General features: G+C 31.1%; 11 protein-coding genes and 2 pseudogenes across 25 annotated transcripts in view; 6 read left to right on the forward strand and 7 right to left on the reverse strand.

Moving 5' to 3' along the window:
- Positions 1-4,145: 4,145 nt before the first annotated feature.
- On the reverse strand, positions 4,146-6,564 carry LOC129310522 (uncharacterized). Of its 3 annotated transcripts, none has more exons than XM_054952381.1 (2): positions 6,395-6,564; positions 4,146-5,948 (listed from the first exon to the last, which is right to left on the reverse strand). In XM_054952381.1, exon 2 carries the CDS (start codon positions 5,654-5,656, stop codon positions 4,520-4,522), a length of 1,137 nt encoding a protein of 378 aa, XP_054808356.1. In that variant the 5' UTR covers positions 5,657-5,948; positions 6,395-6,564; the 3' UTR covers positions 4,146-4,519. The 3 variants fall into 3 exon arrangements, with proteins under 3 accessions (XP_054808356.1, XP_054808355.1, XP_054808354.1); XM_054952380.1 differs by having other exon boundaries at positions 4,146-5,952; XM_054952379.1 differs by having other exon boundaries at positions 4,146-5,956.
- Positions 6,565-19,583: 13,019 nt separating this feature from the next.
- Positions 19,584-22,283, reverse strand: LOC129311235 (pentatricopeptide repeat-containing protein At2g13600-like). Its single transcript, XM_054953376.1, has 2 exons — positions 22,046-22,283; positions 19,584-21,938 (listed from the first exon to the last, which is right to left on the reverse strand). Exon 2 carries the CDS (start codon positions 21,742-21,744, stop codon positions 20,044-20,046), a length of 1,701 nt encoding a protein of 566 aa, XP_054809351.1. The 5' UTR covers positions 21,745-21,938; positions 22,046-22,283; the 3' UTR covers positions 19,584-20,043.
- A 1,808-nt stretch (positions 22,284-24,091) lies between these two features.
- LOC129311236 (uncharacterized) lies at positions 24,092-28,787 on the reverse strand. Of its 5 annotated transcripts, XR_008593264.1 has the most exons (9): positions 28,545-28,785; positions 28,113-28,333; positions 27,116-27,328; positions 26,575-26,659; positions 26,369-26,423; positions 25,781-25,919; positions 25,301-25,585; positions 25,137-25,180; positions 24,092-25,029 (listed from the first exon to the last, which is right to left on the reverse strand). XR_008593264.1 is itself a non-coding variant. In XM_054953378.1 (8 exons), the coding sequence occupies exons 4-8, from the start codon at positions 27,290-27,292 to the stop codon at positions 25,484-25,486; spliced, it is 558 nt and encodes a 185-aa protein (XP_054809353.1). In that variant the 5' UTR covers positions 27,293-27,328; positions 27,714-27,885; positions 28,113-28,333; positions 28,545-28,787; the 3' UTR covers positions 24,700-25,483. The 5 variants fall into 5 exon arrangements, 2 of the variants coding, with proteins under 2 accessions (XP_054809353.1, XP_054809352.1); XR_008593262.1 differs by having other exon boundaries at positions 24,092-25,180; XR_008593263.1 differs by having other exon boundaries at positions 24,700-25,029; positions 25,137-25,585.
- A 7,100-nt stretch (positions 28,788-35,887) lies between these two features.
- LOC129310284 (HMG1/2-like protein) lies at positions 35,888-38,361 on the forward strand. Its single transcript, XM_054952096.1, has 7 exons — positions 35,888-36,054; positions 36,268-36,369; positions 36,509-36,566; positions 36,681-36,725; positions 36,955-37,035; positions 37,169-37,255; positions 37,952-38,361. The coding sequence occupies exons 1-7, from the start codon at positions 36,014-36,016 to the stop codon at positions 37,952-37,954; spliced, it is 417 nt and encodes a 138-aa protein (XP_054808071.1). The 5' UTR covers positions 35,888-36,013; the 3' UTR covers positions 37,955-38,361.
- Positions 38,362-41,027: 2,666 nt separating this feature from the next.
- LOC129310483 (protein GET1) lies at positions 41,028-45,499 on the forward strand. Of its 2 annotated transcripts, none has more exons than XM_054952334.1 (7): positions 41,028-41,246; positions 42,585-42,664; positions 43,443-43,513; positions 44,432-44,490; positions 44,583-44,664; positions 44,834-44,883; positions 45,141-45,499. In XM_054952334.1, the coding sequence occupies exons 1-7, from the start codon at positions 41,136-41,138 to the stop codon at positions 45,213-45,215; spliced, it is 528 nt and encodes a 175-aa protein (XP_054808309.1). In that variant the 5' UTR covers positions 41,028-41,135; the 3' UTR covers positions 45,216-45,499. The 2 variants fall into 2 exon arrangements, with proteins under 2 accessions (XP_054808309.1, XP_054808310.1); XM_054952335.1 differs by having other exon boundaries at positions 42,588-42,664.
- Positions 45,500-49,167: 3,668 nt separating this feature from the next.
- On the reverse strand, positions 49,168-51,629 carry LOC129311317 (pentatricopeptide repeat-containing protein At4g13650-like; annotated as a pseudogene).
- A 6,994-nt stretch (positions 51,630-58,623) lies between these two features.
- Positions 58,624-63,929, forward strand: LOC129311318 (probable serine/threonine-protein kinase PIX13). The gene is made up of 6 exons (XM_054953547.1): positions 58,624-59,073; positions 59,253-59,602; positions 61,397-61,532; positions 61,621-61,763; positions 62,073-62,196; positions 63,006-63,929. Exons 1-6 carry the CDS (start codon positions 59,004-59,006, stop codon positions 63,422-63,424), a joined length of 1,242 nt encoding a protein of 413 aa, XP_054809522.1. The 5' UTR covers positions 58,624-59,003; the 3' UTR covers positions 63,425-63,929.
- A 13,090-nt stretch (positions 63,930-77,019) lies between these two features.
- On the forward strand, positions 77,020-77,970 carry LOC129311939 (dirigent protein 19-like). Its single transcript, XM_054954450.1, has one exon. It carries the CDS (start codon positions 77,097-77,099, stop codon positions 77,676-77,678), a length of 582 nt encoding a protein of 193 aa, XP_054810425.1. The 5' UTR covers positions 77,020-77,096; the 3' UTR covers positions 77,679-77,970.
- A 1,557-nt stretch (positions 77,971-79,527) lies between these two features.
- LOC129310708 (phosphoinositide phosphatase SAC6-like) lies at positions 79,528-89,942 on the reverse strand (annotated as a pseudogene).
- Positions 89,943-100,308: 10,366 nt separating this feature from the next.
- Positions 100,309-101,690, reverse strand: LOC129310891 (nuclear polyadenylated RNA-binding protein 3-like). The gene is made up of 2 exons (XM_054952790.1): positions 101,330-101,690; positions 100,309-100,925 (listed from the first exon to the last, which is right to left on the reverse strand). Exons 1-2 carry the CDS (start codon positions 101,688-101,690, stop codon positions 100,309-100,311), a joined length of 978 nt encoding a protein of 325 aa, XP_054808765.1.
- A 3,582-nt stretch (positions 101,691-105,272) lies between these two features.
- Positions 105,273-106,314, forward strand: LOC129310892 (uncharacterized). The gene is made up of 2 exons (XM_054952791.1): positions 105,273-105,762; positions 106,043-106,314. Exons 1-2 carry the CDS (start codon positions 105,273-105,275, stop codon positions 106,312-106,314), a joined length of 762 nt encoding a protein of 253 aa, XP_054808766.1.
- Positions 106,315-115,938: 9,624 nt separating this feature from the next.
- On the reverse strand, positions 115,939-125,238 carry LOC129311361 (ubiquitin domain-containing protein DSK2b-like). Of its 8 annotated transcripts, XM_054953625.1 has the most exons (9): positions 125,187-125,238; positions 120,588-120,859; positions 119,124-119,876; positions 118,745-118,947; positions 118,554-118,667; positions 117,891-117,949; positions 116,781-116,833; positions 116,431-116,526; positions 115,939-116,351 (listed from the first exon to the last, which is right to left on the reverse strand). In XM_054953625.1, exons 2-9 carry the CDS (start codon positions 120,817-120,819, stop codon positions 116,203-116,205), a joined length of 1,659 nt encoding a protein of 552 aa, XP_054809600.1. In that variant the 5' UTR covers positions 120,820-120,859; positions 125,187-125,238; the 3' UTR covers positions 115,939-116,202. The 8 variants fall into 8 exon arrangements, 6 of the variants coding, with proteins under 6 accessions (XP_054809600.1, XP_054809604.1, XP_054809602.1 ...); XM_054953629.1 differs by lacking the exon at positions 125,187-125,238 and having other exon boundaries at positions 115,939-116,389; positions 116,461-116,520; positions 120,588-120,994; XM_054953627.1 differs by lacking the exon at positions 125,187-125,238 and having other exon boundaries at positions 115,939-116,389; positions 116,461-116,526; positions 120,588-120,993.
- Positions 125,239-136,140: 10,902 nt separating this feature from the next.
- Positions 136,141-144,179, forward strand: part of LOC129311486 (uncharacterized) — a 9,348-nt gene continuing 1,309 nt past the window's right edge. Inside the window, exons 1-13 of the mRNA XM_054953816.1 lie at positions 136,141-136,304; positions 136,398-136,479; positions 136,746-136,856; positions 137,847-137,944; positions 140,715-140,798; positions 140,964-141,103; positions 141,319-141,391; positions 141,488-141,533; positions 141,627-141,736; positions 142,024-142,131; positions 142,223-142,282; positions 142,756-142,817; positions 143,753-144,062. Coding sequence (XP_054809791.1) covers positions 136,230-136,304; positions 136,398-136,479; positions 136,746-136,856; positions 137,847-137,944; positions 140,715-140,798; positions 140,964-141,103; positions 141,319-141,391; positions 141,488-141,533; positions 141,627-141,736; positions 142,024-142,131; positions 142,223-142,282; positions 142,756-142,817; positions 143,753-144,062 — 1,359 coding nt within the window. The 5' untranslated portion in view covers positions 136,141-136,229. The remainder of the gene's footprint in view (positions 136,305-136,397; positions 136,480-136,745; positions 136,857-137,846; positions 137,945-140,714; positions 140,799-140,963; positions 141,104-141,318; positions 141,392-141,487; positions 141,534-141,626; positions 141,737-142,023; positions 142,132-142,222; positions 142,283-142,755; positions 142,818-143,752; positions 144,063-144,179) is intronic.

A 144,179-nucleotide genomic window follows, 5' to 3' on the forward strand; every position in this document is an offset into this window, starting at 1 on the left:
TCCAAATTTAAATTTTTGTTAATCCAAATGCAACATTAAATAATGTGTATAACTAAATAATCAACTCCATTATCAAAGTAGTTAATTGAATTTTTTTGTCAAAGTTACCTTCATTAAAAAAATTGAAAAATGACCTTTTTATATTGTTATATATTAATTAGGTAATTTTTAAAACTGCAGAATGTTCCTAAGGTTAATATATTATTTGGATATGTTTTTAAAATATATAATTTAAAATTTTATCACAAAACACATATTTCTTCCGTTTAAAAATATAAGATATTTTTTGAGAAGTTAAATATTCAAAAATGTAAGGCACTTTTAATCTTTTAAGGTGTAATCATTATTTTTTAAAAAAAAGTGCTTCTATTAATAATAATTTTATATTTATTGTAGGGTATTTAATAGGAATATTATAAAAAGATAGGGTTAGTTTAAAAGTAAATAACTATTTTATTGAGGATGAGATTTAGTTAAAAATGTCTTATATTTTTTAATGGAGGGAATATCATATTAGAATTCTGTGGATTAAAATTTATGCCACATTTTGTATGCTAAATATAATTCCTATACATATATCTTACTCTCTCCGTATTCTTTTCTTTTCTTTTTTTTTTTTTGCCCAAAGACTTCCTCTATTTTTAAATTTATAAAAAATAATCAATTCACATAATTTAAAAAAAATTAATTAAATATAATAATTAAATTTGAAATTAAAAATTTGAACTGAATTATTTCTATAATTGATAAAATAAATTTATCTAATGAAAATAAACATTAACTAAGATAATTTAAAAAATTTGATAAATATTTTTTAAAATTTATAATTTACTTATAAATGAAAACAAAGAACCATATGATAATTTTTCTCATATTAGAAAATGAGGTACTCCCTTTAATTTTATTTATAGAGAAGGGAGAGGATTTTTTTTAATTTATAAATCACTTTATTAAATTTTCATAATAAATTCTCTCATTTCCCTTTGATTAAATGTTGAAAGGAGAGTATATGTTGTTAAAGTATATATACCCCTTCTGTTTTTATATACTTCCTCTATTTAAAAATATAAGATATTTTTAATCGAATCTCACCATCAATAGAGTAGTTATTTACTTTTAAATTAACTTTATCTTTTTATATTTACCCCTATTAAACACCCTATAATAAATATAAAATCATTACTAATAGGGACACTTTTAAAAAAAAGGCAATGACCACACTTCGAAAGATTAAAAATGCCTTATATTTTTTAATATCAAATTTTTTAAAAAAATGCATTACATTTTTAAATGGATGGAGTATAAAATAAAAAAATTATACCACACAATTTAAAAAATTTAATTAATTATTATAATTATGTCTAAAAATAAAAGATGTAGACTAAAATGTCCTTGTGTTAGTCAACATAAGCATACGTTAATTGTTTCTCATTAATATAAATTATGAGAGGTGATTTAAAAAATGTGTGATAAATACTTATTGGAACGGATGATTTTGATTATAAAAAAATATAAGTCAAAAGTGATAGTTTCTCTAACAATAAAAAATGAAAGGAGTATTTAATAAGAATAAAGTTAAAAAATTATTAAATTTTTAGATATAGTTAATAAATTTTAAAATTTTTCTTAACTCTGGTAAAATATGTTAATAAGTTATAGGACCAGAAGAGTATACTCTCTCTATCTCAAATTATAAGACACTTTTGAAAGAAGTTTGCTGTCCTAAAATATAAGTCACTTTGAAAAAATTAAAGTTTCATTAAATATACTTATTTGAATATTACCATTTCTCTCTATATCTAATACTAATTAGGTGTGAATTTGAAGGTATTAAATGAATGATAGTTTTAAAAATTTATATTTTTATTTAAAAAATAAAGTTATTAAGTATACTTAATAAGAGTTATTGATATGTAAAATTTTATTTAAAAATATTTTATAATTTAAAATGGGGGGAATATCTTGTAGCCATTCAATATGCTGAATCACTGATTTGGCCAACGGAGTGAAGAATTGATTTTTGACCTTGAAGTGAAGAATTGACATTGAAACTTTCAAATTATTGGTTCAGCTATGAAGGAGTTCTCGGTATTCCGCAAAAACTTGAAGAAGCCACGCTAAGTGCGCGGGGGCTGCGTCAGGACCTAAATTTAAAAGGTGTGAAATAATTTAATAAAAAACTAATTTTTTTAAAAAATAATAATTATGCCAAAATTAAAATTATAATAATATAAATAGTTTTATCATCATTTTTTATTTAAAAAAATTATATTAAATATATTAATATGATCTTATATTATAAATATGCTCTTCATATTTTATCTAAATCACTAAAATATTATATAATTAATAAGTTTTTGAGTCTAAATATTTTTTATTTAATTAAGAGGGTACAAAATATTAAGAGTATGGGGTGTAAAGTTATAAATTTTTACATATCCCACTTATAATTTTTATCCAAAGTGACCCAATGTGGCTCGTGATTGTGGATGTGTATATACTATGCAAAAACTTATCTTTTTTATTATAAAAAATTTCTAACTAGCTTATTAAAATAAAGAAAGCTGATTAAGTCATGAAATTTAGCTAAAAACAATAAATTTTTAATTTTACCCACATTTCAGTGAAAAAAATTAAATTTACATTACATTTTCTTTCATAATTAAAGAATTTAAATAGGAAATCCAGTATTATATATTAAGCATTATCAGTGTGTCTTCTAATAAGGACATAAGAAAATACCCAATTACTCGTATTCACCCTCTTTTATTGTGCTGGTATTTATTTTTTAATATTATTGCACATAAATAAAAAATACAAGAAATATGTATAAATATGACATGTTTTACAAAATTTATCCTTTATTTAATAACTCTAAAAACATTGTAACAACAAAAAAAATTATGATTGTTCCAATGATAAAAAAAGAAAAGTATTATCGAAAATTACCGTGAAGTTTTGAAAAGACTTGTAATATAAACCATATTTTTCCCTAAAATAACAAAATATACAGTGCAACGGAGGGAGATTCGCCAATCAGATATAATGGGAAACATATAAATAAGCTACAAATGATAAGTAGTACTGTAGTAGCTTTTTCCCCCTTTCCTTATGATCAAAATCTGACTCGGCAATAATCATAAATACTCCTTTCATTTAAAAATATAAAATATTTTTTAAAAAATTAAATGTATAAAAATATAAAATATTTTAAATTTTTCAAAATATAATTATTATTTTTTTTTTCAAAAATATCAATATTAATAATGACTTTATATTTATTGTAGGATATTTAATAAGGATAAATATAAAAAAAAAGGATTAATTTAAAAGTAAATAACTACTTTATTAAAAATAAAATTCAGTTAAAAATAATTTATACTTCTAGAGAAACGGAGTATATTGCATGTGACAGTTGCGATAAATAAAACAAGCATGTAATTGTAATCTTAGAACTAGATCCAACATGATACGGATAATTGCAGAAGAAGCATAGCAGCAACAAAGTCATTTTATATTTATTGCCACGAGAGTAATTATTTTTTTTGGAAAATGAACTGCATGGCCCCAATAATTTTAAATAAGTTGTAGTAGAGTCCCAAAATCTTAGCTTGATACAAGTTAGCCCTTGTAATTTTTATCTAGGGAGTCTTGAATTTTAATTCAGTACAATTCCTATAATTTTAAGGATATAAAACATTAGTCTTTAAGTTTCAAGGAATGACTTTATTCCTTATAATGCTATTTTATGAAATACAATGACCAACATTTTAAATGGTTAACAAACTATAAAAATCGGGTTACACCAGATCAAAATTTAAAAACTAATTTTTAATCGAATCAAAATTATAAGCATTGAGTCAAAGATCAATAACTAAGTTTTAACTGAATCAAAGTTCAAGACTAGATTTTAACTAAGCCAAAGCTATAGTATCAAACGATTAATTTTTTTAGCTTCGTCAAAAGTTGCCTCTCGTTACTTAATCATAGAAAAGTTCATTGAATAAGAGTATGACACTCGAGCAACTGATAAATTCCCAATAGATGGATCACCCTTTCACAAAATGACTAAATGAGTAAATTCTTAATTACCCTCTTGAATAGAGAAGAAGCCAAAAAAAATCAGTACAAGGAAAATAATCAGCTAGGTAAAATGTCTGAACATGAGATTCAGATTTTCAATACATTATTCTCAGAACTAGTGCCAGATAGCATATGCAACACAATAGAGAAGTTATTCAAATTCACGCCATCGTTCTATCTAAACTCATGTTTTGTTGTCAATTAAAGGGACACAACTTTAAAATGAGAGAAGCATTCTATGGCAGGAAACTAACAATCTAATTATACATTTAGTCAACAGAAATTAAATACAAAACAAAACATGAACAAGATAAAGGCCATTTACGGGGACCTAAAAAAAAAAAAAAAGGAAGTAAAAAAAGGAGCATCATAATTCCTACCTCAGCCACAGGCTTCTATCATGACAGACCCGATTCTTGTCAATGTAATTTGAATATTATGACTGCACAGCTTTATTTTGTTTGATACATGACGGTGCCTTGAACTCCTGACATTTCCACATTGATGTAGCTTCAATCGGGATCACTCTCTCTGTGGTTGATTCAACTTGAAACAAAGGTATATTAACAAGGCCATTTGCGTCTGCATTGATATCAGTCAACGAAGAGCTTCCAGCCCTTCTCTCTTCCTTTGGCTGTGCCTTATCTTTAGATGTGCAAATGCTCAAGGGTAACTTCTTAAGCTTCACCCTTCCCCTTTTCTTACCTATGGGAGACAAATCTTCAGAGATTTTCTCTTTTGACTGGCTTGACTCTGCTTCCCCGTTATATATCTCCATTTGACTGTATTTATCATATCTACCTCCCTTCTTATCTTCCTTGCTTGAGCATGCCTCTTGGATGGAAACTTCATAGCCATTTTTGCCTCCTACTGCATGGCCATTGTTCAAAGATAAGCAATCTTGTCCTACTGCCATACCGGCATCAGAGACTTCGGTTATTTCAAAGCTTGAAGAGCTTTTAGGCTTCTTGTGCTTGTTCCCCTTTGAGTCTGAATTTGGAGAATTTTTTGAGATTCTAGGAGAGCTGTTCATGGCTCGGTGTAACTTACGGGCTAACTCTTCATCTTTCCTACAACTTTCGACCGGTTGGTTTTTTCTGTACAACAGCTGAACCGGTAAGTGCTTCTTTAGCTTGTTCCTTTTCAAATTTCTTTCCTTGGAAATTGCCTCTTCAGAAAAAGATGCAACCAAATCTAATGCACTCTTGGCTGCAGCAACAGCCTTTGCTGCTCTTGCAGCTTTTTCTTCGGCAGCAGCTCTTGCAGCTTCTGCGGCCTTAGTAGCAGCTTCAGCTGCTGATTTTGAGGCCTCAGCAATCTCCTCATGGGTGAGGTTAGGGTTATTTGAATGAGAATTCAATAAATGCTTAAGGCGAGCTTCAAATTCACTTGAACAAGAAGATGAAGAAGGAGAAGCAACCTCAGAAGCCCTAACACATGAAGAAGCAGCCAGAGATGGAGAAGCAGCAGCGTCACCATCACAATTCTGCTTCTTCAATCCAGCAAGAAGGCGCTTCCGAGGAGGCAAAAGAACATCACCATCCAAGTGATTTACATCGCATCCGTTGTCCATGCTACTCCAAAACTCAGAGATAACAAATAAATCTTCAAATTAATTTAATCACTGCTCCATTGGCATTCTATCAGCACCTCAATTATCACACCTTTCACGATCTAATAATTCACATACCCAACTCCACGTCGGTGATGAATGAAGATTTTGAAAAGGAAAAAAAAAAAAAAAAAGAAGCCCACAAGGTCCTTTACAAACCCTGGACAAAATCAAGACCAATTCGCGCACTGGTCACGGTAATTTGTTGGATTGCTGCGAACCACCTTGCGAAGATGTTGGACTCGTCTCAACCCTGGCTACCTTAAAAAAGAGAATAAAAATAACAGGATCAACTCAACCCAATCCGAAACAAATGATTTGCGTTAGTTCATACATTAAAAAAAGAAGAAAAACAGCAAAACACATCAATTGTCCATCCTCATCTATCCCCAGTATTCTTGGCATCCAGACAAAGCGTCATGGATGCATAATTCAGCAGCGGAGTCAAAGATCAAAGACATACAGAAATTTGATTCAGACATCTAAACACCAAACTCATGCAGACAAGAATAGCATAACCTCGATTCCAGAAACAAAATCTAGCAATCAAAGAAGCAGAGAATCAGAATTAATCAGAACCCACACTTGGGGAATCCCGATCGCACGGAATTGCACAAATCAATGAAAATTGAAACGCGGTTCAACGAAATTTCGCAACAAGAATCAGTGCCATTGACAAGGGAGAGGGTCCACAAGTACCTGATCTTGATGAGTAGTAAAGGGAAGATAGAGGGATAAACGGCGAGCTATAATTAGGGTTTTTCAGAGAGAAAAGGGTTGTGCGTGGGGAAGAAAACCCAGGGCAACAAGAAAACCAAAGATCTTTCTGTTTTATATATATATAATTGCATAGTGTGAGATAATTTCGATTGGTTCTGGTTCTAGAACGGTAATAAGAGCCCCCAAAGACGCAGTTCCACAAACAGACCAGTTACTGCTGTTCATTTCTGTCTGAGTAAAACTCTTTTTTCCCTGATCAAAACCTTTCCATGTTGAAAACCTTTCCATGTTGGTTTAATTTTAAAACAATTAACATTTACAATCGTACTCGTATGAATATGATGCCCCCAATTATATCATTCATTCCATTCATGTGTTTATACCAAGGCACATAAAATCGGATCATGGCATTGAGTCACGGATTAGTGGTTCAATCGGAGTTGAACCGGCGGCAAACCGGTCATGATTAAAATAATACAATTTAAATAAAAAGACATTAATTATAAAAACATTCAACCAAATCCAACCACTCAAAAGTCTAATAATAATAAAATACTATATTTTTGAACTTAGCATGCTCTGCCTCTAATTTTTCATTTTTTGACTTCAATTTCACTTTTTTTTGTTATCTTATTTCCAAATTCAGAGCTTTAAAAAATTAAAAATAAAATAAAAATAAAAAACGACATCATTTTAGGGGCAAAAGTTTAAAAAAATAATAACCCGATTAACCCGGTCAACCCACAGGGTTATCCGGGTTACACCGGTTCACTCTCTCACCGGTTAAGGATAAACCCAAACTGGACAAGGGACCAGGTCACCAGTTTTCGGGTTGACCCGGTCGGTTCGGTCCGGTTTTTAATACCATGTGTTTATACATAAAAGAGAACAACAACATACATACATCCATACATACATACATACATACATACATACATACATACATACATATATAACACCACATGAATATGAACTTTCATAATGTTAATTTTCTTCATAATTAAATTTTTATGTAAAGAAAAGTCAAATCACTTGGACAGCAAATAGTAGTCCAGATATTAAGGCTTTTACATTTAATCTATAAGATGGTGGGTTCAAATTCTATTGCCAACACAAAAATCTATTGGTGAACAAAAGTATAACCCATTTGGTATAGTGGAAATGATTTTAATGAAAATAGATATATAAATATGTAAGTAAAAATGAGAATTAACAACATGTTTTTTTATATGCTTAGCCTTATATAATTTTTAATTAAATTAGACATATAGTTCTTTTTATAAATTATTTATTCTATAATAAATTCTTGTTATTAATTTCATTAAGACATTACAATCCACTTGTTATAATTTGATTGGATATAAGAATATAAGACCAAGTATATAAATCTTACCCATTTTTTATTTAAAATGTATTTTAAATGTGTTAGGGGACCAAAATACCCTTGCTCCAGAAAAAAAAAAAACTACGATTGCATAACACCTACCGCCATTGACGGCACTTACCCCACCAACAATGACAATAACAACAATCATCAAGACTCGAGGGCAAAGTAAAATAAGAGAAAAGGCACCTTGGTTGGAGATCTACAAATTTACAAAATGTAAGATCTCAAAAGAGGAGGAAGAGTTGAAGAAGAATAGAGCGAACAAAAAAAGAGTCACCTTTAAGTTTTAGTTATAGATAAACGTCATTGCTATCTATGGCCAATGAACTTGGTCTATATTCTCATCGATGAACTTCTCAGTGGCGATAGCTCTTCTTTTTCATAGTAATGTTGATAGCAGGTTCATCTATAATGTCCTTTACCAAAATCAATGTACATAAGGTTCACTACACTTTGTCCATATTTAATTTAAAATGATTCTGACATGGAAATTATTTTATTTAAAATCCAAGGTTATTGTCACCGAAATAGGAAGAGTCATCGTCAATTGTTGCGATTAATAAAGGTTGCTGACGATAGTTGTCTCATAGCCAAGGTCGTTGTTGCTAAGTGTTAGAGGTCTATGGCGCTGGTTGCTAGAGGTTGTTAGTGTTGAGAATGTTGTCGGCTCTTATTGCTATGTGCTAAGAAGTTTTGCGTGAAGGTTCAGTTGAGACAGAGGAAGGGGTAAAAATGAAAAAAAGAAAGATAGGATTTGAAATTTTATAATAAAAGCCAATTCCACTAATTTTAATAACTTTCCCAATTCTATCATACCAAACAAACATTTCTCTTAATTCTATTTTTATATTCATTTCCATACCATCAATTTCCATCATACTAAACTGGTTGGCATTTTTAACTAAACTATACTCCTTAATAAGGTTAGTTAATTGTTTTTAAATAGATACCATCTTTCAATGTTTGTTCTTATTTAATAGGATGTCTCACTTAAGAGTGAAAAATTAATTGATTTATTTATCAATAGTATTTTTGAAAAAAAAACTCTTTAATTACATATTAGAAAACTAAAAAGTAATGTTTTTTAAAGAAAAAATATCATTCAAGGACCATGGAAGCAATTTAATATCAAATAAAGACCAAAAGATTCTAAAATATCACTACAAGATTAGGCGATTGATTTAAAAATAATTTTAAAAAGGAAAAGATTATGACACCCCTGCCTTTTCTTTTTTAAAACTGCTCAACTAATGAATAGTTTCTTGTGAAATATGAATAGATACTTGTTAATTCATGGATAACTACTTTGTTGAAATATGATAAACATTTGTTCCTTTTCACAACTAAGTTCTTTTAAATTTTTAAACTTGTTAATTAGTGAATAATTTCTTATTAAATGTGAATGGATACTTATTAACTAGAGAATGGTTACTTGTTGAAACATGATATATACGTCTTTAGTTGTCCATTCTCACAATTTAAATTTTTAAACTTATCAATTAGCGAATAACTTTTTATTAAATGTAAATGGCTATTTACGAAAACATGATCTACACTTGTCCTTTCTCACAACTAAATCCTTTCACATTATTAAACTTGTCAATTAGAGAATGATTTATTGCTATGAAAATGGAATTTGTTAATTAATGAATGATTATTTGTTGAAACGTAATTTATAATTATTTATTCTCACAACTAATTTTTTTTATATTTTTAAATTTGTTAATTAGTAAATGACTTTTTGTTAAATGTGAATGGATACTTGTTAATTCATAGATAAATACTTGTTCATTAAAAAAAAAAGTGTAACATCCTAGTTTTATTTAGAAATTTAATTAAAAAAATTACAAGGCTTAATTGAGAACTAAAATGTGTTTTGAGAAAATCAAAGTTAATGAATTTTGGCTCTCTTTTTATGCGGAGAAAGGCTCAATATTGAAGCCCGCAATGAATCTCACTAAATAAAGCAAAGAGAGATCATATTAAGTCATAAGAAAGAGAGGCTATATTCAAGATTGAGCTACAACCATTCGAGAGAGAAGAAAAGAGAAAACTACTTTTTGCATTTTCACAAGGTAGTCTTGATAAATCAGCATTTGCAAATTCTTTAACCATTAGATCGTGACAAAATTTGGCTAGAAGTTTTATAACATCTAACTCATCATTTTCAATGGTTAGATAGTTGATTTGTTGCTTGATGTGAGAGTTATTTACTTAATCATTCATAGCTATTTTGCATCTTCTCAAGGCAGTCTCAAAAAATTGGTATGTCTGAACTCGTTAACCATTGGATCAGGCTTACATTTAGCCAAAACATTTATAACATTTAAATAATTATTTTCAATGATTGGATCATTGATTTGTTATTTGATGTGAGAGTTATTCACTTTGTTATTTGTAATTATTTTTGTATATTCAAAGGGCAGTCTCTATAAATTGTTTTTTTCAAATTCATTAACCATTGAATTAGGTTGAAATTTGGCCAACTAGTTCATAGTACCCAACTCATCATTTTTAATAGTTGGATCATTGATTCATTTCCTAATGCGAGAGTTATTCTCTTTGTTTTTCGTAGCTATTTTCATATCTTCAAAGGGCAATCTTAGAAAATTATCGTTTGTGAATTATTTAATTGTTGGATTAGGTTGAAATTCGCTTCAACATCCAACTCATCATTTTTAATTGTTAGATTGTTGATTCATTGTTTAATGTGAGAGTTATTCATTTCATTATTAGTCATACGAGATTTGCCTAAGTTAATGAGATTAACTAATTCAACCTTAAGATTAGCATTAGGTTAGTGTTAGGTACTGTAATTAGTTATAATTAATATGTGTAACTGTTACTTAGCATAATTAAGTTGTGTAGATCATGTTGTGGATATCATAGGTGATCACTTTTGTGTTTAAGGAGCCTTACTATCAAAGAGTAAAGGTAACCGTTTCTTGATATTATATTACATGTTCTGTGATTAATTATGTGAATTTTGAATCATGAAATACATGTGTTGAGAACCCATATCTTAGATTAAACTTTATTTTGAGAAAATGTATTGTCAAGTGGGATATTACCTATTTTATAAGAAAGTATTTAGAGTAAAAATGGTATTATGAAGCATGAGTTTTAATGTGTTATGAATTTATGTGTATTAAAACTATTCTTAATTGCATGACATGTTGGTGTATGGTTGGAAGTCATGTATTGAATAAATGTTATCACATGGCCCATCTGGGACAATAGGTGACACGTGTGGCTTGGATTAATATACCTTTAGCCAAGTGAACTAGATTGCCAAGCACGGTGTATAAAGGAAATAAGGAGTTGTCATGCCATATATGTGTATTTGCAAAAATTGAATATATTTGTTTTTAAAATATGCTTTGTTCCTACTTAGCAATTCACATTTTTGGTTATTTTACATTCTTTATTTTATCTAAAATTTGGTTACTGGAACCTTTATGTTTCATTTCCTATAATTAACATTTTTACTAGAAGGGGCCCATGTAAAGGATCATCGAGAGAGTGAATTGGTGTATGTTGACATCTATCAACCTACTTCGCATCTTTTTAGTAGAACCAATGTATATTTGTCAATTATGATGAATATATAGATGTTATAATTTGTTTTACTTTGCATGTGACAGCCATGAGACTCTTGTCTTTCCCTTATGCTCTTAAATTAATTTTTGAAACATTATGTTATGATTATAGATGATTATAAATTTAGAATTTTTATTATAATTATATTAGGTGACTATAATTCAACTATGGGACCATCTTGTGTTTTGTGTATATGTCATTGTTATATGATAAGTCTGGTGCGTGGCCTAATATTACCATACCTTGGCTTTTAGCTTTGGTCGAGGTTTGAGAAATTCAAAAAGTGTATGGAAGGGTGTTATGAAAACTTAATAGTTTTGTGGTGTCATAGCCCCAAATTAAAGCCATTAACTAATTTATTATTTTTTTTTAAAAAAAATTGAGCCTAGGAACTATGCTCCGACTTTCAAAAAGTCATATATATTTATTATAAATTTTTAGAAATCTTTTTAATTAGATCCAACTTTAGTACCTCTATTTAGATCAGTTTATTTTTAAATATCATGGTGATCTATTTGAATTTGCGTAGCTCTTTTATTATCATGATAGATCATTTTGTACCATAATGGTTAATGTTTATGAAATGTTTTATTATAAGAAAGTTTTGTTTCTCTACCATGGTATATGTTTTTAAATAATCACTTGTCTCTTAATTACTATTATAAACTCTTTTCTATTATGATAAGTTTTAAAATTATTAGTATCGTTCTTCTTACCATGGCAAGTCTTTTTATTATTATGGTAGTGTTTGAAAAAAAATGTCTTCCATTTTATTACTATAATAGATACTTTTCTATTATGATAAATGTTGTAAACAATTTGAGTTTTTAATGATAATATTATTTTAAATAAAATAAATCTGGTGTGTAAGTGTGGGATATTTCAAAAGATAAAGGTATTATAGTATTTTCTCATCTAAAATTATTTTTAAATTAGTCCTTTAGCCTTGTGGTAACATTTCAAAAAAAAAAAAGGTTCTTGATTGATATTAAATACTCTCAGTGATTTTTGAATGATATTTTTCCTTTTTTAAATGTAACTTTAAAAAAAATATCTTATATTTTTAAAAACAATGGGAGTAGATCTCACACAAATTCACACTTCTTATCACCCGCAACTTCTATTTTTCGATGCATCACACAATATGTTTGCAGATGATTTAATTTTTCATTTCTTAGCTCCGATTTTTAATTAGAGTATTTTTCCAATTCTGCAATTTTATAACCCTAGAGAAAATCGTGTGTGTGTTTTTTATTTCATCAAAAGAATTATTGCACTTCATCACAAAAAAATAAAATAAAAGAGTGATTTCACTTGCTCTGGTGGGTAGCAGGTAACTTAGTAAGACTGTACTAACTTAATTAATATATAATTATGTTAAATATATGGAGAAAGCTTCTTGTCTTATAGGAAAGTTTATTTTTTTAATAAATTATTTTTAGAATTTTCTAAAAAAAATGGGACTTTATAAGTAAAAATGCTAAGTTATATACATATTTTATTATTTTTAATATCAAAATAACTCTAAAATAAGAAAGTGAATGACACAAAGTATGATTATATGTGGGAGAAATTTCTTCCATATTTGCCTGCATTCCTTTTATTTATATCTCTCCTACTTAATATAAAAAGATTGTTAAAAAAAAATTCTAAATCCATAAAAACTATAAAATGTAAGAATCCTTTGTATACAGTTAATAAATTCCTTTTTATTTACGTCTCTCCTACTTTAAAGGAATATGAAAAGATAGTAACAAAAAAAAATCAAAAATCATAAAAACTCATTTTATATGTAAGACCTTTGCATTTAGTTTATAAATCATCTCTTAATCCTATTTATAAAGTAGAAAGAGAATTTTTTATTATAATTCACATTCTAACATCTCAAAAATTTAAAATAAGATATTAAAATAAATTAAAAATTAATTGGGATCAATGTGTTGTTAAATTTTGAAGACTTTATTCTAAGTTATAATTTTTAGAAAAGGAAGAAAATACATGAGGTTAGGTAAAATTAACTTAAATTGTTCCAACTTAACTTACAATAAATATGCTAAATATTGTGAAAATTTTATTTGGTGGAAATAATAAACAAATAAATAAACATGTGAATGAATTATGTTTAATCTTAAGGAAAAAAAAAAAAAAGAAAGAAAGAAAAAAAAGATGAATAAGGAAGACGTGGGACCCACACCTATTTGTCATTCCCTGTCGTCTTCTCCAGCAGCGTTGGCGTGCGCGCAATAGACGGAGAACCGATCGCCTGTGGTCGATTATTTTAAGGTTAGCCTTTATTATAAAATATTTTAGGTATCATTTACTAGAGTTTTCTAATTCTTCCCGTGTTTTATACGCAAGAGAACTATCATTTTAATTTATTTTTTTATATAAAAAATTATATTTTTTAATAAACATTTATTATAAACTTTTTAAATTATCCCTCATAATTTTACCATTCATAATTATAAGAGACAATTAATGAAGTCTTAATTAATACAACTAATGAAGGATACTGTAGTTCGATTATTTTATTTTCAAACACAATTAATATAGTTAATTAATTTATTAAACTATATGATATAATTTTTTTCTACAAATAGAAATGGAGGGAATACTAGATAAATTTTTTTGATTATATTTCTCTATTTTATTTTCAAATTTTGGACAATGAAAATTTAAATTTCCTATAATTTTGAATCTATAGTTTTTTTAACAATGGAAGAAGTTTTGATTGATATAGATGTATAAAATGGAGTTGTTGGAAGTATATTATTGTTACTAGAATAATGGGTATAATTTATTTGAATATTTTATCTAATTTTTTATTGATTTGAGCAAATTTTATGTTAGAAATGGGTAATGTGAGGATTGTGTTAGTGGTTAATGGATTTAGTTAGATTCATTATGATGCATGATTAAAATTATGATGTATTATGGCATAATTGATAAACGAAATGGGTGAGAGTTTATTTTAGTTGGGAGATTATTGCATTATAAGTCCACATGGCATGAAGCATAGGCTCTAATAGGAGTTTGGTGTAGTTCCAAATTAACTAATGATACTTACTCTAGGAGTGGGTATATGTTACCGACAATAATTATGACATCCTACGATAATTCAATTAGTATGGGAGTTGATGATCCAAGTTAAGGAGCTGTGATCTTTGGCCGAGTTATTCCTCTAACATTGGAGAGCTTGGACTAGTTGGATCACATGGATCGATCCTGTTATGTATTGTAGATATGGATTCAGCCAGAAGGAATAAATAGGTGATAAGGGAAAAAATAATTGATTATGAATACTCAAATGTTTTATTATTATGATTTAATATTACAATTTACCTGCTTAACATGCCCTTAATTGTAATGCCTATATATATTAGATGTTAGAATTTCCTGAATATTAAAATGTTTATCTCATCTTGTGATTAATATTTACAAGTAACACTTTAGGTAGTTATAAAAAGAAGAATCCAAAAGCTCAATGCTAGATTACATCTTGTATAGCGTCCTCCATCTTTGTATAGTAGAATCTATATATTTATTGCCAATTCAATAGTATATTGCATTTGTGCTTGTAATTTATAATCATGACTATAAATTGCTGCCTGCTTAGCCTTTTTGAACCAAGTTCATTAGAGCTTGTGTTTGGGGTAGTGACATTATTGCGGAATAATTATTGTTTTGAGACATTGTTGAATGTAGGAGGTCTAATCATTTTTGTTAATCCAAGTATGAGGAATTTGTGATATGGCTGGTAATATTATGACTGATATTATGTGAATTTAAATGTTATTGTCTTTGGGTGAATAATAGATTGAATGTCACTAACTCCCAAAAATTTATATGATGAAGTGGTGTTCGGGAGGGCAATTATAATTATGTAAATAGGTCATGAAAATGACCATTTTATTCCCATGATGTTGGATAATCCTATTTTATAATCATCTATTACTTCCCTTTAATTGTGTGATTTTATGTTTGATTGAGCTTAGTAATTTTGGAAATTATTTTTTTTAGGGATTCCATTTTCAAAGATTTATTTTTGGATGTCTCTTTCATTGTCATAGTTAAACCTATTATATTATAGTAATAGTTAACTAAGAATATTAATCTTAATTACATTGATAGTGTTGTTTAATCAGTGGGTTAATTGTTGTGAACATTACGCACGTCATTAAATTTTTACCATGAATGTCCCTTTTTACTGTCAATTAAATCTTTGATTAAGAAAATATGTTATTAAAAAATATATATTCAATAAGTATAAAGCTAAGAACTTATTAAATTTTTATACAAAGTTAATTAATTTTAAAGTTTTGTTTTGATTTTAGTGAAACATGTTTTAAAGTAATTTATAAATAGAACTAGAAGATTACTAGTATATAAGATGTATTAATACTTTTTTTTGGGGGGGATTTTTTGAGGCTTTCAACATCTTAGTAAGTGGTTTGTGTGGAGGGAAATTTGTATAATTTGACAGTCTAGTTGCTTGGTTGCCAATATGATAGGCTATTTAAACTTCAAGCTCCCGGAAAAATACAGGAAAATGAGCTAAAAATAAGTAGTTAGTATAATAAGAAGAAATTAGTTCTTCTCATTTCAATTATATAAGTCATTTTTAATTAATATATTAAAATTAATAAAAATTAATTACATCATTAAAATTGTATAAAATTTGTTTCACTTTTATCTTTACACTAATAAGTACTATAAATTTATATAACTAAATTTTATTATTAATATTGCTTGTTTTTAAATTTCAAATTTAGATTTTTTATTTGATTTAATCAGTAAAAATTACTAAGTTTGTAAATTTAAGTATCTAAATCATTTCCTATATTTTTCTTGTGACTTATTATGCTTCATGTTTTTCATTGACATACTTCTTTTGATATTTTAAAAATTGAAAATGACTACGTATCTAGTCTTACTTATTTAATATATATTTATCTAATCAAATCAAAATAATTAGATTTTTATGTATTAATAATATTAATATTAAGATTTTTTTTCATAAGTAAATAATTTATAAAAAATTTAATATCTTAATTTAATTAGAAATAAGCACTTTAAGTATATAACACTAAGTATATTAGATTTTTCCTTGAAAAATTAAACATTATATTAAATTTTTCCTTAAAAATTAAATATTATTTAAAGACATTTTATAAAAGTAAATTGGAGAAGGTAAATAAATATGTTGACTTTTATATTTAAAAGTTTTTATTAATTTTGTAATTAAAAGTCAAATATCTAGAATGAAACAATAAATAAGTTAGAAATATAGTTAGATAATAATAGTATTTAAGAGAAAGAAGTAGTAAAATTATCCAATAAATATTTGGAGCTACATTAAAAAATACTTCCTTCATTTAAAAATATAAAGTATTTTTAATCAGATCCAACCTTCAAAAAAGTAGTTACTTTTCTTTAAATTAATTGTATTTTTTTATATTTACCTCTATTTAATAAAATATTTTATCTTACAATAAATATAAAATAATTTATTTAATAGGAGCATTTAAAAAAATAACTATATTTTAAAAAATTAAAATATTTATATTTTTAAATATTCAAACTATCAAAAAATAATTTATATTTTTTAAACGTCTCTTTTTAAGGGAGGAAAAAAATCTAGCTGCCGCGTAGAAATCATTATCTTATCTAACGAGGGAAAGATGATGCGCTCACCAGCAACGCATCAACCCACACGTTGAATGAATGGGCTCTTTTCTTCCAATTCAAGCTACATTTTCATGTTCCTTTATTTGATTATGAATAACAAGAACCAGTCTTTCAGGCCGAAGAAAAACTAGTCTGCCAATTTTTTATGCTTCGATAGGCGTCAAGATCAAGATTATTATTGAAGATGCGTGCAAGATAGGAATTCTTACAATTGTACCAATGGGTCAAACCAAATGAAATTATATTAAATGAATCGAATTCCAGATCATTAAAGTCCAAAACCCAGATTGATACTTGAAACTTAGCAAACGGACTAAATGTTACAATAATATTTCAATTTCTTCATTATCAGAATATTAAAGATTTAAAAATAGGAGTGTCATTCTAAATGGTTTTATGGGAGCATACAATGTTTGCACAGAGTGTCTGTTTGGATAACCTCTATAATCAATTTTAGATGTTAAAATCATAGTTTTATGAAAACATATCCAAACATCCCTATTACATGTTAAACAGCCATTATACATGCCAAAATCAATTTTGAATGCAAAATTATGTTTTTATTTAAAATATCCAAACACTTTTATATATGTCAAAATCAATTATAAATCAAAAAATATGATTTGTAAAATCATTTATATATTTTTAGAAAAGCATAATTAAAAATATGAATTAAAAAACAGTTAATAATAGCTTATGAGATAATTATGATTTTCGGTTCATAATTGATTTTGACATATATGAAAGTATTTGGATAATTTTAAGAAAATTATGATTTTGCATTCATAATTGATTGTGACATATATGATGGGTGTTTGAATTTTTTTGGAAAAATGATTTTTGAGTCATAATTGATTTTAACATATAATAAGAGTATTTGGATATATTTTCATATGATTATGGTATTGCCCTATTTTCAATTGTACTTTTTAATTGAGATTAAAATCAATTATATATATATATATATATATATATATCTCATATAATATAATCAATTTTATTCAAAATTAAACATATTAATCAATTTTTGTATAATCAAGCTGAAATCCAGGCACACCCACAGGAGATCGGGTTTTGACACATTGATATCTGACAAAGGCGTATTTTATGAGGCGATTAAAGTTGCTCATGCCCTCGTGTTTTTGTAGAAAGGACTGATCAACTCGCACATATCTTTCAAATATATCCTCAAAGTCTCGCATCAAATCTGGGAACTTCCCCATACACTCTTCTGCCACGCACTTTATCTTCGCGTGATCGAATCCTCTCGTCGAAGAGTCGTGAAATGCACTCACGAACATGCCGACAAGATCATCGCCTATTTTGTCTTTTAGTTTCATCAAAAGCTTCATGGTATGTATTTCCAAAGCCCTAGCGTCATGTTGCTCTTTTTCACGAACAGTTTCAAAAAAAGATGTTGCCTGAGGACCAGAGAGGAAGCTGTCAAACGCACGGAGCAGATCTGGTTGGTTCTCCAAGATTCGGGAAAGTGAATCGCATACAAGTTTCTGGCTCCTCCCAAAGTTGCAGACAACATCGATAAATGTCTTGTAATCGTAACCTCGATTGTTGCCAAGCCTAACGTTAACTTCATTGTGAAGATCTATGGCTTCCTTAAGCAAAGCCGAAATTCTTTCATCTTCCGACTGCTCGTCCTCCATACTTCTCTTTGAAATTATTTGATGATCTTTCGAGCGCTCTTCCTCCACCATCTTCAATATCTCAGAACAATATTTGGAAGTAAGATCCGCGGGGTTTCAAAGGGAAAGATTGAGCTCTTATTTATAGATTGATTTTTAGACGGATTTACAGTCAGATATATGTATCTATCGGATAATTAAGCCTTATCTCAAGTACAGGATATATATTTTTCCTATCAAAATTAAATCCATATTTTAAAGGTTGATCAGTTATAAAATTATTTATATCAGCTACTATTGAGATAATATTTTAATATTTTTATAATTAATTTTTCCTATGTCTGCGTTCATGATAAATAAAATAATATTACAACTCAATATCAATATTTTCAATTGCTTCAAGAAATATCCTGTCATAAGAAGATAATTTAATAAATATTGTAGGAGGATTAGTTTTTTATTTTTTTTGGCCGAGCAGGAGGATTAGTTAATAAATATTCACGCGATAAGGGGATAGTAATAATTAATAAATAGAATTAGCTTGCTAAGTAATGCGTGCTTTTTTTCGTTTAATTATAAAAAAATGGTATTTAATATTAAATTTTTAAGATAAGGACTATTTTTGGCCAAATAAAATAAAGAAATTAAGTGACTGTTAACTACTTTGTTAAACGTTAAAAAAATTATAATATATTTTGATTTAACTTGGATGATATCTTTGAGTATTCAAATCTATTTTAATATATTTATTAAATAATATTTTTTAAGTGTTTTATTTAGATTAGAATGTATTTATAATGTATTCATGTTATTAAAGTGCTCGATATACCATATATAATGAATAATTTGTTACTAAAAAAATATGCCTTGCATTGAAGAGGAGGCCATGCCCCTTTTCCTTTTCGAATACTATTTTTATTATTAAGAAAGTACTACGTTGATGAAATTGTACTAACAGCCTAATTTAACGTTCTAAGTACATGTTTAATTTTTTGAATCTTTCAATGGGAAAAATCCACCATAGTGAGTTTTTCATAGGGAAAATTTTAAGTAGGAACCCTTGACCAAACATATTAAAAAGAGAACTTCAGAATTTTTAAAATTCAACAAAATTGCCCTCATTTAAATAAATAACATACCGTAAGTAAGAAAATTTGTTCATTCCCATACTATATGTTACTTATTTATTTACAAAATGTTGTTCGTTTTCCTACTTTACTTGTTTATAGCCCTTAGAATGACATGAAGTGGAAGTAAAATTATAAACAAGTAAAATAGGAAAACAAACAACATATAGTATGAGAATGAATAAGTCACCTTATTGAGGGTAATTTTGTCATTTTTATCATAAATTTAAAAGAATTACCGTATAGAGTACTGCAGTAAAATTTTTCTTTCCTTAGTCCACTAACCTTCAACATCTTTCTCGCATTAGCGGCCTCATACCACTTCTCATCTGAAGCATATAAACTTGATAACAAGACATAAGGTGAAGAACCCACGGGTTGACCTTGAAGAAGCTGCCTAGCCAGACGTTCCCCTGTGGCTATGTTTCCATGCAGCCTACAAGCTGAAAGCAAGCTCCCTAACACAATGGGATCATTCCATCGATTAAATTCCCTCATGTACTCTTCTGCCTCAGATAATCTTCCTGCTCTTCCAAGCATGTCGATAAGACATGAGAAATGTTCAACACTTGGGTTTATCCCATACTTTTCTTTCATAGAGTTGAAGTACAGTTTGCCCCTGTCTACCAATCCTGCATGGTTACACGCAATTAATAGGGCAACAAATGTAATTGAATCTGGTTTTACACCAACCACTTTCATCTGCTCAAAAGCTTCAATCGCTTTATCACCAAGACCGTGATTTCCAAATGCAGCAATCATAGCATTCCATGAGACGAGGTTGTGACAGGACATCTTATTGAATAAATTATAAGCATATTCAATAGAACCGCTTTTCGCATACATACTCACAAGAGCATTACTAACTCCTATATCTTGATATTCTCTTGCTCTAATTAGATAAGCATGGATTTGCTTTCCTAGGAGAATAGAAGCATTCGAAGCACAGGCAGCAAGGATGCTAGCAAATGTGAAGTAATCTGGCCTTGCGCTACTTTCATTCCTCATCTCTCTGAAAAACTCTAAACATCTAGTTTGATCTGATGAATGAGAAAAGGCAGAAATTATAGTGTTCCAGGAAATGACGTCTTTGTCTATGATCACTCTAAAAGCCTTCTCCACTTCTTCAATGAAATTAGACTTCGCATACATTGCCATTATTACATTGCCAATAAGGGGGGTAGAGTCCAATTTAAGTTTAATTGTTTGGCAATGTAATGACATCCCTGTTCTTAAATCATTTGACTCGGTGCAAAACCCTAACAGTCCCATAAATGTAAAAGAATCAGGAACAAGACCCAGTTTATGCATATATTTGAACACCTCAAACCCTTTTTCAGGTTCATGATTTTCAATATACCCAGTGATCAAAGCATTATAAGAAACAGAATTTGGATTCACCGCATTGCTATAAACTGATAAAGCAAATCTACACTGTCCGCATCTCATATACATAGAGATAAGCGAGTTAGAAACAAAGGAGATGCATTCATAACCAGACTTGAGTGTTTGAGCATGAATCTGCAACCCCAGCTCCAAAGCTGCAAGACTTGCACAAGCACTGACAGCACTAGCAAAAATGTATTCGTTAGGTGCAAGGTGCATTTTAGAAAACAGATCAAGTGCTAACATGTGCTCCCCACATTGGTCATATCCAGATATCATAGCAGACCATGAAATGAGATTGCGTCCGGACATTTCATCAAACACTTTGCGGGCAAGGGAGCTGTAACCGCACTTGGCATACATATTGATAACATGATTGGAGAGGAAAACATTACATTGCATGCCTGTCTTCAGAACAACAGCGTGAAGGGAAAGACCTTGCCAAAAGGCCTTCGTTTTGGAGCAGTGGTGTAAGAGTGATGCAACTACTTCTGGTATCATCGAAATCTATCTGCGTTGAAGTCGTCTGCAACATAAACACAGAGACACAAGTGCCTCTTCTGGTTCAAGGAACGAATCATTCTACTTCTAAAGAAGAGGATGAAGTCTTAAGCAATTATTAGATCCCACACAGCTGGCTCCCAGACTAAAAAATTTAGAAGAGTCCAACATGCTCCTTCACCCTTTTGATTTTCCTATTCAAAAATGAAGAAGAATGATGAAGACGATGCTAAGCTAAACCCAGAAAAAGGAGGCGAGAAATCACAATCGCGAACCCTCGTGGAGCGTTGTGACGACTCACAGAGAGAATCGCGAGGCCTGGCCTTGATCAGTTTGCAAAAAGCTGGGTGAAGCAGTTGACCTGTCGACGAGGCTACACAGACCATATGGTTGGGGGGAAGGAGCCGGATGCTAACGAAGTGGAGGCAGCAGCGTGAGTGAGGATGAGGCAACGAGAGGCAGAGTCGCAGTCTCGCAGAGACTCTCATACGCAGACGAGGTCATGGAGGCTTCGGGGTTGGTTTCTTTCTTTGCACTGATTTATGTTCATGAAATGCAGAATAATGATGTTTTGTAGGGAGAATTTCATTTAAAACCATATATATAACTTATTCACAAATTAAACTCAATAAAATTTGAATTTACACTTCAGGATAAAATGACTAAACTGAAATAATTTTGTAGAGAAAATGACCCAAATGCCTTTCAACTAGATTTAATCGTGTAAGTTTACTTATTAATTTTTTGACATAATTTATTAGTTACTAAACATAACTTGTTAAATTTGTGACTCTTTCATTTAAATTATATCATTTGTTAATTACATAATTTTGTTAATTCCTCAACCAAACTTGCTTTTAATTATTAAATTTATGACTCCCTCAATTAAACTGGTTAATTGCATAACTTTACTTATTAGTCCCACAGTAACATTTATTAATTTCATAACTTGACTTATTAATACCACATAAAAAAATGAAGGCATTTTGGTTATTTCTTATAAAAAATAATTTTAATAAAGTCTTTTGGTTCAATAGTATAGTTTCATATTTTATTAGGTTTGATTTGTAAATAAGTCATATCCTTATCCTTAAATGAAATTTTTCCTTTTTTTTTTTACTTGCGAAATGAAGAATAATGGTTAGAGTAATAAATTAATTTTTTTTAAATAATATAGTTAATATGCCTTGCTCAAATTGTCTCATTTTTAGGCTAGTTTGAGTTGGTCCAATTCAACAAGGTCCAATGAGTGCAACAGAATAGTTAGCTGCTTGCTCACCCCTAATTTATATTAACTACTTTTGAAATGATATTTTATTATTGTTATAATTAATCCTCAATAAAGATTCAGATGATACGGGATGTAAATAATAAATATATAGGATTAGCAAGCTATATAATACGTGCTTTGTTTTTGTTGCAAATAATTGACGGTTATCATGTATTCATGTTATTAAAGTGTGTAATATAAGGAGCAATTAAGTGTGTTAACGATAGAGCTGATGCAGGTTACCTCCTATGGGATGAAAAAGGGCTTGGTTGCAAGGCAGAACATTGGAATATGTACTTCTATACAAGCTGAATTATGGGCTATCTTTGATGGTTTTAATATGGCTTGAGATAATAGGTACAAAAAGATCAAACTTGATGTAGATTGCATGCTTGCTACACAACTTTTATCCTCGGAAAGTTCACAGGTAAATACACATAGCAGGATGATTAGCCTAATGCTTGGTTTACTACACTAAGACTGGCAAATAAAAATAGCTCACATTTATTGTGAGGGGAACAAATGCATTAACTTCTTGACTACTTATATATATTTAACTTGAACATTGGGCAACATCATCTTCATCACCCACTTGAAGGTTTGGCTTTACTTTTGAAAGACGACACTTTAGACATTGGGCAAACTTGTTTATATAATAGTTAATCCCTTTTGGATCTCCCTTCTTTGTACACAAAAAAAAAAAAAAGCTCGACATACCATATATTCTGAATTTGTTACTAAAAAATTATGCCTTTAATTGAAGAGGGGGCCGTACTCATTTTTATTTTTTAATACTCATTGGGATTGGGATGTCATGTAATATTATCCAATATCTATTCAAGCAAATCTGGTAGAAATAGTTATTTATAGATGATGCAGTGATTTTAGTTTTTTTTTTTAATCATCAGTCTTATTTATTTAGTACGTTTTGCTCAGTAAGAAAATGCATCAGATTCTACGTGGGACTCAAGGTACAGTAGAAGGAAAAAAAAGTAAAAATAGAAAGTAAACGGAAATGAAGAGTGGAGATTCCAAAATCCAAAGGGTGGTGTGCGATGGTCCATGCAACTACTCATCTTGACAAAGCCTTAAACTTTACTCAGAGTTTGCTTTAAAATTCCCGTTTCACCTTTGAGCATTGAATCGCGCCGCTACTTGAAGATTCGTACAAAAAACCTTTTTATACAACTACAAGATATGCCTTCTTCCTCATGCTAAATACTAATTAATATTCATGTTATCCACTTTGTTCAATGATAAGAATATAATTTCCTGCAAAACATTATTAGGAACTTTTTTCCCCTTTATGAATGGCCCAGCTCCTGAAGCATATGACAACTCACACCTACCTCAGAGTTCTAAAATCCTTGCATAGGTTTCAACGCCAGTTCCAACTAAAAACACAAATGCAATGATTCTCTCCATCCCACATCTTCGAATAAAGTTTGCTCTCCCAGAAACCATTCTAGCAAACATTATTGAAGACATGGTCACGGATTTCAGCGGGTCACATAGCAGCTCTCTTCTCCATGGGTTTGGGAAGCTACCCAAGGAAAGTTTTCCCATGTACCATGAAATGGTTCAAGTTAAGAATTGCTGAGGTGTACAAAAGGCATTGATGCTTCAAAGAACCAGAAGCCTTGCCAATTTACGAAAGATATCGGTAGTTCAAAGAACTGTAAGCCTCATCAACAAACTATCCCCTAATTTGATTTTCCTGTGTGACACTGAACTGTCAATGTTAACAACGGAAAAGAAGCTAGATATTCTTGATTCACGAAGATGGTCTCAGCCTGGCTTGAAATAATAATTGCAACTTTACTGATCAAGAAAATGGATACACGAGAAATTTCAAGATAGCTTGTCATCTCGTTTCTTCATCACTTTTTATTTACGGATTCCTTCAAACCAACCAAGTGGCCGACAAGAAATCTCATGAAGCAGAACCTCTACCTCTTCTATCATGTTCTCTGGACAATGGCTTCAATTAGATTGTTTGAAAGCAGTGTTCAATTCTGCAAAGAAAACATAAATGATCCAGAATGGAGAAAAAAAATGGAAGAGTCTCTGAGCGGCTGAAAGGATGGAAATGAATTAAAATTAGTGGACAGAAATCTTGTACTCATTTGATGCATGCTAGCGACATCACCCTCTTCTTTGGAGCTTCTTCAAGATTGTCAACAAAAGCAAATCAGAATCAATCTTAGCCCAAATAATCTCCATAGATTCAAAAGGCTTTTAACGGACACATCAATTATCAAGTTTGCATGAAATCCGGGGAAGTACCTTAGAATATGGGTAGATGTTGGAAGGAACAACAAATGATTGAAAAAATCGATGCAAAGCTACAGATGTGAAAAGCAAATGTCTCTTCACAAACAATTAGAATGGCCTTGAATGTGCATAGACATCTCAGAATGTTAATCTGAGATATCTCATAGATACTAAATCAGTATCACCACAAGCTAATTAATTCTCAACATTGCCTTTGTCCAAGCCTCTTTTGCTATCAGTTCCAGAACACAAGGCCTTCCAGACATGGACCAACATTTTCCCTGGTGGACGTAAGTTCTGGGAAAGACATTGACAATCTCTTCAGCCAGTGGGTAAGAGGCCAAAAATAAAATCATCAAACAAAATAACATTTTAACAGCCTAAATAAGCTACTAATTTTAGCCTTCAAAATTTAAGGGATAGTGTTTCACTGTTACAGTCTCAAGCAACTTAGAAGCATAAAACTTTTGACAAAAAAACAAATAAGTTTACCTTAAAAATTGGCACTAGATCTGATTCCCCGCAGACAATCAAGGATAGAGTCCAGTAACACGTCATTGGTGTCACACATTCTAGCAAAACAGGTTTCAGAATCTTGTCAATGGGAACAAAGTGACGGGTGATTTTTCCACTGTAACAAAGAAAGGTAAAATCTAAAGAAAGGATAAAAGATTATGAAATTAAGTATAACATGACTACCACAAAACAAAAGCACTTTGCTAGACGTAAGGGCCACTATGAAGGCCAAGCACTTTAACTTGTTGAGTTAAATAAGATATGGCCACAGCTCAAAACAAAACATACAAAAATCCATATTAGATTAAACCCTAAATCCATTATGCAATTCAAAAATCCATTTCTGTTCAATCATGGACGTTAGGGAGCCAAGGCAATATTATTTCTCAAACATAAACAACCTAAACTGGCAAGATGGACCTAACTTCTTACAGAGACAATTATAAAAGAATAGAACAGATGATCATTTTGGATAGATATTAAACATTCTTACACCTTAGGCTTCATGAATGCCCTCAACTAAAAGCGTGTTGACTGAAGAATCAATCAATAAGAAAGCATTACCTCATGTAGTGAGTCTCAAGCTGTACTCCAAAAGCTGGCATTATCACAACAGACTCTGTTTGGAAACACAAACTAGGTGAAGATCACATAATTTTATTCCAAAACTGAAACAGAACATTACATAATTTATCCTGATTTCTAGCTGGCAGCCATAAGAATAATAATCAAACTTTCAGAGTAAAAAAGCCCTTTTGGAAGGTCCTCACCTTTCTCAACAGGCCTCCAAAGTAAGATCTTGACAGATATTAAGTTGAAAAGCAAGCTGTAATAGACAAGGGTAATCGACTTTCCCTGTTCATTGCAGGGCTTAAGGTCAGATAAAATGAAGTGAAAAAAGAAACAAGAACAGAAGTAAAAGTTCTATTGAACTTTAATTGTAAATTTAGGTTGAAATCACAGTAAGATTTAAGAATTAAGACATCCTTTGATGTTGGGCGAGCAACTATATGTTGCATTATATTACATACTAAAAAATTTGAATTTATCTTTTCCAAAGAAACAAATTGTTACCCACTAAAGCTTTTTTTTTTTTTTTAAATTATCTTCCTCTTGTTACATTGTGGGGTCGAGGCTTCAGCTTCCTAAAGCTAATTCGAACTACAGAGCTAAGCCATGGGTACCGCTTTAATTTGAAACTTGAAAATAGGCCCAAAAGATCAATATTTAGAACAGAAAATTCTAGCAATGATGCTCAAAGAGATCTGCTAAGACAACATTTATTTAAACCAAAAAAAGTGAAAAGTACACCTCATACGCGTAGAGATAGAAGGCAGATGCTAATAGAACAAATGCTGAGATGTAAACAAAGAGAGATTTTGCGCCACTCCTTTTCACCATTATATGGTGTACGTCAATTGTGTCAGAGGGATCGTTCTGGTCATGCACGTAAGTATAATTGGCATTGCTGATGGAAAATTTGACCATTTCCAAACAAAGAAATTCAACAATTATTTTTTAAACCTGCAATCACAATGAAGAATTCAGAAAAAAACCCAGTAATTAAGATAAATAATTATACTTATTGGCTCTTTATCAACTTCTTTTACTTAAATTTATAATTTGCCCCAAAAAGGATCAAGAAGAATGTGAACGCATTAGTTTAATGGCAAGCAAGTAATAGCAAGAAATGACCAAGATCCATTCCGCTTAAGAGTTACTTCTACGCGAACAGAAAGCAGAAATGAGATCAAATAAGTAGGGATCTGCATGTTCGTGTTGAATTTCGATGTAAGAATTGAGATAGAAACACCAGCCGAGCATTGAAAAGAGAGGCAACAAAGAAATAAGGGAGAAGAAATGATGGTGAAGTTAAACGTCAAGAAGAACAAATGGCAGAGAGAAATGCCTCTTGCCATCGTTAACGGTGTACTGCCAAAGCACCTCCAACAAGCAGCAGGACTGTACACTGTTATTGTTATCGTCGCCTTGGCTAACCATTCTATCCTATTGGAACCTGCCAATGTTTACAATCTCGCTTCTCACAGGAACTGAATGGGTTGCCTTCATATACGGTCTAACTGCAATCTCAATATTTACCATCAAAATCATGTATAGCCAAATAGATTCAAAATATCGCGAAGCTATTCAGAATACCAGCACACAACGAATTCAACATTGCACAACAACACAATCCAAGGCATATAAGTCGCTAGTAATCAAAATGAAGAGGGCAGAAGTATAACAGCCAATTACACACTATTCAAGCAAAAACTAGTAATGAAAGTTAAGAAAAGTTAAACTCGACCTGTATATATTCCCAGATTCAAAAGCGTCAATATTCAAACGAATGGACATGTCAATCTCGCCGGATTTTGGGAGATGACAGAGCCCTAGGGTTTGAACTTCTGTAATACTTGCCAGGGAACAACCACGCAGCGTTGATAGTTGTGAAAGGCGTCCAACAATGAGCTTTTCCCATCCCGTTTATTTCCCCATTTTCCTCAAATTCAAAAAACCAAACAGGACCTAAATAATGTTGGATTAAAATCATGAGACTATAAAATTTAAAGTCAAATTTTTTAAAAATATCTGTGCCAGTTTAAATAAATCAATCAAAAATAACAAACACGTGCCTAAAGAACTATTGCAAATTTCTGAAAATTCTTCTGAAATCGGGTGCCTTCCATGCAAGATTTCAAATGAAAATATGTCGATGCTTGTGACAAATCGTCACCACCTGTGATCTTCGAACTTGATGCTAGAGCTATCGATCTTCATCGAACACCAGACAGAGGAGAAGTATGGAGAAGAAGACGATTGAGGTGGACGAGAAATGGAAGGAGACAATGGAGATGTGAACAGTTGGCGTCGGTGGACGATGGATGGCGGAGGGAGGGACCAAAGGCGGAGTTCAGATCAGGAAGAAGGAGGACGACAGTGAGAGGGAGGGAAGGAGGTCGGCGCTGGTAGTGTTAGGCAAGGGTAATTTTGGGTTTACAAGTTTTTCAAATGAACAAAATGGGCAGAAAAATTTTAATTTGAAAATTGGGTACGTTTGTTAAAACGAAACAATTTTCTGCTTTTCAAAATAAAAAAAATTATTTGATAACATATTTTTAAAAAAATATTTAAAAAAATATTATTTTAAAAAATAAAAAATAAAAATAATTTTTAAGTGTTCCCGAATTATTATTTTAAAAAACAAGGAATATATGTTTATTATTTTTCTATTTTTAAAATATATTTTATAAAATATTAATTCTCAAAATATTAAAATAAAAATAATTTTAAACATGCTCATAATTTTCAAGCGAGTCCATGTTAGAATCCAATTTGGCAATTTATACCTTTTATCCGAAAAATTCCTCCCAAGAATTAAAAACCTAACCAACCAAACCAATTAAATTACCATTTCCTTATCCCATTTTTCCTTTTTCCAGCCTTATTTTCATGCAAATCAAAGGAGAGTTGAGAAAATTCTAAACATGCATAAAGGACTTGAGTTATGCTGAGACAAAGGTGTTCTTCTTTGTTGATACTTAATATAAATGTGTGGCAATTGTTGTTTTGAAAATCAAATGGATCGCCCAATCAAACCAATAACTCAGCCTATTGTTCGGTCTAATTTTCTAGTTAAAGGTGGCAATGATCCAAATTAACCCACCCAGCCTCATAAGTCAAGTGGGTTGATTTTTTTACCAAAGGAAAATAAAAAAAAAAAAAAAGCTCGAATCGCATTTTGCTTTAGAAGGTCAGATCAAAGGACCTTTATCACTTTGACTAGTGGTCTCCCTCCCCCCTCAATGGTAGTGCTGCTCATCTTTGCTATTTGGTTCCCTTCTCTTCCTGGTGTTTCCACTGTCACCCCCAAATCTAGAGTTAAGTGTATTTGAAATGAAGGTTAGGAGATGTAAAGGTGTGGAGATTGATGATAGAAGATGGAAGAGGGGAAATGGCATGTAAAAGAATAGAGAATGAGATGAAGAAAGAAATATCCACAAATACCGAAGAAACAATTGGGTTTTTGTTTTGATAAATTCAAGCTTTTCTTTCTCATAGAAGAAAAAAGGCAAAGAGCGAGGGAGGGAACAGCGACGTGAAGGGTGAAAGATGGGGATAAAGAGAAAAAGAAAGGGAGTGATTGACAAGTTGCGTGCAGCGTGTCTTTCCCTTAAGCTTTAACTCTTTTTCTGATTTTGGCCACTCTAATTTTATTTACTTGGACGATATATCCTGATTAGACTAAAAAAATTTATATTATATTATTTATTTTATGTGCACGCGCACACATATATGCATTATTGCATAATGCAGTAGTTCCAAAACATTGGTGGCTATTAAATATTGAACATGGAAGAATATTTAAGGATTAATATATTTTTATTTAAATTAAATTATTTTATTATGATCGGTTTGATTTCAGTTCAATCTCAATTAAACCATTAATCTCTGATCTATAATTTTAACTAATTCAATGATTACTTCAATTTTCAATACTTTATTAGTGATAAATCTTATACAATAGATCATATCTCTAAGTATTTCTTTATGATATTACATAGGGAATAGGGATTTGTGATTTTTCTAGGGGTAAGTTTAGGCATGCTTCCTTAATGTTTGTTCGTAAGAAAAACAATAGTTTAGCTAGGAAAGCTTAAGTCTTGTCATTAAATTTTGTATCCTTGACCACACTCCTTCTCCTTAGTTGGAGTAGACAAATGACAAAAAGAGGATGACAGTTGAGTTTTAAAGTAGTAAATTAATATTAGTTAAGTCTTACACAAATTTTTTTTTACAAAATAAATTATAAATATTAATTCAAACAATTATAAACAAAAATTTTTGTTACAATCTAAAAGTTACATTGATATTTAAATGCTTATTTGTAATTAAAACTCCTAGATTTGTAACAATGTGGATCAATATTTTCAACTTATTTTTTAAAAAAATTTGTTAGAGATTTAACTAGTATTAATTTACTATTTTAAAACCTAACTATCATTTTCCCAATGATAAAAGGTAATTGGTGATATTTTATTTTGTCCTTACTTATAATTATTCCTTTTCTTTTCCTAGTGAATGAAAATATTTCAATTTCAAAAAATATGTAAAAGGTGTCCAAGTTACCTCTCATAGGTAGACAATTTTGAGTTGTTTCCAAGTTTTGGTCACTTGTACATGAAATAAATTAAATATGAAAAGGAGTGTATAATAGCTTTTTTTTTTCCCGGATGAATATGAGTGCAAGACAATGTACTGAAAACCAGATCAATCATTAAACTGGTTGAGGTTAAGGGTCAAGGATTCAAATCGAGGGTCAATCCAGAGTTAGATCGATTATAATGAAATAATGTAATTTAAATAAAAATATATCATCTAAGACTTGATATATTGTACAATATCAAATACAAGTACAACACAGTTATCAAAACATCATAAAAATCTCAACAACGTTTAAAATATTTATCATTACAATACTTTAATCATCAAAAGGTCTAAAATTAATAATAATCACTACCAAAATCTTCATTAACTCATTAACATTCCTACAATTTTGAAGCCACTAACTCAAAAGCCCATTCAAAAGGAAGTAAACATTAATTATAGGACAATAGCACAACAATTTAGAAGGATGATTCCAAATATTTCAGCATAGCAAGCTCAAATATGATGTGTAAACAAGTGAGCTAAGTGACCAATACCAAGTATCAAAAGCTGAATCGAGGAGGAAGGGAGAGATGAAAGAGAGAAGCTATATAAGGATGTGAAGGCATGAGGTAGAGTCATCGTAGACGAAGACGAAACCCATAAAGGCAAGACATATGATGGATACTAAGGAACATCGAGGGACAAAAAGAGCTCGATCAAGACCTTGAGAACGAGCAAAGAATTAGATATAAGAAATGAATCTATGAATAGGGGTGGGAATAAGATAAGCCCCTAACAGGAGCCTATAACCTAACCTACTTCAGGCTCGGCCTAATCATTTACTAAATAGGCTTAAAATAGATTCATGCTTTTAATTAGACCTACTTAGTTAAATAAGTCAAGTCTATTTTTTAAGGCCTAACCTATAAGTCTAACATGCCGACCTATTTACACACGCACAAACATATAATGTAATACATCACAAACAAATCAATTTTGCCATTTGATTTTTAAACAATTTATTCTTTTTTTATTTCTACTTATATTTTCAATTATATTGGAATTATATATTAATTTTAATATTATTACTTTATTGTTATATTGCTTTGTAGTTGATAAGTTATTTTAATTATTATACATTGTAATTTATAAATCAGGTTTTATATTGTATCCTATAACAGTTCTAAAGTATGTTTAAGACGTTTAAAACTAAAATGCGAGCCTATTTAAAATGTTTGCTTTTAAGTAGGCTTTTAGGTTAGGTTAAGCTTTAGGTAAGCTCAAACTTGAGCCATAAAAAAAGCTTTATACAAATTTAGGCCTTTAATTTACCACACAGGTTCAGGCTTATTTAGTCAAAGACTAACTTGACTTAGCTTATTTCTACCTCTATTAGTGAAGGAGAAGGAGATTGAAGGATCGTCGCTGAATGGCTGAAGTCACCAAAACACGATGCACGCTAGGGCTTTTGTTTCTATCTTTTTTATTATTATTTCTCATCCTAAAAATGACATCATTTTGGGCTTAAAAATTATCATAAATCACGGGTTAGGCGGGTTGATTTGGAGTTAATCCAAGTCTCCTGAGTTAACCCAAGTCATTTGTATCCACTTGAAACCAAAAAATCAAATTGGACACATGGTCGAATCACTGGTTTGGCTAGTTCGGTTCAATTTTGCAAACAATGGTGTGAGAAAGATCCTTTGTGAATCAATATCTCAATGATTGGGGTTTGAAATCTTCGGCCTTTATATGAGAAAGTGAAAACTTGACATATGAAAAGGTCCACTTGATATAGGCTAAATATATCTATTTATTTATATACATGTGCGTAAAGTATATCATTGTTATTGTTCATCTATAACTAGACGAACATTAATGATTTTTTTTTTAAATCTTTCGTATGTTGAAATATCATGTGAGTCTCATAGCAAAGGAAAAAAAATAAATGTGAGGTTCATGATAAAAAAAATTAATAGCAAATGTAAGATTTATAAAAAAAAATGATAGGCACGTGATATATTATTTATTGCTTATATTTTGTATAGATATAAAATAATAAATTGTACAATAAAATACAAGGTTAAATAACAAATTATAAGATAGAATGTTTTATTGTTTAAATTTCAATTTATATGAAATAACTTATATAGAAATAATAAAATATTTTTTATATTTTTAATAAACACAGGTAAAATTTTTTTATATATAATTTTTTATGATTTAAATTATCTAAAGTTGATATCTGTAATTTTATGTGAAGTTTTCCTTTTAAAGGAAAAAAGATAAATTTTTATATTTTATAAAAATGATAAAATGAAAAAAAATATTAATAAAAGAAAAACCTCACTTAAATTTACAAACATCAACTTTAGAGAATTTATATCCAAGTTTTTAATATAAACGGGATGTTATTTATGTTTTCAATTTGTACGTAATTTTTTTTAAATGTAACCAGTTATTTAAATTTTAATTTATGTGAGAATAACACATCATTGGATATATAACAAATTATTTATTATATTTTTCATATATACAGGAATACCATATTATAAAATAGTATATATGAAAATAAAATTAGTTATTGTTGATATTCTTAACATGCATGAAGTAACAAATTTATTATTTATCATTAATATATATATAAGCACACTGTAATTTGAAAACCTATTGAAAATATTGCAATCACGTATTTCAAATTTAATCCTATGAGGTTGATGGATTTATTTCTCATTACACACCTCCTAATCCTTAACCTCTCTTAGTTGTTGTTTTTGTCATTATAGGCATATATATGATTAATAAATGGCACTATAATAATTGTTATTTTACTTGCTTATTTTAAAATTACTATTCATATTTATTTTTACTTTTGGCTATAATTATAATTTATAAATATTATTACAAAATAAATTATAGTGTATGATTTATTATGATATATATTTTATTCTTCTCATGAGGTATGGACCAACAAATTCTTAAAGAAAATAAGCTTTCTAAATTTAAAAAGTATTTATAATTTTCAGTATACATGAGGGCAATACATTGTCAAATGAGAATTGTTGCTTAGAAATCTAGATAGAGCAAATAGTGTCAAATCTAATAATATTCGTTGAAGAATAAATTTTCTTCTTCCATTAATTATGGAGTAGAACTTAACAGAAAATTTATTGTTTAACACAATTTAAAATTTTCCACTCATATAAATTGAAGGAATAGCAAAAATGTAGGTATTGTTTTTTAAATCCATTATGAGAGCAACATATTTTAAAATAAAAATAAATTTTTATTTAAGTTTAAATTTTACTTAAAGTGACATATTACAAGAACAGAAAAATAAATTATTTTAATAGTTTTAATTTTTTATTTTATGCTTACCCTTCAAATAATACTTCAAATAATAAAAGATCATTACAAATATTCAAAAATATTTCAAGTTTTTATAGCACTGCACAAGTAAAAATATATTCTCGTAAAATCTAGCCCCAGGAAGATTGATATGATAGTCAGGATCTCATATTTTTTTAAAATAAAAGTAATAAAAGAATATAAATATTGATTGATTAACATATAATTATAAACTGTAAAGACGAGATAAACATTACAAGAAAAAGAAATTAAGAAAGGCATATGATATTTTTATAATACTTAAATATAATTGGATAGTATTGAATATTTGATAATTATATATAAAAAATATGAAGCATATCAACAATCAACAGTAATACAATAGTATATTAATATCAATATAGATAATATATAAGATATATAATCAGTTATTTAGTTATAAGATCTAAGCATCCTCACCAATGATTGGGTTACACACACACACACACACACACACACACACACACACTTTCATATTTTTAGTTTTTTTAAATGTTTGCATAAAGAGACGATTTAGAATTAATTTATATTGTAACTGCTCAATTTATGTACATTTTATTTAAAATATATGGACAAAATAAGCGCCATAAAACGAAGTAATTAAGAAAGACAAGTTGTCCGTTCTAGTTAGACATATACGGTCCCCGGAAATCAATAGCAGCATGTGTCATATGATGATGGAAATCATCAAACCAAATCATGTATGGGGATTCTGGCCAAATAAATAAATAAATCACTTCAGTTTAAAAATAAATAAATAAATAAATTCACGTATGGGGAACACTACACGCCATCAGAAAACTCGCTATTGTATTTTTAGCCCGAAAATACATAAAAGAATTTTCTTTTTTTCTCTGGACCAATAGCATCAAGACTAATCCAGGAATGGATAATGAGAGTTGAGAGAGCACACAGATTATCAAAACTCTATAATAGTCATAAGTTCGAAATTTTATAATAATATATTATTCCCAAAAAAACATATTGGTTTGGATGTACCAGGATTTAAATTTAGATTTATATCTGAATTAATTTTCTTATTTAAATACATAAAAGTCTATATTCCAATCCAAATTCATATTATATTATAATTTTTTTGTAATTTCAATTTTTTTTAGATCCTGATTATTTAAAATTTCAATTACTACAACTCTCTTGTTTTTAAACGTGCTTCACTATTATTGCATGTTATTTTCATCTCTTATTAATCAAAGAGTAGAAGTAAATTTGTCTCTTTTAATCTTTCATTTATATTTCAAAATTCAACTCATCTTTTTTCTATCTTCACAATTTTTATATTATCTAAACAAATATTTTTTTTAAATTTATGATTTTAAATTTAAATAAAATTTAAATTTAAATTCATAAATTTATTCGCTAAGCTGAAAAAATTTAAATAGTGTGTATATATATATATATAATACATAAATCTCATGTAACTCGCACACGACGAATTTGATGAGAATCCCGCCTAAATCCGGGCTTCAATTCTTAATCTTATCACTATCCCGCGCTCTAGCCTAAGCCCACATACACAAACAACGCGAAGGGCGCCGTGTCATATCTTCAATCTTCTCCTCCCGAAACCCTACGTCTCAAGTCCGTCCCTCCAAAACCGATTTAATTCTCACTCGTCCTCGGCGTCTTCCGTCGCTTCCCTCCACGATCACCATGCCTAAAGCGAAGACCGACTCCACAGCCGACGATAATCGGTACGCTTCCTTCTCGTTTTGCACTCTTGCAATTTCCGTTATTTCTTTCCGACTCCTGATTTTCTTTCTCATTAGACTGGGACACATTTGCACCGTTTATTATATGTATAATAGGTTATAGCGGTTTCAATTGTGCGATTCTGCCTACAATTATGGATTTATTGTTGTGTTTGTTTATGATAATGATTTTTCTTTTGATATTGGATGTGTCAGGTTGAAGCGCAAGGGCGCTGGAGTTAGAAGAAAGCGGTCGAGGAAAGCTGCAAAGGATCCAAACAAGCCAAAGAGGCCTCCGAGCGCTTTCTTTGTGTTTATGTACGAATTATTTTGATAATTTTTCAACTTTGACTTGTTCATTATATTGTTGCATTGTTAACCGATTGCAATATTCAGTTCTGTTTATGGATTTCTATTGTTTGATAATGTTGTGATATGATTATATATGATCACACAGGTCTGAGTTCAGAGAGCAGTATAAGAGGGAACATCCGGACAATAAATCAGTCACTGTTGTGAGTGTCTACAATAATTCTCTCTTTAATTAATTAGCTTATATGTTTTCAGATCGCGGACTTGTTGAGTGTTTTAATTAATTCGTAGTCGTTACTATGTGAAAAATGCTTTAGGTCGGTAAAGCTGGTGGTGATCAATGGAAAGCCATGTCTGATGCTGTGAGTACAGTTTTCTTTCTCTTGGAGATAATTTTGAATTAATTATATATGATTCAGTGATAGATGAACAATGTTTTGTTTTTCTCCTTAATTGGCACGAAATATGAAGTGAATAATGTTACTCGGTTATTTATAAATAGCGAGACTATTATGGATTTTATATTATACAATGATATACATGGGTGTAATGATGATGGATTGATGAATTTTGTGGTTAATATATAATCAGGAAAAAGCTCCCTTCATCGCCAAGGCAGAGAAGAAGAAAGCGGAATACGATAAAACTATTAAAGCGTACAATATGAGATTGGTTATTACTTACCTTCTCCCTCTTTCGTTTTGACTACTGCTTCCATTGGCTTCTGGCATTGATTTATTTCTATAGGGATCTTCTTCTTCTGGTATATTTTAATTTTTTATGCCCCTGGTGTTCGATGTGCTAGGCTGAGGGCAAAAATCCTTCAGAGAAAGCAGAGTCTGATAAACCTAAGTCAGAAGTCAACAACGATGATAATGATGATAACGAAGAGGTACGTAGTTGCATGCAAAAGTTACAGCATTCCCCTAGAAAATGTATCACGTTATTCTGGCGTATTATTACATATATCTTATCAATGCTAAACATTGTGATTCATTGTCAGGCTTCACGAGACTGCATATACTTTTTAAAAATCTTTTGGAAGAAAATATTTTTTAAAATTTTAATAGTAAGTTTATCGAATTTTTCATAACATTCTCATATTTGTAATTTATTGTACTTTTTTTTTAAAATATCCATGACTTTTAAGGAAAAATTTAGTTCATTTAACATCCAGAATCCAGAGGCTAATTGATTTTTAAAGGGACTTTTATAGATATAACACAAGACTAAACCAAACAAGCAACACGACATTTGTTGTATTTTGCTTTGTAACCATTGGCTAGTTTATTATATTTATTAATGATATATTTTTTTATTAATGATAAACCTCTTATAAATTTTTAAATTTTTAATGATAAATTTTTTATATATCAATATGAAACGGCCACTCTTTCAAATTTTTAAAAATTTAATTATATTTTCTAGGCATAATATTTTTCTTAGTTAGTGAGCCAATATCCATCTTTAAATGTAGTTTCCTTTCTGCATATTATTTCACATTTATAATTATCTTGTAATGCTTTATTAGGGGATTACGTACTGATGTGATCCAGATATATTGATTTTATTGTGTTTGTTTCTGCAGTAGGAAGACGCGGACGAGTAGTAAAGAAGATGAGAAAACAGGAGATAGAATCCTAGGGTAGTCCATAACTCCATATAATAATTATTCATATATAGGTTTGATTATTATATATATTAAATTTTTGGTAAATTATTTCCCGTGCTGCCATTTTTGGGTTGGACTAGAGCATTGTCCATTGGGCTTGGTGTCATGATGCTGCGAGCATGCAAAGTACTCATCAAGCGCAGATGATTGTTATTTTGTAGATATTTCTTAAGAGTACATGTTTCATGTTCTTTTTGCTTGATGATTCGACAGTCTTTTGAATTGTTTCGTCTCCATTTATGGCATGATAATACAACTAATGTATGGAGCATGACTACTATAAAGACACTGGATGAAAGACAATTTTGTAATGGAATGGATAGTATTGGAAAGGCTACTAATTTTGCGGATCGATGATATTAAGAATGTTAAAATAAATTGATTTACATAATTATATAAAATTAAAATGGGAAAGAATCGAGATGACCTCAGTCCTCGAGTAACTTCCCTTCGACAACTTGAAAATGTGACCATGATGAAACCGGCTAACCATGCACATAAAAATGGTGGAGTTCTTATTCCAGAGAGAAGAATACTTAATTAGGAACCATGCATTAACACGTAATATGTGTGTGCGCGCGCGCGCGTGCGCATACGTATAATATACTTCTCTGATCTAGAGAGATTATCAATTGCAGACCACTTGCTAGAAAACTTGACGATTCATATAAGAGGGTAACGTTCTTTAATTTGCTACGGACTAGAACGTTGTCCTGACGCGAATGAATGCACAATTTGGTTTGTTAGATCGGCACACGATTAATACTTCTCAATTTGTTGCATTATATCCTGTTCCTACTCTGTAAGTTACAAAAGGTTAGTTGATAAAGTTCATAATTAATACATGCTTCTCAGTCTATTTTTCTCCGCATGATTTTTTTCATAACCTTTAGTTTTATTTAAAAAAGTTCCCTGTCGATTTTTTTTTTTTGGCTTAATGCTTTATTGGTAAATATTTGATGAGTAAATTAGTGCAGAGGTTCAAAGCTTGATCTATGGTCCATTATTTTGGCTTTGAAATAAACAAAACTTCCCTATTCATGCTTTAATTTCCCATATCATGGTCTGACTTGGCAGGAAACTGAATCCTTGTTTGGTCTATCTTAGAATGATAGAATCACTTGAAGATGAGTCAAAACATGTAAAAAATTATATAACTTGCGATTGAAGATAGAGATTTGGGTAGAGAGGCAAAATCTGATTTATGCTTTGTTAATTCATGAGCCATAATTACAACACCATTACTAATTAATAAGGAAACGACACAAGAGTTGGCCAATGATATTTTACAAAGTTACCAGATTTTCTTTACTTTACCGGAGAAAATTAACCACCACTTTAATTCATTACTTAAAAAAAAAAATTATGTGGCAGTTTTTTTCCCCTATATATACCGGTTGGTGCTATATAGTCTCGAAGCAATATTTACATTGTATTAGCTGCTATATAAATTGGCTTTACACAACAGTTATTTTTAAATAATCATTATATATTTTATTTCAGTTATAAAACATTCCAACAATTCAATAAACTATACAACATTTTTCTTGAAATAATTGTTGAATAGTTGTCCTATATTTAATAGTTATTTTAAAGACATATTAAAATTAAGATTTGTAATATAAACTATAGACTATCTCAACAATTTATTGAATTTCAATGTTTTATTCTATTCACTTGATCGTTGTACACTGTTGTGTAGAGTTATAAGGAGATTGAATCCTTTTTGACCATAGGATCTCTCGTAAAATTCAATTCTTGCATTTGAAGATTATTATTTATCAATAACTTTTACATCAAATGTCACCTTATGAACTAGTTTGCTAGATAGGTGAGGCCCTTAATTATATTATGTGTTAATGTTAATTGGTATTACTGTTTTTTTTAAACAAGGTTAACTGGTACTAATTGGGGTTATGCCATTTTACTTATATTTAATACTCTCTTTAATTTAATTGTAAGAGCTAGTTAAGTATATTAGATGTTGTTTTTCTACTATTTAAGGAGTTTGTTTTGGTATTAAATGTAAAGATGTATCAGTCTCTCATTTGTTTTTCACATTTATTCCTTTTCTCTAAATTATCTTTATTGATTGCATCTATAATAAGATTAGTTTTTAATGCAAATGATTAAAAGAATAGATGTTTTAGAGATATCAATTCATTTTTTACAAATAATAACTAACTTAATTTTAATTAAAAGATCTATTTAGATGGAACTCAAGCCTACTTCTTTCTACCAACTATCAAGTTTTAAAAATATTTAATGAGATAATGAAATTTTTAATCACTTAAATTTATCTCAATTATCAATATAACTTCTCAAATTTGATTTTTATTAATTTTTGATCCTAAAGTTTGCCTAATTATCAATATGGTTTTTATTATTTAAATAAAAATAACACTGTTAAATTTGTCGATAAATGTAACAAAATATTGGTAATAATAATGTAGATTAATGAAAAAAATAATATTTAAATAGAAAAAAGCTTGGAAATAAAAAAAAGAACAAAATGCAATGTAAGAAATTAGATTAAAAAATCAAACTGATTTATTTTTATATAGCTAAACATGTATATCAAGTAATCAAAATACTTTGCAAATTAGTAATTTAAGAATAAATTTGTTTTTTTTTAAATATAAATACTAATATAATAATGATAGTTTAAAAAAAGTAAGGAACCAAATAAAATGATTAAATTTAAAGGACTAAAATCGATAATTAAGATACATTTACTGCATAAAAAATTTCATTATTTTATATTAAAAATATTTAAATATAATAAATTAAATTACGTAAACTACAAAGAATTGAAATGTATTTTTATTTTTATTATGATTTTTTTCCAGAAGAAATGGATTGAACTGAAATAACTCAAATTAGTAATGTGTCAAAAAAAATTGAAATGAATGAATAAATAAATTAAATGACAAAAAATAGTTATATAAAAATTGGGCAAAACAAGAACAAAACCAAAAAACAAAAAAAAAAAAAAAAAGAGGCTGCCTGAATATCTCGGCGAGGCTTTCTGGGTTCCAAATCCGTTTTCGTATGCACCCTACCTGGAAAGTTGAAACTGAATCAGGGCGGAGAGTGAATCATGGGAGACGAAGGATCCCTAGAACATCAACGGTCGGTAGCAGCTCCGTTGATATTTTTGATCGTTGTCGGTTTTCAGCTTGCATCTAGGTGGCTCGATCAGTTGAAGAAGGTAATCATTGAACCTCTTCTTACCATCTTCATCATTCTAAGATTGTGTTTGACAGAGACAACAGCAAGCGTGAGATGAAAATTTTGAAATATACTTCCTAATTTGAAATTTCTTGGGCCCGACTCATGTTACTGTTCTGATGATGTTTACGAAAATCAATTTCCTCTTTTTCGGAAAATAGTTTTTTGTAAGCGTATGGATCATAATTTTAAAATATGGATTTGGACATATTTAATTATCTGTCTTTTGCTATTTGAGCGTGCTCAATAGAACTGTGTACTACGTGGCATAGTATTTGTGCATAGGCATAGTGATATTCTGTGGCTGGCGTGCAGGATTTGGGTTTCTATGACATTCAGCCAAGCTTGGTTTTCTGAACATGGCTTAGGAAATAGTTTTCAGTTATTGCCGCTCTGTTTAATTGTTTTTGCTCTGCTCTTTCATGGAAAATAGGACACGCTGCCTGGTCTTGTACGCTACTATTTGAAATTGAAGTTTCCCAAGTGCTGGGATAGTAGAGCGTGATGATTTTGCACTAAACCACACTTATGCTTCATTTTAGTTTTTTTGATAATTATGTTGCAAACTTTCTCCGCCATTTTCCATGCCCAAAATCTTATCATGAATCAATATATCACTATCAATATCAATAAATAATTTAAAATGCATAGCAAGTTTCATTATTCACATACCATTAACAGTCTAGTTTACTTCAGACTCTTTCCAATGCATGGAAACATGTCTAGTAGTTCCAATTATATAACTGATAAATTTTCTATGCTTTCGGAAGGCTTACTGTCAAGATTGTCAAATGCAAAATAGCCATGTCCAAAATATTGGCTGTCAAAAATGTAACGGAATGATTGTAGGGCGTATTATTGAGATTGTCAAATGCAAATTAACCATAACTATGATGTTATGCACTTCTGTATGTCTATATACTAAAATACTAATGGTGGTATTCCTGGTTAAATTGTAATTGTTCTTAGTTGAATTGTCGAGTTTCTAACCCTGTAAATAATCTATTATTTTCTTCAGCTGAATATTTTGAACTTTATTATCCTATCCCATGCAACTGTCAAAGCGCACCATGACCAGTGCTGATAATTGATCAATGCAAGGTTGTGGACATTTCATGAGACAAAATGGATACATTTTCTTTGCAATAATGTATTGTCCTTTTGCACCAAAATAATCTGAATCCTTAGTACCTTCATTTGGGCTTGGTTTTTATCCAAGATGAAAAAACCTTCAAAGGTGCCAGGTAGCACGTGCTCTGTAATGCATTAATTGTTGATTGCAATACTCATTTCTTTTAGTGATATGCTTTTGCCATAGAAGGGATCCAAGAATGGGAAAGAGGCTCGGCTGCGTAGAGAAATAAAGGAGCTCTATAAGGAGGCAAGCTCCTTGTCACAGTAAGTAATCCATGTGTTTTAGCCAATAACACTTCTAGCAGAGCATGCAGGTGATGCAAGGAATTTTTTTTTCCCTCTGAGTAAAAGGAATTTTGAATTTAACAGGTTATGATATTTTTATATAGTTATTTTTTTGTCATTATTGGCAATAGCTTTCCAGCTTGAGGTTTAACTTTCTTCCGCTTTATTGAGCAAGAGTTGTCACTTGATTGGCTTTCTTTGTTCAAGGATTTCATGGCGTGTGAAATTTTCTCATATTAAATGGTAGAGCTTTTAAACTACTCAAATGTAGTTACCTTGTCCATGTGTATTCTTTTAATGAGTAACTAAAAGTTATTTCAGATCGTGGTTGCATTAAGAATTTGATTGCAGCTCACTAATGAGCTTGATTCAACTTTTAATATCACATATTTTTCTCCCCTCGTTGCAGAATTGTACACATGCATGCAAATAGACTGTTGAATTTGAATAAGCTATAGTATTGGCTGAAACTTGGAACCTTTGTTCTGTTCCAGATTTCCTTTTTTTATTTTTTATTTTTTTTGAGTCAACCAATATATGAACCTCGTCTAATATCTTAACAATCTCAAAAATGTTTATTGTAATCAAGTATTGGATTGTTATTTTTGAATCACTGGTTATTTACATAATTTGTTTTGTCTTCTTAGATTTGTTAACTTAGATGTTAATAAGGATGTGTCTGCTTATAGAGTGCTGACGTAACATTTGGAATTTCAAATATGAATGGAATAGTTGAGTCAGTCTCTTGTGGTTACAGGCCATCGACATTTGCACAAGCAGCAAAACTTAAAAGAGTAGCAGCTGCCAAGGAGAAGGAACTTGCAAACTGTGAGATTGTTTCCTGTTTCACTTCCAAACATCTTACATTCTTTGTAATTACATACTGACATGTAGCAATAGCCAAATTTGAAACTTTTTTTTAATAATAAACTGTTGGTTACGTTGTTGAAGAATTTGGATTTTGGAGGTGATGAAAGGTGTTTTACTTGTCAAATTATGACGGAAGATTATTTAAAATTATTCAATTTGGCAGTATTTAAGGATCTCATACCTTTATTATTCACCAAAAGAAGCAAAAAATTCTCATACTATTTATACTACCAGTCCTATATAAATTTTTAGAAGGATTTAGTAATTAATGTTGTTATGCACTAGTGATTGAAACTGTCAAACTGAACAGTGCCGTCTGCATTTAGGTGGTAAATTTGTACTTTACATCTATAGCAGAATTGATTTTAAAGATATTCTGTCTCATTCCCTTTTATTTTTCTCCTAATCATGGGACCTGGTGCTGCAATGTAGAAATATTACGGAAGTGTTTCAAGAAGAATGATGACTTTCAAGGACATAAGAATTCTTTTGTCTGCATTATGTGAAAATATCTTTTGCTAGGAAGAGAGAAAGAATGAAGAAATTTATGCCCTGATAATAAGAAAAATTAGAAATGAAGTAAAAAGCACTTTGAAGATTCTTGAACTCTATGGTTATTGAAGATATTCAAGAGCACGATTTTTAGTAGTCCTCATACTTTTATTATTTGGTTCCACATACTACGTGTGGATAGAGATGAAAATAACTTTGAGACAAATTACGAATTGGTAATAGTCACCGTCTCTCCCTTTTCATTACTCTATAATTTGTTTTCATTTTCGGGTATTGTAATTTTTTTTGTTGTTGCCTATCCTGCTTTAATAGTCTTACAATCCTGTGGACTGGAAGTATTATAGCTCGAATTTTTAATTGCAGATCAAGATATGCAGAACAAGGAGAATGATTCATACTCGAGAATTCTACTCATTTCAAAGGTGTTTTCTTATATAAACCTTTTTTCCCAAGGAGTTCACATATGTTCTTTATTGAGGCTATCATGAGGTATTTATTTGATTGTGCAATGTAGGTTTTAATATATCTAGTGCTGCTTATCTGGTTTTGGAGGGTTCCTGTGGCTACTATATCGCAGCAACTTGTGCAACCTTTCGGTAATACAGATTAGTTTTTATTTTATGTTATGCTATCTCACTTGGTTGGTTCAAGCCAACGTGATTTTACTGGCATACTTTCCTGTTTAGTTATTCTGATAAAACTTTCTAATGAAGACAAGCATGCCTTTCGTGTTAATTTGGAAACTTATCTTGCGTTCTTTTGTAGGGAAATTATTATCCTGGAGAGGGGGAGGGGTTCAAAACAACAAAATCACGGTAAAAAACTCTAAATACCTTCCCTTGTTACTTGGTTTAAGAAGATGTTTTTCATTCATGTGTGTCAATATCTTGGGGAGCCAATCTGCACAACCAATTTATCTGAAAACAATCGCTGCTTTGATTGATATGGCATTTGATCAAAACGCTAGCTTCGGCACCTCTCAAATTTGCTTAATTGTAATACATTAAAGTGAATGCATGGATCTCTCTCCCCCCTTCTCTGAATGTCTCTGAATGTTTCAATATCATTGCAGGTTGGGATAATACCTTGGTTAATAGTATCTACTAGGGTTAGCAAATTCATTTGCCGCCTCATCGATGCCAACTAGGTTGTCATAGTCTGTCTTACAATGCTTGAAGATTGCAAACTGCTTGGGGCATTTACCTGGAAGGTGGCGAGAATTGGTGATTCTATAATGCACATGTACCATAGTGATATTGGTATCACTTGTAAAAATTAGATATTGATTAATCCAAGTCAATTTCACTACAGCTCTAAAATTATCTCCTAATTCCTCGAGTTGACCACTGATAATTTTCTTCTTGTACTACGCTCTTATCTGAGCCTGAAAATCAGTTTGATCATTGAATTAGTGAAGTCATCAGTTCATAATTTTTTTTCTTTGATTGTAATTGAACTGGTTATTATTGAATATATTTTAAAAATTTTATTCGTTAAAAGGAAAAAATGTACTCAACTTTTTTTGAACTTTTGATAACTCTCCCACCCTTTAATTTTATGCAGAAAAAATTATTGTCAATATCAAAAAAGAAATTGTCATACTATATGTAGTGATTTAATGCGGTGTCATATGACATAACTTCAAGGGCATTCATGTCATTTACGAAAACAAATGAATTCCTTCAAAATGCAGCCCAATTATTATTGAGAAAATGACATTAATTTTTTTTAAATTATTTAAATGATATTTTAATCTTTTAAAATGTTATAATTTTTTTAAAGTATTTAAGAATTTTTCTGTTATTAAAAAATTAATATAAATGATTAAATTATCTTTAATTGAAATCAAAATTTCAACCTTCAAAGTAGATGTTTCGTGTGCTTTTTTGCTTCTCCTCCTCCTCCTCCTTCGTTTTAATGTTTTTTCAGCCACTGAAAATGGTTTAATTTGATAGATTTTGCGTTTACTTTCTCTCTCCGTTTTTTTTTTTTAATATTTACTATCTTATTTGGATCCCACCCATCTGCTGAATGTCTCTTAACTTGCAAAGTTTGAATGGTTAACTTCGTGAGATTCCTTCCATTTTGACGATGCTTCCTTTATTATACGTCCCATATCATCCAGGTATTCAGGTGGAGAATAAAGAACACCAGATGGATTTACACAAGAAGATGGTAATAGCGCTCGCCATTGTTAGTATAGCACTCGTTGTAGTCATTTTGTGCTTCTTATGCTTCTGGATTTATAGTAGGAAGCATGAAGCATCTATCCAAATCCAATAGGAAAAAGCGTTCCCAACTCAGGTAGTACTGTTTATTCACAATTGTCGGTGTTAGGAAAAAAGGAAACTTTTAACATTTTATAGCTTCGTGATATGTCTTTGTGCTGTTTCAATTCCAGCTGTAAAGAAAGGGCTTAAGCTTACTCCGTTTTTAAGTAAATTCAGTTATGTAAAAATGGTTGGGAAAAAGGGGTCTCTTCCAATCATTGATTAATCGATTATAAGCAAATAGAAAAAGCGACCAAAAATTTCTGAGAAAGTAACATCTTGGGGCAGGATTGATTATCATTTGGATGTGTTTACCAGGCTCGGTTGGAATGTAGATGTTGTCGTCAAGAAACTATACTGTGAAACTCAGCGTGCTGAAAGCGAATTTGAGGTACTTAATGTTGGCTCACAAATGCTTCTCTTCTTTTTTATCTCTATTGTATTTACTAGTAAGATGAAATTGTAGAACGAGGTGAATTTATTGAGTGAAATTCGGCATCCAAATATAATTTCTATAGTGGGTTGTAGTGAAAATGACGACAAGAGGTTCATTGTCTATGAATTGATGCAAAACGGATTCTTGGAAGCTCAGTTACGCAGTAAAGCAAAAGAATTCATGTTCTGTTGCTTTATTTCCCTTGTCATAAGTAGATTAGAATAATACTGAGATTGTAGTTTTCCAAATTTTGCTCAAGTCGAAGGACCCTCTCATGGTGCAGCATTGGCCTGGCATAATGAGAATGAAAATTGCTCTTGACACAGCAAGATGAGCCTCTATCATTCATTTTCTGATATTTCAATGTCCTTTATCATTCATATGAGAAGAATAGTTATTATTGAATAAAATATAACAGATATGTGTTCATTATATTTGAAAAACAAATATATTGATGAATGGCTATTTTATTGTTATAAGGTGACATGAAAAATGGCTTCTTCTACTTCTAGCTTTGAAAAAGAACTATTTTGTAATTTTCACATAACGAGACAATTTGTACAAAATATTGAAGGTAAAATATACTATGATGAATTATGGTGTAGGAATCCTAATCCAAGCTATGCTGTGATTTGGATATAACATCTTTTTTTTTTTATATATTTTATGAACTTAGCTACCTTTTGTCTTGTATAGTTTGCAAGAATGATTAATGATTTTTTGAATTGTAAATATGACATAGCTGAAACATCTCATGTATAGAAGAAGATTCAACTCTTCATATATTTTGTCAAAAATATTGTAAGATATTTTGATGAAAGTCATAGCTCATATGTTGGGTAGTTTATCAAACCTATGTAACTGACCACAAAACTTTAGATAGTTGTTATTTCTTAAGATTTTCTTGTCATTTAAATTAATGAAAGTTGTTAGTTCTTGAATTAAAGTGATAATTCATTTTTATTAATTTAATCAATTTTGTAGGGTACTGATAAACTATAATTCCTTGTTGTATTGTTATAATTTTAAGAAAAAACATTGTGAGTATTAAAACAAAACTTGTGAGCGATAATTAATATTTACAATATTTGAGAAATATCAAAATTTCAAATGCAAACTTGCAAATTGCTATTGAATTCTTGTAATTTAGGAAGAAAAGTTGTGAATATTAAAATAAAACCTGTGAATGGCAATTGATATTTGTAACACTTGAGGAATAATAGGATTTCAAATGTGAAGTTACAAATTGTTGTTGAATTCTTACAATTTTAAGAAGAAAATTTGTAAATATTAAAAAAAAAACTTGTGAATGACAATTGACATTTGCAATACTTGAAAAATATCAAAATTTCAAATACGAATATAAGAATTATTGTTGCATTCTTGTGATTTTAAGAAAAAAAAAGTTGTAAATATTAGAACAAAACTAATGAATAACAATTGATATTTGCAACACTTCAGGAATATTAGAATTTCAAATATGAATTTGTAAATTGCTATTGAATTATTGTAATTTTATGAAAAAAAGTTGTGAATATTAAAATAAAACTTATGAATGAAAATGACATTTGCAATAATTGGATAATATGAGGATTTTAAATGCAAACTTACTAATTGTTGTTAAATTCTTGCAATTTAAAAAAAATTATAAATCTTAAAACAAAACTTATAAATTAAGGGACACAAAGTATTTGTTTTGAGGCTTGAAATTTTTATTTCAATCAATGATAATTTAATCTTTTATATTAATTCTTTTATGAGAAAAAAAATTTTTAAACACTTCAAAAAAATTATAATATTTTAAAAGATTAAAATATTATTTATATAATTAAAAGAAATTTTATTATTATTTTTTATTATTATTTTATCCCCACTTCATGTCTGTTGGTATTCATTGGAATCAAATCCCATTTTCCTCAACCTCGAAGGAACTTGAGGTTATGACAGAAAAATAGAGATGGGGAAAAATTCGCGACAAAGGCAGATGGAAAAGAAAAGAAATTTGTGTAAAAATGTTATCTTTTACTTATATTTTTACTCGGAGCAGTGCTTCCTCTTCTCACTCTGTTTCTGGCTTTCGCTTCCCGATGATATAGAAGGGGAAGCCTGCAACCAACGAATGCGATTACTCATGATTATTCTTAAGTTTAAAGAGGAGGTGTTGGATCACCATTTTGTGGATATTTTACAGCAAGCTAGGATGCTTCTTAGTAGGAATTGGTCTGTTAATTTGAATTTCATGTATAGAGACTTTATTAGAAGTGCTGATAGGTTAGCGAAGCTGCATCTTTAATCATCCTCAATCTTGATAAATGGAAGTAGAAGAGGAAGAAAGAAGCTTGCATTTTGAGAGGACTAGAGGGAGAGAGGGAGGTTCAATTCAATAGCTGTTTGAATGGATAAAATACCATAAGCATCTCATCTACAACTACAATTTACAAGCTTGTATGCTAGATTTCTGCGATCTTCAGATCAGCCAACTAGTTCCTGGATCTTTCTTCACACGAATCTTAGCCATTTCTGCCCTCCATTTGACAGCTTCTTCCCATTTTCCCTCTCTGGTATAAATATTTGAAAGAAGAACATATGAAGCATGATCATGGGGATTCAATTCCACCAGTCTCATTGCGGATTTTTCTGCAATTTTTGTGTTCCCATAGTTGTTACAAGCACTCAGTAATGTTCTCCATGCTGGTTCACTTCCATCCCTTTCCACTATTTGGTAAGCTTCCTCAAGCCTTCCAGCTCGACCATAAGCATCAACCAGACATGATAGTGCATAGATTCTGGCTTAATCTTGTATTTTTTGAACATCAATGTGAAGAAATACAAGCTTTCATCCAAGTAACCAACATGGCTACAAGCTGATAGAACTGCTAAAAAAGTTACACGATTAGGAATCAAACATGCCTTATCCATTTCACCAAATAATTCTATAGCTTTCTGGGCTTTTCCATTATGTGCATATCCGCAGATCATGGCATTATACGTTACTTCGTTAGGCTCTGATTGTTCACCAAAAACTTTCTCTGACTCTTCTATGTTTCCACATTCGGCATACATGTCTATAATTGAACTCCCAACATAGAGATCATTGTTGAAACCAGACTTGACGATAAAGCCATGGAATTGTTTACCTGCTTCCATAGCTGAAAGTCGTGAGCAAGCTGCAATACATGATGGAAGGCTATAACTGGTGAAAGAGATTCCAGCAGCCAACATCATTTTGCAAAACTCTAAAGCTTCTAACTCTTTCCCATTTTGTTGATAAGCTCCAATGATCGAACTCCATGAACTAGCATCTTTCCAAACAATGTCAACAAAGGCTTTATAGGCATCATCAATTTCTCCGCACTCCGAGTACATGGAAATTACAGCATTCCCTACCAAAGTATGACAGCTTGCGCTAGATTTCTGTATGAGAGAATGAATTTGTCTGCCCGCAAGCAAATCTGTACTGATGTGACAAGATTTCAAAACGGCTACTGTAGTGGCTCCATCCATTCGCAAAAATGTTGATCGGTGAAGTTCTTGAAATAGTTGCATGCAACTAGTAGATCCCTGCTGCAACTGAGCATAAGCCAGGAGCATAGAGTTCCATGCCACAACATCTCTATCATCAATCCTTCTGAACAGCTTTTCCACATCTTGTAGTTCACCAAAATTGGCATAGAGAGACAAAAGAATACTTGCCACAAAACAATCGTATTGATATCCGTTTTTGATCATGTGGGTTTGAACTTGAGTTCCTGTTCTCAAGTCCTCAATATCGGCACAAGCTTTGAGAGTACTTGATAATACATGTTGGTCAGGTTTCATCCCTTTTCTACACATATCTATGAAAATATGAACAGCTTCATCTCCTCTATTGTTTTTGGCGTAGCCCGAGATGATCGAACTGCACACAAAAGTGTCTTTCTCTTCAATGGAATCATATATTTTCCTGCAAGAAACAATATCCCCACATTTGGCATACAAGTCTACCAAAGTACTACCCACCACAACATCAACCTCGAACCCGAACTTTAAGGCAAGCCCGTGAATTTGCTTTACCTCATCTAATGAAGAACAACACTTGAGGAAGCTCGTAATTGTACCATCATCCGGCTTCAAACCATCGATCTCCTGCATCTCAGAAAACAATCTCTGAACCACAATAAAGTCACCAAATTGAGAAAACCCAGTGATCATAACATTCCATACAACCAGATCTCTCTCTGATAAATCGTCAAAAGCAAGGCAGGCATCATTGAGCATATTGCCCGAGTTAAAATACATATGTACAAGTGAGCTCCCAGCAAATTTATGTCTCTCAAGTCCAAAATGAATCATCACACCATGAATTTGCAAACCCACATCCCCAAAGCAGGACTGGCACAAGCCCGAAGAAGAGTAGAGAATGTGTGCTCATTTGGCTTCTCACCCATAGCACGCATTTCATTGAATATACTCAATGCTCTTCTAGAAGACCCATTTCCAACATGAGCAGAAATTAAGCTAGTCCAAGTGACAACATTCTTGCGAGGCATTTGATCGAACAATTGATGAGCATGATCGAACGCACCACATTTGGCGCACAAGCTTAAAAGGGTGTTTGTTAAATGGATTTCTGAAACGCTTTGCAAGACTATGAGCTTTGCGTGGATTTGTTTGCACTCTCTGATCGTTAGAGACTTCGAAATGTTTCCCAGTACAGGCGAAAGGGACTCGAGAAGAACAAATAATTTGCCTGATACAGCGTGACCGTAAGACTGAGAAGAGAATCCGAGCCTTCCCATTGCAATGCGCCATTCATCTCTCGAAATCAAAATTCAAACTAGTTTTTCGTTCGTAGCAGTAGCGGAGGTGAGGTATTTCCATGGGAACGGAAGTTATTATTATTTTTTTAATGAATACGGAAGTTAAATTTTAAATATCTATTTTTCTGTACATAGGTTTTATTTTTTGGTAATTAATAATTATATACAGGTTAATTAAAGGTGCACGCTAACTAGTCATTAAAATGGGCTTAACGTATTTTGAGCCTCTATAACATACTTGGGCCTGTAAAGAACATCTGAAAAAGACATAAATAAGTGCCACCAGTTTAATCATGAAGCAGACGTGAGTGGTGAGCCTTGATATGTTTGGGTTGAAATTAATGTCAAAATCGTCAATTACAAACCATGAACATCGATTGTCCAAGTTTTTTTTTGGTGACCCACCGATTGTCTAAGTTATTATTACATACTTTTCAATCCAATTTTTTCAATTATACTTCTTTACAAATTTATTTAAAAATCATATAAACTCTATTTTATAAATGATAATTTTTTATTCCTAATTGATTTTGTCCTGCATATAATAAGTATTTGCATTTTTAAAAAAATTATAATTTTAAGTTTATAATTGATTTTGACTTATAATAGGGTGTTTGGATATATTTTACAAAATTATAATTTGAGATAATTTTCAATTAAACTTAAAATTAATCTTATTAATTAATTTTATAAATCAATTATACTACACAATATAATCAATTATATTCAAAATCTATCATAATAATAATTTTTTTATAATCAATTTTTTTTGACAGATATCAAGAGATCCTTTATATTTTTCAATTGAATTTTTATGGATGCGATTATTTATTGAACATGTAATATAATATATTCAATCCCGGAAGACTTTTGTGCGCAAGATAAATATTCCACTCCTAGGTTTACCCACGATCTGATATTGTGCAAAATAGTGCGTGGAATGTGTGCCTGTCTTTGTGTGCATACATGTATTACCTACTCCCTCCGTTTCTATATATATATATATATATATAACTGTATCATATAATTAAAAAAATTAGTTAATTATAATAATTATATTTAAAAATAAAAAAATGAATTAAAATATTCTATATTAATCAACAAAAATGTGCATTAATTATTTTTTATTAATTTAAATTATGAAGAGTGATTTAGAAAATATGTAATAAATGTTTATTACAATAAGTAATTTTACTTATATAAAAAATAAATATAAAATAATAATTTTTCTGAATCAATAAAAATAGAGGGAGTATATCGATAGCAGTGTTAATGTCTATATCTCAAAAAAGTTGTCACATTTTTTAATTGATAGCTTTTGGTTAATGCCCGAAACTTAATTTCGTGGCCAAATGAATAATGTACAAAGCTGAACGTTTATGCTTGCTTGACACTTTACTCCACATAAGTATCCTACCATTTTAAATTATGAGACACTTTAAAAAAATTATTTTAAAATATAAAATATTTTAAATAAATTAATTTTCATTAAATATATAAATTTTAATATTATATTTTTTTCTTTCTGTAATTAATTTTTATTCATTTTTTTAATATATTAAATTATAAATATTTTTAAAATTTTATATTTTTATTTTGAAAGATAAAATTATTAAGTGTTATTTAATGAAATTTATTAATATATAAGATTTTATTTAAAAATATTTTATAATTTAAGATAAGAGGAGTGTGTATCAGCTATTTCCTCCTCTCCAGTCAAAAACGACAAAACTTGTGCTCTGCTGTAATAATTAATTATTTTTACTCGGTTCAAAATGCTAAAAAGCTTTTTTCCTTTTGGTATACTTTCAAAAGATTCTTCTCATTAATAAAAATTTTAAAATTTATTAACTTTTAAAAAATTTACATGTGCATACTTCAATATTAATCGTACACTTTCTCTCATAAATAATTAACAGAAATAAACGAAAAAATTTATAATAAAAATTAATAACATGATTTATAAATAAAATTATAAAAATTGTTCTGCCTCCCTTTATAATAAAATAGGGCCCAAAGGAATATTAACTTATCATTTGCAAAACCAAGACTTAAGTTGTGAATTGTGATTCCAAAAAGCTAGTTGGGGTATAAGATATATATTCATTGTGTTAAAAATATAAGTTATTTTTTTGAGGAGTTGAGTATTTAAAAATATAAAATATTTTTAATCTTTTGAGATGTAATTATTATCTTTTTTTAAAAATATCCGTATTAATAAATAATTTTATATTTATTATAGAGTGTTTAATGAGATAAATATAAAAAATAAGATTAATTTGAGAGTAAGTAGTTATTTTATTATGTAAGTAAAGTTTAATTAAAAATATTTTATATTTTGTCATGTTTAGATTGCGGCTGGGCTGAATGATTTGTTCAGCCAAAAATGGAAGCAACTTTTTGTAGCTTTTAGCTTTTCATTTACAAATAGCTGGGTATGCTGCGTTTTAGAATTTTATTTTTTTTTAATTTATATATTATATATAATTATATGCATCATGGATAGTATATATTTTTTAGCATTTAAAAATATTTTTAATAGTATATTAACTCTTTTCATTTTTATAATTATAATATTTTTTAAAGTTATTAAATTGTATAGACAATATATATAAATAAAATTCATGTTATTTTGAAAAAATCATGTCATTTTTTCAGTTATCATACATCGCAATACACTTTTAAAGTGTATTATTTAGAAAAATTTAATTTATTAAACTGACTTTTTAAGGAAAAAAGATACTCAAATATAAGACGTGTTGTGACAACTAACATTTATTTTAATTTGAGTTTGCAAATTTTAATTTATAAAAATTTCAGTTTTGCAAACGTCAATCCAAATACACACGTAGCCGTACTTGCCTATATAGCTTATTTTATGTTTGTTTCACGCCTTGTGCACCAATTGTTTCCTCCTCACTTGTCATAACTTGTGCTAAGTTGTAACGATAAATCATTTTACTCTCGTTCAAAATGCATGCGTGCTTCCTACTCTAAAGAAAAATATGCTTTTTTTAAATAGAAATACTTACTTGTATAATTATATACTTCCTCCAGTACTATTTATAAATTACTTTTACATATCAAAATTTTAAAAAATCTTAAACCTCATTAAATCTGTATAAAAATTTAACAAGTTTTTAACTTTATTTATATTAAATATATCCACTTTAAAATAAGATAATTTAACATTTAATAAGCTTTCCTATATTTAATAGGGGTAAAATGATAAAAATAAACATAATAATAATTAAGGCGCGTTGTAAATAGATTAAAATGAATATTTTTCTGTCTTATGAATAAGACTATATAAATATTCTTGAAGAATATTAAAGTCAGGAGGGTGTCTCCCTTTATTAGGCTGAGACCATACAGGTGAAGAGAGAAAGAGAGAAGAGTTATGTTGAATTTGATACGTGAAGTAGGTGATGTCCACAGCTGTATATATATTTCGTGTTTGCTGGAATATGAAAATGAGACCAGGAGAAGAATGGGAGAGACATGAGATGAGTATGTTGGCATTAGGCATCTCATTGGCTGGTGGTGAGACCGTCAAGAGAAGCTGAGAACATGAAAGTCCTCCAACCACGAAACGTATGTGAGGATGCTAGACAAAGTCAACAGACACATCAAGGATTTCATTTCTTCTCTTCCCCTCGCTCCTCACTCCTCTCCTTCGTGTTTCATGCTCTTCCTCACATTCCATTCCACAATTAATTATTCTTTCTAATTCTATTTATAACTTATTTCATTAAAATTTTACCACTATTTTCTCTCTTAAAATGTTGGTGAGAGGAATTTTATCATTAAAACATGCATGGTTAATGAAAAAAATGGCTTTAGGTACATTGATTATTTATTCTATAATAAATTCTTATCATTAACATATTAAAATTTATTATATTTTAATTTAATTGAATAAAAGTATATTAAATATAAAATTAAGTAGTTAGGTCATGTTTATATATTTAATAAAAACGAAGTTACATATTTATTGAATTTTTGGATATTACGATTTATAAATAAGCGAAGAGAAGTATATATATCTTCAATTGAAAAAAATAGAGAGAAGTGTAAATCTACTTTATTTCTGCCTCTGTCGTTAATAATCAAAGTCAAAGAATTATTATGAACTTTGATCGTTTTCACCAACTCCCACTCAATGAACGGACAATCCTTCCATCCTACGTTCTTAAATATATCATTTTGTCGCTTATGTGATATCAAAGTCAAAAGGTGGCCAACACAGCTGACTAATTGAGTTTATGTTCCCATGCTCTTTAAAAATCGCAGCATTAACTAACTTGCGCGACACGTCATTAAGTAACTCGCAGCATCACTTGCGCGACACGTCATTAAGTAACTCGCAGCATCATCCTTATTCTTTCCAAAATTCATAACAAATCCATTAATTCATAAGTAATACTTGCGTCTCATTATTGTACCTGTTTAATCCATACATCTGAACATAATTATATGTAAACACTAAGAATATATTTAAATAACTTTTAAAAGTACATTCAAACCATATTTAAGATGTGCTTTTAACAAATCCAACAAATAATTAAATTCTTTAAATGAATTATTGCTAGATATAAACTGAAAACTAAATACACATTAAAACTAAGTAAGAAGGATGGCAAGGGAGGGACTACACTAAAAGCGAGTAATAGTTCCGGTCATTTAATTTTCATTATAACTTATGGCCTTTTTCAATATTAAATTAATTAATTTTGATAAATTGAAATTGAGACTAGAAGAGTGAAAGTAAAATTTTGAAATTTGCTTGTTTAGTATATAGGGACTCAATTCTTGAAAAAATTCAATTTTATCAAAAATTATGAAACTCATTTCTATAGTGTTCTTGTGAGAAGTCAATCTCATCATTTTCACTTAAATAAAATTTTTATTTCACTTCTATCATGATACTGAATATATTGATTATTTTACTTTTACTTTCATAAAGAAACAAAAAACTCTTTTCTTCCATCGAACTGGGCGGTATATGAAATTATAAATGAATCAGAGAATTGCTAACTTTGACCAGAAAATAGATTTTGTTTAAATTAGTAGAGTTAACGTGACTGACCCAAACAAGTCCTTTTCATATGGCACATCTCCTTAGAAACCTTTTGATTAATCTTGACTCAGACACTAATTTAATTACCAAATTAAATCTTTTAATGTAGCTTTTCTGGAAATCATCAAATAATTTGCACATGAAACTAGAAGCCTCATATTGAATGCAAGCAATGGACTGATTCAAACACCGATATGCGTACTCGGCTCCTTAGAAGCGGAAGGGACGAATTTGGTCGAATTCTCATAGGACGAGCACCAATTTGGCAATTTTAATTACTTGCAATTTTAATTACTTGCTATATTGTAAACTTTTGAAAAATAGACCTCGCAAATCACGTTTTGTCCGCAGCCGCAGTTCCTTTTCATCTATTTACTTACTTTAACTGAGATGTGATCAAATGACAGGAATAAGTGAAACATAGGATTTAGATTTGAATCTGATGATGAAATGCCCGCGCGCGCGCGCGCGCGCGCACGTTGGCTCTTGGTCGGTGAAGCCGAGTTGGTGAGTCTGTCAAACGACGAAACCTTGAACATGTTGTCAACTTTACCCTTACTATCACGTTCTATGAGCTTAACAACAGTGTTGTTTTTGGAAACTAGAGGCTGCTTTTTCAAAAGAAGGCAGACAGAAATGAATTCAAAATCATGTCTCTGAAAGCAGGGCCACCTGACCTTAGCAAGTCTGCCAACAAGCCGAGCACTAACTTTTCATCTTATTAGTATAATTGTCTCATTTCTTCATAATTCATGTACTTTAATTTGTTGATAAAGTCAAAATAAATGATATGGGAAAGGATGATACAATTTTGGTATAAGAAATTATGGTCATTAGGTATTGGAATAAGCATTCTGAGAGTCTGATCAAGTTGATCGCCTCGACTAATTAAATCGAGCCACAATAAGAAATTAAAAATTTTGAGAATCGATTGAACCAGACATATTATTTTATATTTTTATTTTTAAAATTTTAATTTGTATTTCTTTTTATTCACAATTTTAATTCGTATTTTAAATTTAATTTATACATATTATATATACTAATTATAGGGAAAAGAGAAGAAAACTGAATAAATATGCAAGGAATATGTGTGAATGTATATAAATGTATACTTTAAAATTATAAATTATAAAACAAGTACATGTATTTTGTATGAAAAATAATAGAATATTGATGTATATGGTTTTTTTTTTTAAAATTAATCTTTAGTCTTTTAACTTTTAAATCACTTGTAATTCAGTCCCTCAAATGTAACTCATCTATGACTCAATCCCTCAACTTTTGAATCACTTACAAATTAGTCCCTTAATTTTTGTTAATTTTTTTCATGTTAGTTTATATCTCACATCAATGGGCAACAGGAGGGTGTTTTTAAAATATATATGAGAATTTTTTTATCCCTCTTATTTGATAAGAAATTTAAAAAAAATTAAAAATGAGGACCGAGTTATAGGTGAATCAAAAGTCGAGGGATTAAGTCAGAGTGAGTTATAGTTGAGGAATTGAGTTACAGCGAGTTATAATTGAAGGATTGAGTTACAAGTGAGTTAAAGTTGAAGAATTAAAAGATTAATTTTTTATTTTTTTATTATATATTATTTTATTTGAAATTTTAACTTTCATTTTTATTACAATATACAATTATTTTTTTATTTTATATATATAATATTTAAAATATATCAATTTATTTATGATTAGTTAATTTTAATCATGACATCATGAATCAGTGCTTCAATCGATTTTATAGCCAGTTTGGCTTTCTTAACATTGATTGGGATGAGTAAGCTATTCAACCTTGATGATTAGGGCCTATTTGTTTAAACTTAAAAAAAAAAAAAGGTAATTTTGACAAGCTAAACAAGAAAAAACTATTACCTGTGAAAAGCTTCTGTGGATATGCTATTTAGATTCGTTAAAAAAAAAAAACAAACAATAACTTTCCTAAAATGCAAATCCAAACTAACTAGCTCACGTAAATAACTAAATGAGGCGAAACTTCGGAGCAGGCGGGGTCAACGCGGGGCTGCCAAAGGCCAAGCGAGGCAGTGTCCTATCTTAATTGCGGCAGAATGATGGAGGCGCTGAACGCAAAGACTCTCTCCAGTGTTCAAATGGGTCTTGAAGTGGAACCTCCAAGTAAATTCGCGTGGCTAACACGAGGAACCATTTATAAATTCAAACACCAATCAATTTCAAATTATTCAAACACTGCCATTGACTTTGCAATCACCAACAAGAACCGAACCCCGCTCTCCATTTTCTCCCCTTCAAATTCCCATTTTCTGTCTTTCTTTCTTCACCTGCTTCTTCCCCTTCAATTTATGCTAATTCTGTTGACTCAGCTAATATGGGTCTCTGCTTCTGTTCTCTCGCTCACCGTGGGCTCGAGATTAGCCCCAAAAGACCTCATGATTCAGGTAAATTGTCACGGTTTTGATTCCCTTTCATCACGAAGCACCATACCCATGGCACTCTGCATTATAGCATGTTTTCATTATCTATGTATGATCTAGTTAGTTCAGAACCCGACCTGGGTTTTGCCTGTTTGATGGAATTCTCCAGAGAAGCATGCTAGACTCCAATTTCCGTTTTGTAGGATCAGCGACTCCTGAGAGCAGGAATGTTGACTCATTTACGACAAACAGCACTGTAGAGAAGAGCCAATTCTCGATGATTGCAAGCGGAAGCGTCGACGAGACCAATGCTTCTCCAAATCGGCATGTTATAGAAACGCCTACTCACTTGAAGGTTTTCACTTTTGGGAATTTGAAAGCAGCCACCAAGAACTTTAAATCGGACTCATTGCTTGGAGAGGGTGGTTTCGGTAAAGTTTACAAAGGTTGGTTGGATGAGAGGACGCTTTCACCGGCTAAAGCCGGCTCTGGAATGATGGTGGCTATTAAAAAACTCAACCCAGAGAGTATGCAAGGCTGTCAAGAGTGGCAGGTAGCTTCAATTTCTACTCTTGTATATCTTCAGGCTCAAGCAATGTTCCTAAAACAGTCTAGAAATCTCAACGTCTGGTTAAAATATTATGCTATAGGTTAATTCAATTTTCGATTTGGTTATAATGTTTTGAAAAATTTATAATCGTTTATTTGCAACTTCAAAAAATTTTAAATTCTTTGACCCTTGCAACTGGGTCAATAGCTAGCCATGAAATTTATTAATATAATCAAGCATCTTCCATCTTAGCAGGTTAATAATATATATAACCTTTAGTACAAAAAGGGCAAAAACAAGTCAAGGGAAATGAAATTGCATGCTTATGTACAAGTACTGCCAAGAGTTGGAAGTTTTAGTTTGAATTCTGAATTTTGGAACTCTCAAAATGGGTATATGAAAAGATATGCCAGAAGAATTTAATGAAACACTAATTAAGCTTTAATTGGATAAAAAAGTTTTAAAAATTATAAGGATTTAAATGTGAAATTTCAAATTACAAAATCTAAATTTAAAATTAAGTTAAATTATAGGGACGTGAAACAATTTAACTTAGTGTTAAAATGGTTCTCAACATCATCTTGACCCAATTTGCAGTCACAGCTGTTGGGGTGTGGAAGTGCCTACCGTTCCTTATTCGACGGGAAAGTTTTAATTAAATGAATTTGACTCTAAAACTTGAAACAATTTAACTTGGTGTTAAACATGGTTCTCAGCATCATCTTGACCCAATTTGCAGTCACAGCTGTTGGGGTGTGGAAGTACCTACCGTTTCTTATTCGACGGGAAAGTTTTAATTAAATGGATTTGACTCTAAAGGATAGTCACTTGTCTCACGGAGTTTAGTATGAAAAATAATAACAGATGCATTCGGTCCCAGTCAAGCGACCTCTATCTTTTGATTCGTTGGGATAATTCCACATTGTTGAATGTTGACTTAATATGAGTGTACAAAATGAGCGTTTACTCCCCATTTTTATAATTTCTGAATGCTGTCCTTGTCTTCATAGACCCATCACATCATCATCCCCATCATCTCCTCATCCTCTTCCTCCTGATACGCATATGGCATATTTGCTTTGAGAAAAGAGTTAGTAATTAGGATGGTCGTATGCCATGAAGATAATACTGATGAGCCCTCTCCAATCGTGAAGAGAATCAAGGTGTTGATGCCACAAACCTTTGCTGTGTCTCTGTCAATATGTGTGTGTGATCACTGATCCCCCCTTCTATTTCCGTTCAGTAATAAATGAAACATGATTTAATGAATATTTTGAAAGAAATTATTAAAAAAAAAAAATCCTGAGTCCTGACAAGGGTTTGAAAGCCAGATGGAACTCTCATCTCTTTCTCCCAACTTTTGTTCACAGATGACAGACAAACCAGTGCAGTGAAATGCTGGAGGACATGTTTGAATTAAATTCTCTATGGTTTAGATATGTTGGAGCATTTGATGATTTTATTTGTTACGTTACATAAATTTAATGATAATCTCGTAGTCTACGTGAAACAGCTTCAATATGTTATCTATTGGACAATTAGGATAGAAATATGATTAATTTTCAATAAATTAGCTGATTTGGATAGTTTAGATATCTTTTTTAAGATTATTCTTAACAGATTTAGGCTGATTAGATCAACTGAATGGTCAGAATTTGTTTAAAATAATTGTCCTTTCCCGCTTAAAATTGAGAAGATCCTTAGGCTTTCTGCTGGGATTTGATCCCAGAACTTTCAGCTCTGGAAACAACTACAGTACAGTACTAATATATAGCTCCTATTGATTATGTAATGCAGTCAGAAGTGAATTTCTTGGGAGGCCTTTCTCACCCAAACCTGGTTAAGCTATTTGGTTACTGCCGGGAGGATGATGAACTTCTCCTTGTGTATGAGTTCATGCCTAAGGGAAGCTTGGAGAGCCATCTCTTCATAAGTATGACCTAAAACCAAATGAACTGAAAGGAAATTGCAAGGCCATGAGTCTGAGATCTAATTGTCTCTTTGTTCTTGTTTATGAGCAGGGATTCCTAACGTGGAACCGCTTTCTTGGAACACACGACTCAAAATAGCTATTGATGCAGCTGAAGGCCTGGCCTTCTTGCACACTTCAGAAAAGCAAATCATATACAGAGATTTCAAGGCCTCAAATATATTACTTGATGGGGTTAGTTACATCTCGCTAGTCATCCTCTTTCTGTTGTTGCCGTCCTATTATTAATGTAGTATCACGTAGGTTTGAATTGGCCAGTTCGTAATCCTTTAGTTGTTTTACAGACTTATGCTGAAAATATCTGGAAATCTATTGCTGATTAAAGTATTAGCTTGAGCTTTGACTAAAAAAAAAAAAAAAAGCATTAGCTTAAGTGTACATGTGTGCTTTCTTTTTAACATTTATAAAATCAGTGGTCTATCTATTTATATACGCTGGATTGCAGCGGTCATATTGATGTATTTGTTCTCTTGCCACCTACAGAGTTTTAAGGCTAAAATTTCTGATTTTGGCTTGGCTAAATTGGGGCCTACTGGAGAACAATCACATGTGACTACGAGGATCATGGGCACATATGGCTATGCTGCCCCAGAATACGTTGCAACAGGTAAATATTACACAAAATTTAAAATTCAAGTTATTAATTATATCTTCGCGTGTTATATCTTTGTTTTCCTTTAATAAATTTTTTCGTGCATAAAACTAAAAAATCATGGATAAATATGTAAATGGTTATAATAGCATTAGTTTTCCATAAGAATTTGTTATTTAAAACTAACAAATCATGTGCTAGACATCTTTTTTAAGCACAAACCACATTTAATTTGCTCTTATGGAGACATTTGGCACACCATATCTTCGTCTTGTCTGTTGGATGTCAAGAGGTAATCAAGATTCAGATTAGTTGGAATAATGGTGTTTTTGGATGACTAATCTAGTCTGTTTGGTGTCATTGTAAAACAAAATGGATCAAAAATGTGATTGTGTCGTTAAGAAAATTTTTTGGTTAAGAAATTTTTTGTGCCCTGAAATAAAACAAAACGATAAAAACAGAATTAATGGTAAGAAATAATAATAGAGATATAATAAATATTGCATATTTCAATTTTTATGCAAGGAAAGAGGAAAACCTTTCCAACTTGGTAAACAAAAAGAGCTCAAGTCATCCAAGATGTCAGGAGGTGCATAATGATACCATTTTGGGCAATATCTGATACTACCTGCCCATGGGAATTTCATAATGCTGAAGGAATTTTACTTATCTCAAAGATCTAAACACATGTGAAACTCCTAAAATAACACTTGAAGGAAGGGTATGCTACTCATGATTAATTTATCTTTTTCTCACAAACCTAGTAGGTCTAGTTAGGAAACTCCCCATCACGAGTTATTAACTTTAGTACCATCATTGAACAGGGCACTTGTATGTAAAGAGCGACGTGTATGGTTTTGGTGTAGTGTTGCTTGAAATGCTGACGGGTCAGAAAGCACTTGATTCAAAGCGGCCATCTGGACAGCACAATCTGGTTGAGTGGGTTAAGCCATGCCTCAGCAGCAAAAAGAAGTTGAAAACCATAATGGATGCTAGAATAGAGGGACAATATTCACTCAATGCAGCATTTCAAGCAGCTCAGCTTATTCTCAAGTGCGTAGAATCTGACCCCAAAAATCGTCCGGCCATGAAGGATGTAGTGGAGACCTTGCAAGATATTGGAGTTACCCAAAACAAGTCAAAAGGTTCCAACAAATGTTCCCAATCCTCACCGCGTCGTCATCATAAGAAGCCTAATCATCACCGATCAGTTCATGATGGACACAAAATCGTTGATCTATGAAATGGAGGTTGTATAGTAATGTGGGAATTTGACACAAGTGACTACGATCTTTTGAAGTAATTTCATATGAAGTGGTGAGAGAGGGAGGGAGAATTGAAGCTTATCTTTGTGGGATTACAACAGCAGATATGGATCTTACTTTCCTCCTTTATCGTTCTCACTTTACCTGAAGTACACTTGGGGTGATTTGTACTCATGGAAAACAAAAAAGGGGGGGGGGTAGATCAAAGATGAGCAGTCAAAGTGAATTATAAATTATAAATAGTCCTATAGCATGTTATCTTTGAGTACTTTATGATTGATTTAACCTACTCATCTTTTTGGTTTGCTTGTAAAATTTGATCAACAGTGTAGGGTAAATTAGTTTTTTGATAGATATTTTTTTTTTGGGGGTTGGGTGGAGGGGATTTTGACAGGCATATTCATACATTGGTACAATTGTTGTTTCATTATACATCTTTGTAAAAAAGTGCTGTAAAATATATTGTGCACTGTGTTCATGTAACTTCATTGTAGATTCTTGAAAGACAATTTTGTTCGATTTAAAATTGTCTAAGTTGTTTACATAAGCTCAAGTGAAACTTGTCTGCTTTTTTTTTTTTTTAAGTAAAAACACAATCATCAATTTCTATGATTTTATTAAGTTTTACTTTTAGTTCTTATAATTTTTTTTAATGTTTTTAGTCTTTATAATTTCGGCAACATTGAATGATGTCTGTTACTCATATTTCTATAATTTTAGTTAGCATTAAGCAAATGGGCTATGGGTCAACTTGCGTGGGCTAATGTTTTTGTGGGTTAGGTTGGGTTGGGCCTGCCCGCCAAATAAAATGGGTTTAGAAATCCAACCCAACCCATTTTATAATGGCCTGACTTGCAAAAATATACTAAATTTTTTCTTTAATAATTTAAAATATATACAATATAAATATATATCTTTACTCCACATTTTAGGACAAATTAATAATTAAAGAACTTATAAATAAATAAAATAAATATAAAATTCTATCAAGTAAATTTTAGTCTATATTACATGATAAATTAACAATTAACAAGCATCCAAACACAATCACTATAATTTAAATTGTTCAACAACACATTGCTTGAGTTCAAACTCCACTCAAACTCTAAATTAACAACAAGCCAGCTTTTAAATGAACACAATGCTTAAAATATTGTTATTAAATCCCTCCCTTTCTTTTCTTCAACACTTAGAAGATAAAGCTTGCACATATAAAGGCATCTTCACCTTCCCTTTATTATCCTCATATTTACAATTTAACTAATCCTATTAGTTGTCAAACTCAAAACCATGAACCACACACAAACATATTAACAATTTATTTTTTGGGTAAGGAACAAATTAACAATTTAACTAATATTATTTCTTGTTAAACTCAAAACCATAAACCACACACAAACAAATTAAGCAATAATGAAGCTAACAATAACTTCATAATACAACTTTCACATAGTAGAAAGTCAGAAAGTTCATTATCTCCACTCCTACTACAATGCTAACCTATTTATTTATATGCTTGAGAAAAGATGAGATCCACCACTCACCACTCTTATTTTTTTATTAAAACAGAAAATTTAGCCCATAATTTTTTGCAATTTGGGCTAACTCAACTCATTTTACAAAACAAGTTCATTTTGCCAACCCAACCCACCAAAATTGTCGGGCTAGCGAGTTGCCCCATGGAGTTAAGTTTGTTTTTTCGGCTCTAGTTTTAATATTTTCAATCCTTATAAAAATTAAAAATATTAAAAAAAAATTATAAGTACTAAAAGCAAAATTTAATACAGCTATTGGGACTAAGGATTGTATTTTCCTTATTTTCATTCTTGAACAAGTTAAATTTAAGAGCAATCCATTGAGTTACAAATCAATATATTGAGTCTAAAGAGACTAGCTTTTTTTATTGTGCATAAATGTCTTCTTATTAGAGATAACTTTGTTCAGTGTACATTAAATGTAAGTATCTCTTCTTATGGGGATTTAAATTTTGATTCATTATGTTCTAAGAGACTAATTTCTTTTGTTAGATTCAACCCCATTTGGTTAAACTAGTTTCTTGTTTTTTTATATAAAAAAGTTTAGGTGAATTAGGTCCCAAAGACTCATTACTATCAAGATATGCCTCAAGTCTCAAAGAACACTTACATATGTAATTACATATTGTCCACTAATAAGATCCTCATATTAATAGTAGGATTTGAACCCACGAACTTATGAGTTATAAGCCAAATTTTTACTGACTAGACCAACCTTTGTTGATTTAGTTGCTTATTGATTATGTAAATAAATCTTTTCCTTTTCTGTTGTACTTGAAAAGAAATGTTTATTTATTTAGGCTATTTGACAGGACCAGATATCAAATAAGGGATAGGCCTGAGAGCTCATCTCTCTTCTAGGAGATTTTATCTCTCTAACCTTATTGTTGCTACTGCTTTGCTTCTTCTTTATTGCTATCTACTCCTCCTTCTAGAGAGCTCCTCCATCTTTCCAGTCAATCTTATTGGAGAGCTGGTCTCTCTTTCGTACCTTCCACCGCCTTTATCTGCCGTACCACCTTTCTTTTTTTTTTTCCCCAACAATTTCTCTTTTCTTTTCTTTGTTTTTGTTTGAATTTTCATTTTCATTATTCTCTTTGCTCTTTCTTTTTTTTTTCACTGTCATTTTGATTTTTTATTATCTTCTTGGTCTCTTCTTTTTCTTCCAATCTTTTTTCCTTCTCTGTTCTTGCACCGCCTTTTTTCCCAACACTACCTTTCTTCTTTCTTTATTATAACCCTTCTATTTTTTATTTCCATATTTTGCTTCTCCTCTATTTTTTTTATCTTTTCTTGCACTTTCTTTTTCTTTGTGTCTCTTTCTTTTTTGTTTCTAGGTTTTAAGAAGTTTCCTAATTTATGATTTATTACTTTTCTTAATCATATTCTCTTATTGTTTGATAGATTTTTGTTTTTTCTTATCCTTGTTGCTTTGACTTTGTATGAAATGGGTAGTGTCATGCTTTCCCTTACTGCTTTAGGCTATTCATCCTATATTTTCCTGGTTTAGTTTATTCTTGTTTGCAGGCATTTTCATTTAGACCTTCTTTATGGCTTTCAAGTTCGTCCTTTGGTCTTGGAGTTTATTTTTCCTTTATGGCATGTAATGATCTTCATTATTAACTTGACTTAAACTCAACTAATAATAAATTTTATAAATGTGGCAAAAGCTAACCTAAAAGAAGCCGCTAATATTTAAAGAACTTGGGATCCTAGAGAGAATCATTTGAAATAATTAATGAGCAAATTTATTGAAGTCATAGTAGAAAGAATTTGTGAAAATATAGAAAAGATAGAACATTGAAAGCTGTTCAAATAAGGGCAAAATAAGTAATTCAACAAGATAGCTCACATCATCCACGGCTAAGGAACCCTTCGCTCTAGTCGACAACACTTAACTTATTTGCCATAGCTTATTTACAATCCACCACGACATGTTGCATAGAGACTACCTCATCGTGACATATTATAAAACGACACATCTGCCACAACCAAGCACACATTTGCCATGATGGAAACTCTTTAAGAGCACAAAAATATACAGCATAAAATTCTAACTTCTAAACTACTTAATTAATTGTCTAGACCTCTAATTAAGGTAATTCAAATGTCATACACAGATAAATAAATAAACTCTTTAATGACTACAGCTTCATCTCAATCAAGTATTAAACAAGGATTCTGGAGCAATTGGTACCAAAACATGCATTCACAACAGGACATACCAACTAAGTGTTCCCCTTCATATATATATATATACATACCCTTACAAAACTATATCTATACAGACACAACATCGACAAGCATCATAGTTCAAAGTATTAAATGACATGCAATATAAGAATAGTCTAGTTGGCAATAATGAACTTATACTTACACACAAGGAGAATAAAGACATTAGAAAATGTCTTTAACTTGGTCTCCCTTTCTCCCATGCCATACTTACAGTCATTCCCTGAAAAGCCAAATGAAGAAAATAGCAAAGGAGATATGACATCTCAGTAACCAAGATACAAAGATTGAGGCACACATATAAGTAACTAACATAAAGTGCAATACCACATACTTTCTATCCATCGAACCATTTCTTTATAAAGCATGTATGAAATAGCTATGTAATGCACATGACCATGCATTCCTTCTTATTACTCTCCTTACATCTTCTGACTAAATCTATAAGCTATTAATAAAGTATAGAACTAACCTATATGACTAAATTAGCTCTGCTCTCCAACCGTGAGTGGTTGCCTGGCTAAGGTACCTACACTCACTTTTAGACCATAGATTCCTACTTTTTGAATGCCAGAGTGTCATAATTGCCCAACCCATGCCATACCAGTAGGTTAATGATAGTACTGAGTGCATGTAATTAATAATTACACCATCCATTATGTGTAAACTCAGTGGAGACCATATTATATAGATTTTCAATCATACCCTCTACTAACACTCGAGTGAACCCTTACCTATTTATAATCATTTAAGTTCAATATGTAATGAATAGGCATACTCAATCATATCATAATAAATAATAACTCTATAACTCATGAACTTGCATGCATTTCTCAATACATAATCCATAATCATGCAAAACAAATCATGCTTACATGACATACTTATGTATATATGACCTTATCAAAGCTTGAATAGCAAAGTTCACTTTATCAATATCAATGATTAGTCAACTGATGCATTCGTACATACAAATCCATATAACTATATGTCCATATTTAATGCAACAAGGCTTCTTATATCAAATTTAATAAATTCAAAGAAGAGCATTAATCTCATGTTTCTTATAATAACATCATTTTATTTTAACATTCCTTCCTACCTATGTTCATATATAATATATAATGGCATACCTTTATACTTTCTCATACCATAATATCACAAGTGACCCATGTAGACCTTAGTTTCATCATTAATGTCACAACTTAAATCTTATATTTTTCATATAGCTAGTCTTTAATCTCATGCATTATCATGCTGAATTAAGCTCTAGTAAATAGTTTTATGCATAAAACGCATATAAAAGAAATTAATTCCCGGTTGCCTCAACCCCTAGTTTAGAAACCAAGAGCTTGCTTGACAAACCTTGAAATCTCTAGCCAGCTTAAACATTCTAAGGTAGCTAAGAGTCTAAAACCTACAATTATTGTCATTATACACTATTAATGACTATCCATTATAAATCATCCCCTTTCATCCCTCAATTAAAAGTTAAGACTTGTAACATCTTAAAATTTAACTTGGAATTAAATTAATTAGTTAAAGAGTTTAAAATAATTAATTGGATGCATTAAAGCTTAATAATTAGGCCAGAAAGGCCTATTTAGCCCCTAAGAGATTTTAAATTAGGGTTTTAAGGATAATTAGGCTGGTTGTGCCTAGATTTAAGGGCTTTAGTGATGATGTCCTTTTTGGGCTTTTCGCCGTGGCAGACAAAGCTTCGCATTAGGGCGAGCTTTTTAGAATTTTAAATTTGACTATGGAGTTTAAAAATCAAATCAGAAGGGAGTTTAAGGGTTTTATCAAGTGGACAAAATATGGCTTTACTAGGGTTTCACCATAGGAGGTGGTCTTGGAGCTCTTTGGGACATTTTAAGGCTTGGGGTAAGCTTTGTGATCCCTTATCTACCTCTTTTCTCCTCTATTTTGGTTTTAAATGAATGGGGTAGTTGGGCATTAGAGTTATAAGGTAGTTGCAGCTACTCTTGAGTCATTAATAAGGCTTACTAATGTTCTCTAATGCTTCTACACCTTAGTTCTTATTAAAGATAGCATTAGATGCTCTTGAATTAGGACTAAGCCTAATGCTAAATAATCAAGTTTAGGCTAATGGGAGGTAATGACAATTATTAGGCTTAAGGAAGGATAAATGAACTAATGAAAGTTAGTTTTGGGGTTAGAAAGGCTTGATTATGCTTAGTGACAAATTAGGCCTTAATCATAATTAAGGGAATTAGTCATTGATGTTGTGCTTGATAATGTTATGTGTAGAGCATAGTGTTTCAAAGTTTCAATTAGCAAGAAGCTCCCTCCAAAATTTAAAATTAAACTCTTAGGGTAGTAAACTCAAGAGTTAAGGTAATTGAAAACTTATAATTTCATATAATTGTGTTTGCAATATTAACACCTAGATATGTTATTAATGTAATTAAATGTATAGCATGGATTTATTTTGATTATGTTCTATAGATTATGGTATTGGAATGACATTGTGATTAAAGTATGTTTTCGTGTGATGTGTTGATGCTAAGAAACTTATGCTAATATGATAGGCTTAGATTGACTATGAAGTGATGAGATGACTGTCGTATGCTAAGCATGTATAATCTATGTAAATTATTAGCAAGACATGATTATGGTAGCATTATATTGGTAGTCATAGTTCTTGAGTTGTAGTATGTTACATAACAAGATGCATAAGTAATATGCATAATGATATGTGGGAAGGCATGTGATAAGTGAGAGTTTACCATAAATAGTCAAGGGCTAGTCATAGAGAAAAATTAAAGTGATGTAGCCTCCATTGAGTTTACACATCGTGGTTAGGAAAAAAAATTAAAGGGCTAGTCAATGTACTTACTATTGCGTTCTACCTATAGGTGTGGCATGAGTCAGACATGATGCTCAGTATCATTGATCCTATATTAGACAATATGGGTCAAGAAACTTATAATACTCTCAAATTTGAGTAAGGGGAACTCATTAGTTCGAGAGTGAGTATGGAAGCCTTTGACCATGTAACCCATCACAATTGGAGAGCGAGATTAATTTTAGTCATATGAATTAAGCCTATACATTTAATAGCCCATGTGTTCAGTCAAATGATATCAGAAGAAATATAAGATGGTTGCATAATCATGAGTATGTACTTGTGCAAAATGTGTTTTATGAAATGATATGCTTGTTTATGTTATTAATTGTTATAAATGTAATTGCCACACTTTAATATGCTCTCTTTAAGTTCATAGTAATTGATATTATTTATCTCACTCTTGTTACTTAATGTTTTTCAAGGGATAAGAAGGTGAAGGGAAAAAGGAAGGCATTGACGCCCAAGAACTAAAGATTTAATTGTAATGTCTCTAGTTTTATCATTGTGCAATAAAATTATTAATTTGCCAACTCCAGGTCAAATGCATAATTCTATATGTGAGGATTGTTTCATTTGCATAGGAGCCTAAATGTGATATTATGCAATTTTGTGGTTGTTGGCCCCTATTTTTGAGAAGGAGGTCAACTATGCAAATATGTGAGTATTATGACAAATTGTAGAGCTTATTATCATATATTATAATAGAGAGTAGGACATTTATGCATGAGTATGTTTGTGTGTATGAAAGTATTGAAATTAAGAGGGGAGACACTCTTATTGTGCAAAGACTTAAGGTTGCATAAACCTTAGTTGGCTCTTTGGTAAAGAGAATTGATTACGAAGTATGTCGTGGGATAATGATGGAGGTCATTACAAGACTCCTATTAATGTACTTAATTATTAACTCATTACCCATAACTTACCTCATCCTGTCTTGCAACTTACTAGCTAAACAACACTGCACACTAACCCATTAATACTAATTAAGTTGTCTAGTACTAGGGTTTAGCTAAAATTTACTTCATTAATACACATTAACATACTGACATTAGCTCAAAACATCATTTAGAACCTTTATTAAGCTCCCTATAACCCTTATAGTGACTAGGTCAGAGCAATGGCTCTCACCATTTTTGAATCTTAACCACTAAAACCCAATAATGCAAAAAGGAAGGTACGAAAGTGGTAAAGAATAGGGTGTAGGAACTTACCAAAGAGTTGTTTAGCTCTTAAGAACATTAAAAGATGAAAGATTGTAAACCCAAATAGAAAGAAGCTCTTATTCTCAAGCTCTCTCGTTCTCCAACCTTTACAGACATTGTTTTATTAGCTAAGTTTAAAAACAAAATTTTGCCTAATCCACTATGGTGCATGAAGCAATCCACCAAGATAGATGATACATTGGGTAAAGTCCAACTACAGCTATCTAACTTGGGCCCAATCATGGCTCAATACTCCTAAAAATATGCTTGATACCTTTAATTAAAGTCCAAACTCCCTACATTCCTTAAATTTTCACTACTAATTAGCTAGATTGACCCCTAATTCTTCTGTCTGCTCTTAATAAACCTTACCTAGTCCAATCAAAAATTCCTAGATGTTACAAGGCAAGTGTTTTGTGTGCACGTCTTTAACCTAGTTAATAAAGTGCCTTTTGATCGTGGGTCTTTATAGTTTCCTTTGTCATTAGACCTATGGTTTCAAGTAGATATGTTTTGGCTTCTTGCCTCTTTCTTAAGAACCTTTAGTTCTCATATCAGTGCCTATAAAGCATCTTTGTGCATGGTTACACATTTGAAGATGGGTCCAACCAGATTAAGAAGATGTTCACATCTCAGGCTTGTAGGACTTTCTCCTATCAACTGCCATCTATTTCTATAAGCTCTTGATGTGTTGTGTTCTTTGTTTGTGTTGTTAAAGCTTTCTATTTCTAGCTTTGTTTATTTTCCTACTTTATTGTTTCTTTTTAGTCCAATCACTTGATTGGGTCACTTTTTAAATATGTAGTATATTAGCTTTTAGTAATAAATAAAATTTTATTTTTATAAAAAATTAAAAGAAAAATATTTTGACTCAAAACCCAACAAAAGAATGACTCATCCTAACATAAAAAGTAAAAGTATTCATGGAATAATTGTTTTGTTAGGATATACTGGGGACTTTCCTTAGGAGACACTTTAAGTGCTTTATGATCGATCATATTATCTAGATTATAGTTGGAAGATCTAAATTTAATGTTATTTTTAAATATTTCAATATATTATTAAATTTAAAATTTAAAATAAAGATAACTTTCAAACTGTTATTCTGTGAAGAATAAATATACAGTTTAAATATAATGAATTAAAAACTGTAAATTTGAACCACTCAAATTTCATTATAACCATGACACTATGTACCTAAACCCTTCTCCTTTCCTTTTATAGACAGTAACCTTCTTAAAAGCCCTTTCTAATGTAATCATCCATGATGTAAGTCATGTTACTTCATTTTAAAAAAATTGAGTTTGATTAAAATTTGAACTCTGAGTTCTTAATTAATTTAAAGTCTAATCTTTTGTCTTCATAGTCTCTCTTGAGTGCTCCACTCAAGTCATTAGTCAATATACTATCTGATTTATGAGCTAAATTAAAAATTAATATAAATCATGATGACTTAAAATTTTAATTTTTCCAAAAGACCTATTTTTTATCAAATTATTTCGGTCTCCCTAAAATGTTTGGAAAAAATTTTTGTTACCTACCTATTAAAGTCAATCCCATTTCAAGCATTATTGGGTATTAAATGTGGGTAGCCAATGAGAATTTAAATATTAGCTCACCATATTATGAGGGATCAACTCCTTTCACTAGACATAATCTTTTTGATAGAAAAAAAAAAGTTCAAACATTGTTTTACTTAGAAGTATTCAAAAATTGGCCCAAAGGTAAAATATCCATTGGGCTTCTATCTTTCTCAGGTGTTTCAAAAGCTTAGAGCAAATGATCTATACAAATCTCAAGTCAAAATTTTAGGCTCAAACTCCAGCAATAAAAGATATTATAATAAAAATGAATGGCCCAACCCAAATATATAGTGAAATGTTGCATTTATTGTTGGGGGAAAAGAAGGAATGTTGCATTTAGTAAGGGTTTTGAAAATAGAATGAAATATGTAATTTATTATTTTAAGTAGGACTTTTACCCCATGCATTAGATGTATATAGTTTAGGCCCAATTACTAAAGTAGAGGGCATCATTATTAAGGAAATTAGGAAATCTATGGTTTGGAATAAATGTTATATGCATACTATGAACTAGGGCTTACTCATATATTAGAATACGATGATTTGAAAATGATGTAAATGTCATATTTGATTAGTTTTAAATTAATTTGAAATATGATTTTTGATGTACAGCTCCAAAGTTTGACGTTAAATTAAACTAAGTCAGAATAGGCAACTTATTTGTCATGAGTTGTAGAAATTGATGTCAACTGACAGTGACAAACTAAAGGTAATGTTTAGAAAGAATGTAAACATTGCTGTCCTGTTCTTTTATTTTTTCTATTTTCAAATTCAATGAGTTCATTTACGAGTTTACTAAAATTGAAGTCTGGGTAATTTTTCACCTTATCTAGTTTGATTTCACAACAATATTAAACTTTTTCAAAGTTAAAACATGCTTAGTAAAATGTTTAAGGTTAAATCTCACATGTAAGTCTAACTTTTGTATACCATCACTCCTTTTAAAATAATAATAATATAATAATAATAATATAATAATAATAATAACTGTTTGGGCTAAAATATAAAACGTCGTTTAGATAGGTTACAGGACTAGTTAGGTTGAGTAACTGAAGCGTTAATTCCAATGAATAAAGGGGCCGGCCCCGAGACTCAGTAAGAGGTCACGATGGAATAAACATACTGAAATCTTATTAGCTGCAAACATTGGACTATTGGCATGAAAAGACACGATCTCAAGTAATGTCGAAACCTACGGACTTCATGCTCAAATATCTCGGTGAAACAAGCTGATTATCAAAATAGAGAGCGTGGAATAAAGACTGTGCTATGAGTTTCGTGAGATCCTTTATTCTTTAGCAAAATGTGCTAGGTCTTAAGGAGAATCTACCACCACTCTGACACTATAAATAGAAGACGAAGACATAGAAGAAAACAGTCAACACTCAAACAAAGACTCATACTTTTATATCTTATAACCTTAGTTTCATCAATCAGTTTTACTTTCAATTTAGACTTGTGGCTTCTCATATTTTGATAAAATCAAAACTTATTCTACCAAAGCATTGTATTTTTTTACATTTGAATGAACTGTGGTAAGGGAGCTCGATACTTTTTTATTATCAATTGAGACTTAGTGTCTCTGACACATCTGATATTTGTTGTTCACCACAAACATAAACCATTTGGTGTTTGAGAGCCAATGGCTCCAACTAATTTGAATTGGAACTTTTTTGAATGAAAGCTTTACTATTAAATGTTGTTGCATTTTTAGAACTTAAGCTTAAGATCTTTGATTAAGATATACATATCTCTTGCCAACTGAGTTGATTGTATTATCACTTTTTTTGAACTATGATATTAACAATGTAACTGTGAAAATCTAATTCCACACAGTGAAAGTTTTTATTTTGAAAATGGACAGATAAATCTAAGCCATATATTGGAATGAAATTGAACATATAGGGGCCACACATGAATATTAAGAGAGTGCGGCCGTTATTAAAATAAGCCTAAATCAAGTGATTTATTTGGAAAAATTTCAAGGTTTAAGGGGTGTAATTGTTATAAAATTAGAGATCAAAGTAATATTTATAATTTGTTGAGAAGATGAATTGCAAATATCACTAACTTAAGTCTATATATAGGGAGTTGTGGCCTTCGAATTGGGCATTACAAGAAACTGATTCTTCAACGTTCTTCCAAAGAATTATAAGGAAGTTTTCAATGTTTACAATATGAATGATCATAGTGCCATTTCATTAACCTATAATAGAATATAGAATCATCTAACACTTATGATTAGTGCTATTAATTAGGGTTGAGTCATCGAGCCGGCACTTTTAAACCCTAAAATAATCAAGGTTGGGCTATTATTTTATGTTAAAATTTTTAATTAAGGCTTAAAAAAAAATGATCATTTTGAGCCTCTAAATAAAAAGGCTGACTCTTTAGGGCCAATGCCGGCCTTTTTAAGCCCCTTTATTATTATTTTTAAATTCAATATGAAAAAAAAATGAGAGACTAAACATCTAACTAAAAGAAATGAAAACATTAGACTCATTCCTCCCTCACTCATTCATTTATCAAGATTTGATTGATAAGGTTAATAAAATCTAATTTTTATTCTATCTAAAAAAAAGTCTAATTTTTATTAATGTTAATTTTGACGTTGCTATTTGATATTAGACTTAAATGTTTAAATTTTAAATTTTACATATTTATTGCAGTGTGAATTGGCTTAAATTTATTTTCCTAAATATAACCTTATGTGTAATAACTTTCTTTAGGATTACAAATATATATTTTTATATTTTTTAATTGAAAAAAAAAAAAAAAAAAAAGAGCAAGGCCTGTAAGGCCGGCTCTTTAGATTTGCCCCTTTAAAGTCGGGTTGCTATAATTAACAGCCTTATTTGTGATTATGGATTCAATCATTTAAATACGCTTTTGCACTTGGTTTTTTTTTTAATTTAAATTGATTTATATTTTTGATTGATGAATTTGATTCTATACTTTGAGCATGAACTTTGATTGAATTTTTATATATCTAAATTTTGGTTTGATGATAATTATAAAACGAATGGATTATATATGGAGAATATATAAAAGCGAGGCAACTTTGACTCGGTCGTTTGCGTTCCAATTCATTATTCAACTTGCATCTGAATGCTCTGGCTTCCCTATGAAAAGAAAAGCTCGTGCTACCTGAACCCATAATAATATTCGGAAAGTAAATATGGACCAATACAAATCAAAAACAGTTAATTGCACGCAATAACTAAATAATAATTATAAAGCTAAGTCTCTCATATATTTATAATAGAATATAAATGCAATTGTCAGTTTGAATTTTGACCACTTTATTTTCCAGCCAACCCTTCTAGAGCACTAACATGTTCCTCGGTCTTCTTTCCTACCAACTAGCTTGCCATTTTCAACTTTCATGGTGAGCTAGGAAGAAGAAACATTTTCAAAATCCCATTGTAGAAAATAACAAATATTACGGTTAATCTCTGTCACATATATATATATATTAAAATAATTTTTAAAAATCCTTAATTTTATATATGTAAAAATAGTACATGGAAATAAGTTTTATCAATTTTATTTTTCCAGTGCTTCAAATTAAATTGGGATTAATTCACCGATCAAGCCAAATATTATGATTCCTGATTCAGTTGACTGCCAATACATATATACTACATTATTCAATAGTATTTTTCAAAGGAAGAAGTTAAACACAATACAAACAGAGACCATATGACGAATATTGACTAACAAGCTATCCTTTTGAAAAAAATAAATAAAAATAAAAATGGTTCCTTAATCACAAAAGATTGCAAAATTTTCTCAGACAGTCCTTTTGTCATCCACTGTCTTGATACAGTAGGGTAGGGTTGATCAAAGGTAATATAATAAACAAAATCATTTTGTGCCTAAATGGTTAATATATGGGCACAAGTATTAACCCGTCTAAACGTGAAATTTAAACAAATATTACAATTCCAATAGAGGGAAAAAAAAATCTAGCCAGATTAATAATGTCTAAAAGGGTGGTGAGTGGTATGGACGTCAAGCTATCCTTTTCACTTGCGCCCTCATTTGCAAGTTTTTATGCCGTCAACCACAAAGTCACTTCAAGCTTTTTCATACCATCAAACGTGAACCAAGCCTCATCAAATTAATTTCTACACATAGCATAATTTATTTACACACACAAATTATTACCCTATAAATATCCCTTCATGTTCTAACCCTAATTATCAAATCCAACAAGAAAAGCCATGGCTCTCCGTTCATCAACCTCTCTTCACCATCTTCTTCTTCTTCTTCTTCTTCTTCCTCTCTTGCTTCTTACCTTAACCCCATCAAAGGTCGCCGCCAGTTCTCACCACCACGACCGCCACGGCCACCTGAAGTCCCTCCACTTCTCTCTCTTCCAACACGAAACCATAAACAAAACAGGCTACATCATAGTAGAAGGTATTACAGGAGGACCAGGAGTGACTCAAACGACAACCCCATTTGGTACCTATTTTGTGTTTCAGGACATTTTGACTGAGACAGTCAACATGTCGTCCAAAGTTGTCGGGACGGCAGAAGGAACATCCATAACCTCGAGCTTTGATGGGCTTCAGAGCATCTCAGTCGCTAAGCTGACTCTGAACTTGAAAAACCACAAGGGGTCTGTTTCTGTGGTTGGAGTGACCAACAATGTGAAGCACTCGAATCTTCCGGTGGTGGGAGGTACTGAGGATTTCTTGTTCGTGCAAGGTTACGTTGCTTCTTCTCCGATTGATCTCAAGGGTCGGACCGTTGTGTATAAGATTGAGTTTCATCTGTATTGGCCTCCTTATGCTTCTTGAAGACATGGGTTTGATGGATTATAGTGTTTTGATTTAATTATTAAGGTTTCAATAATTTCAACGTCTTTGGATGAAGAAAGTTCCCCTAGCTAGTCGGTGATTTAATGGTGGGTTCTTAGAAGGTAGCCTTTCATTTTCTTGTCTGTCGTTTGTGCGTAGAGCAGTTTATTTGTGCATTGAAAATGAATTAGTCTCGTTAAATTAAATTAAAATATTCAGTGAAACCTACAATACATGGAGAACTGGGAGTCGAGACAAGATGTTTGAATCTTTGACTTTTATTTTTGCTTTATTTCACCCTTGGCACTTTAGTTCATTGACTAGGAGATAAGAATTTTCTTCGCAGTAAAACAGCGTAACTTAACAACTCAAATTTTATAAAAATAAATGTAGGACTTGGCAAAATCCAAAAACTTTATGGTGCTATCCCATACATGGGATGTGTGGTTCTACTAGTTGTTGCTGACCTGTTGCATAATACGGCAAATGAATATTTTATACTTATTTAGTGAGTTATCTAAAATTTGAGATAGTTCATGTTTTTATGACTTATGAATAGTTTGATCGAATGAAGAATTAATGTGTAAGTGTAGCTACTAGCTATTGAAAGATTGAAATTGCGCATCATATTAATATTATCATTGATATTTCTAAAAATTATCCCATACTGAAAAGTTGCATGTTTCAATATTTATTCTCAATGATGCAGGATTTTGTCTTTTGTTGTTACTCTTTAGATAAATTCATGTCATATCAGATAGACCCAGTTATAATTTTAAGAATTATGGGTGATACATTATTTTAAAAAAAAAGAGAGATTTATTATAATTACCTTTAAGTATGATTAATAGTATCGTTTCATAAACTTTGGTTTTAATAAAATTTTCATAACCAAAATAATCAATCAAGTTTTATTCTATAATATATAGAACATTAACCAAATGCAATGAGCTTTAGTCGGTAAGATATTGCGATTATATATTTTGTTGCATAATAAATTATATATTGAGAGGAGTCTCTTCTCTCCCTCTTAAACATGACACAGCAACCATCACAATTCAACAATAAATGCTAAACTAAAGGATTCACCAAGAGATTTTATAATAGAAAATAAAGAAAACCGCGTAATAAAATAGCAACCATCAAATTAAAAAAAAGTCAGATGAACATTATCCCAAGACATGGAGAGGGTTTTTCCCGGGGAAGTACGCAACTTAGCATCACTTTCTAAGCACTATTATTGATTATGGTTCATCCTCATGGTCACAAGATTTAATTGCTTTTAATTTAACTCTTGCTAGAGACTGTTTAATTTAACAAAGCAAGAAAATTTAATCTTAACCGGTGAAAAACATTTCATTTTCTTGATCCGACTTGCAAAGTTCCAATGTAAAAACCAAATATTATAACGCATTAATCATGAAATGAATACAAAAGAAATCATCCATCTCAAATGAAACACAACATCCGGCGCATATACAGAGACCAATAAGCAATCACTTAGACTATGACATGAATAAAATTTGTCGAAACAATGGTTACACACCAAGAGATTTTATAATAGAAAATAAAGAAAAACCGCGTAATAAAATAGCAACCATCAAATTAAAAAAAAAGTCAGATGAACATTATCCCAAGACATGGAGAGGGTTTCTCCCGGGAAGTACGCAACTTTAGCATCACTTTCTAAGCACTATTATTTTGATTATGGTTCATCCTCATGGTCACAAGATTAATTGCTTTTAATTTAACTCTTGCTAGAGACTGTTTAATTTAACAAAGCAAGAAAATTAATCTTAACCGGTGAAAAACATTTCATTTTCTTGATCCGACTTGCAAAGTTCCAATGTAAAACCAAATATTATAACGCATTAATCATGAAATGAATACAAAAGAATCATCCATCTCAAATGAAACACAACATCCAGCGCATATACAGAGACCAATAAGCAATCACTTAGACTATGACATGAATAAAATTTGTCGAAACAATGGTTACAAAATTAGTACCAAAGAATAAATATAGTAAGAAAGTATCCAAATGTGGGACAAAAACCTGAGCAGGCATGGTCTCTTGCAGCAGTTGGACATTCCATGGAAAAACTTTCAATGCTCAGAGCAATCTGAATATAGAATTAAAGCCGTGGCTTGTGTAGGCGAGGTCTGCTGCAGAAGACCCGACCATTTGCCCTTACAAATGCCGCTATGGCAATACTGATGCTTGCCCACATTAGAGAGAAAAAGAAGTGCCGGAAATCATATCGAACTGTTTAAACCAAATGAACAAAAGGCTATTATTCAGAGTTTGCCCACCGGAAGTAATATTTTCAAAACGTTAGTACTAGTAGGAAAAGTCAACATCTATAGAATAGTAAGCACACAGATTCTCAAATCCTCGCAGTATGTAATATCACAAGACGGCCAGCTACATTTTCCAGCGGTAGGCGACAAGAGAATTGATCACTTGAACTTTAATTTGTTGTATAACAACAAAGACAAATTTTGGTTCATTAGTTTTTTGAACCAAGCAAGACGAAGATTTTCCCGAGTCTTGTAGGTGGAATCTGAGGAGGAACTACACTTAAGGCCCATAAACAGTGAGACGATGAAGGGAAGAGAGGGAATAGAGAATGCTTCAATTAGTATAATTTCAGTAGGTCCACCAAACAAATCACTTTCTTTAGGCATTTCTCAGTCATATAGAACTTCGCTGACAGGTTAAAGCTTTTTATCCCAGTGGTCTTACGAGTTGTGTTCTCCTTGCCAAATGAAGGATTATCGAGTAATTTAGTTCTCAGATTTTTTATGATTGATATTTACCAGAGAGGGCCTGTTCCTATTCTTTGTCTCTTTCTCCTTGCCTTCACAGTTCACATCCTGATTTCTATTTATTTCTCACATTTTCCTCTTTCTTATCTCTCCATGTTCCACTCTCCCTAGTTCCAAACTTCCAATTGTGGCTGCCTGATTGTAACACTCCACCTCAAGAATAAAAGGGATGGTTTTAAAACAGCAGGTCTGAGAAGTAGTTATGCATGCCTAATTGCAAAAGTGTGCGAGTGTATGTGGGCAAGCAAGAGTTGATTCCCAGTTTGGACATTGGGCATATTTTTGTGCATTAAGCTAAAAGAACAAAAGCCAACTAACCTTGCCTCAATGACATGGTTGCAAAGATGAATCCAACCATAACCAGAGAAAAAGCCAGAGGAAAGGACTGAAAAGACGTTAAAAAAGAAAGTAATATTAGAATTAGAAGAGCAAAAAGAAAAAAAATGAATTTAATATATTCCAGTTTCCTATTAATAAAACACTGCAGCAGCAACCAAAAAAAAAAAAAAAAAACATAAGCCTTATCCATGATGTGGAGTCAGCTACATTACAAACTTTTTGGAGTAGTCAGTCAACACACAAGCAAGACAGACATTAACAGTATAATCATATGAAGTTAGAGACATGCTATGATAGTTGAATACATTCATAAACTATGAGGTCTATATAACTTTTGAAAAGTAACGGTAGGTAGAAGGATATAGTCCTCCAACTTATACTCACAGCTATAGCTTCAATTCCTCCTTTGAGAAGAGGTAGTCATATCTCTGCTGACAGAAACTATGTAATGTCCTTGCAAGAGATCAATTGCATCCTTCACAAAAATAAAGATCAGAAACCGTACAAAGAAATCAATTACTGATACGCTAATCAATCTGCATTATTTGACGTAATTTATTGGATCCAGAACTACAAATATAATTAACTGATGAATTCTCAACAGGGCTAGGGCAGTCAGCAGTAACAATTGTCATCAACCAACAGGAACTCAAGAAAACCTTGAATGTGACATTAGAAGAAATCAAATATAGCCAAGTAGTATATGTTTTACAGCTGTCTTAAACACATTTATTGTATCATCAATGGATACAAGTAGAAATGAGATCCACAAACCTGCTTTGTTCCATCACAAAAAAAATTCAATAATAGCGTAGAAGAGCATTACATCCATCTTGTAGAATTCCTTGCATTGTACGGTGCCCATATCTGAATCCAGCCAAATGAAATAATCAATAGGGAAGGCATGAAGGTTTCAATGTAACACATAGATCGGAAAACTGGCCCAAACAAGCCAATTCAACCAGAAAACTGGTGAATTGGCTGATAGTTTCGTCTATTTGGCACACAAGTCATGGTGCTTAAGATAGGAAATATAGGAATTCTATTCTAGAAAGAAATGACTATGTGCTTGTGTTTTAATTATATTTTGTAAGTTTCCTTCTTGTGAAGGAAACCTGAAGTTGCTGTAGTTGCTTTTTGCTCTTGCTTTTAATTTTATATTGCAAGTTGACAAGTTGAAATATTGAGTGATGTTCTGAAAGCTCCCCCTCCAGTTCCCCCCACCCAAAAAAAAAAAACAAAAAAATCCTCTGTTATACGTTCATTCTCTCTCCCTCCTCTCTCCGTTTCTGTTTTTTTCCTTATTCTCCCTCAGTTTGAATATGTGCAACTGTGCGTGCGTGAGTATTGCATCAGCAAGAGAGAAAGCCTGTCGAGCCATGACTAGATGCGAACCACATAGCCACACAATGAATGGCTGGTTAACACACGGACTGGATAGCTGTACAGTTTTCAAGTAACATATTTCTACGGTAAAACAATATGTGCTGGGATTTTTAATCATCAGCAGTACTACTCTCTCTGTCAAAAGTGTTACGATTAACTCAAATCCCAATGCTCCTGTGGTACAATGTGGTGGAATCTTTTTGCTTATCATATAAATTAAATTAAAGTATTTCCAATTCTATGACAAAACAAAAAATTCTATATATATATATATATATAATTATGCAATCTAAAACCTACAGAATTTTATTTTCACATCATATAGATTTTTTTTTTTTTTAACGTTCAGATATCGTACAGACTGAATCCTCCATATAATGGAATGATACAATATTAGCGTTACTTAAATGAAACCTTTACTACTATTTTATAACAATAGAAATTGAACCAAGCCTAGAACTTATATCACTCTGCAAATGATAGCATAACCATAATGTAATGCTATTGTCAGTTCAACAGCCAAAAAAACCTTGAATGTACAACTTTTAAGTGTAAGGGGCATTTAAGAAACGAAAAGGTGGGGAGGTACCTGACAAAGTCTCCTTTTAGAGCAGGCGTGCCTGAATATTGGGTGCTTACATCATCCCCGTGATTAGCCCACACTGGTCATGGAGGTTGGTAAGAAATTAAACCTTGGATTTGCAATTTTTTTCAATAATACAAGGCTTTACATTTTCCAAACCAAACAAGTTTCCAGATATCAGAAGGCCTATATTTGGAATTAAAAATACACTTACTGATCTTGAAGTTTTCATCCAGATTTGGATGTGATGTAATGGTTCTTCAGCCCCAAATACCCCAAGCCTTCTAAGCTGGATTTCCAACATATTTCGGCCAATCATGCTCTGCATTCATATTTTAACATCATCGAACAGGAATCTGACACCGCAAATAAATTGAAAAAAATTTGAAAGTAATATCTGAACAAACAAGCTGTGGTTGTAAGCATTTACTCATATATCCACATTTGTGATGAAACTAAGCAACCAACCAATTGATCAAATTGAACCAAAGCATCCTCCCATCATCTTTATATGATGAGGAATAAAAGAACCATAGGACTTTTCTTTAATAAAAGAAGATGATGTGCTCAGAAAGAAGAACGGCACAAATGAGAATCATTGAATAGCCTCCCAGGAAAAAAAAAAAAAGGATCAGAACAGGAAAAGAAGTTTAATATCCATAGAGACACTCCCTAAAGCAACACCAGGGCTGAAAACCACAAGCCTAAGAACATACTATAATTTCCATGTATCTGAAATCCGAATCTATCCACTCTTAGGCTAGCTAATACTTGCTACATAACATATATATCAGAGAATTTGAGTGTTTTTATTGACAGGTATATAAAATTTAAAACCATTCTGTTCACCAGCTAAGGCACAAAAATACTTTCGACTGTAAAAACATCAACCGACCTGAGTTACATTTGTACGATCCAGACAATCAATACAGTTAGTTCGGACAACTCCAAGCTGCTCCTTCATTTTCTCTCCCTTTTCATTTAATAGAAGATATCTACCATACCAAAATTTTCTCTATCCCTTTGGATTAGAAGTATGAGCAAATTTTGATACAATAAATTTATGCTAATGCAAGTTTAAATAAAATTTTTAACTAAACTCTCAAGTAATTTTACAGCAGAAAATTTTAACTGACAGAGTGATCCGTACCCATTTCTCTCGAGAAAATCTGAAATTTGGTCGTAAAGGATGGAAAGGCGTTCAAAATGAACATGCCCACAGATATGGTGAAAATCGAAGTGCAGATATCTAGACCACAAAAAAGGGGCACAATGAGAGCCAAATAAAACAAAGCCAAAAGAATGTATACACACCAATCTAAAAGTTGATTGAAAGAAACTTTTACCTTACATCATCACTAGCCAAATGCTGCATTGTACTTCCAAATTTTTCATTCAGCCGACCCTCTCCTCCATGCTGGCAAGATAGAAGAAGAAAAGGAAAGGCACTAAAATAGATTCATTGTGATACGTAACAAGTCCTCACACATTAAGATACATGACATATAATTACATGTATTGGTGTATCTATTGCATACATTTTTTACCAGATTGCATTAGCCTTTACTGTTGTTTAAAAGGTTCAAAGTAATAGCAAAAACTGGTATCATCATTCATCTTGTAATAACATCAACAATCAGATATGCCTTCCAGAAAATCATTATGCAATAAAAAATATTCACCTTGTTGATAAGATCAATAGCTAAAACAGCCCCATATTTTTTTTCTTAAATCTAGGAAGTGCCGCTCCATGACTCGAGGCTGCATCATTAGCAGTGTTAAAAGGCAATAAACACTAGAGAGTCAAGTGCAATAGTTAAACAATCAACAAAAACTTACAGCTTCCTCAAGTCTCACTAACTCATACTTAGGTTTATACGTCAGGTCAACAATTTGATCCCAGAGCAACGGGATTGAACCACGGACCTGCAAGATCAACCAAAGGAACTCCTAGTGACACAAATTTAGATTTAACCATAGATGACATGCTATTGGTGGTATAATTACATTTAGCATTCATTCCTCATAATTGAAAGCAACCTTATTCCCCTGTTTTTATTAAGCCAACATATGATTTCCATAATGCCGCAAAAAAGAAAGAAAGCATTACCTGAACAAATGATGCTGTATACCCATTGAACTGCATAATTTGCTCAGTTTCCACAAATTAGCAACATAACCATCAGGGTCAGCTCCTCTTCTCCACATCCGAGTTCCTTTTGGGAGATGCAAACTGTAATTAGTTTTTGATTTCTGAATAAGGAATTTATTAAAAGATGGGAAACAAGTATCAGGTCAAATTATATGGAAATTTGGACCTCTCATCAACCAACCAATACAGAAGACCATGCCAATCAAAGCAAACAGCTGATATTTTTATGCAACTGGAAACCTCACAAAATTGTCGCTTTATATGGTAGCTCAATCACCTCAGTCAGTAATGTCATATTCAAACAGCCAGAGATGATGGCCACAGTTTCGCAACAAAAAAATTTTCAGTGTAGGAATAATTTTGACCTCTTTAACTTAAATACTAACATAACACAAAGCGAAGTATCTTCTCACTCTTATTTGTGACATTTTTCTGCTTGCATTTTCCCTTTGCCCAATCATCTTCATAAATTATCAGTGATTTCAAATAAGTAAATTAATACTATTTTCTCATCAAAGATTATTACAAGTGCTGCACTTAGTTACATTTGAGCCAAATGCTTTTCATTTCTCATTCTCAATCTCTTAAAAATGTTTTGATTGATTCATTCAATGAATGAGACCATCAGTGCAAACTGATGTTAGGCCAATATGCTGGTGGTTATTTTGTGTTTTTTTACTGCTCGTACACTAATGTGAAGCATGTTAATGTAGCATACTGAGTATGCTTGTAACTATCAATAATTAAAAAACATCCATAAGTCTAACTTGTTCAGAAAATTTTTTTATGAGCCACTCAAATTTGCTCTCACACCTCAATTCTTCAAATCAATATTCTCTGCTTATGAAAAGGCATATTTCCATTGTATCTACCCCAGTACCTCAGAGGCCAAACCCTGAAACATTTGTCACTCTCTTGCATGTCTTCACCAATTGACCAACAAGTATCCACTATCAACTTCAAGAAAATTTTCTCCTTTCCAGAAAAGACCACTATGAAAATAATACTTTTGTTTGGTAAAATTTAGACCAGCATATGACACAAGTATTTAGGAGCAAGAACTGTCTCAGCAATCTTCAGTATTCATTTATCATGGTTTCTATTAATTCACAGAAATGAAGAGCTGTCAGTTAAAAGGCTGAGAATAACAGTAGCCTCCATTGATGGCTTCCATTTTGTTATCATCACCAAATTAAGCACCCATAATTTCATGATCTATAAAAGGCAGTCATTCTATAAATGGTAGAAACACACAAACACTATTGATAACTATATGTGCACATCATGCGGAAATGAATAGAAATTTATCCAAAATCAGTAAATAATAAATACCATTTCTTCTTGTGCATCTCCTGGCAATCAAAGTGACATCCAAATATCCTTTCCAATGGCTGCTTGAAAGTAATGAAAACCTGACAAATAATTAAGGAAAATCCTAGGATGAAATAGTTTTAGTGATCTACGCAATAAAAATGCAAAGTTGCAATTTGTCAAGCCAAACAGACCTACAGTCAAGTAAAAAAGGCCATAGAAGAATATGACTGGGTGACTTTCAATCCAAAACACCCAAAAATCAAATAAAATAAAATAATGTCTTACAGACAACTATAAAATGATAAAAACAACACAAAAATAAGGATACTTCCTTGTACCACAGGGAGTAAGAATGGATCGAGCTGCATGCACAAGATCACACATTTATTAGTTAGTTATTTGTATAAAAATGTACCAAAACTATAAATACCAACTAGATCAAACAAGTAGCTCTAATCTTCCCTTACACCCACCTTGTTATCTATTAGCACTTCCAACAAATAATTGTTCCACAGAAATCGGGGCTCAGCCTGCAAAGAAGAGTTGGTAGGCATGACTGGAATAATATGGCTAACTAAAAGTTGCAGAAAGAATTAATCCACGGTTCCATACTGGACATTTTTACATAGACATCATGACGCATCAACCACTATCAATATTAGTCAAAAACTCAAGAATGAAATTTTCTTTTTTTGGGTTACACCAGAAGGGTTTGAACCTTGATTATCACTCAAACCCCACCCCAACCTTGCAAGCAAAGCCAGCCTCAAGTGGCAAATGAGATTATTTTTTATACATGGAATCAGTACCCTTGTGATAAAAATCTCTAAAACAGAAGGTTAGCGGTAAAAATAAAAGGGAATGAACTACCTGTCTACAAAGAGGAAGCAATCTAGATTCATCACCAAGGTCATTCAATCGCTGGGCACTGCAAATACGATTACTAAATATCATATCACAATATATTATTATGTCTCTCAATTTACAATGTAAAGAATAGAAAAAACTTATGTTTTTTACATCACAATGAGTTAAACCTCTGAATTCGTTAGAAACTTAAATTGCTTAATATCACACTTCCTCTAAAGGGTTTTTGGTTAATTTGGACCATAAAATTTAGCAGTCCTTGACCGAGAGCAGCCAAGGAATCATTATGCCCATCTTTTTGGCAGATATGCTGGCAACATAAGAGGAGTAATTAGAATATTGGAAGGAACAGTACCTAGAAGATTGAAAGTTATTCTATTTTGAAACTTTGAATCAAAGTTAACATAAAACAATCAAGACAGTTGAAAGCTTTTCTCACTTTAATGTACTAATTATTATTGCCACTAAACTAAAACCTTAAAACCAAGATTGCAATGACCTGTACTTTCTCTATAATACAGCTAGTTTCCCAAAATGCAAAATCAGCTCCTGTCCTTGAAAAGGAAAAAAATCAGCATTCGTAATCATATTAATGATTATAGGTTTACAATTGATCTTTGAATACAAGTTCTGTTTCAATAAGGTGCAGATCCAGAACGAACTTGCCAAAATACCAAGACATCCTCCATTTTTTTATGGATGGCCAAAACATTTTTAAACTAAAACATGATTTGATCACTTAATAACAGATACTGATGCAAGGTCATTTTTAGCGCCATGCTAAAAGTAGTATATGATATAAAAGGAAGCAAAAACTATAAAGGTTTAAAGATTCACCCGTTAACTAATCAAAGTTACATCGTATACCTACTTCCTTCTTTTATGTCTTAGCACGTGTTGATACAGGTAAAAAAGAAAACTTGAGAATCAAATCACATTTTACTCTATACACACTTCAATTAGGATGACTGCCATAATGCTAAATTACCTGAGTGTTAAGTTGGTGTCATATGAGAAGAACAGACCAGAGGTTTTCTCTGCAATATTTAGCAACTTGGAAAACTCCAACTCTGTCTTTTTCTGCCCAATATGGTAGGATAGCATGAATTCCAAACATATAGGGGCATAGCAAGTAAAAATAAACAAATAAGTGGGACTGTTGCAATCTTACCTGTTCAGCAGTGGTATTATTAAGAGAATGATCACATGGGAGAACCTTCATAGATGAAACTTTGTAAATTGGATGACCCAAGTAAGATCCCACACATTCCCGATCAGTTATAACCAGCAAATATGAACCTAAAAATGACAAAGTATATCAAAATGACGGGCCAGAATGAAGCACACAGATGAAAAGGAATTAGAATATATCTAATTTAACAAGGAAGTGCATGACTATAGATGAGATCCGCACAAGTTTCACTTGCATCTACCATGACCAAAATCATAGATTCAAGGTATGAAAGTACTACAAGCTAAGTACACTGCCCATAGATATATAAAGCAGGAGAAATCAATACCAATGTATATCTATTTTGATCTTTAAATTCACTGCCTTTTGAATAACGAAGGGTAAATTGCAATACTCTCCTTTAGTCTTCCTACAAATACATCGTCCGAATTTTATCCTATTTTTGCCTTCATCTGTGCTCAATGCCAATGATCATAATGATCCCGGCTGCGATCTCTCCAAAAGAAACCATAAAATACCAGCTAAAAAGTAAAGCACAAACTCATGCATGAAAATGAGAAGTTAAGTACAACATAATCCTGATGTATTAAACAAAGTAGGGACTTCAGGCATATGATTATGAAAAGCAAATAAATAACTTAACGATTTGATTCGCAAAACCAATCAGCAGATCATAATTAACTTTCTATTCTAACACTGTTTACCAGCCAAAAGCCTTATCATCCCAACCACACCGAAAACTGTCCAAATCTTAGGAACTCGAAGCTTGTTACATTCTGGAATCGCATCTGGTAAAGCAAAAGAGGGGTAATGTGTCAGAAGCAGAAGAGAGGATGAATTTGCAGCGAGAATCACAAGATGAAGCTAGGAGACAGAGAAGCAGCTAACCAATAAGCTTCATCGAGCCATCCATTCGACTCACTGTCAAAGAAGAACCAGAAGAGCCATCCGTGGGTTCAATGACGTACTGATCCGGGAACTCCCAAAGTCGCATTCGCGTGTATAACTTCTGTCCAGAACCTGCCTTCTCCATCGTTATTGAAATTCTAGCTCACTGAAAATAAGAACAGAGTTATATATCCAACCAAAAAAATAAAAAAAGCATTTGCTAGAAATCATCAACCAAAGGTCAAAACTATATTATGCTCATGTTTGGATACCAAGAAAACGGAGAAAACGTATCGTTCAAAGAAACTCTTAATTGATGTTTGGATAGCAAGAAGAGTAGAGCGAAATTTGATGAAATCTTGATTGAAGATCAAGTTCCCGCTAAAACCATGAATCAAAGAATAGCTTCGTTTCCAATAACAATCAGTTTCTATCAAGAAGTTGGCCAGAAAAATATCTATCAAGAAACGCAGGAGTGGGTGATAAAACACACCTGTTTGAAGATCTCAGTCGAAACTTAGCGTAAAAAGAAGTGAGATCCAAATGCCCAAGGGAAAAAAAGTGAAGCAGCAAAAGTTTGTCTTCCCTCTATATGTGACGAGGAAATACATTTGCTCCCAGGCTAAGGACGTGTTTGGAAGCTCGTCATTCGCGTGAGTGGCTATGGCCAAACTACAAGGTGGAGATGATGATTCCAAACATAACGAAGACTGGGAGCAAATACTGGCGACCGTTTCCGCTAAAACGGTGCCGGACGACTTTGGTCTGATTACACGTGTCGAATTGTGAAAGGATGTCCGTGAGTTACGGTGCTTTTTATTGGGGGAGAACCTGTGACGTGGTCCGTTGTGAAGTCATGCAACACCTTTGGATTTGAATACCATATGTGAAACTGGACTTTTTGTTCTTTTCACTTTTCTTTGAAAATTTTTATTTCCATTCATCCGCCTTTTATAGGTTTATAAAAGCATAAGATAATATAAATTAAAATTATATTAGGTTAAAAAAAATAAGGACAAGTTAATCTTTTTTATATTGTATTTCCTGTATGCAAGTGTAATGAAGGGTGAGCAAAACTAAATAAAACATATTACATTAAACCAATTCAATAAAAACCGCTTAAAATCAATCATTAAAAAGGCCTAGTTTGATTTTACAAATTTAAAAATTAAATAGTGTGGTTTAGGTTTTGATTTTTTTCCCTTGAAACCTTAACTAAACTTGAACTATACTTTTTATATTTTAAAATGTATTTTTTATTATTAATACTAGGTTATTAATGTCAAATTAGGATTTTTCAGCATTGATATTTCCAAATTTCAATACCCCTTCTACCATATTTCAGTATTAAAATTTTTTTAATGTTCTTACAAGGTCTTCGTCATTTTTTCAAAATTTTAACTTTCATTAAAGTCTAACCCAAACTTAAAATACTTTCTATGAAATTTCTAGCCCTTCATTTCCCAATTTTACTATTATACAGCCAAATGAATAAACTTATGTTATTTTAAGAATATTCTTTTAAATAATTATAGATATAGAATTTCTTCATTTTTTATTTAAAACAAGTTACTTTTCATTATAGAAATTAAAACAATTTAAAATGAAATTTAACTCATGTTACATACAAATACATATATTTTGATGTTTATTGATGATAAAATTTGAATATTTTTGTTTTGAATAGGACACTCATTTTTATGTATAAATGATAAAATCAAACATATGATTTAAAATTGGAATGCGAGGAAAAAAAAGTTAAAAATTATGGTTAATCTTAATGTATAATTTTATATATTAAAAGATATTAAAACTTAAATCAACACATAAACTAAACTGAATCAAATTGCCTAAAAATCGAAACTAAATATATCTTAATAAAAAAATTAATTAAGTTTTATTTTTTGCATAGATTAATTAATAAGTAAAGTAGCAAATTTTGCTATAAATTATTTTTTCAAAAGCATTTGATAGCCTAAACTATCAATCGAAACGTTCAAAAATGGAACACTTAGTAACCTGCTGCTAACTTTCACTTACAGACATTATGTGGGGTCTATGATAACATGTCAGTATGATAAATGTGCAAATTTAATCACGAATTATTTTCAAATGAGCATTGGGTAGCATTTACTATAAAAAATAGATTATCCAACTTATTTTCCTTAATTTTGACCAAATATTATTTATTTTTATATTTATGAGACTCATAAAGCATCAATCTCTCTAACATTCTTGTCTTTGTTCTCAGCATCAGTTCAAGAAGAAAAGATTTAAAGAGTTCTTATTCGAAGACATTTAAAAAGATGATGCTCATGGAATAAAAGATTAATTTTACCACGCATAAGAGGAGCTTGATTCTAGTTTAATTTAGCAATGAATTATTTAGTGTACTTTATTAGCTTTGTTTTCTTGAGCTAATACTGAGAATGAAAGCGAGAAGATTGAAGAGATTGATACTTTGTAGGTCTCATAAATATAAAAATAAATAATGTTTGGTTAAAATTGAGGAAAAGCTACTAGATGGTTCTTTTTTAATAGTAAAAACCATTCAATACTTCTTTAAAAATAATTTATGAATAAATTTACATTTTTATTATATTGACATATCGTGTTACGGATCACTGTGAACCCCATATAACTTATGTCAGCTAAAATTAACGGTGGACTACTAGATGTTCTATTTTTAAAAATTCGTGCTTTATTTTATATCATTTGATATTTCAGGCTATTAATATTCTTCAAAAAATGATATATGATCAAATTTACATCTTTACCCTTAATTAATTTGGCCTAGTTCACGTTCTCACCAAAGCCGAACTACCCTTTGACGCACCCACCTGAGACTGTTTCTTTTTCTCCTGCCTCTATGTCGATTCTGTCTCTGTTTGTTTTGCGGTATTGGCAACTCCATTTTGATTTTTTTGGGCAATGATCCTTTTTATGACCGAAGCGTCCACATATAAAGCACTTGTGATCCAATCTCTCATAATCCACATCAAGAACCCAATCCCTTAGCATGATTGTGGGCACAAGCTTTTTTGTCAAGTCATTTTCAACTTTCAACCCTGATTCTCGCATAAGCTCCCCATTCTATACTCCCTTCAATACCTGTAACGTTGTCCGGAGTATTCAAGTACACTTTTGAGAGTCTTTCCAATTAAGTTACCCACCTTCTCGAGAATTTCAGTGTTGAAGCAGCTTTGAACGCCCACCCATATGGACAGCCTATCTTTTAGTAGCATTATACAGTCTTCACTCTCGACCATTTGCTCTTCCATTCTTTGTATATTTATTCTCAAGACTTCATCCTCTTCCTTAGAAGTAGAATGATCCATTCCTTCTATCTCCATGATCAGTTGAACCAGGAGAGGTACTTGTGTTCCTGTGTTTATTATGTTGCCGACGACTTCAACTCAGATAGATCCCTATGATACCAGAAGCAGTTACATCACTCTTACACCATTGCTCCAAGCCGAAGGCCTTTTAGGCAAGGGCCTTCCCTTCACGCTGTTGTTCTGAAGACAGGCATGCAATATAATGTTTTTGTCTCCAACCATGTTCTCAATATGTATGCCAAGTGCGGTTGCATCTCCCTTGCACGCAAAGTGTTTGATGAAATGTCCCAACACAATCTCATATCATAGTCAGCTATGATATCTTGATATGATCAATGTGGGGAGCACAGGTTAGCACTTGATCTTTTTCTAAAATTCAGCTTGCACCTAATGAATACATTTTTGCTAGTGCTGTCAGTGCTTGTGCAAGTCTTGCTGCTTTAGAGCTTTGGTTGCAAATTCATGCTCAAACACTCAAGTCTGGTTATGAATGCATCACCTCTGTTTCTAACTCGTTTATCTCTATCTATATGAAATGCGGACGGTGTAGATGTGCTCTATCAGTTTATAACAATGCGGTGAATCCAGTTTCTGTTTTTTATAATGGTCTGATCACTGGGTATATTGAAAACCATGAACTTGAAAAAGGGTTTGAGGTGTTCAAATATATACATAAACTGGGTCTTGTTCCTGATTCTTTTACATTTACGGGACTGTCAAGGTTTTGCATCGAGTTAAATGATTTAAGAACAGGGATGTCATTACATTTCCAAACATTTAAACTTAAATTGGGATCTACCCCCCTTATTGGCAATGTGATAATGGCAATGTTTGCAAAGTCTAATTTCGTTGAAGAAGTGTAGAAGGCTTTTAGAGTGATCAAAGGCAGAGATGTCATTTCCTGGAACACTTTAATTTCTGCCTTTTCTCATTCGTCAGATCAAACTAAATGTTTAACTTTTTTCAGAGGGATGAGGAATGAATGTAGCACAAGGCCAGATGACTTTACATTTGCTAGTATCCTTGCTGCCTGTGCTTCGAATGCTTCTATTCTAGGAAAGTAGATTCATGCTTATCTAACTAGAGTAAGGGAATATCAGGATGTAGGAGTCAGTAATGCTCTAGTGAGCATGTATGCTAAAAGTGGTTCTATTGAGTATGCTTATAATTTATTCAATAAGATGTCCTGTCACAACCTCGTCTCATGGAATGATATGATTGTGGCATTTGGAAATCATTGGTGATAGAACGATTGAAGCTTTTAAGCAGATGAAAGTAGTTGGTGTAAAACCAGATTCAATTACATTTATTGCACTATTAATTGCTTGTAACCATGCTGGATTGGTAGATAAGGGCAAACTGTACTTCAATTCTATGAAAGAAAAGCATGGGATAACCCAAATGTTGAACATTTCTCATGTCCTGTCGATATGCTTGGAAGAGCTGGAAGAGTATCTGAGGCAGAAGAGTACATGAAGGAATTCAATCAATGGAATGATCCTAGTGTTAGGGAGCTTGCTTTCAGCATGCAGGCTGCATGGAAATATGATCACAGGGGAACGTCTGGCTAGGCAGCTTCTTCAAGATCAACCTGTAAGTTCTTCACCTTATGTCTTGTTATCAAGCTTATATGCTTCAGATGAGGAATGGGATGAGGCTGCTGATGCGAGAAAGATGTTGAGGGATCGTGGATTAAGGAAAGAGAAAGGCTATAGTCTTGTAGAAATGAAAGGCACCTATAAAAAATTCACGACGGGAGATTTTCCCCATTTAAAGGTTCAAGAGATTAAGCATGGACGTGCTCAGAACATTGCGTTGGGTTAGTGCAATTTCATCCGATGAGATAATGTAGTGCTTTCTTGGTATGTATGTATGTATGCATATTCTATTTTACATTGACAACCAATTAAGTTGTAAATGGAGGACTTTGGATAAAAATATTTTTTTTAAAAAAAAAGAATATTGCATGTGCAGACTGTTTAATGTCAAGAGTTAGTATTGCATATCATATATATAAGCCTTCTTGTTAATAAAAGGCAAAAAATATCTTTGTTGTTTCTTTGGATTTTATTTTAGTCTCTATAATATTTTTTTCAGTATTTTTCAGTTTGTATAATTTTAAAAAAATTTAGTAACCTTTATTTTTTAAGTCCTTATAATTTCTATTTTTTCAGTGGTTTTAAGAACTAAAAACACTAACAAAAACTGTGAGAACTAAACGTAAAATTCCAATGAAATTATAGAGATCAAAGATTATGTTTTTTTTTAAATAAAATTAACAGAATATAAAAGGAAGAAGTGAGCAATCTACAACTGTCAGTGAATCTAAGCATAATAAAATATATTGGGATACATTCTACCAATTAAGTTTCTTCCCTTTTAGTGTTACTATAAGCCTTTTCCTTTCAATTTATTTATCTTCCAAATAAAGAATGCATATATTTGACTGTGCCGCTACTAGAATTAAAGGTATACTGTTCTCCATTTTGTAATATTCTTTTGTATCATTCCCCTTGCAAGCTGGCTCTTTATTTCAAACCAGCTTTGCCTTGTACAACATTTTTTGAGCAACAGCATTTCCCATTTCTGCTTTTAAAGAAAAAAGAGCATGTGCTATGTATGGGGTGATGCATATTGAGGTTGAACTCTGAATGGAAATGGTTTACATTTTTGCTTGGATATTATGACTAAAATTTTTAATTATCATGATTTTGTAAATAAAATATCAATAAAAGCCGCACTGTTTATAATAACGGCACAGTTTCAGTCTTATGGCAATCGGGATCTAGTTTTTAATAGAGATAAAATAACTTTTAGTTTTTTAATTTTGTCTCAATTATCAATGTAGTCTCTTAAATATAATTTTTATATTATCATTTAAGTTTATTTCAATTATCAATTTATTGTTTAAAAAGGAGATAATTATGTTAAAATTTGCTGACATATGTAACAAAATTTTGACGGCAACTATGTAAATTAATGAAAAGAGTATAATTATTTAAGTGAGAGAAAAATAGACTTTGAAGTTTTAAAAAATAAGAAGACAAAATACAGTTTAAAGGGTTATTTTGATAAAAACTAAACAGATTTGAGGATTAATTTATTTTTATTTAGCTATTTATATATGTCAAGTCATTAATATATTTTTTACATTAGATTATTTTAAGAGTTAATTTATTTTTTTAAACTTAAAGGACTAAATAATTTTAAAAAATATAAGAGATCAAATTGATAAAAATTAAACTTGAAGAAACAAATTAATAATTGAGACAAATTTAAAGGATTAAAAGATCTATTATCCCTTTTTAATATGGAGCAACTTTTTTTTTTTTTGCCAAATATATGGAGCAACTTGATTGAAAGTAAAGTTTAGGAGATTATGTACTTTTCAAGTAAGCTTGAGAAGAAATTTTTTTATATTTAAAAATTTTAGAGTAACTCTTCAAAGTATTAAGGTAACTTGAAAATGAAAATTCATACTAAAATTTATTAGTTTTAACTATAGTCATGTTTTTTTATACATTATAATTAGAGCCGGTAATTTGAACGAATTTAAAGTATCCTATCCTTTAAAAACCTATATAGTCAATCTCAGCTTAACTTTTTTTGAGTTGGCCTATCAAGTTTGGCTTGAATTACTAACTCTACACACATATAAAACTAATAATTCTAGTGCCCAAGCATATTTAGATCGGGGTTTAAAATACCACATTCTTTTTAAAAAAGCTTATATAACCAAGACAATCCCTAGTTTTTTGGGCAAGTTTGGGCTAACCCAAATTACCAGTTTTAGTCATAATGATCTATCTACATTCCCTCCCAACCAAAATATATGATATTGGTAATTAATTCACAATTTTCAAAAATATTAATTGAAATTTTAATTTCTTAAAAAAATTATATTTTTTCAATTTTGCTCTCATTAAATATCCTATATAAGTGTTTTGATAATAATAATTAAAATTTTAATGTATCATATTTTCAAAAAAGGTAATAAATGAAGTATGGATATGTGAAAAATAATTATAAAAATTACTCAATATATTATATTTAAATAGTATATAAAGTTATAAATTTTTACTCCTTTTTTGAATATAAGAGAAACTGCTATGTTTCTCTTTAGTTTTATTTATAAGCAAAATTATAAATTTTAAGAAGTATTTATTATATTTTTTTCATATTGTCACTTATAAGGTTAATGTTTATTTTTATTAAATAAATTTGTTTCAATAATTGCAGGGATAATTTAATATTATTTTTTTATTTGAAAAGGGGAGGAAGTATAAGTTATGTATTGTATATTGATATAAAATAAATAATAGATCAATTTATCTTAAGACTCAACATCAACTAGTGAGATGACGGGTGGATTACTTATGTAATACTCCCTCCTTTTTAATTTATAAAATATTTTTAAATAAAATTATACATATTAATAAATTTATTTAATACATTTCATAATTTTATTTTTTAAAAAAATATAAAATTCTTAAAATATATTTCATTTAACATTATATTTGTGAAAGGATATTAAAATAAAAAATATAATGAGAAGGATAATCTTAAAGAATATTATTAATAGGATTTTTTTTATTAAAAAATTTTATATTTTAAAATGCTGAATCTTCTAAAAAAATATTTTATAATTTGGAGACAGAGATAGAATATTTTTGTTGGTCCATGATTAGTCGTACGGAATGTTTGTCAAGAATTTTTTTGTGGGGGGGGGGGGGGCTTGGATTGTGGGATTAGCGAATATAATGCAATTAACGTGGAGTGGGGCCAAAAGCATGGTGGGGACATAAAACAAGTCATATATAGGATTACAGAGGCTAAAGTATATATTTGTCCTCTTTTAATTTTTATAAAATTTTAATTTAATTTTATAAAATATTATTTTAATTTTTTAACTTTAATATTGCTAGTTTCAATTAATTATTTTTGTGTTAATTATTATTATTTAAAAAAATAAATTTAATATGTTAATATTTGAGAATGTTTATGAATATTTAAAATTAAAGAACCAAAATAAAATCTCATATAAAATTAAAGGACTAAAGATACATTTTAGCCAATGAGATGTAAAGAAAAACAAACAAACTCATAAGGAGAAATGGAGGTGGATTTAACTCCTAGGCAAAAAATACCTTTTTAACATTAACACGCTCATATGTATAATATTTCATATTGATTTATTAGTTTACAATAATATTTTCTATTGACTCATATTAACACATTATTTATTAAAAAATACAGTAAATATTTACATTATATGTATATTACTCATGTTTAGTTTAGTTAAATTATTTGAAGAGTATTCGTACAAATTAATGCAAAAATTTAGCGTTCATACTAAACCTTTAGTAAATTTTTATAATTCTTTCTGAGAAGTCAAATTAAATATTTTTTTCAAATTATTGTTTTTTTCTAATATATCTCCCTCTAAAATTAGCCATATACATACATACACATATATAATTTCTTTATCTCTTCAACTGACCTGGCATATTTGCACAAAATTTCAAGTCATGCTATTGAATTGTAAATTAGGTCTTCTATTGCGTGTGTTTAGTTTAATTTAATTTCCACGTTACATAAGCAAGCCAATTTATTACTTTCATCAATTATATCAACTGGTATGTCAAGAAATCCAGAGATATTCAACTCTGATATATTTATTTATGATTTTTTTATTACGAAGCTATCTCGTAATAGTTTCAGTTATAGATAATTATTTTTAATTTGTAGAATATAAATGCCATGATAAATTCTTATACACGCGTCTTATTTCTGTATATATAGATCATATTATTACACGATATACATATAGACAGCCTTGAAAGTTTAAAGGCCAAGATCAAAATATGGATAATCATATCTATTATAATCTATATTTATATCAGGAGCGCGCAGTCGAAGGACGTCCCCTATTGTTACTGTTAATTAATTATATTAACCTACGAACAAGAGCACAGTTAATTAATTCCTCTCTTTGTAGCTAGGTTATATTACCACAAATTAAACTGGGACAATACAAATAATAAGGCATACTATCGCAACAAAGAATAATGCCCCGGGGAACATATAAATTTACAAAACCTGTTGGCTGTTAAAATGTAATCATACTAGGATTATCTTATAGCAATAATATAAGTAGCGTGGTAATGCCAGACAAAGTTAACCTGGCACGAAATTAAACCGAGGAGGGAACAAATTTCCAGGTAGAGGGGAAAAAAAAAAGTCAAACACATTGCCTCTTGGGGGGATGTATCTGTTTTACTGACACAAATAATTTTGGACATTTTTATATATGCTTCTGATCAGAATAAATTAAATTTCGCCAATGTACATTGAATCAATGGATGAGATAATTTGTGATGAAATTAACCAGCTGGGTGACGAAGAATGGATAAAGCATCAAACTTTGGGGAAGCATATAATTGTAATCTTGAAAATGTTAAGCCAAGGTTGGGTATAGAATACACATGTAGAATAATGAAATTAGATTCTAAAACCTAATGTTGAATGATTTCAATATAATCTACCAAACTAGTTTGGTGGCATTGAAGTTATTGATTTTAGGAATTAGCCTATAACAAAAAGGAAATATTGAGGTGCAAAATGCGAAATAGTTAAGAATCTAATTTAAATATACATGATTTTAGTGGTTTTCAACGTGAAACCAAACACTGTACTCTGAAATAGTTAAAAGATATTATTAAACATACATTAAGGTATTGAATCAAGAAGTGAAATATACCATTAATTCACCTTGGTATATACCCCCTCGCAACAGCTTTGAGGACATGGAACCTGATGATATGGCATGAGGCACTAAATCACACACGCTAACATATGCAGCTTCTCCTATGAAGTATTTTACTGCTTAGATAATATTGAGATGCTTCAAATTTAATATTTGATGAAAATATTGAGACGCTTAAATTTAAGAAAAAATATAAATAAACTTAAATTGTTAAGATTTAATTTTATCTATTTGGAACTTAAGGAAGAGAGAAAGAAGAGAAATGAAGGGGATAGAACCATGATTGCACACGATAAGACATGGCCCAACCCAAATATTTAAAAATGTGTATGATTTCTCGGTAGAACAAATCATCTGCAAATCTGTGGTGTTCTCTCCCTAAATAGAGAGAATGATATTTAAATTTCAAATATGACTCCCTTTTATTTATAAACACTTGACTACCTATCTATACGAACCTCATTCAAAGAATTGATACGATGAGACAATGAAGCTTGTTCAAATTAAATTGCCGCAGACACAGTCCATTCAACACATCAAGATAGAACCAAGAAACAAAATCAGAAGAGTTATTAGAAAAAGATCTGAATTAAAAGTGCAATGTAGGTTCTTTTCCATATAATGCGCATATCATATTATTCTTGCACACAACAACGTCCAGCAATATATATCAAGCAAACAAAAATTTGTGGAAAAACCATTGATATACTCATGCTGCTGGGATATCAAATATAACTAGATTGCACAGATCCAAAGGGCTTGAGTAATACTAAATTATATCTATCAGGAATATTAGTCGAGAACAACTGAACTAGATATATCGAAAAGGCATGAGAAATACTATAAATTATGGCCCTCAGGAATAAAAGTTGAGAACAACTAAATTAAACTAGCATATATGGAAAAGGCTTGAGCAATATAATGCCTAATTTTGACCATCAAGAATATTAATCAAGAACACGCCAAAGTTACAAGCTTAAGGCATGTCTTCGTCTTCAACAGAAGGAAGCTCGTTGAGGTCAAACAGAAACTTGATACGGCCATCACCATTATTATCATTTTTCTCTGCAGCATCATTAGAAGACTCCATTACACGTTTCTCATCTCCAACAACACCATGAGGCTTCTCTTCATGTTTTTCTTCAGCAGTTTCAAAGGACTCCTTGTCAGCAGCAATAGAATCAGAAGGCTCTTCTTCATTATTCTTTTCTTCAACAGTTTCAAAAGCCGCCTTGTCTTTTCTGTCGTCCTCGTTAGTACCAGCAGCATCATCAGCAGAAGGCTCCTCTTCATTAGTATTCTTTTCTTCAGCGGCTTCAAAAGACTCCATTTCTTTGTTTTCCTTATCATCATCAGAAGGGTCATCTTCATTCTTTTTTTCAGCAGCTTCAAAAGGCTCCAAATCATTTTCAACCTTATTCTCACCAACATCAGCATCAGCAGAAGGCTTCTCTTTATTTTTTTCTTTAGCAGATTCTTCAAAAGACTCCACAGCTTCCTCCTCCTCCTCAGGAATAGCAACATAAGAAGGCTTCATTTTAGCATTTTCTGGTGCAGCTACATCAGAAGAGTTCGTCCCAGCAGCATCATCACCTGCATCTCTCACTCTCCATCATTAGTATAACAATGCCATTCCTCTATAGATGACTCAGTACTGTCAATTTTCAGCCCCTTCACAGTTTTTCTCTCTCGTCACTTTTACCAAGGTGACTCAGGAAATTCCATCAGACTCGTAATTATTTTACTCAGACAAAACAAAAACGTTAGAAAAATAACCCATTGATAAACTGCTTTGAAGGCTGGAAATGCACACGAAAACAATTAGAGAACATGAATACCAGCAAGAATACTGTAACATGCGACAATACACATGATCTAATTAAAATGATGCAACTTATGTCTGAAAAATATAGATTTTATGACAATTTTCGAAAGGAATTGTGCTTCATTAGAGAGAATAATTAAGTATTATAGGAGCTGCTTTGTTATTCTCATACCAGAAGCAGGCGGCTCATCTGGAGCTTCTTGTTGTGCAGCAGAAACAGGTTGTGGTGGGAGCGAAGGAGAATGGTCTGCGGTCTCAGAAAGCTTTCGCTTATGACTAACCAACCTTTTTGATTCTTCACTTCGATTCGGATTCTCTGGTTTCTTCACCTCACCCATTGAACCACCGCTGCCGCTGCCACCACCTCCGGCGCCGGCGCCGGCGAGTTCCAATACTTGCCAGGGAATTCTGACGTTTTCACTGGCCGGCCTTCCTCTCCCCCTGGATGTGGTGGTGGTTTCGGACTTGCGATCAGTGGGAGTGGGTTTAGGCGAGGAGGCCTTGGAGGTGGAATCTGCAGAGAGGTTTTGCATGGTTTCTGAGAAAAGGAGAGAAAAGAAAGGAAGCTGGAGGAAAAATGAAGGTCTCGGAGGTCTGTAAATGTGGGGGTTGGTAAGGTTTGCAAATTAAAAGTTTTGGAAAGCAAGGGGATGAATAATTAGGAGCAACATCAATGACATTAATGCTTGTTAATGTTTGTCCATTTTCTATGACCTGCAGCAATTAACACGTAGGTTGTAATAAGTGTGTGAGGATTTCTTCGTTGACTTCGTGCCTGAGGGTCGAAACAAATTTGGGCCCGGACGTTTGTCTTGTCAGGAATATTGTTATTATTATGTTTAAAATTAAATAATATAGGGGTAAGGGTATTTTTATTCTCAAAATATTTGCTTAATTAGGGAGTCGTATGGTTTTTTATACTTCTAATATGGAAGTTGATTTTTCTTCTTTCGTGTATGGTTTCTCAGTGTTGGTGGATGCGAAGCTACAAAAATTTACGTTTCTGTTGAAGGGTAGAGGAGGAGGAGAGAAGGAAAGGATTTTATATTAGAAGCAAGGAAAGGGAGGAGCAGGCCCTTCCCCTCCATTCTAAATTTTCCAAACAAGGTCACTCCCATCCATTTTTCTATCCAATCAATAAAAGGAGAGAAATGAATAACATGTTGAGGATAATTATCAGAAACTTGTATATCACACAATTAGTGTGAATAATTTTTCGAGGAAGTGCCATAATTATTGTCCTTTGATAATCATGAATTAATGGTTTTCTTGATTGGTTCTATTACACAAGAGACACCTTATAAAAGACGAGATTACTAACAACCTTGGCTCAACAAAGTTCCATGGCGGATCAAATTAAAGACCTTTGGTTAATGGGGGCATTTTTATTAAAAAAATTACAAGAAAGTTTGAAAATTTATTATGTAAATACAATATGTTTAACTTTAAGATTAAGTTAAATAAAATTGGTCAGCTAATTAATTATATTTATACTCCTGTATTCAAAATATAAAACTATATTTAAATTTTAGGTATTTTAGTGGGTTCAAAATTTTAAATTTTGTGAGGGCAAAATGTACAATTTTCTTACACTAAAATGTAATTTTCTTCAAAGGAGTGGGGGCATTTGTCCACCCTTGTACTGCAGGTCCGCCATTTTGCCATGTTTGATCCTTTGCCTTTAGGAAAATCAATGGATGGGTCAAAGGATCGAGAGGATGCAACTTACAAGAAGATATTGTCATGAATGTCTTCTTATGGTCATTCTACAATATAATTTTATAGGACCTTTATTAACACACTCATCTCTTTGGGATTTTGTCTGTTTTTGGTCATTTAACAGTCTACTCTAGAGTGACCTCCCTTTTTTTTTTTATCTATATATTTTAATAATATTGTTTCAATAAAGTATCTTTCACTAACCCAATTACAAGACATTCTTACCATTTTTTTAGTATTTTTTCCCAACATTAAATGAAATATTTCTTCCACATTGTAACATGAGTGGTGACCAAAAAATCTATTATTCTTTAACAAAATGTGTTCAATTTTTTTTTTTTAAATAACGTTCATGCTAAAGTACATTTTTTATCCTTTAATTTTGTAGAAGTTTTCTATTTGATCTCTTAATTTATATAATATATTTTCAGTCTTTTAACATTAATGCTGATAGTTTCAAATGACTACCTTTTGTGTTAATCATTATTATTTAAAAAAATAAAATTAATTAATACATTAACATTTGAGAATGTTTTATTAGTATTTAAAAGCTAGGGTTAAATGTGTTTTTTTGTGATGAAATTAACAATATTAGAATTAAATGATTGAAATTATATTTTATACAATTAGGGGATCAAAATGAAATCTTATGTAAAATTAAAGAATTAAAGGCATACTTTTGCCTTCATTTTTAAAACCTTGAAATTGAATGTGTTTGTGTGTGAACAAATTTTCATTTTGTCTAATAAGACAACATTTTTATTTAAATTGAAATCTTGTAAATAGTATTTTTTATATTACTTCTTACAATTTTGTTAAATAAAACCAACCCACAGGATCCAGTCTAGTATAGAATTAAATATAAGGAGATGTTTTAAAAAAACCATAAGGTGAGATGGAGTTGCGGTACATTTAAATCCTTTTGATGTGGTTGCAAAAAAAAAACCTTTTAAAAATTAATACACATATACGTGTATATGTATAATATTACATATTGATTTATTAGTTTACCAGAATATTTGTTTTTGATTTATATTAACATATTGTTTATTAAAAAAGTACAGCAAATATTTACATCATACGTATTACTCTTTTTTTAGTTTAGTTAAATTATTTGGAAGAATGTTAGAAATTAATACAAAAACTGAGCGTTCATACTAAACCTTTGGTAAATTTTTATAATTCTTTCTTAGAAGTCAAATTAAATATTTAATTTTTGTAAAAAATATTAGATAATTATAAAAACTATTATCTAAATTTGTTTAAAGCTATAGATTTATTTTTAAAATATTAATCATGATAAATGTTAAAAAAGGCTCGAAATAACTATATATTATTCTCCAAAAACTTGGCACCCCAGTAGTTCGGCGGTCGTGGATTTGGTTCTGTTCACATCACATCTATTTCCTACCAGTTAAGCAATAATTGGAAAGTTTTAAATGTATAATTCTTACTTCACACTTGGTAATGGGAGTGTGGAGGATACGCTGTGAAACGATACCCACAGTAAAGAGAACAATTTAAACCAATACATAGAGAGAGAGAACAAATGTATACTCCTTCCGTTAAAAAATATAAAACATTTTTAACTGAATCTCACCTTTTAATAAAATAGTTATCTACTTTTCAACTAACCCTATCTTTTCATATTTATTTTTATTAAACACTCTACAATAAATATGAAGTCATTATCAATAGGGGCATTTAAAAAAAAAGATAATTATTACACATCTAAAAATTAAAAATACTTTATATTTTTTAACATCTAATTTTTCAAAAAATATCTTACATTTTTAAATAAAAGGAGTATTATACTATGACTTTCATGATAGCTCATTATCGAACTCTTTTAATAATAAAGTTGATTGCAAACATGTTAATTTGATTGAAAAAACTTTTAAAACTGTATATATCTTTTCATTTATCCCCATTGTAATTGCATCCCTTATATATTGCCTCTCTCTTGGTAAAATATATAATGATTTGGATTCAATAATCATACTTACACGGTAACATGTGAAGAGAGAGAAATCCAGCGGATAATTAATCGATCCAGCCCTGTTCTGGAATACTCAAATGAAGGTGACAACTCGCACGTGCTTACGCACGCTTGACATGACAAATGAATCCCGTCGATCCATATATACCATGACCAAAGGGAAAATCATATTTCTGAAACGTTGTACCACTTCGCAACTCGTCACTACTCAATCACAAGGTTGTGGAAACAATGCAGAGTCCATCCACATTTTGCTCCTATTCACTGCACTGTAATAAATAGATAACCTCGTTTCCATCAAATAACACAATCCCAAATTCTCGTCTCTTTGCTATATCCTTGCTTTCGCTTCAACGGTTAAGGCTTTTGTTTTTGCTTCTTTCTAAAACACTAGCCAATGCAAAAACCTTCAAAAGATTCCACCAGTAAATCTCCTTCCTCTCACCCTGATCAGCCTCCTCCTCCTGTTACTGCTGATCCCATCCGAACTGTCGCCGGTGATTTCACCGGCACCGAAGAAGGAGGAAGTAGGATGGGAGGTGATGCCAGCTCCGACGCGAGAATAGCCCAGCAAGTGGTGGATCCTACTCTTGGTGGTGATGGATCTCCGGCGGGCGCTGCTGCTGGGTCGTCTGAGGCGCTGGTTAGTGTGGAGGGTGGAGTGGCGGCGGCGGCGGAGAAACAGGGCAAGCAGAAGCGGAAGGCGTCTCAACTGTCAGATCCTCCGCCGTGGCCACCGAAATGCAACGAGTGCGGGAAAGAGTTTCCCAGTTGGAAAGCTGCGTTTGGGCACATGAGGGCACACCCTGATCGCGATTATCGAGGTTTCTTCAAACCTCCTACTTCATCGTCATCTTCGTCGCCAACAAGGCAACGCGTTCGTCTAGGTAAAATGAAAACCCTAACCCTAGAACACCAATACGTCTCAGGATATTCACTGTTTCGATCACTAGAAATGTTCCAGATTCTCGCTTATCGGCAGAAAATATCTTAAATTACTTGTCACTCTACAAATTCTCCTAGAGAGGTCAACTTCACTGAGTGTCCATATATGCGCTCTCTCTCTCTCTCTCTCTATATATATATATATAATATTGAAGTAGAAGGCAAGACTAAGAAAATATTCACGTGGGATTTTTTATGATGATTGTGTGTGTGGAGTTGCAGGAGACAATATCAATAGAGGTGTGGAACAAGGTGGTGGGGAGATCAAGCGAGCATCATCGGCGAGTGGTACCAGAGGGGTTGGATTTGATCTGAATCAGCCGATGATGGAAGAAGTGGAGGAGGAGTCGAATTCTGAGGCTGCAGAGAGAAGCGAAGCACATGACTCTTCTTCTTCCGCCTTAGTTCTGAGAAATGAAGAGCAAAAGAAAGTTGGCTTTGACCTTAACCAACTTCCTCCTTCTGAAGAAGATGATGATCCACACAAGCCCTAATATTTACCGCTAAAATCTTGTATTGTTATTGCGTGGGGTGTGTGTGTGTGTGTGTGTGTCTTTCTTTGTTAACATTTGTTGTTCGGGTAAACTTCCATCTGTAAAATTGCTTCCTTGATCGTTGTATCTGTTTCTTCTCGTCGTCTACGGACACTTTAATTTAATTTGTTTCAGTAGAAAATAAATCTTCCTAAGGGTTGTCACCCGACTGATCATAAAATATGTTGCAGTGGAGAGAAACACAGAAAAATGGCACGTGAGCTTTCGTATCAATAATTAAGGTATGAGGTTCACCTTCTTCTCGATTGCTTTCTGTCGTACAAATTCTATCCGACCGCACGAGAGGATTCAAATCGTCTATTTGTGGGAGCGTGCCATCGGCACAATTGATTTGCCCAATATATTTTTAATTATCTTGCTTTCAAGTACGCGCTACTGTGTGTGTTGAAATTTTTCTAGATGATTGTTTCAACTCTTAACGAACTAGTGTAACTTTAATAGTGTTTTGGATTAATTTGAATTTGAATCAAATTACTCGTTTTAATATAAAAAAAATTATGAGATTATTACAATTTTGTTTGTATTTGCAATTTTTTTTTATAACTTAGTCATTTGAAATTATAATTACCTTAAATTCTTTTCGTATTTTTATTATTGATACTTTTAAGACTTTAGTAAATTTTCTCATCTTTCATCGATTAAAAATAAAAATAAATTCATCATTTTTAATTTTTGTTTTGAATATCAATTCATTTCTTTTTTTTATTTCAAAATTTTTAAACCGATCAAACATAAATAATTTTAAATACATGAGTTTTAAATGTGACATATTTTATATTTAAAATTCAAATAATCTAAATCTATCAATCCAAACATTATTGAAAAATTGGTCATATATATTTATGCATATATATCTTCTTAAACTCTAGATTTTCCGGTATTCAATTATGTAAACAATTTCTTGATAGCAAACCACTTCTGAAAAATTTGAGTTCCAATACGTATGAGAATGAGCGTGGTAAATTATGTTTTCACTACGTATAGAGCTGCGAAGTTTATGGTCGTGGCAATCTCGTGACTTTGTTTTTTCATGTTTCCCTGTTTTTTCTTTTATTCTTGAATGAAAAAGTGAGTATTTTGGAAATTCTTTTAGGAAAGCGGAAAATTATAATTACTTTACGCAAATAAGAGCAGACGAGTTCTCTTGGAGATAATTTATATTTTATTTGAAATTTAAAAGACTGCAGGGTGTTTAAATGGGTCAAATCTTAATATCAAGATGGCTCCTCAGGTCCATTTTCAAATTTCAAGCCGCAAAAATGTTTTTCTTATATCATAATCCGCATTTTTTCTTTACATGTATATTTTTTTATATTTACTGATAAATCATTAGTAGCAGTGCCAGGATCTTAAATTATGGGGTGCAACATTTTTAAAATTAATGATCAAAAAATAATCAAAAAAATATTGAACTCAAAATCTTTAAAATTGAGTTAACGAGTGTAAAATATTTATGCCAAAGAGTGCAAAATAGTAAAATACATAAATATTTTCTATAATTTTTTCTAAATTCAAGGGGCGCATTTGCCTCCCTTGGTTATAATGTAGCACCGCCTATGCTGATGGCCATCATATTTTTCGCACAAAACCCTCAATTGGTTCGGAATGTTTGAAGTAAAAAGCATATATAGGTTACCAATATTCTGAGCAATTTACTCATTGCTGTCCAAAGTAGTCTCTTCCTTTTTGTGCTTAAACTCTGGATTTATTAATGTATTGTTTTTTGCAAGTCACTTTGCTGCAGCATTCAATTTTGTTCTCATTATTTGGGAGTTGATGTGCAGGAATTCATTCTTCTAATTGCATATATGCAGGCCAATATATATAAGTTAGGTCGTTATATTTAATTCAATCAATTGTGCCCTAATTAAGGCCTAAACTGTGACATGCATGCTAAATAAATTAGAGTAAATAAGAAAATAGAATCTAAAAAGCGATTTTACGATGATTTTGGTATAGATTTCGTGTTAGTTATGGTTGCTGCCTGGCCATAGTATAATTCAAATCAGCCCAACGTTATCCAACCCTGGCACTGCAAAATCACCAGGAATAGAGTCTCACATGAATTGAAGGAATTGACATGGCAAGTTACCAAAGTAAACAAAATACGTACGTAGTGTAAAAGGACAATAATCTTGCTTTGTCTAAACGTACGCAGTACGCTGTATCTCGATCTACATCTTTAAACCTGTTATTACAAATTATTGTCTCCATCTAAAATTAGCTAGCCACACACACATGCATGCATAAAATTCCTTTCTCTCTTCAATTAAGAGTGCCTACTAGCCTAGCATATATATATTTTGCACAAAATTTCAAGTTATGTTGAATTATATCAGGCATGTTAAAAATCGAGAGATATTCAATTCTGATATATTTATTTATGATTTTTTTTATTACGAAGCTATCTTATAATAGTCTTAGTTATGAAATCCTATAGATAATTATTTTTAATTTGTAGAATATTAAATGCCATGATAGATTCTTACACTTACATTTTATTTCTATACATATATAGATCATATTATTGCACAGTACATACATATAGCCTTTAAAGTTAAAGATCAAGACCAAAATATGGACAATCATATCGATTATAATTTTATATATATTTATATCATGAGCGCGCAGTCGGAGAACGTCTCCTATTGTTATTGTTAATTATATAAATATTAACCTACGAACAAGAGTACAGTAAATTCCAGTCTTTGTAAGTTGTATTACCACCAATTAACCTGGGACAATGCAAATAATAAGGTATACTATAGCAACAAGAATACCCGAGGAATCAGATCAACAAAAAAAAAAAAACACGGGGAACATATAAATTTACAAAACCTGTTGCGCAGTTAAAATCATGCCAGGATTAACTCATAACAATAATACAATTAGTGTGGTAATGCCAGACAAAGCTAACCTGTCATGAAATTAAAGGGAGGGAAAAAATTTCCAGGTAGAGGAAAAAAAAAAGTCAAACGCATTGCCCCGTGGGTACATGTATCTGTTCTACTGAAACATTGCCGTAAGTTAAAAGAATAAGCACCCTGAAAAGTTTCTCCATCTGTACAATTGACAAGCGTTAGCTTGCCCTCGATCCCGATATCTGAGGCTTCCACTTGTTACGAGAGAAAGCAAGTACTTGTCTTCATCTGAGTTAGGTTTTGGGAACAATGTAGAGAATACAGGACGCCGAGAGTCCGAGACTGAGAGAGTGAGAGTAATTTAAAAAAATAAATAAATGACAGTTGGGCTATATATGTAACACTACTTTTTCAAATGTAATTATTTAACTGTGGTTAAATGTCTACCATGACAATTAAAACAAAACTTATCTTTTTAAAATACTTATTATAGTAAAAAAAATGTCTACTATGATAGAAAGAATAAAAATTATATTTTAAAAACACTACCATGATAAAAAGAGACAATCTAACTATAACATGCTTCATCGTAATGGTAGAAAGGAATTTTTGTTTAATTAAATCAAACAGTTTCTAAACCGACTATATATTATGGTAGATAAGAATCTACCATAGTAAAAACAAGTAAACTTAAAAGATAAAGCCTATCATGATAAATTAAAGTTTATTGAATCATAAAAGTCCATCAATAATCCCATTTCAAAACATAGATTTGAAATCTAAGATATTTTGATAAATTATAAATAATATCAAAACAAAGTTCTCAGGGGTAAATTAGTCCAAGATATCGTATCTTTTTCCCACAAATATCCAAACTGAATAATTTAAGTGTCCACCCTAACAACAAAATCTAACTATTTGTTTTGGTTATGGTAATACAACAATACTTCCATAAGAAGATTTTAACCCCAAATAACCATAATCTTGGGTCATCAAAACATTTTCCAAGTATTTCACAACTCACAATCAAAGCTAAATATTTAGGGTGAGAATCATTTGACCACACATCACATATATAATATATAACTTAAAACTATCAATTAGGTTACAACCACATATACAATTTATAGAAAGACTTCACATCATGTATCATTTCATCTCTCTAAAGATATATTAAATACACTGATGAAATCAGTCTATGAGTGTTCAAAAATTCATCTCATGACTACAATAGTCAACTAACGCAGGTCAAAAACAATGAGTCATGTGCTCAAATTATAGAAAATAAGTATTGGGTTGGCAAAATATACATTAACAAATATAGAGAGGCCTAACAAAATAAAGTGGTGTCTCACATACCACAACTATACTTCCGATACTTCTTCAGTTGGACTTTTTTTTTGTAAAAATATTAATCACAAAAAATGAAATACAAAGTTTCCAACAATCGACACTGAGATGTTATAATGTATACAATGTAACTAATCATGTAATTGTTAAGTAAGACATACAAAACAATTTAATTTCCAAATAATTCTAAACAAATCAAACAAAATGCATGACCACCAATCTTATTTCCTCACTTATTTGGACTAAAGTCCACACTTGGTAAAAATTTACCTGCCAAAGGTAAACTAGCCAAAGCCTGACAAGCCACTCCTTGATAAAATGAGGATGTATCATGTGGCATGGCATCATGCAAACAATTTTTAATCAATAAAATCTCTAAACATCTTTTCAAATCCAAACAAGTCATCCATACAAGTTCCCTAAACATAGTTCCAAACAATAAATCATGTTTCTAAACAATTGTTTTATCATACTAAACAAAATCATGTATAATGTCATCCCACTAGTAATACTATTTCTAAACAATTATTTTTCATTTCAAATCACAATATTTTTTCCAAACAACAATTCTTTTCATAAAAAATACATACAACTAATCACAAAGCACACACAATGGCAAATTAATAAAGGTTATCTTGTGACTTTGACAATAAATTTCCCTTTACAATACTTCTTCCATCACACTCTTCACCAGTGCAATCTACATAATTTTTCACATTATATCACATTAGTTTCAAGCTTGAAACCATTATACAACTCTAATCATAGAGTTACAGGATATAACCTAAGTCTTCTAAACCCATCATTCACACAAATCCAAGGTTAGTATGGCTATAGCCAAAGTTTTAACATAATCAAATCATAAACAAGTTATAGTTAACATCTAATCCATCTCTAACATACAACGCACAAGTCAACATCATAATTTATACGTATGCATATGTAAGTAGGTACGTACGTACGTAAGAATAATGTATATAATTTTTACTGATTTTTTTATCAATTTTAAAAAGTTGGCTTTAGAAGTGCTTCGGAGTTAGATCAATATTTCATTAGAGTGGAGCCTACCTCTGTGATTCTGTTCCGATTCCAAAAATAATAAATATTATAATTAGAAAAATTATTGTATTCTTTCATCTTTTCTCTTCATTCATAATTTAATTTTTTTTCTCAAATAACACAGAATTTTAATATTCTTGTCTTGATGTACTGAAATATAACATATAACCATATAAGGATATATTTAATTTCTAAGGAATTTCTTAAAATGAGCTGTATGGTTATTTAAAGAAATAATTTGAATATAAAATATTTAATAACGGGCAGAAATTAAAGGGCAGCTGTATAACGGTTGTCCTCGATAAAATAATCAAGTTTCATATAATATACTTATTACTTTATAAAAATTTCATTTAAAAAAAAAACACGGGTCTCATTTTAAGCAAGTTGATATGGCAGAGGATGGCGTTATCTTTTCGGCCAAAGGCTAAGGGTGTGGCTAAATTCCGAGTGCTACCCAAAGTTCAAAGCATTCCAATATTCTTTCAGTGTCAAAACATATAACATTTTGATAAAAATAATATTTTATTAATTACTCCATCATTTAAAAATATAAAACATTTTTAATCAAATCTCACCCCTTAATAAAGTAGTTATTTATTTTCAAACTAATTCTATTTTTTTTATATTTACCTCATATTTGATAAGGTGTTTTACCCTAAAATAAATATAAAATAAAAGACTAAAAATACCTTATATTTTTTAACATTCAATCTCTTAAAAAATACTTTATATTTTTTTTATATTTTTTAACAGAGAAAATATATTTTTTTAATATTACCCTTCCTATAAACTTCTAAAAATACTTTTATTCCTTACAATTTATGCATGAAAATCTATTAATGTTACTCCCTCCCTTTAATATTATAAGACATTTTTTAAAAAATATTGTGTTAAAAAATATGAGATATTTTGGATCTTTCAAGACTTTCTCCAAAATGCTTTTAATCATAGGGTGTAATTAATAAGCATAAATATGAAAAGAGTGTGTAATTTTAAAGATCTTTAATTAACTCATTAAAAAACGTAATTTAATTAATGTATTTTATAATACTGAAGTCTGAACGGATATTTTGTTTGAACAATATAAACTTAATTATAGTGCTTCTAATATCTTTATTGAAGATCTCGGTTGACGGTGGACATGTACAGTTTTCTAGTCAACTCTGGTGCAATGAATATGAAAAAATTGAACAAATTATTACAGGTCTTGGAAAAAATATTGCATCCATGAAAAATATATAAAAACATTTTAGTCGAAATATCTTAATTATCTTCTAATATCAAAATTATTATTATCAGGCTTTCACGTAATTCTTTTGAAATTTATAATTTTAGATATCCTCCCAAAAAATTTCTTAAAACTAGACAAGTTGTGGTAACTTGACTTCCTGAAAAGAGAAAATTAATCCGTTGACCCTTATAAGTTTACATCAATTTTTGTATTGGACTATACATGTAATTTTAAAATTTACAAACACGTCTAAATTTTTAATCCAATCCTTTTAACTATTAACAAGACAATCCTCCAAATGCTTCCATGCTCAACAGTATCAATAACGATGTTGACGTGTAACAAATTGATGATATATATGTGCGAGATGATAACTTCATGTCAGCATTTGAACCTTGTTTAGCAAGAAAAGCTTAATATATGTTTGCAAATCCGTTGATTTGAATCAAAACATGATTTTCACCCAAAAAAAAAAAAAAAGCGATGATAGCCGTGTCAAAAGTTACAAAAGCATGACTACACAATAACAAAATTAAAATTAAAAGTAAGTCCTAAATACAGACCAGCAATTAAATTCTTGTTAAAAAGTATACCTAAAAAAATATCCGCAAATTTCTAATCGAATTAATTTGGATAAAAGACGTGGAATGCGGGAACAAACAAAAAAAAGGTAGGAAACAAAAACAAGTCAATAACTTTTAATCTAAAATTATACTGGAAATCAAAACAATTAAGTAAATATGGGCTGTTAAACCTAAAATTATATCAAAATATTATTTAGAGTCTTAGTTATTAATTTTGGCGCCCGCGACGATTATCCGACACTCGTAAACTGATTCCTGGTGAGCTTGCGAAGGTTTATTGGCACTCATGACAATGTCCAACAAATTAAAACATAAAACGGACAGCAAAGACCACGTAATACTTGAATAGGTTCTTTTTTTTCTTTTTTTGGGCCATCGAATAGTTTGGCTCTAAAAGATGATGATGGGAATCTAATGGCCCCTTTCATTTGATTCCCTGCATCTTAATATCCATTTCATACTGTTCCTACTTCCCCATGCATCTTAATTTACAAAAGAATTTGGTAAAAATAAGAATTTATTAAATATATTTTTTTTAATATTACCCTTCACTTCTTATTTCTTTTTCATGAAAAAGTATAAGGTATTTTTAACTCAATTTCAACTTCAATAAATTGGTTAACTATTTTCAAATTAATACCATATTTTCATATTTTGCTTCATATAATAAGTCGTTTCACTAAAAAATAAATATAAAGTAATTTATTTATTAATATAATTTTTAAAAAAGAATATTAATTTTACCTTAAAATACTAAAAAAATTATATTTTTTAACATCTAACTCATTAAAAAATATCTTACATTTTTTAATGGATCATATTCTCTCGCCTTAAATTTTTTTTTTACCAACTTCTCTTTTTAAAATTATTAAATGAGGTGTATTTTAAAAAATTTATATTTTTATTTAAAATGATATATTTGTAAAATATATTTAATGAATTTTATTAGCATGTTAAATTTTATCTAAAATTATCTTATAAATTAAAGGGAAATGATTATATGATTACATTTCTCATATAATCAAGTTTACGTCACTAATCATCGTTCTCATTTTGATAAGATATCAATGGTGATAACTGTTTGCAAGAGGCCAAAAAAAATATTATACCCAAAACACCCCTTCCCCTCCATGTATCTGTCCCATCTTTATCGCTGCTCCTCACAGCTACATCCACGGTCACCGTGAATTAAATTAATTATATTTAATTCACCGTGGCACGATGGCTTGCTGCAACCCTCGCTGCTCTCTGTAGTTAATTGAAAGTTATGGTAAGTCTGATATAGCATGAAGTGGAGTGGAATGAATGAAATTCCATTATTTCAAAGTTTTATTCGAAGAATAAATAATTTTATTTAATTATTATATATGAATAATCATAACATTTATATATTTAAATTAAATATAATTATATTTTTAATTTTAGGGTGAGATTTAATGAAAGATACGGAGCTAACTATGTTGCAGCTACTCTCCAAGGATGACCATTTTCATATATTATTATTTATTATTAATTTTCCATGAGATACTTATTAGATCTAATTTTTATTATTAGATCTCATTTTTAGAATAATAGAGAAAAATACATGCAAAATTTAGGATGATGTAAACTAAAAAAAATTTCAAACTTGGAAATATGATGTGTTAAAATTAAGGGTTTTTATACTTGTTCCGATCCCGTTTAGCTCAATTTCATACAGATAATGTCAAAACAAAGTAATCTTGATCCACCAAAAAAGAGATGGGACAAAAAGGTTTCGGACAAGACTAAGATAACATTTAGAATGTCCTATCATATCTCAAATATAATATATATTATCTTTTTTTTTTTATTAGCAGGTAATAATTTATTCATTCGATGTAAATATAAGCATATTTTTTGTTTTAGAAATGTTATTTCACCATTTTTCGAAATATTTGGGAGGCTCAAATCAGTCGAATTTTTTTTTTAACAAAAGCAGATTAAAGCCTAATTCAAAATAAACATTGCCATTGTACAAAACTAATCCTAGTTCATGTGAAATAAACTAGAAAATAAATCAGCTTATAACTTGGACAAAAACGTTGAGCCCACAAATCTAACCCAAATGGGACCTCTGCATTAAGCCATCAGCGCAGACAAAGCAAACTTTCTTTGTCGGCTTTTCTTGCAGCTTCAGCAGCACCGTTAATTGTTAATTAATATAACGAACAATATAATTTATTTTTATATTTATCTATTTAATAGTTTTTTTTTATTTTGTATTCCTTGACAGTAATTTTGTATTGTCAGTTGACAAAATATGATGATATCTTACAATCCATTTAGTCAATCCCACTTAATAAAATAGAACTCATTATTGTTGTTATATTCTCGCATTGTCAACCATGTTTTAACGTATTATCAATTCTTACTATATTGCCCTCCCCTCTTCCCCCTTGAGAATTGGACATCAAACTCGCACGCAACATCACGGAGTACTTCAAACATTGAGGGGTAGAAAAAGAAAAGAAAAACTCTAATTAAATTTGATGAGTTTAACTGAGAGAATTGATAAAACCTGTGACACTTTGAATATAAGTATGTACATTAAGAAAATAGGGCCTCATCAAGGTGGGAGGACCGAGGACAGATTGCAGTCCAGAACCTACACCAACGTCTCAGCTCTGACCATTACAATTTGGATAGATTTGTCGTTTGTTTATGCCCAATAGTGGCCACTCTCAGCAGTCCATGAAACGCAACTTGTATGACATATCTGCTACTGGCCTGAGTTCCCCAAAAGCCGTTCAATCGCTGCATGAACATTGCCTGAAGTGGCAATAAGGGCCCTTATGTTTTCCTGCGTATCAGAGAAACCCATTTCCTGGAGTTGCGAAAGCTGGGCTGCATACAATTGCTCTGGTGGCTCTGACGAGACAGACAAGTCGGTGAGAGAGCAACCCAATCTACAAAGAGAAGTATAAAATTAGAAGACAGCAATGCTAACCATGAGATCTGTTTGGAACAGGTAGGCTACCAGTTCCAAGTCCACCAAACACGTTTGACAACGTCTCCAACCACAGGCTGTTCATTCCCCCTGCCGCTAATAAATGCATTTTGATAGTAATTAGGAAGAAATTCTTATGCTTTCTGCTAGAAACCAAACAGTACTTGCATCATACAGGTGTTATTTTAAAAAGGCTAAAACGGGTCAGTAATATATTCAACTGATTTCACAAAATTATAAATATGGATGGAAGATCCTAGGAATTGATCAAGCAATTAGATTTGACAAGGCAAAGTCATTCAAAAACACATCTCAATCAGATAAACAGTAAATAGCTTCTATGAACGTACGAGAATTCAGAGTGGCTTGCACGCCGGTACCTCTGCCAGTTTGACCTGATTCCCTGAAAGTGTATGACATATTAATAGAAAATCAAGAAGAGAACTTAGGCAGGATCATAAACACTAAAGGCAGCCAACAAGCCAGCATCCAACTCATCTAATAAACCAACCACATCATAAAGATTCAGATCTTAGGCACAATTGAGTCACCGTCCAACATTCACATTGAAGAGAACTTTAGAAGAATGCAGATGTTGCCACTTGGTTCAAAAGCAATAACAGTTGTTTCACAGAGCCAACAGTCCTACCAATTTAAAGCGATTGTAGACGTTCGAAACTAGCCAGATTTCTCAAACATTGCTAATTCCCTTTGAAAAGATAGATTCAAAAGGACACGTTCATATGCATGCTACACCAACACATTAATCTGCATGCATACATGTCTATTCTCATATATGAATTGCCGTATATTAGCTCCATTCAAAAAACAAAAAACAAAAGAAAGAAAGAAAATGGGAGGAAAAAAAATCCTGAAAAATCCCACCAGACAAAAATCTAAAATCCTGACTTTCAAGTGTAAAATCTGATAACCATAAGCACCAAAAGTGCAACTGATAATGAATAGCTTTCTTGAAAAGCAATCAAAGAGGAAAAAAACGTAGGAACAAAAAGATGGGAATGGTCAGTAACATGATTCTATCATGCAAGATAGAAAACAGTACAGCACCAACTGGCGTATCATAAGATAATCTTTATATCAATGCCAAAAATGTTCTGTGGAGTTATGATTCTTTGAAGGTTGGGTTGCCAATAGAGACTAGAGAGCCATACACGGTATGGTACATGAGAATTACAGAAACTGATAAAGCATACAGTGTGACACCACATCTATGCCTAAAAAAAGTCAGATGAGGCATCTAGACTAAGAAGTTCGCTGCAACGAACTCCAGGTCCAGGGCACAGCAAAGTGAGTAAACAAAATTCAGTAATAGGCTTGGGCAGTTGCCACATCAAGGTTTTCATCAAGTCTACAATAATCTTGTATAAATTCTTAGAAAATATTTAAAAACAAAAAAAGCCATGCCAGAATATGAAGGTCAGGACTGTGCCATTACTTACTGTGTTGATTGTTGCTGACCTTGCTGAGACAAAAGCGCTTGCTGAAAAGTCAAGAGATGCTGCCAGTGTGGCATAGATAGAGATGAGAGAAGATTTTTTACTGAAAATAAAGCTTCAAAATAGACAGGTTCCAATGAGACAAACAATATGGCTTCTTCATCACAATAGATCAAATTCAAAGAATCAGATTTTTTACTGAAAATAAACCTTCAAAATAGAAAGGCACAGAATGACAGTCACATTTTTATATGCTTAGATAGGGAGCTATTAGCCAATCATTATCGACCTGTTGTTCCCCCAATTCAACGAAGTCTGATAAAATGATCATTTATTTCATATTAAACACATAGGAATACAAACACAGCCAAGGGGGGGACTAATTATCGACCCGTTGTTCCCCCAGTTCTATGAAGTCCGATAAAATGATCATTTCTTTCATATAAACACATAGGAATACAAACACAGCCTTGGGGGGAAGTAATTATCATTTTATCCATGATTTGATCAAGTGAAAATTCAAAATTGTAATTGTCCATAGATGTTTACACAGATATCACTGCTATCTGCTAATTTGGAATTGATAATTGGACCACATAATAAGACCACCGTAGGAATAAGACCACAGTGCAACTTGTAACAGATGCAAAACTCAAAATTGTCTACCTGAAATGTCTCTGGTGAAGACATCAAGCGAAGGAACTCTGGGTTTTGCATCATTTGTCTAAGATGAGGGGTTAAATCAGGCATGCCACACTGCTCGGCATTGACACCAAGTATCTAAAAGTAAACTGAGTGTTAAGAGAGATCAGATCAACACGTGCACATATCTGCCATCAAGAATGGGAAGTAGATACCTGATTCACAGCCTGTGGGTTGGAAACGATACTTTGCATCATTCGTGAAATATTTGGACTCTGCACTAACTGGGCGAACAAACTGGAATCCAGTACAGTACCCGCCAAACCTTCAGGTTCTGGCAGATCAAGTCCCAAGGTAGTGGGTGCCTGAGCATTCCCTCCACTAGTTGACCTTGTCGTGTTATTTTGGGTACCTCCAGCTGCCATAATTTATTATCAATTAGCACTGTACTAGTCATAAGCAGCTAAAAAATATAGCCAGAAGTTTTAGGACAGACAGAGAGATGAGAGGGAGAGGGAAACCATTTTGAACCAATTGACAACAAAGAAGTGCTCAGCCACCATTCAGAGGATGTGACAAGATACCTAAACCTACCTCTAGTAGAGGTCCAAGGATTAGGGAGTGGACTAGTATTGGGAGAGGGGGAACCAGCAATTGCTTCAGAACTAGTACTTGAGAAATTAGTTGATCGATTGCTGGCTTGGCCACCTTGAGTTCCAGACAGTGCTGCAAACGGATTAGAGATGTCATTTCCAGCACCTGCCATCATAGTGGCATTTAAGAATGGCTCCTGAACATTTGCATACATACGCCTCAGCATGTTAAATCCTTCAGGTGAAGATTCAATGTTGCTCATTGCTCTGTCTGTATTTCTCATCATTTCACGCATGATCTCAGGGTTTCTTGCAGCTTCAAGAGTCTGGCGGAGAGTGCTGGGATCATTAAGTATGTGCGCTAGCTCAGGGTTTCGATCCATGATCTCTCGCATCTGCGGATTACTCATTATAAGATTCCGCACAGTGTCAGGATTATTTATCAGACTCTGCATAGCAGGTGTGCTCATTAGGTCTCTCATCAAATTGGGATTTAAAATAACTAGTTGTTGCATTTGTTCAGGGTTAGAAAGGCCTGATCCAAACAAGCCATTCATGCCACTGACTCTGGTCCCATTGAGGCCTTGTCCAGGAAATAATGAGGCTCCAAGACCAGACGCGCCTAAACCCCAACCTTCATTAGCACTGGGACCACTTGTACTATTTGGAGTGCCATTGGTCCCGCCAGTGGTATTAGTCGTTGCACCAGATGCAAATCCACGAACCAGATGAACAATGCGATCAGCCTCCAAACCTATCCAGCATAAATAGAAATTTTTGTTAAATTTGTTCATCTGACACACACACACCAGGAGAAAAAACAAGTTCAAGCTAGCTAAATTGGTTGCATGACAAAAATAGTGGATGATTGAAGAATCTTATAGAGAACATTCAAGGTAAAAGTTTCAGAGTGCAAATTAAATACTGAAGTACCAAAATAAATGTTAAAGGAGATCAGTCCGATTCCAAGAAGTCGAGATAAATAATATTTCAGCTTTAATTTAAAATGTTAAAAATTCAAACATCATAAGAATAAATATATAAATAAATAATATTTCCACTAAAAAGATAGCAGCATGGCATTACAAATTTTACATTCACAATCATCCGCAAGTGCAGGCACCCTTTCTTCGGCAAAAAAATGGATCCTTTCTCTTTCACTTCTAACTTCCCGTCTTTAATTAAGAATCATTAAAGACAATAAGCATCCATCCACAACCCTGATGTAGCATAACGAGGAATCATTTTCTCAGACATGCCACGCACATATTAATATTTTAATAATCTGTCTACATCAAGATAAAAACCTCAATTATATTACAGAATCATTAGAATCTGGAACAAAACCGTGGCCAAGGACGAAAACCCATCAGCAGATTAAAATAAAAGCAATGTTCAGGCCGTATCTATCCAGGTATCAATTTACTCGTAATATCTTCGTTTTTCCTAACAATATCGGCTATACCGTAGCTTTGCAGGGTTTGATCGTCCTTCAAGATTCGACCTTTATGGATCAGCCGCTGTTGATCGGATGGGATATCGCACTTATGAGCGATAGCTTCCTTGAATGATCTGACGGTGGATTCAAGATTAATCTGAACCAGAAACTTAGACCCATTGGAGCAACGAATGTTGATGTTCACTTCGTCAGTGCCCTTTGATCCCGTCGCGTCGTCAACGGCACCGTCACCTCCCATACTGTTCCCGTCCCTAACACGGGAGGCGCCTAGAGTACTTCTGGAACAGGAAACCGAAAACAGAAACTCAGATAGATTGAAATGAAGGGATTTGGAACACTAACCCTGCAGTGATCGCAAACAGACTCGAAATCAGAGTTGGAGAAGATGAGCTGAAAGCTTGGCAAGAGATGAAACTTGAAATACCATTACTCCCTCTTTCAAAAAATTAAAAAATATAAATATTTTTAATCAAACCTTCCTTTAAAAAAATAATTAATATTATTTTTTATATTTTTTTATTATATGAAGTGAATCATTTTAAAATAAATAAAAAATAATTATTTAATAAAAATACTGTAAAAAATATAGTAATCATATTTTAAAATAAAAAAATATTTTATATTTTTAACATACAATCTTTTAAAAAAAATATTACGTTGTTGCACGAAACAATAAATAAATTAATATTATCATATTATAATCATGATAATCAATACTCTTTTGTAAAATATTTTTTAAAAATTTAAATTTTAAAAATATAAAATACTTTTAATTTTTTAAAATATAATTTTATTTTTTAAAAATATTTTAATTAATAAATAACTTTATATTTATTATAAAGTATTTAATAAGATAAAATATAAAAATATGGGATTAGTTTAAAAATAAATAACTATCTTATTAGGTATAAAATTTTTTAACAGAAGGAGTATAACTGATATAAAAAATAAAATATTAATGTAAAATAATTAAATTAAAATACTATTAAATAAATAAAATTTTGGCAAAATAATTTAAAAAATTCAGGAAAATATTATTTTTGTAAGAAAAATATTTGGTGATAAAATGTAATATGTGGCATTACAATTATAAACATTAAAAATGATGATATTTCAATCGAATAATTTTAATTTTCAAAATTAAAAATAGTAGATGAAACTATTTTTTACAAGATTTTTTGGCTTTTTTTTTTTAAGGCTGGAGGAAGAGATATTGCCCTTCTACCGAATAATTTCAAATCGCAAAATATAAATAATAAAACAGAAATAAATTCGGATCGTTTTAGGTCAATGTCATTTAAACCGATCTCATCCCCTTTTGACTTTTTAGGGAAAATGACAATGACAATTAGTCACATCCATGCCGTATTGCCGTTCCAACCCGGTTCGTCAACATCAATTTACTATGAACTATGATATGAAATAAAGCAAACGTAATTATTAGCCGCAATAATTTTATCGTGTTTGTGGATGATTCACGTCCCTTGTTTGGCCAAAATAACAGTCCCTTAATTTCTTCATATTTTTAATTAAATCTCACCTTAATAAAATAATTATTTATTTTTAAAATAATATATTTTTTATATTTATTTTTATTAAATATTCTATAATAAATATAAAATTATTATTAATAAAAATATTTTAAAAAATAATAATAATTATATCTCAAAAAATTAAAAATATCTTACATTTTTAATATTTAACTCTTTAAAAAATATCTTATATTTTTAAACGGGAGAAATATATATTTAAACATATAAATTTCTTAGATAAATTGTTTAATATTGAAATTCGATTTTATTTTTACACATCAAATTATATTCACCTTTACTTGGTAACTTATGTTGAATTTTTTAGTTCTTTTAATTTTCATAAATAAATTAAAAATGTGATGCAATTTCTAAAATTGAATTCGGTCTGATCTATTATAATTAACATAAAGTGGCACACAAATATATTTGATCTTTTCTTTTGATCTTATACATATAGGAAATAAAATCGTAAATTTATGCCACAAAGATATGTCAAACATCAAATATAAAAAATGAAGCTCTTCATCGGGAAGCCAAAAACAGGGTCCTGTAACTCTACAATATTCTTCATATCAATTGTGTGATCTCTCACTTCAATTGTCTCTAATAATTTGTACATAAGAAATCAAGTGCGTGGGCAAAGAATTGCATGTAAAAAACAAAGGTCATATTCAAGATCAGAACAAAAAAAAAAAAACTTAGCCATGTTTGGTTACTAGAATAAAATAAAATAAAATGAATTAAAAAAATAAAAATAAAAAAAATTAAATCACCCTCCTCTCTATAGTAAATATGATAAAATTTATTAATATATACTACAAATGTGGGACCTTTCAAAAATCTCATGAATCATGATTTCAACTTCATAAACTGAATTACAAGTTTCTTTATAAATGTGTTTACCTATTCCTTTAATTATTTTATTTTTATCTTTATTTTTTTAATACATTTCATTCCAGTGAGCAAATGTAACTCTAGACTTTAAAGTATTGCAATCCTAATTACCAAAAAAAAAATGGGGGAAGCCTATCCTGAATGAAGTGATAGGCCTCCTTCCTTACATCTGGATAGGGTGAAAGTTTCAAAATATAATCAATATTTTATTCACTAAACTTCAACTACTCTGTTTTGGAGTTCTCTCAATGGAAAAAAAATTTAAAAATTTGAATGGTGATTAATAATAGTAGGCATTGGGAGCTTCAAGATTCATGCATTGGAAGTTTAAATATAAAAATTGAATGCATTGAGAGAGGTAAAGTAAAGATTCTGTAGGAGGATGAGATTATAGGTGGATGGAAAATGAAGAGATAAGAGCACAAGGATTGACAATTAAAAATAATAAAAGGTTTAGGTTAGATTGATGATTGAGAATGTGACAATGAATTTAATTGATCCATCGGACGAGTACATGAAAATGTGATGTGATAATAGTGAATTTTATAATGTGATAACAAATTTAATGTTCAAATTTATCTTTAAAATGTGATAATGAAATAGATTTGTGGCATAAATTGGCTAATCAAAATTCCCTCACTAAGATTTGAAAATATAAATTAAACTCACAAGATTAGAGGATAAAAATAGGTACTCAATCCATTAAAAAATGTAAGACATTTTTAAAAAAATTAAATATTAAAAAATATTAAAAAATGTAAAGTATTTTTAATCTTTTAAATTATAATTATTGTCTTTTTTAAAAGTATCCCTATTGATAATGAATTTGATAATGAATTTATATTTATTATAGAGTATTTAATAAAGGTAAATATGAAAAGATAGAGTTAGTTATAAAGTAAATAGTTACTTTATTGAGGTGAAAAATTTAGTTAAAAATATCTTATATTTTTTAACGGAGGGAGTAAATTCAATGCATTGCACGAGCATCAGGAAATAACAAATTTTATATTAAAACATTATTTATCACGAAGACGTTAAATTTCAAAAAAAAAAAACTTGTGAAAAATAAATCTAATTAGTTGGTCAAAAAATCAATTTAATTAAATCACAATAAATTCTATTAATGAATATTAAAATATTTCCTAATGATCTTGAGTAAGAAAACTAATAATTGATCATTTTTAAAATGAGGTCATAATAATAACTAGCAACTCCATCATTTAAACTGATTTTTTTTAATTGTCGGAACTAATCATTTAATCACAACAGCATTTGTTCAACGAAAGTAATTTAATTTGACTAATTAAGGAAACTGGTAAATCCATATCATAAAAAAAAAAATTACATGCTACATTTAACAATAGTTGTCTTCAAAATGATGAATCATTATTTTGAGTTCATCAACATTCAGTTAAAACTTCATGTATAATATTTAACCAAAATCAAGCTCTCGTAGAGTTTTTTTTTTTAATTTTTTTATGTGAGTGCGGGCTTAAGAAGTCTATGATGGCTGAAACTAAAAGATATCTCTCTCTCTCTCTACACTCTTAATGATTTATGGATAGTACAATTTGTTTTACTTCGACAAAGTATGATTTATTTTTTTAACTTTCATAACGTGCCGCAACCCATACTAATTTAATAATTAAATTCAAGAGATTGAATTTCATTTTTTTCCAACACTAATATGCATAAATTCAAGCCACCAAAACCAAATTAATATTCCTCACCTGAGTAAAAACGCAAAGCCGATCGCACTTAAAGTGCACCATGGATAGATAAACAGAACCTTCAATGAGAAGCCAAAAGTAAAGGTACTGTAATATTCTAAATTGTGAAAACGAGATTGAAGAACTATCTCGCTATTGTGAACACTTTGAGATGATTCTCCAACATTTTTTTGTTTTTAATTTTAAAAATTATCCCAACATCAGCCAAACCCACAAGACCATGACTTTTCTCCACACTACATAATATTAAAGAATAAAATGAGCTAAAATAAATGTTCAAAGAGATAGCCTCATTGTTTTAGAGAGTAAATTGCTACAACAAAAAAATGCTTTCAAATAACTCAGCCACGGTAAGGCTGCTTCGATGATGCATCTTATAGTCAATAACTTTGAAACAATCTCGTTACAATATAAGAGATAACAAAAACTAATAATTGTATGCTTACATTGCCCGGTGGATGCTTCAAATGGTTGGCTCTTGATTGAAATGGACTTACGTAAAAAAGAGAAGATGTAATATTTATATCGCAACAGCATGAAACTTCCGAAGTTTAATTGATTGATTCTATGGAATAGTGATGTACTCTATATGATATGAAGTACAATCTCAAACATTATGTACTGCACTGCATTGTAAATTGTAGTTCTAATTTTTTAAAGGCAAAATTAGAAACAGTAAAGGCTAAGATAAATTTAAATCTAGTTGGGAATTGTAAAGGGGTGAGGAGAAATTATTAGCACTAATAAGCCAAACAATGAGATAAAATAATAATGCATTTAAATTTAAATTGCTGCCTTGAAAAATAAAAGGGTTTAAAAATTGCAATAAAAAATAAAAAAAACTATAGACAATAATCATTTTTTGTAATTTTTAAAATTATTTTTTGATTAACTAATGATCAAAGTTAATTTTAATAAATAATAAATTTTATACATCATTATTTTTAAAAATTAAAGAGAAACATTATATAAAACATAAAGTGTGGATCTGAGACGCTTATGCATCTATAGTTTAAAGATCAATATGCTCATTTTCACCGAAAAAAATATATTTGCAATTACTACAATAATTTATTATAGCATGAAAAATGTGAAGTCTTGTGTAATTTGTAACGGCGAAATTGGGAATTGTGAAGGCTAAGATAAATTTAAATATAACTGGAAATGAAAATTGTAGAGAGGTGAGAAGAAGTTATTAGTATTAGATGGTGAGATAAGATAATAATGGATTTCAATTTAAATTTAAATTGCTATATACTCTAAAAAATAAGACACTTGGAATTGTTATAACCATTGATCATATAGTATAAAAAATGCGAAGTCTCATCGACTAAGGTTTCACAAAAAAAAAATGAAATTACTATAATAATTGAACATAGCATAAAAAACATGAAGTATCGTGTAATTTGTGAAGCCAAAATTGGTTATTGTAAAGGCTAAGATAAATTTAAATATAATTGGTAATGAGAATTGTGGAGAGGTGAGAAGTTATTAGTATGAGTTAAATGGTGAGATAAGATAACAAAGGATTTAAATTTAAATTGCAATATACCCTGAAAAACAAGACACTTGAAATTACTATAACCGTTAATCATATAGCATAAAAAATGCGAAGTCTCATCAATTATAGGGTAAGATAAAATATAAAATAATGAATTTAAAGCTTGATAAAAAATAAGCACGGCAGAAGAGTGAAATTTTCATTGGTTTGTCTTTTTTTTTTTTGGCCAAGGATGTTATATCTAATATTTCAATTCATATATGATTGAATAAGATATAATAGAGTAACATGTGCGCACCTGAAGAATTCATGACTGCTTATTAGAAACACCTCGATTACTTCGAATGTAGACAGACGCACAATCCATTGAATCCCAAAATCTTCAGATAGTATAGAGATAATGGAGTAGAATGAAAATGTATCGTGTGTCTTTAGTGGCTATCAACTAATTGACTTATAAGGATCAGACCAATAACTGCTTTATTAAATAATTAATTAATTATATTTTATTATCTCTGACTTAGTCAGTTAAGAAATCGAGAATAACTGACAGCTATTGGGTTGTAGGTTGGGCCTCTGTCAATTAGGTTCACTTGTGTGGTTCACTTATCACGGTTCACACAAGATCATAAAGACTAATCTGTTTGGACTTATTAATTAATGTAAATCCATAAATATTCCAATAATGTTCCACTTGGATTGTATTAATTAAGCAAGTTGTATAAACAAGCCACAAACAAAATTTAAAAAATGAAACTTCACAAAATTGTTGGATCCTATGAAAAAACAAGTGATATAATGTCTCATAATCTGAATAAAATGTAAAATTTTATTCCAACACAGCTCAATAAGATAACAATATAAATCACTGATTCCTATAGGAAAATGAGTGACATGCATAATGTATCACAACATAATCATTGAATTCTATGAAAATACAAATGCTATATATGCATCTAACTGAACTAAACATAACTCACAGAATAAAACAAAGCCTAAAAAGAAATTTTAATATAAAATATTCTCAAACTTCTATTAAACCAGGGCATCAAAAGAATTTACAATACCCATATAAGTTATATGATCTTGAAAAACTTCTACAAGTAAGCCCTTGGTCAGCGAATTTGCAAGTATATGCGTGCCAGGAATGTGTACCACACGGGTTTGAGACTCAGCAACTTTCGCAAACATAATTTTGATATCAAAATGCTTTGTACGGCTAGAATTTCTATGATCATTGGCACACTATACTGTAGATTTGTTATCACAATAAATTGTTAGAGGACGTGATATTGACTCAACTAGGTACATGCCAGATATCAACTTTCTCAGCCATATAGCTTGAGGTGTAGTCTCAAAATAAGCAATATACTTAACTTCCATAGATTAAATTGCTATATAAGTATTTGTTTCACACTTTTTCAAGAAACAGCTCCTCCAGACAACATAAAAATGTAGTCGGTCGTGGACTTACGATTATCCAGATAGGAGGAAAAATCTGAATTTAAAAAGTTAACAATTTCAAGATCTTTTGATTCCTTAAAGTCATAATCAGAACACCCAACAACCTCAAGAGAATTTAACCTTCTGTAGGTCAACATATAATTCTTTATACTTTAAAGATACCTCGTAACTTTCTTAACAACTTTTTAATGATTTAGACCTGAATCATTTAATTATTGACATAACACTCTAATGGCAAAGGGTATATCTAGTCGAGTACATACTTAAACATACAAAAAGCTACCAACAGCGAAAGCGTATGTTATCTTTCTCATTTCAGCCCTCTTCTTATCATCCTTAGGACACTGTAACTCTGACAATAGTTCACCTTTTTGAACAGGAGCATGTGAGGGAGAACATGAATCTATTCTAAATTTCTTAAGTACCCGCTCAATATATGTGGTCTATGATAAACTAAGAACACCGCGAGATCCATCACGATGAATCTGTATCCCAAAAACAAAGGAGGCTTCACCCATATCCTTCATGTCAAAGTGGCTAGACAACAAGTGTTTTATGCTTAATTTATAAATAAGCATATGTTCCATTAAATATAATTATTTTTCACCAACAGTTATTCATAGAATCGAGGTGGATAGGATATTATCAATTGTTAATGACGATAACAATAAGGTAAAAATTTTATAACTAAGACATGAAATATAAAGTTAAAACTCACAAGATTTGAATATATGATGGTGGTGGTGGTGGTGGTAGATAGATAGATAGATAAAAGATAAACAAGTTGATGATCACTTCACCATGAAGATAATTTTGGTGATACAATGCTGGTTAGTGTGAGAAAGTGATATCTTAGAGGATCAAGCTATTTGCCTTTTACCTTCATGCATTAAATTCCCAAGTCAATTTTTTCAACCAAGCTAAATGGTTTGAGGTTTCATGTATGGTGCTTCTGTTGCCTCCACCCTTCCTTTTTTATTCACTAATTAAGTGGCCACCCCATCCTTATTTTAACATTTAACATAAAATTTAACATAATTAGTTAGGCAAACGATAATTTGACATTGTCTATGTTATGTCACCATCACTCTAATAATATTTAAAAATAGAACGACTAACATTGAATACAAAAAAAAAACAAGAAAAATTTGAAACATCAAAAATATAATGACTAATATTTATGTTTTCACTAAGGTTGCGTTTGGATTTGTGAATTTAGATTTAAATTTCATATTCAAAATCATGCATTTCAAATTTTACATTTAAAATTCATGCATTCAAAATCCTTTGTTTGAATAATTTTTAAAAAATTCAAATGAAGGAGAAAGATAAGTTTAGATTCAAAGTGAAAATGAAAAAAACGAAAGTGATGAATGTATTTATATTCTTAATTGATGAGAGATAAAAAAAAGATATGAGAGTTATAAATGCATCAATAATAAAAGCACAAAAAGAATACGGTATTTGAAATGATTGAAATTTTAAATGATAAGGGTATAATAGGCCTTGAAAATTACAAGTAAAATGTGTACATAAAATCTTGTTTATCTAAATGAGAGAATTGATCTAAATTCAAAACCATGTCAATCCAAGAATGCCATAAATTCATAGTTTGAATAGCCTGTATATTATATATTTTTATTTTCATATCATCTCCCTCACTCTTTAATATTGTTTTCTGTTACTTTCTCTGTATTTTGAATTTGAGACATTTATTTTTCATTTTTGTTTATCTTCCTTCCTTTTCTTCTCCTCCCCAACTCCTGTCTCCCTCCAAACTATGGCTGTTTAAATGACTGGCCTGATAGGATTTTGACATAACCCAAAGTATGATCCTTGTTATGAAAAGGATTGAGTTAGTCAACCTATAGTCTGTTCTAGTCTTGGTATAACTCAAAGTTGAACAAGACCGGATTGGTCCAATATTAATAGGAGACTGGTCCCGATCTTGTCCAGCATCTCACTTTGTTTTTTTTCATCTATGAGAGGCAGTAATTTACTTCAACATAATAAAATTATTTTATAGTCATGCGATTTATCACAACAACAATAATTATAAATTCACAATAATCTGCAACAATAACAAAAAGTATTTTAGGTACAATACGAAATATTTAAATTAAACAACCTTTAATATATTCAAAGTCTATTATATCAAGTTAATAACAAATTTCACTAATAAAAGGAGAAGATCAAGGCCGATTATTGTTGAAATTTTGCTCAATATTCATGACTTTGCAAGAATAAAATACAAAAAATTACCATTTATCATTATAAATTAACTTATTGTAATAATAATTAATAAATAAATTACAATTATATTAAATAAATCTATATGACTATACTAGACCAAATGGTCCAAATGCTCGATTTCTTGTTCAATCCAACTCAAAGAGAAAATTTTAATCTTTTTGATCTTTTCAGTCCTAAAAAACTAATTGTTATTTAGATCAAACTAGACCAGATTATCTCAAGTTGGACTAGATCTAATAGTACTAATGGACTTTTGCACAGTCACACTCTAAACCATCCTTGTTTTCTCATAACAAATGCCTTCATTCAATCTTGGGCCATTGCAGTAGCTTGGCAACCGCACACCAATGTATCCGCATCTCAAGCAAAAGTTGTAAAGCTTCTCATATTTCACCCATATCCAAACTTTGCTTTTGTTCATCTAACAAAAAACTAGATACCAGTGGACAAACCATCAGATCTATTGAACACATGAATTTATGCATAGCGTCTCAACATTCTTCCATCGTAGATCGGATTCTGCAGATCTTTACCACGTCAATTTGACTTCCAAGCAAGGCCCTTGATGCAGTTGGATCCACTAGGGATCAAATGCGAAATATGTTTCCTTAAACACGATTTGATCGTTGCCATTCCTGTATATTCAAGAATTGGCTGCAAATCAACCATGGCCTTCCTCATGAAATCTGCTTACTCTTTTCAACAGAATCCAACTTACACGAGTGAATTCTATAGGCTTTCTTTTTTTTTTTTGGGAAAACATATCAATCGTTGATGATTGATTCAAATTCTTGTCTACAATCACTTTCCCTATCAACAGCACGTTTCGCACGCTCCTGTGCTTTTCGTCTTTATTCCAAACTATCAGTCTCTCGCCACATTATCCTCGCATAATTGCGTCTCGTACTCACAATGGAGAGAAACTACACCAAATAATGCAAAGGGGGAAAAACTCATTCAAAAGAAAAAAATATAATTTTTTTATATGCTTGAGGCGGTTTTTCGGCGCACCCCAATTTGACCTCTGCGTGACTAACGAATCTTTGCATCAATTGCTGCTTCCCTATTCAAGTTGCCAATAGACTCACTTTTAAGTTTGTTCAAGTCTAGAGTTCTTGAGCACACTCACTTGTAAGTGATATTTGTGTTTGAATTTTAATTAGATATAATTGATTATGAAAAAAATTAATCAATATAATTGATTATGTTATATGATATATAATTGATTTATAAGATTGATTTTAATCAAATTGAAGAGTATAATTGAAAAGCAAAATCAAAAATCAGAATTAAAATAAGATAAAACCATATTTTTGTAAAAATATATCCAAACGCTCCTATACATGTCAAAATCAATTATCAACCAAAAACCATGGTTATTTCATGAGCCATTACTATTTTCTTTTTAATTCAATTTTTTCAACCATACATTTCTAAAGTTTTATTTAAAAATCATATAAATCATTTTATAAATAATATTTTTTGGTTTATAATTGATTTTGACATAATCATAGATGTTTAGATATTTTGAAGAAAATTATAGTTTTAAATTCATAATTAATTTTAACATGTATAATAGGTGTTTAGATATTTTTGAGAAAGCATGATTTTAAATTCATACTTGATTTTAACATGTAACATAAGTATTTGAGGAATTTTTGTCAAAATGTGGTTTCATACAATTAATTGATTTTGATTGTAAATTCAAACAGGCACAACAACAATTTGATTTGAAAGGAAATTTATATTAATTATTTTTAAATACTGATAAAATTCAACTATTATATTTGAGACATATATTAAGTGAGTGTATTTATGACACTTATGGAATCCAAATTCGTTCAAATCCCTCCATATGTCTTAAATTCTTACTCCATGTAGTCCTATTTAATCTTATTAACACGATCTTATTCATTAATTCATGATTGTCAATGAAATAATTTTTTTCCAAAATCGAATAAAACATTCATTATTCATGATGCATTTTTTAAAAAAATGTTATCGCCTCTTTTGCTTTCTGCTTAATTAATAGCTTTTTATTTCCTCTTTTTCTTTTATCCAATGAACTACGTCAATTGAAGGTAGTTTTGAAAAGTTGTAATTTTTTTTTTACATTTAACCACTTTTCAATTATCTTTTTAATTTCTTAATCTCATAAAAGTGGTTAACAATATCTCATAGAAAGATCGAACAAACTAACAAAATATTATATTGGGGTGGTTTAATTCTTTCTTCGTATTTTACATGTCTAGTTTATTTATTAAAACAAGTTAGAAAATTATGTTATGAAAGAGTAATTTAATTAAAAAAAGTCAACGGAAGGGGAATGAAAATGAAAATTAAGTTCTAAAAATAGAAAAGAAGTTCATGCAATGTAATTTTTTCGTTATAAAATATTTTGAGCATATTTTTTATCCTCAAATCTTAGTCAGTAAAACTTAATTGATTAATTTATGTCCTCAAATCTTAGTGAAAGAAAAGTGTTTTTTTTTTAAATTCATTGTCACATTTTCAGGGGAAAAATAAAGTATCAATTAAATTTGTTATCATATTATAAAATTTGTCAGCATCACATTTTTATCTTATTAGTCAAATTGATCGATTAAATTATTGTCATATTTTCAATCATCAGTCTAACTTAATTCCTCTATCGTTTTCTTTTTTTTTTTTTCAAAATCCTTTTATCATTTTCAATTATTGATTACCGTGCTCCTATCACTTCGTTTCCATCCACTTGTAATTTCAATTTTCAATAGAATCTTTATTTCTTCACCTCTCTTAATGCATTCAATTTTTACGTTTCTACTTCCAATGTATCAATCTCTAAGCCCTTGATTCCCAACATGATCAATTATCATTCAAGTTTTAAATCCCAAGCACCATATCTGTTTGTCCATTCATTTACCTTCAAATTCTAGATTACTTGGTATTTCTTCCGCTTTAAATTATAAAATATTTTTATACAAAATTTTACATACTAATAAATTTTATTAAATACAATTAACAACTTTATCTTTTCAAAATAAAAATATAAACTTTTTAAAATACTCATCATTTAATACATTGAAAAAGAAGAGGTGAAAATTAATTATAGAAAGAGAAATAATAATATTAAAATTAGTACATTTAATAAAATTTTAATCTATCCAAAACGTCTTATATTTTGAGATATATAAATTTTTTTAAAAATATCTTATAATTTAAGATGAAGAGAGTACAACAAAGCAATTATTTATGAAAGTCACTCCCATTTAGCACCACATGCTGCATTCATTTCTTCCACGTGTTTAAACCCCAAACCCGCATGGTCTTTGTGCTTGTAGATACCATTCAAATTTAGAAGGTGGGCTTTCCTCGATCACCCACCTCACCCCACAAAAAATTGTTATCGCACATCTCACAGACTGAATCATGATGCCTTCCTCCAGATGCTCTTGGATCGGGGAGTATATTACATCCATTTCCAAACAGGTGTAGCCCAAATGGGTGAACTGACTTGTCTTTTATCTTCTTTTTATTGCCCTTTCTCATCTCACATGCATCCCTCTGTTGTACTGAAAAAATCTTAGGTAAAGGTCTCTTTTCGCATGTCAACTATATAGAATTCTCTTTTGGGCATCCCAATTGGGGGAGAAAGTGATGATTTTGTCAGAGAAATCTTTGATAGCGTTGGAAATTGATGGTTTTTGCATAAGCATGTCATCTTTTCATTAAGAGAAATCCTTTTGCATTCCAAGGAAAGTTTTAATCTTTAATAGCGTTGGAAATGGATGGTTTTTGCATAAGTATGTCATCTTGGCGTTCTTTTTGAATTTTGTCATTGCTCTGAACATGATTATTATATTGATCACAATATACTTTTCAATTATAACTATCATTGCAATACTTTGGAGTCCACATTCCCTTTTTTTTTCGGTTTTGAATATGATCAAAATTTTTTGTCATGCAACCCTTTGCCTGGCCACTTCTTTAATTTTCTTAATAGTTTACATGGTCCTTATTTTATCGTTCCCCCTTAATTTTTTACCTATGGATTATTAGAGACAATCGAAGTGAGGAGTCACGCAGTTCAAATGAAGAAGATTGTAGAAAACCCCGTTCCTGGCTTCTTGGTGAAGAGCTTAATTCTTTGTTTGATTTGTGTTATATCTTTGCGATGCTTGGAACCTAATCAGTTTTTATGAACGTTAATGTTCCATGTGAAATTCAATATTTTATTTCCTGTGTATAAAAACAAATGAAAAGATTCAGTTTATTTGTGTGCCATTTTATGTTAATTAATATAGAATTTCTCCTTATAAAAAAAATGTTAAGATCACACAGAAGTCAATTTTAGAATTTGGATCACATTTTTTATTTATTAAAATTATAAGAATTTGAAAGAACTAAAAGTTTAACATAAATTATTAAGTAAAGACGAGTATAATTTGACGTATGAAAAGAAAAGTGAATTGAATATCAATATATTATACAAGTTATTATTGAAATTAAACTTAAAATTAAATTTTATAGGCAAAGAAATAAATATGATCCAAGCATATATGATAATATATTCTAAACCAGCTGATACAATTTTATTTCTAAATTAACTTGAATTAATTTTGATGCTTAAATAGCAGTGACAATTTCAAGAGCAAATATAAATGCGTGGAGTATGTTTTATAAATTATAAATATTATACAATTTATTTGTATAATCAAAATCTAAGAAATTCATATTTTTAAATATACATATATTTAAAATTTTAAGGGGATACAAATAAAATTTCCTTTTGGGAGGAAAGGGGGAAAGCATATTTAAATTGTAGTTACTAATATTAAATTATTTATGTGAAAAGATAAAATTCAAAACTCCTGAAAAATGATAAAGTCTTATTTAATTTTTTTCATGTCTATTATAAATATACATTTTAAAACAAATTTTTTTATTCCTAATAATAATAACAATAAAAAAATAGAGAGAGAAGCTGAAGGAAGGAAGGAAGAAAAAGCAGGAGAATAACAAATGTATAAAAATATCTTATACAAATAATGATAAAAAAAATGTAGGTACGATAACCACTAAAAATCATGTCTCGAATAAATCTTCACAAAAAATGTGAATCTGCATAAAGATCAAAATGATAATTAGACATAAAAATGTATAAAAGAAGATGGATAAGGGTGATATTTAATAATTTATAATTCATTTCATTTAATTACTAATTATTAATAATAAAATCTTCTCTATCCCCAATCATCACTTATCCCTCTCGTATGCATTCATTCCCCTTGTCTTCCTTTTGTTCAAATTCACATTGCCATACTTAAAGCATTCCAAGATTTTTGCTGTTTCTCTTCCACTATCCCTGGTACTTTCATCATCAATTATCACTTCATAAATACATTAGTAATAATATTTATGATGCTCTACCGTTTTATTTCTTATTATATAATTTATGATTAAAAATAATGTTTGAATGCGATATCGATCATTTATTGCTACTCGTGCAATGCACGAGATTATTTTCTAGTTCAAAATAAGAGGAAAGTTTTTATAATTAACTTTATTATATATATTCCCTTTATTAAAAAATATAAAGTATTTTTAATCGAATCTCATCTTTCAATAAAGTAGTTATCTACTTTTAAATTAACCCTATCTTTTCATATTTACCCATATTAAATATCTCCTACAATAAATATAAAATTATTCATCAATAGGGACATTTTTGAAAAAAAAACAATGTTTACACCTCAAAAGATTAAAAATGTCTTACATTTTTGAATATCCAACTCTTTAAAAAATATTTTATATTTTTAAATGGAGAGAGTATATATATAATAAAAATACTATAGTATTATTACCAAAATAATAATAATACTATAATATGTGCATGTGTTTTTTCGAGACAATATAATCTTTGATCTTTATAATTTTATTGAGTTTTATTTTTTATTTCTATTAAATATTAAAAAAATTATAGAGATATAAAAAATAAATATTATTTAATTTTTTAAAACTATAAAAACTGCACATATTAAAAAAGAATTACAGGAATTACAAATAAAATTTAATTTAATGAAATTATGGATTGATGGTTGTATTTTTCTTTCTTTTTCTTGTTTTTGTTTTCCCCCTACAGAGCAGGAGGAGGAGTGCATCACCTAGTTCCCAAAAACCCGTACCCCTAATATTGGGCTCTTGTGTGCGTACGGCCCCCGAAAAAACTTGGCTGCTCTAAAATGAAAAAAATTACCACCTACGGCGCCGGGGATCTCTTGACGCTGTCATGGCGGTTCTTCTCAGAATCAACAAGAGTAAGCGTGGCTTCCTATCTCGTCTAGGATCATCAATCATCTTACAGGTTACCGCTTCTACAATATCGTATTTTCTGGTCGAGGCATTTTCTCAAATTCTCTGTGACTTATCTTTCCCGCTTCTGAATTCTGTCTTGCAGAGGTTTAGCTCAAAGATGGCCGAAGGAGCAGTGAAAGATAAGTTATCCACACAAATGAGCATCGACTATTCAGCTTGCCTAGGTTACTGTCCTTCTAGTTTTGCTTGTGAATTTTATTATCCATAGTTGTTCAAAACTGGGATAGGTGGTTGTGGTCACACTCCTCTGTTGTGGATGATTTTACATCTTATCATCCTTTATATCTTACTAACCAGATGCCATTATATTGTTAATCGGTCCAAGGATGCTGCTATGTTTTACTTCTGATTGCTTGTACTAGCTAATGGCATTTTTGTGTCCAAGCATTCACGTTAAAGATACCTGTTGCTCTTTTGGTTAATGATCCAGGCCGCATTAACATCGCCCAATGGAAGAAGTTGGATGCAAAGAGGCTTGGCATAACTGGTTCTATGATTTCAAGCCCCTCTTGGGCTGTTCTGAATCTTCTTAAGAGCAGCGGTAACAGTTTTCTCTTTACTGTCAAGTGCTATAATGTAAGTCAGATTATGCAGGAGCTTGTAACATATCCTCTCACCCCCCATTGTTGATAATGATAACGAAAGAGCACTCTTTCCCGTGCTACTATATCTGCTGCATGCCTTTATTAAATTACGCTGTGCTCAAGCTCAAGTTCAGCACTCGAATGCAGCAAACAGATGATATGGTTCTATATTAATTTAAAATTAGCTCATGGTTGAGCTGAACGGCAACAGAACTGAAATAGAAATCCGAGAAAAAAACAATAGAACAGTGCCTCCCCCACTCTGGTTTCCACGAGAGTCTCCAGCCTCCACTTTGGCACTTCCACACCTTTTTTTTTTTTGGGGGTACCCTGCCATGTCCATTCCCACTATTCCTTAATACCTTGACACCTCAGCACTACCTGCTCCTCAATTCTCCCCATTCTGGCCCTCAGCCCCCATTCTCCCCATTCTCCAGGTCTCCAGGACTTGTTTTCCCTTCCTCCTAGCACAGTTCTTAATGGGATTGACCCTTCTAGTATAGGTCCTACTCCATAACCCATTTGGCCCATCAAATTATTTCAGATATAAAACTGTAGGATGCATAACATGTTTTCTGTGCATGTCTGGCGCATTACTTAGTAATGATTTTGTCCGCTATGTTGGTCTTGGCGACTGAACACTCCTAGTTTGGATCATGTCTCTACAAGAATTTTTTCAAGCCATGCAGTTGGTGAATGATTAGGTTATAGGATATTCCTTTAACTGTTATTCTTAAAAGAAGCTTACTTGGTTGATCTCAGTTGCTCCCAAAACAAACAGCTTGCACGGAAAGTGCTTTCTTGACAATGACATTGATACCCAATCTGACTTATTATTTGATTGATTCTGTTCCGCTCTAGATAAAACTGCCTTTCTTTAAAACTCTTGTTATGTAAATACCTTTCTGGTTCATAATGACACGGATTTATCATTACTTGAAGTGCAGGATTTGAGTCATACTTAGTGGGTGGATGTGTGAGAGATTTACTTCTCAATAGAATTCCGAAAGATTTTGATATCATCACCACGGCAAATCTCAAACAGGTTTTGCAATAATATTCCAATTTTTTATTTGCAGAAAATGAAATGGTATTAGAAAGAGGGGATATTACAAAGCATTGAAGATAAGAAGTCCTTAAACAGAAGATAAATGAACACAAAAGCAGAACATCTATCAAACTCCTAATAAGGTAAAATTGAATGTAGAAGAACTGCCCAATATCTTAGCATATTGAAAGTGGAATTTCCTTTGAAACAGGCATGAGCTAATCACCAAAGAGTAGACATATAAATTATAAACAATGCTCACCATAAAATGTTTGAAGACAAGGACGCTCCCTTGAAAATATGGGCATTCCTCTTCAACCGGGCCAACCTTTAAGCCTCATAAACCACATGCTCCCACAAATTGTGTCATCTCTTTCCCATTACCAAATTCCACAAAATGAATTTGGATAAAGTGATCCAAAGTACTAGAACAAACCTAACTTTTTTCCAGAAGGCTAAAATGCTTATTTGAAAGGTAGCTTGCTGCTGGATATTGAAGGAATAAATGGGGCAAATTTTCTAGCTTACATCTTTACTTTACAATCATGTCTGGGGAAAAGAGCCATGTGCAGCTGTTGAAACTGCAACATGTCATTTTTGTTTATCCTATCAAGGGTTGCTGTCCAAGCAAAGGATTTTACCTTAGAAGGAGCTTTGGTTTCCAAATTGGCTTATGAAGAACAAACCTTTCCCTTGTAGGAGAATGAGTGCCTGCTTGTTTTGTGTTGATTAATTCAAAAATGTGGTTTCTTCTGTGAATACGTGGTTTTTACATTGATAAACTTGAAAGAAAAAAACATCCCGAGTAAGGAACTGAAAGCAAGACATGCAAGAGAAAGTACTAGAAGGGTCAATATTCCAAAATCTCATATCATGACCAGAAGAGAAACTGACTCAATCCATTAAAGAAACAAGAGTAAAGATCACTATTTGTTCTTTCATTCAATTTAAAAAGGAAATTCCAAGAACCGTTAGATTTATGGATAGTAAATGTATTTTTTGAATAAGAAAGTCATGAGAATTTCATCTTCAAACCATTGCCCAATTTGATTTTAAAGAAACTGATATCGCACAAGAAGCATATCCTTGTGAAATAAATTTCCCCGGACTTGCATGAGTCACATTACCTCCAGTGTTGGCATCCCACCCATTTGGATGAAACTGTACTTTTTCCAAATAACCTCATGCTATAAAGCAGCTACCTTTGAAGGAAAACTCTGTAACCTTTTACCTGACAAGGCAATATCTTGGACACCAATTATTCTGATCAAAGCCCCCTTCATTATTAGGCCCACCGCAAGCTTATCTGCTGACAAGGTAAACTTTGTTATCCTCTCATAGTCCTGACCAAAAGAATTTCTCGTACTAGGATTAAGTGTCAGATAATATATACGTATGCTGGATAAGCAGATTCAATAAAAGTGAAATGCCTACCAAAGGAATAAAGGGCTTTCTTCCAACTATCCTAATGCTGACAGAGCTCTTGGATGACTGGCTCCTAGAAACTAGCAGCCTGTGGTTGCCCCCTGTAGCTTTACCTTGTTAAATGAGAGGCTATTGTAAAACTTGACACCCATCCAAAACAACATGAGTGCATGACAAAAAATACTGACTTTTCCACATTTATCCTGGTATTATCACTCTTTGGCAAGTCAATCTTCAGACTTGACAAGGCCTAGAAAACCTCAAGAATGTAAAGAACACTTATGAAGCCGTGTTCATCTTCCTTTAAGATAGGATCATATACAAATTGCAAGTGGGAGATCATGTTCTCCTTTGACCGAATTGTTAGACTGTCAATCACACTCTTACCCATTGCTGTAGAAAGTGTGTGGCTCAAACATCCGCCACTAAAGTGAGGGGATCACTTTGCTTAACTCCTCTTTGATTTGATGTTGAAACCAAGATCTAACAGTTACAAATAAAGTAGCAGTAGAAAGATAACCTAAAATCAGTCTTCACCATCTATCACTAAAACCTTTCCTAGCAATAAACTTAAGTAACAACTAAGAAACCTCCCACACCCTATCACGTGTTTTCTTCAAATCCAATTTGAAAATTATACCACGAGCTCTTTGTTTCTTCACATCACCTCCAAATTCATTTGCCACTAGGAAACTCTGGTTTTTTTAGATTGTATCTCAGATGCTGTCAAAGCCTAGCAGAGAGAACCTATTTGATGATCTTCTATATGCTAGTGATCAAACTTATAGGTCTATGGTCTCTCACCTTGATAGACCTATCCTTGGGCAATAAAGTTACAAAGGTTGAGTTCGAACACATTGCACTTTTCCATTACAATAAAATTCACCAAATGCCATTAGAAGATCCCGTTTGACAATATAGCAGCAATTATGAAAGAACGCCAAAAAAAAAAAATTTGGACTAGGAGTGTTGTCTTTAGTCGGATCCCAAGTAGTGCTTTGAATTTTTTCCTCTTCTGAAGGACACCCTAACAAAACAGCCTTGTTTGTATAAATGAAATTTCTTTTGATCCTTCCATTAATGGTCTACAAGACTTCTGTTCAGGTCATTAAGTAACTTCATTTACAATAAAAACCAATATTCCAAATAAGACTCCAACACTTAAGGTCTTTTTTTTTTTTTTTTTTTTTGTAAATTCCGTTTTGGCTTCTGATGCGGACAAGCCTCCTACCAAAGATCAATGCAAAACAATTTTCCAAGTTTTCAACTATATAAATTTTATAATGTGCGTGTTTAATGAGTTTTAAAAGTAATTTGGCAAAAAAAAAAAAAAATCTTACAGATAAAAACGAAGTTTCGCCGTGCTGAGGTTGTTGGGCGACATTTTCCAATATGCATTGTGCGCATCAAAGGTTCTGTCTTAGAGGTTTGTTCATTCTTTCGGACTTGATTATAATCATCTATAATCTGTAATATATTAAATCTTCGCATTGCATTTATGATTTGTTGTGCTTGTCATTTGACAGCTATTTAATGATTATTGTAATTTCAGTTAATTAAATAGAAAATGGTTAAATGGATACTGGACCAGGTATCGAGTTTTGAGACAGTGGCACAGACACATACTGAAGAGAGAGATATTTTTTTATCCTCCCTGATGCCAAAAGGCTGCAATGGAAAAGACTTAATTCTCTGCAAAAACTCCTTGCAAAGGGACTTCACAATCAATAGGTAGTTTTTAAATTTTAAACTGCTGCGTTTCTACATATGTATATTTTTTAATTTTTGATAACTAGTTCAGCATTGAAAATGTCTCTTCCCATTTTAGGTCAGGTTATGACGTATGTCATTGATATAGGAAGTTGAAGAAACAAGTATTACATTTCACATTCAATGATTAATTTTGTATGTGATGGTTTATGAATTTATTTCTATTTTGACAACAGCTTATTTTACGATCCTTTTGCCCATAAAATCTACGACTTTGCCAATGGATTGGCTGACTTAAGGTCTATGAAGGTAACTCTTTGTTTGATTCACGCATGAATGTTAATCACTGCCAAACATGATTGGAATTACACTGGAGTATAATAATGCCTATTCATATGGACTCAGCTGCAAACCATGATCCCTGCTCAACTATCTTTCAAGGAAGATCCTGGTAGGTGGTATCATTAACATCTTATAAACTATGATATGACTAATATATCATCATCCCCAATAAATATGACGTTACTTGAGGAATTCTGCGCAGGAAGAATTTTGCGCGCCTTGAGAATTGCAGCTCGTTTAGGTTTATCATTATCAGGGGAGATTACAGCTGCAATTCAGACATTTTCTTTATTGGTTAGGGGCTTGAACAAGGTATTTTAATTGGAATTCAGTCATGATGTTATGCTGCCTAAATTTGGCTTAAAAATAATTATTTTATGTCATGGTCTTTCTTGTATGCTTCTATGCTATTTTCATTCTTGAGCTATGCAGAAACCTTTTTGTTGTAGTTTTTATTGCAATACCTGGAAAAGGTAAAATTGTGTATTGCAAAAAAGGGGGCAAAAAAGAGAGAAAGCTCGTAAATGCCACCCTGTGGATGTCAAAGTAGTTATTGTTCTTACTTACGTCTTACTTTTTCTGTTCTCTACATATTTCAGGGTAAAATAATGATGGAATTGAATTATATGCTTTCTTATGGAGCTGCCGAACCATCCCTGTCCTTGCTCTGGAAATTCAAACTTCTTGACTTTTTACTTCCTTTGCATGTAAGTGGCTGTTTTACTGACTTGTAGTCATGCATTTATTTTCTGAGGCAGGCTATGAGTCATAAAATTCTTACTTGTTGATTGTTTACAGGCAGCATACTTAGACCGACAGGCTATCAAACAAGATGTTCAAGCTTCCAGTATGCTTATGGTAAATTAAGTTTACAAAATATTTGTTAAACAAGATCCCTGTAATCTTAGAATCAGCTGTCCTTTAAAATGAGATTTTGTAGATTTGTGAACTAAGTTCAGTAATCTTAGAGTTATTCACATGGATGACTAACCAAAATTCATATAGAAATGCTAAATATTATGGGAATAATTAAGAGGAAATATTTTTTTCCTTCCCCCTTGCAAGCATGGTTGTTGATGGTTTTGATCTTAAGAACTAGAGGTGAATTTGATGAAAGACTGCATTTGTGTTAGCATGAGTACATTAACCTGACACTGAGGGATCTTATGAAACTCTGAATCAGTTCTTTTATATTCCAAATCAAAATCATGCCATATATTTGATGTTTCAACTTCTAAGTTTAGTTACCTATAGTTTAATATTTCTTCAAAAGCACTTTTTTTTTTTTGGTTTTGTTATTGCTTTAACAATTGCTTAAGTTAATTTTGCAGAAATTATTCTTCCATTTGGATAAATTAGTTGCTTGTGATCGACCTTCTGTTTGCACTATATGGTGGGTAGTTTCCTTTTCACTTGCTTAATATTCTGTAGATTTTATTCCTGCTGATTGTCTGTGGTTGAAGAAAGAAAAGTTTTAAACCGAGGATGTCAGACAAATGTGCCATTGTAGTGACACATAGTATTTGAGGAAGGAAGAAGAAAGAATTTTTTTGCGTCAAAGACTGAGGGATTTCCTTGGAACTGGACAAAGCACTTTTGATCTTGGAACTGCTTTATTTCCATGGTTATCCTATTCTTGGAAGATTTTCTTTTACAGTACTCAGCATAACTGGAAACATCATTTACTCGTTGCCTGAAAACAAAGAAAAAAAGAAAGATACCATGTTTACATGAGATCACAACTCTATTCTCTCTACACCCCATGTAAAAGGCTTAAACCTCTGACAAAGAGTATAGAGAGGAAGCATTTATGATGTGTTTGGATTAATGGAGATTTGGATTTGGATTTAGATCAAATCCCTTATTTGGATAAACAAAATTTTATGGATTTGGATTTGATTCAAATTCAAAATCCATCTCTTATTACATTTCTTTTGTAATTTCAAATTTTTCCTATACCCTAATGATTTAAAATTCCAATCACTTCACATCTCGTTCTCCTTGTTTTCTTATTATTAATGCCTCTCTGACTCTCATATCTTTTCTTATCCTTCATCGATTGAAAAACATAGATAAATTCATAACTTTCGATTTTTTTGTTTCTTTTTAAATCTCAACTCATCTTTCCTTTTCATTTGAATTTTTTAGAACTACCCAAATGAAGGATTTTGAATACATGAATTCTAAAAGTGAGATTTGAAATGTAATATTTTAAATCTAAAATTCAAATCTAAATACACCAATCCAAAGGCTTGAATTAATGTTGATTTGTTATGAATTTAAGTCAAGGATTTCCATCTGAGATGTTGTTGTTTTTATATGGTGCAGGGTTGGATTACTGGCATTTCACCTGGCATTAGTAAATAACCCTCAAGATGCCCTTGTGGTGTGGGCACTTGCTTCTGTTCTATATCATGGGGAGTGGGAAAAAGGTGTTGAATTTGCAAAAGAACAAGCACAAAGGAATGTTGGCTTCTCACCTGAAATAAAAAAGTCCTGTGTGTACAAATCTGATGATGAAATTGCCAGAGCAGTCGCTCAGTTGGCATCTTTGGTGGTGGATTCCATACCTCCTCTGATTAATGAGAATATTCTTCAATCCGTCCCTAGACATCCATCTACTTCACGATCTAGTTTGGTAAGTGCGTTAACGTATGCATATCTTCTTTGCTAGGATTTGAAACTTTGATCTTCATATTTTTGACTAAAAAATCAAGTTCTGTTTTGCTTGTCCGGACACTCAATGATTAGGATT

The sequence above is a fragment of the Prosopis cineraria genome, unplaced genomic scaffold, assembly GCF_029017545.1.
Source record: "Prosopis cineraria cultivar Desert tree isolate PC_DT_omini unplaced genomic scaffold, ASM2901754v1 PC5, whole genome shotgun sequence".
NCBI classification, from domain to species: domain Eukaryota; kingdom Viridiplantae; phylum Streptophyta; class Magnoliopsida; order Fabales; family Fabaceae; genus Prosopis; species Prosopis cineraria.

Bases quoted from the DNA above. Each gene is read 5' to 3' on its own strand.
- LOC129310522 (XM_054952381.1), bottom strand. From the start codon at position 5,656: ATGGACAACGGATGCGATGTAAATCACTTGGATGGTGATGTTCTTTTG.
- LOC129311235 (XM_054953376.1), bottom strand. From the start codon at position 21,744: ATGATACCAGAAGTAGTTGCATCACTCTTACACCACTGCTCCAAAACG.
- LOC129311236 (XM_054953378.1), bottom strand. From the start codon at position 27,292: ATGGTCAAATTTTCCATCAGCAATGCCAATTATACTTACGTGCATGAC. The intron at 26,424-26,574 runs GTGAGGACCTTC...GTTTCCAAACAG, and splicing joins TTGGAGGCCTGTTGAGAAAG to AGTCTGTTGTGATAATGCCA. The intron at 25,920-26,368 runs GTAATGCTTTCT...TCTTTGTTACAG, and splicing joins CTTGAGACTCACTACATGAG to TGGAAAAATCACCCGTCACT.
- LOC129310284 (XM_054952096.1), top strand. From the start codon at position 36,014: ATGCCTAAAGCGAAGACCGACTCCACAGCCGACGATAATCG. The intron at 36,055-36,267 runs GTACGCTTCCTT...TGGATGTGTCAG, and splicing joins TCCACAGCCGACGATAATCG to GTTGAAGCGCAAGGGCGCTG. The intron at 36,370-36,508 runs GTACGAATTATT...ATGATCACACAG, and splicing joins AGCGCTTTCTTTGTGTTTAT to GTCTGAGTTCAGAGAGCAGT.
- LOC129310483 (XM_054952334.1), top strand. From the start codon at position 41,136: ATGGGAGACGAAGGATCCCTAGAACATCAACGGTCGGTAGCAGCTCCG. The intron at 44,491-44,582 runs GTGTTTTCTTAT...TGTGCAATGTAG, and splicing joins GAATTCTACTCATTTCAAAG to GTTTTAATATATCTAGTGCT. The intron at 44,665-44,833 runs GTAATACAGATT...GTTCTTTTGTAG, and splicing joins GCAACTTGTGCAACCTTTCG to GGAAATTATTATCCTGGAGA.
- LOC129311318 (XM_054953547.1), top strand. From the start codon at position 59,004: ATGGGTCTCTGCTTCTGTTCTCTCGCTCACCGTGGGCTCGAGATTAGC. The intron at 61,764-62,072 runs GTTAGTTACATC...TGCCACCTACAG, and splicing joins CAAATATATTACTTGATGGG to AGTTTTAAGGCTAAAATTTC. The intron at 62,197-63,005 runs GTAAATATTACA...ATCATTGAACAG, and splicing joins CCCAGAATACGTTGCAACAG to GGCACTTGTATGTAAAGAGC.
- LOC129311939 (XM_054954450.1), top strand. From the start codon at position 77,097: ATGGCTCTCCGTTCATCAACCTCTCTTCACCATCTTCTTCTTCTTCTT.
- LOC129310891 (XM_054952790.1), bottom strand. From the start codon at position 101,690: ATGCAAAACCTCTCTGCAGATTCCACCTCCAAGGCCTCCTCGCCTAAA. The intron at 100,926-101,329 runs GTATGAGAATAA...TGAGAGATGCAG, and splicing joins AGATGAGCCGCCTGCTTCTG to GTGATGATGCTGCTGGGACG.
- LOC129310892 (XM_054952791.1), top strand. From the start codon at position 105,273: ATGCAAAAACCTTCAAAAGATTCCACCAGTAAATCTCCTTCCTCTCAC. The intron at 105,763-106,042 runs GTAAAATGAAAA...GTGGAGTTGCAG, and splicing joins AAGGCAACGCGTTCGTCTAG to GAGACAATATCAATAGAGGT.
- LOC129311361 (XM_054953625.1), bottom strand. From the start codon at position 120,819: ATGGGAGGTGACGGTGCCGTTGACGACGCGACGGGATCAAAGGGCACT. The intron at 117,950-118,553 runs GTAGACAATTTT...CCACACTGGCAG, and splicing joins CTTCACCAGAGACATTTCAG to CATCTCTTGACTTTTCAGCA. The intron at 116,352-116,430 runs GTTAGCATTGCT...CTGTCTCGTCAG, and splicing joins TGTTCCAAACAGATCTCATG to AGCCACCAGAGCAATTGTAT.